Below are 144,179 nucleotides of genomic sequence, written 5' to 3' on the forward strand. Positions count from 1 at the left end.
ATGAAAAATAAGGAGAAGCATACAAATTGTCTTCTCAGAAGGAAGCCATTTCCCATGTCAGCAGAATATTTATACATTACTGTGGTTTGAGTAGGTATCACTCAAACCTCAGATCTACTGAGGGCAGTCAGTGCTGGGAGATAATGCGTACTCTGCATGGGGGCCCCTAACTTGGACCTGATGGCTGACTCCTGTAATCCTAGCTACTTGGGAGGCAGACATTAAAAAGATCACAATTTTAGGACAACTTGGGCAAGGACTCAACCAATTAAAAAGTTGCACACAGTGAAAGACATCTGTCATCCCAGCTATCAGGGAAGTATGAACTAGAGAATCATGGTCCAGGCACACCACAAATCAACTTGAGAATCTCTCAAAAATAAGCAAAACAATAAGGGTTGGAAATGTATCTCAAGTGAGAGCATGCCAACATAGCCAATGCTAGGCCCTGAGGTCAAACCCTAGTACTGCTTCCTCAAAAGAGGTGAGGCCTAATCCAAGGCTCTTAGGGTATTGGAGGCTCTGACTTCAAAGGGATTAGGAGCATTTTCTCAGGCAATCCCTTGGTAGTTCTCGTGGGTTGTTCCTTCTGTTCTGTGCTCCCTGGTTTTGGGTGTTATCACCATCTGGTGGAGGTTTCCACCCATCACTCACCACTGGGCATTTACTTGTACAGGGCCCTCCAGACGCCAGGCTATGTAGCTTGAATTTCTACCCTCAAAAGCTAAGGACTAAATAGACCTCTTCATGACTGGTCTGTGTCAGGTATTTATAGAAACGAAAAGCTAATCAACATGCTTATTTCCCCACAAAATGAACGGAAATTCTATCAGATATGTGTAAAACCTTTTTTATATCTATGTGTTATATTTGTTTCTGTGTATATACAATGTGCCTTCTTCCTTTCCACTGATTGCTTTAACATTTTTATATTTTTATAGGCTATTGGTTTAATTTTGATGTGTTTCAGTGTTTGTTTTTATCCTCATTGTGATTTGTTAAGACTCTTGGATTGCTTTCATATTGCCAGTATTTGTCATGAAATTTAAAAAAATAGGCCATTATTTCTTCCAATTTTTTTTCTACTCTCTCCATCCTTTTGGGATTTCAATTATACACTGTGTGTGTCTCTGATTACTAAGCATCTTTCATTACTTTTCCAGCCATTTTTTTCTCCATGTTTTATATTAGGGTTTATATTTGCTGTGTCTTTTATACACTGATCTTTCTTTTTACAGAGTTCAATGGGGTTGTTAATTCCATCTGGTAGAGCTTTATTTCAGAATTTGTCTTTTTTTCATCATGTTCCTTAGATATAGTTTTATTTCTTTGCAGTTGGTTATTTGCCTTGACATGTCTTCCCTCCCTCCCTCCCTCTCTCCCTTCCTTCCTTCTTCCCTCCCTCCCTCCCTCCTTTCCTTCCTTCTTTTCTTTCTTTCTTTCTTTTCGGGTGCAGAGCCTATCTCTTAGCTCTTCATGTGCACATAGTGGTGAAGTACTCTCAAAATGTGGCTTCTCTGTAGTCTCATTTTTACAACAGTGGCTCTTCCAATTGAGCCACAGTTCTACTTCTAGCTTGTTTGTTTGTTTTTGTTAGTTAATTGGAGATAACAGTCTCTTGGACTTTCTTGCTTGGTTTGGCTTGAAAATGTGATCCTTCAGAGTAGTGAGGATTATAGGCACGAACCACAAGCCTCCCATCCCCCCCCCTTGGATATTAGTCACAATGTCGTGCTCTGTGGCATATTTACTAGCCTTGTAGTGAATGCTAGATGTGAGGAATATTATGTGATTGGGTGTGTGGGGATGAAGGAAACATCCTTGCATCAAAGAACAACAGGCAGACGAATGGGAGAAATATCATACATGGTTACTATGTACACAGGGTGATCACAGGAAAAATGAATGCCCAATAACTCAGTATTTGGAAGTTGGAGAGGAGATGAAAGTGGAAGCCCAGGTAACTTTTAGGAGAAAAACAAATGATTCTTTCTGGATAGATGACAGATATGTAAAACAAACAGTAGCTAGAGTCAGCATTGTCTCCATTCTGGATGTATGCCAACTCTAGCTTCCTTCTTGGAGAATCTCATCTTCCCACAGGTGAGATTGTAGGGCGGGTCTTAAGGCAGTTACATTCTTTTCAATCAGGGAAGGGAGCTTCAGAGACAAAATTTTTCCCTTCTTGTCTGACCTTTGCCACTTTTCAGGTACTCTGAAGTCCAAAGTAATATATTTTGGGGATATCATTTCCTGAGCCCTAACTACTGTCTGTATCTGTCTTAAAACTTCCTTTAAAGAGTGCTAGCTTTCATGACTGATAGGCCAGGTATTTATGGCTTAGCTCTGATGCTTTGGAAGAGAGGCGAATAGTTGCCTTTAATCTATACTCCTTTAGTTAGTGCTATTAAACTGGCAACCCTTTTGCTATCTCTACTTCAAGTTCCAGGTTTTTACTATGGTCTTGTCATTCCACCTAGTTTAAAAAAAAAAAAAAGATAAAAGAAACTGAGCAAGTATCTGCCAGTCCTGAATGAGTTCTAGAAGTTTTTCAGCTTACAGCTCCTTTTCAGAGCTCCATGGAGTTAATGTGCTGCTATCCATGTGACACAATGTTGCTAAAAACACAACAGACTTGCCATAGTTTGAGTACTGCCACTCTCGTGTGGAAAATCTCCAAATCATATGCTAATGACCTTTGGAGGCAGGGACTCTGGGAGTTTGCTTGGGATTTGAGGGGGTCATCAAGAAAGATGGAATTGTCACTAGGGCAGCAGTGGTTTTGGAAGAAGGGTGGACCTCTGACCTCTGAGCTGACCCTCTTGCTCTGTCTCTCTCTCTGTCTGTGTCTGTCTGTCTGTCTGTCTGTCTGTATGTCTCTCTCTCTCTCTCTGGGATGCCAATGCTTTCTTCCCGCCATGTTATAATGCAGCACAAGCCATCATCAGATGCTGAGCAGATGTTGATGCCAAGTTCTTGAGCCTCCAGTCCTAGAGGAATGTGAACTGCATAAACTTCTAGTGTTTATAAATGACCTTGTCTCAGGTATCTTGTAATAGAAACAGAAAACAGATTGAGATATGACCCTTGTGCAGTATGTGGCTTCCTGAAACACAATCCCTACACAGTTCTCTCCTTAGTATTCTGACCTGCAAATACCACTTACAAAGCCATTCCCACTCTCCAATTCTCTCTGTTCAGAGAGTCCCATGGTGCCTTTGGGTCCCTTTCCTACTCTTGAACCCAGAGAATGTCCCAGGTGGAAACAATATTGGTCATCCCTCTCTTCATACTGATTTCATTTCCCTCTATGATCATCATCTTGACTACTTTTCCAGTGTCTAAAAGCTGTAATTGCCAATATTCTGTCCATTTTCCTAGTTCAGCACCAGGGATTTTTGTCATGGCTGAAAGAAGAAAAAAATCTGCCCTTTCTCTTGGTTTGCCTTGTGACTCAATCACATGAGAAATGACCTACTTCTGGAACTGGATGTATAAGCCAATAAATTTCTTTCGTATTTTAAGGTGGCATGAGTTGTGTTTTTCTGCCACTAAGATATGCATCCTAAGTGACAGACATACAAAGACTTGAAATGACAAGTTCAAATGGAAAGCCTTATTTCAGATTTTAATATTTCTCCATCCCCCCAAATTGATATTTAGCAATATCAGTTAGCAATGTTAGCAATACAAATACATTTCTAATTGAGTTGCTGCTTTCTGCACATGTTTTTTGAGTGCCTAAATATAATTCCGATACTGTAAGAGAACAAACTTCCATGTCTTCCCAAACTAGTGCTTACTGAAAGAAATCTACCTATAAATGAAGATACAAACTACAAGTTAGGATGGGTTAAATCAGGTCCTCAAAGAGATCTGTGGAAGTCCTACCTTCTGGTAGTGTGGTGATGGTTTTATTTGAAGGGTGGTTGAAGCAAACAAGTTAAAATGAAGACATGCCAAATTAGCTCAGGTCCTCATCCACTGACTGGAAAGGAATTGTGGGTACAGAGAGGGCATCATATAAGAACAGGAACATAATGTCCCCAGTACCTGGTGAATGTAACTATAACCCCTCTTTACATCACCTTGACAATGAAATACAATTGAAAAAAAAGGATAGGAACACAGAGACACAGAGGAAATGAATCATAAAGATGTCAACAGAGATGACAGTGAGGTATGCACGAGCCAAGAATAGCAGGGATGGCCGAAACCACCAGAAGCTATGACGATAGAAATTTCCTCTCGAACCTTCAAGAAAGTATGAGTGCCTACAGTTTGACTTGGAACTTCTAGCCCTCAGAGCTGGAAAAGTAGATCTTGTTTCTAGTCATTCAGTTCATGGGAGTTTGTCACGCTAGCCTTAGGATCTATCATACGACTTTATATACCCCACAGTGGATGTGAAAGGGAAGAAGCCACTTTAGGGAAAGAATGGAGCTTTGGAACTCCTGGGTCCTGGGAGTATCTTCTATTGGTGAGGCAAAGGCTTTATGGCTAGGTGCTGTGCTGGGTACTTCGTGTCAATCAAGAGAAGCCAGAGAAGGAAGGGGGTAAGCAATATTTTTGAAGAAATATGGCTGACATTGTTTCAGAGTTGACAAAACTCACAAAGCCAAATATCTGATGCTTGGGTCTCAGTGGCTAAAAACAGTGAAGATGGGACTCGTATACGGTCAAGTTCACCATGGATCTGGGAGACTCTCAGGACAGCTGATGTCAGGGGCCAGCCAGCTGCCTCAGCCTTCTAACTCAAATCCCACAGCCTTCTGACCTGAATCACACCATTCTCAGATGATTCCAGAACAGGACCCTTCTAAATACAATTTTCTCCTCAGTTCGTTGTCTGGATGGTGAAGACATCCTATCTATATGATGATCTTAGGACTCTCCTGCTCAACCCTGATTTTATTTCCTTTTTCTCTTGTAACTTTTATTCCACAATAAAAAATTTATATCTCTAATTCTTCCACTACAACTTCTTTCTAGAAAAAAAACAACAACTTACTACTACATATACACAACAGCCTGTTGTTTCCCCTGTAGTTCCCATTACAGACAGAATTTAAAAGAGTGAAACGAATTAAGGAAGGTATCCCTTAAATTGAGATCGAATTTCAATGAAAACTGGTCCAGGTAAGAGGCCAAAGTGATGTTAGTTGATAAGCTAGGTGGCCTGAGTCATCATAATAGGAAGAAATCTTATCTTATGGTCTTTAGAAGAATATGAATCTTAGTGGAGTCTGGGGAAGCTGGCTGCAATCTATGGAGAGAGAGAGAATCACAATGGCCTTAGTCATCTTTTGTCACTGTGATGAATACATGAAAGAAATGACATAGGTCAGCTGGATCCATTGATTTGGGCCTGAGTGGAGGCAGAAATAACATGATGACAGGAACTTGTAGCAGAAGCCATTCACCTTGTGGCAGCTGGGATGCACAAAGAAAGACATGGAGGGTCTAAGGACAAAGTGTCATTTTCCAAGGCAGTCCCTAGTGTCCTACTTTCTCCAGCTAAGTGCTCTCTGCTGCTTTCCACCACATCCCCAAACAGCGCCACCTGCTGGAGATGGAGCCTTCACACACTAGCCTGTGAGAGGCACTTCACGTTCAAACTCAAGAAACTAGAGCCTTTTCTCATCATTCCAGAGCTAGGCCACAAGTTGGCAGAGGAAAACTGAAATCTGAGTTGGCGGATTATACAGCATATAGGAAGGGCCTGGAGCTAAAGCTCTGTACCGTGTGAGATAACCAGTATCACCTCAATTTGATCCTATAAAGAGATTTTAGTTCCCAAATCCCAAATAAAAGATTTCTGGTAGTGTGTTGCTTTGGAAGGCTTACCAGAGTAGGTGAGTACTGACATATTTGTTTATAGTTTTTATTTTATTTGCCCAGTCCTGGGGCTTGAACTCTAGGTCAGGACTCTGTCCCTGAGGGCCTTTTGCTCAAAGCTAGCATTCTGCCACTTCAGCCATAGTGCCATTTTTGGATTTTTCTGGGATTCATTGGGAACAGGAGTCTCATGGACTTTCCTGCTCAGGCTGGCTTTAAATTGTGATCCTCAGATCTCAGCTTCTTGAGAAGCTAGGATTACAGGTGTGAGCCACTGGCACCTAGCCCATTTTTAACGTTTTCCCCTCTGCTCCGGTTCAATGTGGTTTAATCTGGAAGGTAAGGGAACCCAGGGTAATATCAGTAGATAGGATAATGGAAATTTCAAAGGAAGTTGAGGGACAGTTTCAGATCAGAGGATACTGAAGACATTTGATAATTAAGCCCACATGAAATCCCAGATTAAAAACAATACATTAGTTATACAACTACTAAAATTTGAATAATTCTGTATGGTCAATAGTGTTGTATCGATGCTAATTGCCTGTTGTAATCATCTGAGTATGATTATATAAAGGTGTAATATACACAGAGCTGGACCAAGGGTCTATAGGAGCTCTGAACTATTTTTGACAGTTTAGGGTATTATAAAGTTACTTCAAACATAGGAGTTCAAAAAGACAAAGGTTATCAGATTGGGTGAAAAACAACAACAAAGAAAATATAACCATGTGTTATTTGAAGGAGTTTCTGCAAACATAAAGTCATTAAAAGGTTGGAAGCAAAAACAATTCATTTTAAAGGTTAAAAATAAAGTCTATCATGAAATCACCAATTAAAGTAAACTAAATTAGAGAGTAGTTAAAGAGGAGAGGAGGATGGAGATACCTTAATGGTGAAAGGAAAAATTCAACAGGAATGCATTAAAATCCTGAATATGCCACCACTGTGTGAAAACAGACATACAAGGTATAACAAGGACACATCCTACATAATGCATTGTTTGTCTGAGTTGGGGTCTTGACAACAATGAACGCTCCCAGCACCTCTCTGCATAGGATGTTTTCTAGAGATACTCAAGGATTACATTGAAAAGGGGTTTTGTGCAGAAGTAATGAGTTTAATATCTATTTTGTATCTACCAAAACAATTTATAGTTTTCCTAGACATGATAGGCTCAAATTATTAAATAGGTAAATCTAATCCTTGCAAACAGGAGCTGTAAGTGCACTGTCTTTGCAAACAATATTAAAAATGGAAACACAGACATCAGCATTCATAATATAAAGAGTAGAACTGGGTGGTAGAACTCTCTAAATGACACATTCAGACTCTTAAAAAAAAAGACCACTGCTTCTATAATATATATGGACAAAGATGTTTGTGAATAAAAAGAAAAAAAGGTTCTGGGATGGCTCTGTTTTGCTTTTACTCCCTGTGGTCTTAAATGATTTTCCTTATTTATTTTTCAGATCAGTAGTATCAGGCCTTAGGAATAGATAAAGGGACAAATAATCAATTTCTCTTGACTTATATCCAAAAAGCTGAAGACATTAAGGACGTATGAAATTCTTACTCAGAAAATGTTTAACTTGTGTATTTTCAGCAATATGTTTTGACCATTGGAAATTTGTATTGTGATCTTGTAGTAAATCATTTTGCTTATCCAAAAGTTCATTGCGTGCCATAGTGGTGGTCTTTACAACATACTGCACCTTTCTATATTAATTTCCAATGCTGCAGTTAGTAATGTAAAAAATGAACAATTCTGAATCTAATAATTTGTTAAAACTAAATTTAATAGAACTTAGCTGCTAAATTTAATATAAGTTGCTTCTACTGTGGAGGGCCTTCAGTGTACCCTTCACACATCACACCAGTCAACATGCTACCAGATAGCCTTGAGCTCATACTTCCTTTCCAGTGGTACTGAAGTGTCAATCATAATCCAGCCACAGTCTCTGGGCCAATTTGGTTAAAGAAGCCCAATTGGGAACCAACGTCAGGATCCTAGCCTAGGTCATTCCATCTGGATTATCTCCCCATGTAGTATCACCAGCCAAGAGAAGAACTCCAGAACCATTCTATCTATTGCGAGGCAATAGACACAAGTATATTACTATCTACCGCGAGGCAATAGACACAAGTATATTACACTCAGCACTCTTTCTTTCTGGTGATTCTAATCTGGCTTGTATTTAGATCAGTGCAGTTCATTCTTAGTTCAAAGAATCTTTCCTTAAACAGAACAATAATTGAGCTTTCTCTTTTCTTTCTCTTCTCTTTTTTTCTTATTTTTCTTTCCTCTTCTTTTCTTTCCTTTTCTCTTCTTTTGCAGTATTAGGGATTGAACCCAAGGCCTCCTACTCACAAACACAAGCACTCTGATAACTCAAGCTGTACCTCCAATTTTTGTGCTTTTAATCTGTTTTTGTCACATAGGGTCTCATGCTTTTGCCCAGAGCTGATCTCTGACCAGGCTCTTCCTTCTTCTGCCTCTCAAGTAGTTGGGATTATAGGAGTGAACTACATGCCTGGCTTCCCCTTCTTTTTAATATCATACTAAATAACCAAAGTTGAACTCAGGGGAACACTCCACTTCTTCTGTGACAGAAATTGCTACTGATTGTCCACTAGCATGGATTGCCCATTCCACTCAGAGAGGTGCCAGAGAAGTCACTCTGGGGTCTCCTTCACAGGAGGAGATGCTATCTGAAAGTGATGTAGTGCTTCAGACATCTGTGATCACTCTTTCCTGTGAGGCGGAGATGCAGCTTTCTTTCAAACTGTCTAACCTCTAGTTGAAAAAAAAAAAAGCAGACATCTCCATCACACAAATCATAGAAACCACATTCAAAGCCAACAGATTGTACAAGCTAGACTAAATGACTATTCCACATGGACCAGGACTGTTAAGCTGATTTGAAAGGCTTGGCGTCAAGTACTCAATGAGCATTATTTACTCTGGACCTCTATCATTCAGGCTTTACATGATCTTTTTTACGGAGGGGACTGACTCTCCTGTGTGCGAGGGATCTTATTTCACCCTGTGCATGCTCAGTAGATTACCCTTTTGAATAGCCAACAGGATTTCCCACTGTTTCATGACCGTTTACAGCACAGTGTCAGGCTTGGGAGCCTTTCATTTTTTTTTTTCTTCCTCTCTTGGTACAAGAAGACAAACTGCACTGAAATTGTGCCAAGATTTCACTTCAACCATAGCATGAGATAAAGAGGATTTACAAACGACGAACTCCCTTGAATGGCTGCCAAAAAAGCAGCTAACTTTTAAATAACACAATGTGGTAGAAGAAACTGCCTTGTGGCAATGTACTGTTGAGAGAAATAGCAACTACTCACAGTACATGTTGGCAAGCTGCTCACAGTTAAGCTCTGGAAAGGGCGAAAGGTGGGCCTGTCCGCTTTCCTCACACCAAAGTGAACACTACAGGAAATAGAAGTCTTGTGTGTTTATTATTGTTCTAATTTCAACTGATTTACAACACTCAACTGTAGGACTATCTTCGGATGAGAACGAACTCAGAGGATACATTAAAAAGAAGCAGGTTATGATAAATTACCTAGTGTCGTTAAAGTATGTCCTCTTGGTTGAAACAAATTTAGGCTCATAAAATAGATATACAATGGCTAATTGTTTTCTTGACTGAAAAATTTGTCTTCGTTTGGGTTGCTACAACTTAAATGGTATAAACCATGCACCTTTTTTGTTTTTTGAAATTTGGAGGATAGATGTTCAAGATCAAAGTTCTGGCAGGCTACCTTCTGACTGAGTAATTGTGTGTGTGCGTGTGTGCGTGCGTGTGTGTGTGGGGGGGGGAAAGAGAGAGAGAGAGAGAGAGAGAGAGAGAGAGAGAGAGAGAGAGAGAGAGAGAGAGAGACACGTGTGAGGGGTATATGAAGGTAGGGGATGGAATAAGAGAGAGAAGAGATGGGCAAACAGAGACAAGGGAGAAAAAATAGGACAGAAAGAGGGGAAAGAAACAAAGGAGGGGGAGAAAAGATCATTTCTTTATTTTATGTTTACTGTGCCCATATTGGGGCTTGAACTCAGGGCCTGGGTACTGTCCCTTAGCATTTCTACTCAAGGCTGGCACTCAGCCACTGAGTGACAGCTCCACTTCCGGCATTTTGGTGGTAAATTGGAAATAAAAAATGCACAGACTTTCCTGCCAGGACTGGCTTCAAACCTAGATCCACAGATCTCTGTCTCCTGTGTAGCTAGAATTACAAGTGTAAGCAACAATATCTGGCTCACCCCCCTTCTCTCTCTCTCTCTCTCTCTCTCTCTCTCTCTCTCTCTCTCTCTCTCTCTCTCTCTCTCTCTCTCCCTTTGTAATTTTATTTTTATTATCTTTAAGTAGTTGTGCAAAGGAGTTACCATTCAATAGATCGATGGGAACATTTTCTTTTGATAAGAGCATTAATCACATAATGAGGACCTCATTTTCATGACCTGATAGAATCTTAATTACACCTTGAAAGCCTCACTTCCAGATAATACTATGGGGATTAAGGTTTCTGCATAGGAATTGGATTGGGGGGAATGCATGCATTCAATCTATTGCATGAATCCCTTTCAGAGGTGATTCACCCTCTGATTTCTCTGAACAATGAGTGAATTTGCTTAATGATCTCCAAGTACAATTAGATTTTAAAAATTCTTTTCAGAAAATGCTTTTTGGGAGCATGTCTACTGAATCAAATGATGTTTGCAGATTTCAGCACATTGATTCAGGAGAGTTGATACAATTATATGATTTAATTAGTTTCCAATACTAACAGCACACAATGTTCATGCGTGGTGTATTGAAGGTGGTGATAACTAAGGGCATGGATTTCAAAGTCTACAGAATAACTGGGCATGGGCTCCATGTCTATAAATCCTAGGTACTTGAGACACTGGAATCAGGAGGATCACAACTCCGAATTACAAAGGTGTCGTCATACAAGGGTAATAAGTTTGGGAGATCTACCACACAGTAGGGTTGCCAATATTATTGGTTATTAACTAATAATGAATGGCAAAATTCAATATAATTACAAGTGTAGACTCAAGAGGAGAGCACAAAGTCCTGGTACTAACACATGGGGTGGGGGGCGGAAGCGAGTGAGAGAGGTAAAGAGAGAGAGAAGGGGGGGCCGGGAGTTTGGCCTAGTGGTTAAAGTGCTTGCCTAGCATGCATGAAGACCCGGGTTCGATTCCTCGGTACCACATACATAGAAAAAAGCCGGAAGTGGTGCTGAGGCTCAAGTAGTAGAGCTCTGGCCAGAGCTCAGGCCCTGAGCTCAAGCCCAGGACTGGCAAAAAAAAAAAAAAAAAAAAAAAAAAAAAAAAAAAAAAAGGAGAGAGAGAGAAGGTACTGCTAAACACAACAATGTGGACAAATGCCAAAAGTATGATAAATGAAAGGAATCAGATACAAAAGACATTCAAGAAAAAGACAACATTATGGGGAGAAGAAACCAACCAGTTGTCCCCAACAAAGTAGGTTGGAGAGATTAGGTAGATGTCAAAGAGACATGATGGAAATTTAGGAAGATGGCAAGGTTCTGTGTCTGTTATGTGGCATTTATACACTGTAAGCTCTGGTCAATAGCTCACTGAACTGTGTATGTTAAATTAAGCATGACCCAAAAGGAGAAAAGGACCTATCCATGAAAACTGCCAAAATATCAGTTTAAATTATTCCATTAAAAAACTGTACAACAGCAGGGTGCTGTTGTCCTCATACCTGTAATTCTAGTTACTCAGGGGGCTGAGATCTGAGGATCGTAGTTCAAGCCAACCTGGGCAGAGAAGTCTCCAGGAGACTCGTATCTCCAAATAATCCCTCAAAAAAAAAAAAAATAAATAAATAAACAGGAGTGAATCTGTGGCAAAGTGGTAGAATGCTAGCCTTGAGCACAACTGCTCAGGGACAGCACTCAGGCCCTGAGTTCAAGCCCCAAAGTGACAAATAACAAAACAGAACTGTACAACTTGTCTTAATACTGCATTTTCAGAATGCAATGCTATGATGTATGTGTCAGTTCAGAACATGGCAATAAAATTCAGGCCTCACTCAATTAAAGCTCTGCCTCTATTTATGAACAGTGACCTTATGCAATTACGTGAATCATACCTCATAAAATTAAAGAGATTTCTTTTAGCCACTTTCTAGCTTCCTGATTCATAATAAACATCCACCAAACATTAGTCACTTGAAGAACATCCCAAAATGGCCAGCATGAGAAAACATACATATAAATGAATAAGTTATAATACAATGAAAATAATAGAAGTAGAACAAATGTAAGGTATAATAATAGTGTGACATGGGACATGATTTGTGATATACAGTGAAAATATTCTGGATTAAATCAAGACTAAGATACAAAAAATAAGCAGTTTTCAAGATGATTAGGAGAGTGAAGGACATAAAATGTCATGGTATACTTGAATAATAACCATGGATTCCCCCTCCCCCTTCTTTTTTTTTTTCTTAAGAAGAGAGATGGTATTACAGAAGAGAATCAAAACAAGAAGGGACTTGAATAACAATTTCAGAGTCTTGTTGAATCTTATCTTGTGGCAGACGGATTAGAGCCAGCAAAAAAGAGACAAATTAGACTTGCATCTTATAAAAATGAATTTGATCATCATGGAGAAGATGCATTGAAACTAGAACAAGGCCAGAAAATAAAACAAAAAAACCTACCCAGAAGAAATAGCAAGATTCTGAGCTTGGGTTATGAGAATGGAAAGGTAAATATAAATCCAAGAGACTTTTAGAATCCAATAATTGTTTATGGAGGAGAATGGGTGGCAGACTTAATGTTTGGGGAATTCTGTGGTGGTGGTGGTTCACTATAAACAGAAAACACGTTAACACTGGGAAAAGGGTACATTTAGTATTTTTGTTTAAGACACCTATGGACTCTCTGTTGTGAAAGAATACACAAGTCTAGCTCAATGTCCAAGTCTCATATACATGGCAGTCAAAGTCACAGATACAAATAATACTTTATGGGATGAACCACTAGAATAAGAATTCCCTTGACCATCTATCCCCAATGTGTTTACAGTGTATCTGAGGAAGCTATTGATTGCTGAGTAGGAAAGCACAAGGGCAGAATGATGATTTCTGGAAGACTGATCCATTCGTGACACGTAGAAAGAACTGGAGAGAGAAAACCAAGGCATCTGTTACAAGGCCAAACCTCATGGTCTGGTTTGGGCTGACAATCACAAGACAAAGGGGAACAGCGCAAGCTAACTGCTGCTTCATTTGATGTTTGTGTTTGGGGGACAAGGGAGGGGAAAAGTGGAGTGTCTTTTTTTTTTTAATTTAGGGAGACTGGGAAGATTGGGAAAGGAGGAAGGGAGGAAGGAGACGTTTGGAAGGGTCAGGGTGGTGGACCCTGGATGCGTCCGGACCTGGACAATGGGAGGCACAGCAGCCCCACGCGCGCGCTCTCCTCCACTCTGCATCCTGGGCACGCAGGCAGAGGCGTTGCCTAGCAACTGGGGACAACAGTGGACCGGGAGGGGGTGGGCCCACAACGGCTGGTGCATTTTGCTAGGCGTGAGGAGCGGCTGCTTCTCTGGAGCTCCTTGCAGGTAAATGCAAGCCCAGGACTGCCTGCACACCCATTCCTACAGACTGGAAAGGACTCAAAGCAAGGGGGTGGGGCGGGCTGAGCAAGCTTGGGGTTGGTGCGCAGGTGGGGACTGCGGACAATTGAGGGATCAGCATCTTGTATTTGATAGGTGGCAGAGCTGAAGTCCCGGGGAGGGGGGGAGTTGTTTGGGTGTAAGATTCCATTCCTTCACTGTGAAGGACTCAGGAAGAAGGACTTAACTTGCTTTCACTTTCTCTTAAAACAAAACCCAAAACAAATCCTTGGAAAAATATTTCCACCATAGGAAGATATTTAAAATGTAGCTAGAAGCATTGGGAGATGAAATTTCGATGACCAGTAAAACTCACAAAAAAGCAATCTATAGCTCTAGATCAAAAGATGCAAATTCACATGAAACAACTGATTTTATATCAATACCCTGAACTTGGGAACTTTTCACCCAGCTGTTGAACTGCTGCTGGAGACGGATTCTAAAGAAACAGTTGGGGAATTAAATATCGAATGCTTACTATGTATGGGGTACTATTGCAGGTGTATCAGAAAGAAATGAGAAAGAAGAGACATATACAAATCCCCAAAGTAGCTGGGGTTGAATTTCTCAACTCCAGTGTAAGTAAATGATAAGGTCGCAAACTATTTTGAGTTATATAAGTACAAGTGATGTCGCAAATATATTTTAAACTGGAAATCAAGACTAATTAATGCTCTGTGATCAAGTTTTCCTTTAAAATTGTAGGGTATGAAGCAGATGTTAAAATTCTTGTGTACCTGCAATTATTTCTCCATGTATTATATTTTCTTTTATTGGGTAAAAAATGTAAATGAGAAAACAGATCTCATCCCAAGAATTTACAACACAGATATATACAGAGTTATTAGGCAGACATGACACTGTATTCATTTTTCTTGCATGTTTTTTTTCAGGATGGGTAAAAAGATAAAGAAGGAAGTAGAACCACCCCCTAAGGATGTGGTAAGTTTCTGATTTGAATACTAGTAGCACTTCAACCATAAGTTTGAAAAATTAATTGTTCAAAGGGTTTGGCATGTACCAGTATATACAAGAACAGGGGGTGGCAGAAGTCCAAAATGTGACTAATGATAAGATTAGTCAGAGAAATCTAACAGGATATAAACAAACATGAACAACACTGTCATTATGTAATTAGCACAATTAGAAAGTAATGATTAGCTTTTCCAGTACGTAGATGGTGCATGTATAGCCAAGTTAATGAGTTAATGGGTTTATTCTTTTTAAATATTTCACATCGACATTTGCCAGTCTCTCATAAGGGGATTCAGCAAAGTGAATTTCCAAAAGTAACAAGAAGCAAGGTTCTGACACATGTGTGAAGAGTATCTGATGGAGACCCTTGATGTAAGAAGTCCTATATTTTCCCATTTTATGAACAGAAGCCTGGGTCCATAGGACCTTTATATTTCCTGTTCTAGAAATCTCCCTCTCTGTGTGTATTAAGACTTGAACTCAGGGTCTCACATTTATGAGGCAGGCACTGTACTATTTAAGCCAGGCTTCCAGCTTTTTTTTAAACTTCAAGTTATTTCTCAAATAGAGTCTTGCTTTTTGCCTTGGCAGACCTGAGATCTCAATCTTCCTTCCTATGCCTTTTGTCTAGCTAGGATTACAAACAAGCATCTGTTATCTTTAATCAATTACTGAAAAAATAATACGTTAAAGGTGAAAAATGACTTTGAACAATTTTCAGTTTAGAAACAGTTCACAGCATATTTGATGTGACTTTATTCCGCTAAAATGCAAACAGCAAAGAAACATTTGCAGGAATTGGCCTGTACTGCAGAAACTTCCCCTGCAGAATAGAGCATGGTGGTTAAGACCTAAAGCCTTGTCCCCCAAATCATGAGCTAGGTTACTTTGGCCATGTTGCCAAATTTAGCCAAATTATTTAAGTTTTTCTTTATCTCTTTCATGGGAGCTGTACTCCACAGCACATTTGGATTGTATGAACAAATCTCAAATTACATGATGTGGTTAGGGCCTGGCCTGGCACTCAGTATTTACTTTGATAAGTAAGATCTAATAGTGTGGGAATCCTCTCTCTCTCTCTCTCTCTCTCTCTCTCTCTCTCTCTCTCTCTCTCTCTCTCTCTCTCTCTCTCTCTCTGTCTCTCTGTCTCTCTCTCTCTGTCTCTCTCTCTGTCTCTCTCTCTCTCTCCTCTCTCTCTCTCTCTGTCTCTCTGTCTCTCTCTCTCTGTCTCTCTCTCTCTGTCTCTCTGTCTCTGTCTCTGTCTCTGTCTCTGTCTCTCTCTCTCTCTCTCTCTCTCTCTCTCTCTCTCTCTCTCTCTCTCTCTCTCTCTCTCTCTCTCTCTCTCTCTCTCACGCATGCGCACACGCAATTGTAGTTGAGAGAGCTCTTTATCATTCTATAGGTCTGAAGGGGTTTGGGTAAACTGCCCAAGGATGCCAGAATATCAGTTATAGGAGACTATCTAGCCACCAAAAACCTCAGAGGCCACCATGTTTTGTGATCAGGCTGTGAGTTTGCAAGCATGAGAACCGTCTTGTTAAAATGTTTTTCTGACCATTGTGCTTTGATGGCTAAATTCTCTGCATCTCTGACCTAGACCCCAAATCCTAATGAGTAAGTATTAAGTGATGCAACGTTTATGTGAAGAGCTCAACACTTTATCTCCCTGTGGAATTGAGCCTGGGAAAGTAAGCATGGTGATAATTGAGTCAGAGCAACAGGAAATGGTGGCAGGTGCTCATTCTTCAGGCTCCATGTGGGCTGTTTTCTGGAGTTTGTTTTCCCCACATCTTCTTGATCATTTGTGACAGATAGCAGTTCCATTTTAAAGCAAAAACAAAATAAAAAACACACACACCAATGATCAAAGGGATTTATTTTCCCATCTTTCCCCCTCATCACAGATAAACAAAATCACCATGAATTAGAAACACAAAGAAGTATATCAATTCACAAATAATATACATAGATAAAGCTATATGGGTATTACCAGGCTGTGGCTGCTCTATTTTGCCCCAAAAGTTTGCAGTTTGCTACTGTGATTCAAGCTATAAACGAAAGGCCAGATTCACTTTATTCATTTTAGCCTTTAAGCAAATTAGCTTATGTCTATAAGCACTCTCTACCTAAGTTTCATATTAGAGAAATACAGTCTGCTTCCTCCTCTTTTTTTCTCTTAGCTGCATAATTGGATCCTCATGATCTGAGAGCACTGATGTGGTAAACACATTCCAACAGAAATCAAAAGAGCCTTTTATTGTGCTTAGTACCACTATAAAAGTCACTCTCCTGATTTATCTGTTTTCACTGAGCTCAACTGAATACTTTTTAGATCTGGCTTTTGAATACAGTAGCTATCAGCCATGTATGGCTATTTAAGTTTAATTTATAATAGTTAAAATTCACAGCTAAAAGGAGATTAAAAACTCAATACCATGGGCCACTGGTGGCTCAGACCCACAATCCTAGCTAATCAGGAGGCGAAGGGCTGAGGATCCTGGTTTGAACCCAGACTGGGCAAGAAAGTCCATAAGACTTCTTAACTACAACTAACCACCCAAATGCTAGAAGTGGATAATGTGGCTCAAGTGGTAGAGTGCCAGCCTTGAGTGAAAAACTAAGGAACAGAGCCTAGGCCCTGAGTTCAAGCCTCAGCATCAGCACACACACACACACACACACACACACACACACACACACACACACACACACACACCCTTCTCTTCCTCCACACTAGGGATATTTTAAGTTCTCAACAGCCATATGTGGCCTGTGAGTGCCAGATTGGACAGCACACAATCACAACATGTCTGTCATTGAAGTGTTACTGGACAGAGCAGCATTCTTGACAGCCTCAGTTCCTGAACAGAGATATGAGTCAGAGATATGAAAATATCTCTGCAGGTTTTTCCAACTGTCCAGGCATAAAATTCGGAGCTGTGCCAAAATGTTTTTCCTTTCCGTCAGATTATTTCTTTGTAAATAATTTTGGTTCATCATTTATTTTTGTGCAGAGTGTGAAATTGTCATTTCACAATAAGCTTGATGGCGACTGTGACTTCCTCACAGAGACGCAGAAGGACTACGTAATTATAGCACAGCATTATTTAGTCAGGCGGCATTCTGCTATAGCTATCATTTCATTCTCAGTGCCTTTTTAAATAAAAAAAAATACTATAATGCTGTAGGCACGGTAGGAGAAACAAATGCCATGCCAAGTGTCTCCACGCCTTGCCAAACACTGATATTTTTACAGGAAAAGAACTCTTTAGGTTCTATTTTTGCTTCTCATAACCTGTATTTTGCTGCTTTCATGGTGCCTGAAAAATGTGGCAAAAGACCAGAGTATTTTCTAAACCACTACGATATTAAATGATACATACTATCATTTTTAAATGTATTTTATATTCTCTACTCCTCGAAGAATTGTGGAAATCATAATGTCTCTAAACTATATCTACATGTATTTATATAATCTACTTATATATAATAAATAATTATATTAATAATTTATTTAAATATGTAAAATACATTTTAATATGTAATATGTAGGATTATATATTATACATATATGGCAATACATTCTGGATGTGTGGTAGGTGGAGAAGTTATCCAGCTAGAATGTTAGGAAACTTCCTGAAGCTGTTAAGATGCTTCCTAACCATCTCAGGGGATTTTTATGCCTTCTATAGCCAGAAATACAGGTGTAAGCCACCAGCACCCACCATTATTAGGGTTCCCCCCCTTATACAAAATTATTTCAGGAATCCTTTCTTAATATTATGAGGCAAGAATGTGGCTTATGCCTATAATCCCAGCTACTCAAGAGATTTGAGACTTGAGAATCACAACTCGAAAGCAGCCAGATAGGAAAGCTTATGAGACTCTTACCTTCAATTAACCACCAACAAGCCAAAAGTAGAGGCATGGTTCAACTGGTAGAGCAAACAACCTTGAGAAATCAAGCTAATGCATTGTCAGTGCCCAGACCCCGAGTTCAAGTCCCATTACTGGTACAAGAGAAAAAGAAGAATGATGATGTGACTTATATCACCACTAAATTTTACATTATTACTACACTTACTGGTCAACCACTGTTCATCAAAATTAGGTCCTCCCTAATTATTGGAATAGTTGCCTGAATGTATGGTTGATAAACTTTTTAAAGTGTGTGTGTGGGGGGTGAATATATCTTTGTAATTTAGTCAGATATGAATTTATAGAGCAATAATTCTTTTCTTCTGAACTTTCTGATTAGCTTCAATGAAGAGTTAGAAGTTGGGATGGATCCAATTTTGGTTGAGAATCTCTTCTTACTTTATTCATTATTCTGTTTCCTATAGTATTTTTTTTTGTTTAGTCAAACCAATGCTTTATTCAATGTGATGACAATGTTTATTCCCATTTTAAACCTCATTTGTGTTTTTACTCAATTTAATATCCTTCTTTCTTTCTACAAACACCATTTTATCCACTCTTCAATCATATCTCGACATCCCACCACCTTTATAGGCTTTTCTCCCTTTAACTCAGGTCAAATTAACTGCCCCTGGTTTATCACAGAATTTATTGTCTCTGCCATATGGTTTTTGCACTTCATAAGCTCTTTCCTCACTGGAAGAGATCACATAATTAAATTTCTTCATGTTTCAGATGAAAAGCTGTGCTCAGCGAGCTGCCTGTGTAACTGTGATTATGCCAGGTTCTCAGCCATTCCGGGGCTCCATTAATACCTAAGTAAGATGGTTCTCAAGCCTCAAGCCCCAAGTACTTTCAGGAGTCCTTCAGTTTAAATTCTGTGGATCCCCATGCCCAGGCTCTGCTGCTTGTATAGCAGTCAACATCCACCATTGCAACAGATTTCTCCTTGACCCATGTCACCAGACATCTAGGCTGTCACCAGCCTAGGGTATATGACAGGCTTGGTGCAGATGTGTCTCTCCAAGAGAGTTTTAAGAGGCTTACAAGCAAGCATGACTTTCCAACTCTTACAAGTTCTTACAAGACAAAGGCAGACATGGAAGCCGCGGTCCTAAAATCCAGCATCCATTTCTTCTCTGTGGGGAGCTTTTATTCTGGTTGTGTTATTACTTACTGTAATCACCTTTTGTTTGCATTTTTTCCAATCTCAGACTGTTGTTTTCTTAGTCATCTTTCTGTCCATCCCCAAATAAAATAAGATGTATATAGGAAGTGCTAGCACAAAGAGTCAGCTATACCTTTAGAATCCAGTTATTTTTGCATTTAACATAAGCAGAATTTGCTCCTCCATGAGTCTCTGGAAATATAGGGAAATGGTGTATTTTCTCCTTGAACACACAGAAAATACCTAGGAGTTATGAGTTTGCTACTGTTCATTTCAGCTACACATGAATTACCCCAGACTCATGGTTTAGTTCCAGTTCCTCTATTCCAGATTTTACCCAGTTTCACATTTTGTTACATGCTTATTTTGCCATTTTTTATTGTTTCATATATGTAACCCCATGAGTTGACTGTTTATTGAGACTGTCAGGACATCACGTATGAACAGGTGCTCAAGAATTCCTGTGAGGTGACTAAGAATTCCTTAGCCAGCATCTGTGATGATCAGGTGTTCCGTGAGTTATAAGATACTCTCTGATTCACCCTCGATGTCCTCATAACACAGAAAAGGACCTTGGCGCCCTACGAATGTGAGTAACTACATGGCTACATTGAGAAACTAGATCCATCTGATTCAAGCTCATGTTTCTCTCCCCATCAAACTCCACAAATTCTAAGCCTACGTAATTATAGCACAGCATTATTTAGTCAGGCGGCATTCTGCTATAGCTATCATTTCATTCTCAGTGCCTTTTTAAATAAAAAAAAATACTATAATGCTGTAGGCACGGTAGGAGAAACAAATGCCATGCCAAGTGTCTCCACGCCTTGCCAAACACTGATATTTTTACAGGAAAAGAACTCTTTAGGTTCTATTTTTGCTTCTCATAACCTGTATTTTGCTGCTTTCATGGTGCCTGAAAAATGTGGCAAAAGACCAGAGTATTTTCTAAACCACTACGATATTAAATGATACATACTATCATTTTTAAATGTATTTTATATTCTCTACTCCTCGAAGAATTGTGGAAATCATAATGTCTCTAAACTATATCTACATGTATTTATATAATCTACTTATATATAATAAATAATTATATTAATAATTTATTTAAATATGTAAAATACATTTTAATATGTAATATGTAGGATTATATATTATACATATATGGCAATACATTCTGGATGTGTGGTAGGTGGAGAAGTTATCCAGCTAGAATGTTAGGAAACTTCCTGAAGCTGTTAAGATGCTTCCTAACCATCTCAGGGGATTTTTATGCCTTCTATAGCCAGAAATACAGGTGTAAGCCACCAGCACCCACCATTATTAGGGTTCCCCCCCTTATACAAAATTATTTCAGGAATCCTTTCTTAATATTATGAGGCAAGAATGTGGCTTATGCCTATAATCCCAGCTACTCAAGAGATTTGAGACTTGAGAATCACAACTCGAAAGCAGCCAGATAGGAAAGCTTATGAGACTCTTACCTTCAATTAACCACCAACAAGCCAAAAGTAGAGGCATGGTTCAACTGGTAGAGCAAACAACCTTGAGAAATCAAGCTAATGCATTGTCAGTGCCCAGACCCCGAGTTCAAGTCCCATTACTGGTACAAGAGAAAAAGAAGAATGATGATGTGACTTATATCACCACTAAATTTTACATTATTACTACACTTACTGGTCAACCACTGTTCATCAAAATTAGGTCCTCCCTAATTATTGGAATAGTTGCCTGAATGTATGGTTGATAAACTTTTTAAAGTGTGTGTGTGGGGGGTGAATATATCTTTGTAATTTAGTCAGATATGAATTTATAGAGCAATAATTCTTTTCTTCTGAACTTTCTGATTAGCTTCAATGAAGAGTTAGAAGTTGGGATGGATCCAATTTTGGTTGAGAATCTCTTCTTACTTTATTCATTATTCTGTTTCCTATAGTATTTTTTTTTGTTTAGTCAAACCAATGCTTTATTCAATGTGATGACAATGTTTATTCCCATTTTAAACCTCATTTGTGTTTTTACTCAATTTAATATCCTTCTTTCTTTCTACAAACACCATTTTATCCACTCTTCAATCATATCTCGACATCCCACCACCTTTATAGGCTTTTCTCCCTTTAACTCAGGTCAAATTAACTGCCCCTGGTTTATCACAGAATTTATTGTCTCTGCCATATGGTTTTTGCACTTCATAAGCTCTTTCCTCACTGGAAGAGATCACATAATTAAATTTCTTCATGTTTCAGATGAAAAGCTGTGCTCAGCGAGCTGCCTGTGTAACTGTGATTATGCCAGGTTCTCAGCCATTCCGGGGCTCCATTAATACCTAAGTAAGATGGTTCTCAAGCCTCAAGCCCCAAGTACTTTCAGGAGTCCTTCAGTTTAAATTCTGTGGATCCCCATGCCCAGGCTCTGCTGCTTGTATAGCAGTCAACATCCACCATTGCAACAGATTTCTCCTTGACCCATGTCACCAGACATCTAGGCTGTCACCAGCCTAGGGTATATGACAGGCTTGGTGCAGATGTGTCTCTCCAAGAGAGTTTTAAGAGGCTTACAAGCAAGCATGACTTTCCAACTCTTACAAGTTCTTACAAGACAAAGGCAGACATGGAAGCCGCGGTCCTAAAATCCAGCATCCATTTCTTCTCTGTGGGGAGCTTTTATTCTGGTTGTGTTATTACTTACTGTAATCACCTTTTGTTTGCATTTTTTCCAATCTCAGACTGTTGTTTTCTTAGTCATCTTTCTGTCCATCCCCAAATAAAATAAGATGTATATAGGAAGTGCTAGCACAAAGAGTCAGCTATACCTTTAGAATCCAGTTATTTTTGCATTTAACATAAGCAGAATTTGCTCCTCCATGAGTCTCTGGAAATATAGGGAAATGGTGTATTTTCTCCTTGAACACACAGAAAATACCTAGGAGTTATGAGTTTGCTACTGTTCATTTCAGCTACACATGAATTACCCCAGACTCATGGTTTAGTTCCAGTTCCTCTATTCCAGATTTTACCCAGTTTCACATTTTGTTACATGCTTATTTTGCCATTTTTTATTGTTTCATATATGTAACCCCATGAGTTGACTGTTTATTGAGACTGTCAGGACATCACGTATGAACAGGTGCTCAAGAATTCCTGTGAGGTGACTAAGAATTCCTTAGCCAGCATCTGTGATGATCAGGTGTTCCGTGAGTTATAAGATACTCTCTGATTCACCCTCGATGTCCTCATAACACAGAAAAGGACCTTGGCGCCCTACGAATGTGAGTAACTACATGGCTACATTGAGAAACTAGATCCATCTGATTCAAGCTCATGTTTCTCTCCCCATCAAACTCCACAAATTCTAAGCCTCTTTACGGATCATTGATTGACTATTGATGATTTTTTAAAAAACAAACAGGAACTTTACAGTCACACTTATTACCAGCTCTCCTTGGCCACATCATCCGTGCAAGATGATACTCTCTGCATTGTAAAATACCATCCACTTTTAACAGGATTCTGGAAGTTTATCTGTGAGCCCAATACTTTTCTTTCTGCATTTCAGTTTGATCCATTAACAATTGAAAGCAAAAAAGCAGCAACTGTGGTGTTAATGCTTAATTCTCCAGAAGAGGACATTTTGGCTAAAGCATGTGAAGCCATTTACAAATTTGCTTTAAAAGGTTTGGCATCCTTCTGTTTATCTTTCTATTTCACTAGGTTTCTTAAAAATATTAACTACATAATGGGTACTTTTCTTACCAATGTTTAATTTACTTCTTGTCAGGTGAATTCTTTCAGACAAACAGAATAACATTTAATTCATCACCCAAATATAACATGTCTCCTTAAGTGCCTAATTACAGAGTCAGTTAATCACATTCATTTGGAAAACATCATTGTATTTTTAAAACTGCTAAGTGTCACAGGAGTAAAAAAAAAAAAAAGAAAGAAAGAAAAGGAAATCCCCCAGTGATCAAGGCTGGAACAATATGAACATCAAAATAATGAAGATAGCAAAGTATAAAATAATATACATGAGCCCATACAGTCTCAGTGTAAATAAATGAGTACATTGAAGCCACATCTTCCATTGAGAAGCACTCCAAGTACTCTGCTTCCAGTAGCTTAGATATAACTTTCTAGGCGTGGGCTACATCTAGTAACTATCTATGAGAAAGCTGCATCTATATGCCAAAGCATGCCAGACACTGCCCCATTCAGGAAATCAAAGGCAACATCAACAGTGATAAGTCAGACTTATGATCTATGTCCTTGGTATGATGCCACAAAAATGGTCCTTCATTGCTGTTATTCCCACTCCAGAAATTTTATAACCCTAATCTCATCATGGTTCCTAAAAGTAATAGACTTATACTCCTCACAACTGCTGTGGCCATCAAAAACTCTGGGAAACTCTCCCATTCAAGAGCGCTAAGGAGACATAACAATTAATTGCTGTGGAAACCCGATAGGAATCTGGAACAGAAAGATGACATTAGGTAAAAACCAAAGAAACCTAAGTAAGGATAGTCTTTAGTTCATAACAATGTACCAATTCTGTTGTTGTTGTTGTTGTTTTGCCAGTCCTGGGCTTGAGCTCAGGGCCTGACCACTGTCTTTGGGCTTTCTCAAGGCTAGAGCTCTACCACTTGAGCCACAGCACCACTTCTGGCTTTTTTTCTATGTATGTGGTACTGAGGAATCAAACCCAGGTCTTTGTGCATGCTAGGCAAGCACTCTACCACTAGGCTAAACTCCTGGCCCAATAATGTACCAATTCTGGTCATTAAAAATGTGCCGTATTAATGGGATATTGGGTCTGAAATGTGTGGAAACTTTCTGTATTATCTTTTAATTTTTCTATAAAACAGTTGTTAAAATAAAGTTTTAAAATTATAAATATAGATCAGATTCTATTGAAATCCTTATAGAAATATTGCAAACATATTAGATGGTTATTTTTTTTTTGTCAGTCATGGGGCTTGATCTCAGGGCCTGGGCACTGTCCCTGGGCTCTTTTGCTCAAGGCTAGTGCTCTGCCACTTTGCACCACAGCTCTACTTCCAGGTTTTGAGTGGTTAATTGGAGATATGAGTCTTTTGGGGACTGTTTTGCCCAGGGTAGCTTCACACTGTGATCCTCAGATCTCGGGCATGAGCTACCGGTGCCAGCTTGAAAGGTCAAATGTAACTCAGAAATTTTTTTAACAAAATATAGCAGACTAAAATGAGTATGATTTGATTTTTAAAGCAATCATACTTAAAACATTGTTCTGTAACTTGGATGAGAAAACAGTAGCCCATACTACTGCTGTAGTTCTCATCTGTCAGTGTGGATTCTCGTCATCCTTGGTAATTCAGATAAACACTTGTGAGGTTCTGGAAGGTGTGGCTCATGAGTGGGGTGTGTGGAATTCTGGGTCAAATGGCAAGGAGGTGTCGGATTACACATCCATGTCAGCATGCATCCAACTCAGCTTAAGCGAAGCATCATCTGTTAGCCAGCTGTCCTGTATCATCTCCTTTTGTGACATGAAATTCTAAAAAGATTTGTAGTATTTTGGAAAAAAATCAAATTACAGAATTTTTCCTTCTGGTCAAGATGGAGTGAAGGATCAGATTTATTTACACTAGGCATGAATCAACCAAGAAAGCAGACAAAATATACAGCAGCTAGCAAGACACTGAATAGCAGACAGTGAAAGATGGTGTTGCTGAGAGACAGGAAATAAAGAAAATAAGTCTTGTCATTGCCCCAGTTGTTGTCTTCAGAATTGCCAGGCCACAGAAGAGAAAAGAGTAACCTAGTCAAGTGCTCAAATTGAGAAGACAAAACTGAGAGACCAAGGAAAGAAAGAGAGTTTTCCTAGGGTAGTACAGGAATGAGTTGAATGCAGAGAAGACTCCGGAAGTCTATACTGCAACTCATTCTACTGAGCAGCAAAAACTCATGAGGAAACAACTCAGGCAGACAGAGTCATCTATAAGGTACTAGAGGTAACAGGACCTGGCGCTCATGCGCAACAAAAAGTAACACCTGTTCCCATCAGCCAGACTAAAAGGTTTCATCATTCATGGAGAATTGTGTCAAATACACAGAACTATCTCTTGTGTTAGTTTTAGCAAATATTAGTTCTAGATTGAAAACCATTCTGAGATTACAAACTGAAAGGCTCAAACTGCTCTCAAGTAACTAAATTGTGCCCCTAAATTTTGAGAATACAGAAATATCTATTATTAAACATTACATTCACAATATCTTGTATCCAATAAATTACTGGGTTTGAAAAGCAGCAGGATTTAAAAATAGCCCATAATAAAAATATACATTAATCAGTAAATCAAAACTGACCCAGATATTAAACTACCAGAAAAAGACATGAGATTAACAGCAGCTGTATTCCATATGTTCAAATGGGTATGTAAAGACATAGATGATCTGAAACAGGACATAATGTAACTTCTAGAGATGACTTCAGTGTCTTAAGTTGCAGAGTACTTGGAAAATGGATTAGCGGCAGAGTACACATTGCAGGTGAAAATAGTAATGGGTTGAATTATAGAAAAACCCTTCAACCTGGAGTAGTGGCAACATGTCTATCACCCCAGCTACACAGAAGCATAAATAGGAAGATTTTGGTTCAGGTCACCCAACAAAAATTCAGACCTTATTTGAAAATCTCAACCTAGAGCTATTCTACAATCTAGCAATGGCACTTGCAAGTGGGGACAGTAAAGACACTTGCACATCCATGCCCATTCCTGCATATTCATCATAGCCCTGCTGTGGAAACTGCCTAGATTCCCTAGATGAGTGGATCAAGAAATTCAGCCATTATGAATCGTGACTGACTCCACTCTCACCATCACCATCCATCTCCCCACCATCTGCTCTCCTCCACGCCAGCGGAGACATCTCTGTATGCAAGGCAAAGCCAATAGAAGATTATCTTTACATTGCCAGACCTTGCTAGTGACATATCCATCAGCACATGAGTGGCAGAAGTCATGGGGTGTGACTCTCCCCATATGACAATGGGGCACACATTGGGCTGTCTTGCCTTTCTAGGCCTCCCTTTCTTTGCCTCTGGGAGGGGGATAAACAATGCTCACTTGCATAGTAGTCATGAGCATTGAAACAAATGACTGGGCAGGGCTTCTCATCAGTGCTTTCATGGAATATCGGTACCCAGAGCTTGTCAAGGAGAGGCTTCAGAGCCCTGGGCATGCGCACTCTGAGGGAGGAAGTAGATTTACTCCCTGCCCCCCATTGTCTGGAGATTCAGACCGTTGGGAATATTTGTCTCCACAATTACTTCAATGCATTTCCTTATGGGATTGTTTTTATTCCTAATATTATTACAGAAAATTCTTCCTAAGATTATTACAGAAAATCATCCTAATATTATTTCAGAAAAGTAAACCAGTAATGCAAAACAATTGCATTTGATTTCTAGTGTGTTGTTTTTAAGGGTTGATGCTAATAACTTTCCATACTTATTCTTTAAAAAGGGGGGGGGGGAGGCCAGGAGTTTGGCCTAGTGGTAGAGTGCTTGCCTAGCATGCATGAAGACCCGGGTTGTTTCCTCAGTACCACATACATAGAAAAAAGCCAGAAGTGGTGCTGAGGCTCAAGTGGTAGAGCTTAGCCTTGAGAAAGTCCAAGGACAGTGCTCAGGCCCTGAGCTCAAGCCCAGGATTGGCAAGGATAAGAAGGAGGAAGAGGAAGAGGAGGAGGAGGAGGAGGAGGAGGAGGAGGAGGAGGAGGAGGAGGAGGAGGAGGAGGAGGAGGAGGAGGAAGAGATGACCAATAGAAATTAGAATGGTACCAAGAATGTTGTTCATGGGATTGATGATATTTGTACGTGGTTTTATTTTATGTGATGTCAGGTGAGGAGAATAAAGCCACCCTCCTTGAACTTGGAGCTGTAGAACCCTTAACCAAACTCCTAACCCATGAGGACAAAATTGTGAGAAGAAATGCTACCATGATATTTGGAATCCTAGCTTCTAACAGTAAGTACCAGCTTTAACAATATTAATAATATCTATAAGAAAATAGAAATAAAGAAATAAAGAAATAATATTATCCTTGAATGTATTATCCTTGAAAATCTAACTTTAAGGGATTTATTCAAATGAACTTGAATGCTAGCACAAAATGTTAAAATGCAACAAATGTATAATTCCTCCCCCCTTTTTTCCAGTCCTGGGCATTGAACTCAAGGTCTGGGCTCTGTCCCTAAGCTCCTTTTGCTCAAGGCTAGGACTCTACCACCTAAGCTACAGCACCATTTTTTTCCCCTGTGATTAACTGGAGATGAATTTCACAGACTTCTCTTCCCCAGGCTGGCTTCGAACTGCAATCCTCAGTCCTCCGCCTTCTGAGTAGCTAGGATTACAGGTGTGAACCACTAGTGCCTGGCTTTATAATTTCCTTATAAAGGAATTTTTTTTTTTACCAGTCCTGGGGCTTGGACTCAGAGCCTGAGCACTGTCCTTGGGCTTTCTCAAGGCCAGAGCTCTACCACTTGAGCCACAACACCACTTCTGGCTTTTTTCTATATACGTGGTATGGAGGAATCGAACCCTGGGTCTTTGTGCATGCTAGGCAAGCACTCTACCACCAAGCCAAACTCCTGGCCTAAAGGAATCTTTAATAGAAAAATATGTGTTAATACACACTCAAAATCCTGTCAAAGTTGTTGAAGTCAAATGTATTTTTTAAAGCTGAAAGCAATCATCTCATAAAATATTTTCAATAGTATAATTACATTATAATTTAGTATGATGTAATTCACCTGGCTACATGTAAAATATTCATCACACATATTTCAGAGTAGATATACATCAGAGTTCTGATCATTTTTTTGGTGGGCAGGACTGGGGTTTGATCTCAGAGTTTCAGGGCTGTGAGGTTGGAATGAGACTGTTGAGCCACATTTCCAGCCTTGGTTTTCACTAGTTATTTTTAAGGTGGTGTGGTGGGCTTGCAGTCATGCTGAGAATCTCAATGCATGTCATCACCTCCATCTTCCAAGTTAGTAGGTCACAGGCATGGAAACTATTGCCTGTAAAAGGTAAAAATTAAATATACATATCTTCTTACTTGCTTGAATGGTGCCCTAATATTAATTATAATATGCTACTATATCTACTGGAATATCTGTTTCGTTAAAGCCTTGCAATCCAATGAAGGTTGTTTCTGACTTGCGAACAGGATGCATTTTGGCACATGTAAATCAGGTCCTGTATCATAAGGGTAGATTTTGAGCCAGCCCAAAGCTTAAATGACAACTCTTGCCTGAATCCAGTCCATGAAACTGTCTGTCAATTCTTTCCCCTGGACCCCTCCATTTCCGTGCTTCTCATTTTCTCTGCATGCCAGGTGATGTACATTTTCTAATGCAAGGTGTTTGATGCAATGTGTTTGTTCATTTAATCTATATTCATCCATCCATCCCTCTGTCCATCCACCCACCCATCCGCCCCATTCTATGCTGCCTGGCTGGGTTTGAGCAGTGCTCTGAGGAGGAGCCACATCTGCATCACCAAAGCTTAACCAATAGGGAGAGAGCTGCTGCCTTTGAATCTTCAATGGCTGCTTGGCTCTCTGGTATGATTAATGATGGTATGACATGGTGAATACACATGTGGGATGATGAATGGTGATGCTATGATGAAAGGCTTTCTTTTGATTCTACGAATTGAATGAAAACATGACACCATCATTTAACCTGACGGCTTTCTATTGGGAGTATTTGCTGATGTGGATCCTAATTGCTTGGGAAGTCCTCTGCTTCTTAATAGAGTCAACACATTAACAGCTCCGACTCCACTTTGCATACATGTCTGTGAAAACTCGGGATGAAAATGAGCAATCGGTCATTGGATAGAAATGAGAAGTTGTGTCTCCCGCCTAATGTGCAAATGAAGGCGCCTCGAAAGCTGCATGATTCATTCATCATTGTTGGGCAGACTCTCCCTCCTCCCCCTCCCCTTCAATAACTTGATGCTTCTTCAGAAATTGAGATCTCCTGTGGTTTTTGTGCAGTCAAGGAAACAACTTCGTTCATGGCCAATTCCAATAGCATGCCAGGTGCAACAAGAATTCCTAGGAGAGGTATCTCTCCCTTTTGCCATTGCAGGCACTCTTCTTTTTTCTTTCCACACTTTTCCCCCCTCAGAATGACCTATATGCCTGTGTCAAGCCAAGATCTTTCATGACAGGCATTTAAGTTGCTTTGTTAAACTTATTTTTTTTTTTTACCAAAATGGAACTATTGGCATCTTCCTCCTGCCAGAGGGTATTTAGTTCAGTGAAGCCACATATATGGGACTCGCCTCAGAACCCCATGAAAAGTAGGAGGTTTTTTTTGCATGTGTGTTGCTATTTGTTTGTTCTAATGTATAGAGGGGTTACAGTTATATTCTCCAGATAGTAGGTACATTACTTCTCACACATTGATACCCTCCATTCCCCTCCCCACAACCCCTCCCAATCATCTTGTTTTCCCCCCTTCCCTTTCCTATTTCAAATAAACAAATAAATGTATAAACAATATGCCAGGTAATAAAGTCAGATACTGTAACAATATGAGACTAACCAAAGGGCAACAAAAGAGAAGAGAAACAACATACTACATTAAGAACAACAATCACACAAGATAAATCTCTTATTTCCATATCCTGGAGATCCTTTCATTTAGCCTTAATGGTTTCCCTCATTTGTAATAATTATTACATACCTAGGACTCTCCTGGCAGAGGATTACAATAGCTCAAAATCTAGATATATAAGGTCATATAGGATGAGGCTAAATGAAAAGTAGTTTTTTAAGCCCACATTACATTCCTCTAGGTACCTGAAGAGCTTTCTGTGTTAGCAAAAATTGGAATGGAAGCATGTATACAAGGTGAAAAATAAATTAGACAGATCAGTATTATGCATCAAAACTTGTGAATAAGAATGCAGTTAAGATAGGATATAGTTCAGGGAGGGAAGTTCTGGCTCTCTGGCTACAATAAGCCAGAGTTTCCATTCAGTTGCCACTGCCAAGAATATAAAAGGAAGGGGACAGAGATCAATACTGTGTTGAATGTGGTGAAAACGGCAGCTTGCTTGTTCTGTTTTGCTGATTTAACCTCAAGAAAAGAAAGCTTCTACGAACAGTCTGGTGTCAAAAAGCAGAAGAACAAACCAATCAATTGGGTCACCAGCTTATAGAGTTGCCGGTGAACTGGAATCATCCATTCAGCTGTGAGGATATGGTTCAGAAGAGAGAACTATTAAAGAGTGTTCACGAATACCACTTGCCATTTGGGCAAAATTGGGAATGAGAAGGATATTTCACAGCCCGAAATCCCCTGATGAAATCCTTAGGCTTGTCTGACTGCCCAAGATGCGATGTCACTTGACCACGGTAGATGTGTAGCCTCTGCTCGTGGCAGCCATCAGTCAGGGAAACAGCAGGAGCCCAGTTCACAGAGCACACGCATTATTCCCCCTCAGTGGAGATCTGAAGGATGCAAGAATGTTTGTACAGCACACAGGGAGTGTGCACATAGATTTTTTACAAGCCTATAAAAAAATAAACCTTGGTATAGCCCTCACAAAACTCACCCTGAGTAATGCAGCCTGCTTTCACATGAGAAAAACTCATTACCGAAGGTTGTATGTTGTTCAAGACTTTGTACTAGGCATGCATTCTACCACTTAAACCAAATTCCCAACCCCTCCATTGTTTCTGATTTCATTCTTATTGTTGTTAAGATAGGGTCTCACACTTTTTTCCAAATAAATACTCGTCTTCCCATTTATTCCACTCATGTAGCCAGAATTATAGATTTGTACCTCCATACTCCAGCTTCTTTATTAAGATAGGGATCTCACCAACTTTCTTCATAATTTGGCCTTTAATCATCCTAATTTCTGCATCCTGAATAACTGGTATTATAGGTATGAGCCATGAAATTCAGAAGGGGATGCATTTTTTTCTAAACCAAATGGACATGAAATAATATTTGCCATCTTGGGATAATATACCTCCATAAGTATAATTATCGTATTTCAAGTTTTATCTGCATATACGTAGTTGTGAGTTTGCTGGACCTAAACTTTTAGCACATTGAACAGAATCAGAGAAAGCAATTTGGACAGGTTGAAGAAAACCTGTAGATCTGAATTGCTAAAGAAAAAGTGTCCAGTAAAACTAAGTATATTCAGCAAGTCATGAGGAAGAAGTCATCCAGAAACCAGCTGCTTCAACTGCTACAGAGTGAACTTAGCAAAAATTCTAGCAATGCTAATTTTGGCTTATAGATGAAGGTGACTAATCAAGAAGAGAAACTACAAAATTACAGCGCCATGAATGCTTTGTTTCTCTGAAAACTGGAGCTACGACGACAAGTAGAAAGGTGAACTTTACAACAGACAATATATTTATATATAATCATTTTTGATAACTAAATGAAATATAAGCAATCAAACTCTATTAATCAAAACAGGACATGCTAATTCTTATCATCATTCTGTAAAAGTTTCATTAAGATGGATTTTTTTGCCAGTCCTGGGGTCTGAACTCAGGGCCTGAACACTGTCCTTGGGTTTTCTCAAGGCTAGAGCTCTACCACTTGAGCCACAGCACTACTTCCAGCTTTTTTCTGTGTATGTGCTACCGAGGAATCAAACCTGGGTCTTTGTGCATGCTAGGCAAGCACTCCACCACTAGGCTAAACTCTTGGCCCAAGATGGAAATTTTAAAATATACTCCCACTAAAACAAAGCAAAAAAAGGTAAGGAACAGGAACTCAGCTGTACTGATAGGTGTTTGGATCACTTTTCTCATGGCTCGGATAAACAATCCAATAGAAACAACCTGTGTGGCTCTTCACAATTTCAAAAGGGTCCTGACCATGGTTGCTTGGCCCGGTATATAAAAACATCATGGCAAAAGGATCATGTGACAGGAGTTCTTCACCTCATAGTAAACAGGAAGTAAAGTCAGAAAGGAAGAGGCCAGAGCAGCATGTACCTTTCAAAGACCTATCCCAGTATCATTCTTCCTCCAGCTAGGTCTTTCCTCCCCAAGTTTCCACCACTTCCCAAAATAGCACCACAAATGGGGACCAAGCGTCCCACCAGTAAACCTGTGATGGGTATTTCATGTTTACATCATTACAGTGTTCTAGGGCCATTTCTATGGTGGTTATTTTAGTGTTTAAAGGATAGTAGAGCTCAGTAACCCAGGAGCAAAGTCTAAATTATGTGAGGTCAGACTGACCTAAGCCTGAAACTTGTTCTACCACTTCCTTGCTGTGTAATTTTAGACCTCAATTTCCTTATCTGAAAAATTAGGTAATAATACCCATCACTTAAGAGACCACTTGATAGACAGTACTATTCTTATTTTGATTAAACATCAGTATTCTGTTTTTTCCTTTGTAGGCGATGTTAAAAAATTGTTAAGGGAGTTAGACGTCATGAACGCTGTCATTGCCCAGCTTGCGCCAGAAGGTAACTTTTACATCTTATCTCTATTCCAAAAATGTCAGCGCTTACTCTTTACATTTTCAAACTGCATATTGAAGACAGTTTATGAACTACTAATTATGAATTATCATTAAAGTCTTGCAAAACACAGCTAAGTGTTGACATATATACATATATATTTGTTTTGTTTTGTTTTGTTTTAAGTGAGCTATCTTGGCATTGGTGGCTCACATCTACAATACTAACTACAAGATCTGAGGAGCACAGTTCAAAGCCAGCCTGGGAAGGAATGTCTGTGAGACTCTCAACTCCAATTAAGTACTAAAAGGCCAGAAGAGGAGCTGTGGCTCAAGGGGTAGAGCACTAGCCTTGGGTATAAAAGCTCAGGGACTGTGCCCTGACTTATAATTATTTCTGGTTGGTCTTTATTTATTGGAGCTTTTATTATTATTGAGATTAGTTCAAGCCCTGAGACTGGCACCAAATACAAAAAAGAAAAGGTGGGCTATCAGCATATAGCCACCTTTTCAAATAAGCATGATTTGAATAAGGTAAATATTCATCTAACATATTGGTATGTATGTTTTATGTACAGAAGAAGTTGTTATCCATGAGTTTGCTAGTCTCTGTCTAGCAAACATGTCCATAGAGTATACAGGTAAAGCACAAATATTTGAAAATGGTGGATTGGAACCGCTCATTAGACTGCTGAGTAGCCCAGACCCTGATGTGAAGAAGAATTCTATTGAATGCATTTACAACTTGGTACAGGTAAGACTGGCTTCTACAAAGTGTTTAACTGCTGGCTTGCTCAGCCTGGGAGGCCCTGGTCTCAAGTCTCAACACTGTAAATTCTAGTCATAGAATTTATTTCTTCTGCCAGGTGCTGGTGGCTCATGCCTATAATCCTAGCTACTTAGGAGGCTGAGATCTGAGGGTCACAGTTTGATTTAATGCCAGTCTGGGCTTCAACAAACTACTCCAACAAATTACTCAGAAAAAGATGGAAATGACACTGTATCTCAAGTGGTAGACCACTAACCTTGAGCACAAGAAGCTCAGGGACAGTACCTGGGCCTAGACCCTGAGCACCCAAGACCAGAGGAAAAAAAAACACTTTTTCTTTTCCATTTAAAAATAAGATCCGGGCACTTGTGCCTTATGCCTGTAATCTACTCAAGAGGCTGATAACTGAGGATGGCGATTCAGAACCAGCCTGGGCAGAAAGACCAAAGTATTCTTATTTTTAGTTAACCACTGTAAGTGGAGTGTGTCTTAAGTGGCAGAGTGCCAGCTTCAAGTACAAAAGCCCAGGGACAGTGCCCAGGTTCTGAGTTCAAGCCCCAGGACTGGCAGGAAAACATCTTTTTAATTCTACAGCTTTGCATCATCAGTTATCAAAACTTTATCACCAAAATATTTATCAGCAAAATAATAATAATAATAGAAGTATAATGTAGATACTTTTCAATCTTCAAATATTAAATATCTCTCATAAGAGAATTCTTTAAGGAATGCATATTTATTTAATATTTTTTCTTGCCAGTCCTGGGGACTAAACTCAGGGCCTACGCACCATCCTTGGGCTTTCTCAAGGTTAGAGCTCTACCATTTGACCCACAGCACCACTTCTGGCTTTTTCTATGTATATGCTACCAAGGAATCGAGCCTGGGTCTTTGTGCATGCTAGACAAGCACTCTACCTCGAGGCTAAACTCCTGGCCCCAATGCATATCTACTTTAAAAGAATAAGATGGCATGCAGATTAAAGTGGGGTTCATCAAGATAAAATGGGCCTCTTCTAGAGATAGAATGTGAGATTGATGTCAAACCTGGGAAGTGACCTGTTACTCTAAGTTCATTGAATGGAATATGTGCCCTAGTCTATACACCAAGGCTTTGGACTGGACTTACTGCTGGTGAAAACCTAGTGACCTGAGTGTGTCAAACAAAATGCATTGGTCCATATAGTGTGATGCTACCCCATTGGGTTGTTTTTCTCTGTCCACCCCCATCTCATCTGTGTACACTCCCATCCTTAACACACCCACCTCCCCTGATACCTACACCCTCGTCCCTTCCCACAGGTCAGTTTCCTGTCATTTTAATTGCCTTTTCTACTGCTTTCCTGATCACACTCCGGAACAATGATCACAGCATTTGATAAGCTTTATATCAGCTGAAAAATCAAAATGTCATTTCCAACAGCTATCAGTAAAGAATGAAAGAGAGATTAGTGCATCAAAAGTAAGGCAAGGAAGAGGGTTGGAAACCAAATGTCTGGACAGAGGCATAGATGGGCTCGCAAGCCTCCTTACTAGTGTTAGACTTTATGTTGCTGTGACAAAATGTCCTGTAGAACAACTTAGGAAAGAAGGAAGGATTTATTTTGAATCCCGATTTCTGAGGTGTGGTCTATTTTGGCAGATCGAATATGGTGGAGGAGAGCAACTCATATAATGGCAGCCAGGAAGCAGAGAGAAAGCTAATACTTGTGCTCAGGGCTTTCTTCTAGTCCCCCTTTTAGTTAGCCTACAGAGTGCTTTTCCTGGGTGCTTTTCAACCCAGTCAAATTGACAATCAGAACTAATCATTACAAAGTAGTATTAGCATACCATTGCATCTTGACTGTGCCTATGGAGCCATTCTGAAGAGGGAGCTCAGTTCCTTTCTACCCCCCTGGATGAATCTTTACCTTGTTGAACAGCTTTAAATGCCCCTATATAGGTGCTTTAAAAAAATTCAAGAATCTTTTTAGCTCTGTTGTCCTATTTATATAGCCTAGCAGAAACGAAAAGTATAACCTCTACACTTCTTACCAACAGAATAACTAGCAACTTGAACATTAGTCCTACTGTAAGGGCTGGGGATGGGCGGGAGGCAGGCAGACCTCTGAGGAGAGAGATTAAAAGTCAAGGTGTTAGTAGGGTTGTACTCTTCCTAGACTGGATAGAACTTCTCATCTTTCCCAGCAGTGATTATCCATCCTTGGAGGTCCTTGGCTTATAGCTGGAACACTCCAGCCTCCCTCTTCGTTGGCATCATTTACAAAGACATCAGGATAAGGATAGCATTAAAGGCTAGTCCAGAATGATCTCGTCTTACTCATTACATTTGTAGTGACTGTTGACTGTTTCCAAATAAGGCCCTATTCTGAAGTATGGGCATATAATTCCACTCATGGAGTCATCTCTAATCATACAACTGAATATTCCAGGTCAGTTGAATATTCACAGTCAGTAGGTGGGGGAGATAATAGTGGGAGCTTTTCCTGTTCTATTTATCAGGTTTTGATGACAAATACAATGATTTAGTAGTCAGAATTGGGGTGTCTTGTCATGGCTTTTCCATGTTTTCCCTTCTGTTCAAGGGAGCCATCACCTCTTCCAAATGCTGTTTCATATGTAAAACAACTTGTCCAGACTGTACTTACCCCTGCATGAAGTCAGATACCTTCAATAAAGGCCACACACCTGGGCTGGCCCTGCTGCAGTTTTCTACACAACATAAGCACTACGTAGGCATATAGAAATCTCGCGCGGTCTTTAGAAGAGAAAATGTAATCCTAACATCCATTTCTTACCGATAACTATCAGAAACAGTACATTAGAGTGTGAAATAATTTTATTATGCATATATTTTATGGTGATGCTGTTTAGAATAACAAAATTTACTGAATAATAAGCAATAGACATCATAAAACTCATCGATCCTGTTTATTTCCATTGTTGACAATGAATGTTTTGGTGTCATCAACTCAGAGTATGCTTCCTTTTGTTTGAGAGACAAGAAAATTCCATATGAGAAAATCAGGGCTTACAATGCTCTGTCTTTAAAAAATATAGTACTTCTCAGTTCTTGAGACTGTATTTTGCTATAGAATTTACTGATGTGATCCTGTATATTTCATGGCAGGATTTTCAGTGTCGAACTCTACTGCAGGAACTAAATGCAATCCCTCCTATGATAGAACTCTTGAAGTCAGAGTATCCAATTATTCAGCAGTTGGCACTCAAAACCTTTGGTGTTATTACAAATGATAAGGAATCCCGGGCAATGCTGAGAGAAAATCAAGTGCTGGATCACCTTCTCAGGATCCTAGAAACAAAGGTACTTGGAGTGTTCGTTCAAACCTCTATAGGAAATACATCTCCTACTAAATGTTGGCAGGGCATGGATAAATTTTGATTACAAAGAATAACCATATCATTCATCATTAACCTGATTAAACCTAAGTATCGTGGTTATTTTAAATTAATAATAATAATTTAAAAAATCTCCTGCCTTAGATTATTTAAGATTTCCTGAAATACTTAGAATTTGTTTTTTAACCTTTTTCTATTGTGCTTTTCCCTGGGATGAGGTAAACAGAGTAATTTGCTTTCTAAGCATTTTGAATAATAGTAGAGCTGAATTTCCATATTTCCTACTAAGTTCTTCAGGAATCAATTTCACACTTCAGGGATCTGTATGCCTTCTCCTCATATTTCCCACTTGGAAAATCACCCTGGCACTTTCTGAGTACCACAAAATCATTCTCAAATGAATCAGACAGCTTTTGAATGTTTACTGCTTTCACTCCAGAGTGACATGCCAATACACATCACATCCTCTGCCTCCATTCTAATAGTTACTGAGATTAAATCTGGCCAGGTACAGTGGGTCTTACCCATAATGCCTGCTCCTCAGGAAGTGGCGATCAGGAAGCTCAAAATTTGAGACTGACTAGCTCAGGCAAAAAGTTCCTGAGCCTTTCTCTCAACAAATAAATTATGTGTGCTGACTAGAGAGCATCGCCAGGGTAACAAGGTCAAGACAAAGAAAAGTATAAAAGTATGATCACGGCAGTAGATGCCTGTAATCCAGCTCTCATAAACTGAGGCAGGAAGACTGGAGAATCCAAGACTAGCCTGGGCGATGTAGTAAAATCTTGTTTCAAAAATAGTAAATTTAAAAAAACAGACAAATAAGGAGTAAATGAAACTGCATTTCTTCAGATCACTCGCCTATGTATATAGAACGGCCCAAGTAAACTAGAACTAATAAAATGATCTAGCGCATAGGATACAATTCCAATACAGAAAAAACAGGTTTTGTTTCTACATACTAGTAATACACCGAAAAACAACATACAATGCCTGTATAAATTACAAGCAGTTAAATCTAATGAAGTTTGTCTTTGGCAGAGGATAAGAGTTTTTTGCAGTTTCACCTGTGAAACATGTGATATCCAATTGCCTTCTGAGTTAGTTTCCCCTGGATTTTCATATAATGATTTATTCATTTGTTTGTATTTAGGTAGACCATTTATTACTGTGTTTCAACTTGTATGGTTTAATTACATTGTACCTTTCCACCTTCTGTCGTGTTCGTTTTAACATTATTTTTCTCTATTGGGTTTCCTTTCTATATCTCTTTGTACTTAGTGGTTGCTTAAATTTACTTAAATGCATCATAATTAAGGCAAGTAATTAGATCTTCTTACAGTAATAGTGAACTACTGCAAGTAAAATACTGGAAACTTGTAATAATATATTTTACTTAATTTTCCCATTCTAAATTCTATTGTTTCACATCTGTATCCATCATACACCCAACAGTACAATGTAATAATGATTTTTGTTTTAACAGTCCTATATCATCTATGTTTTAAAGAAAATAAGAAGCTGGATGAGAGTAGCTCACACTTGTAATCCTAGCTACTGAGGATGTAGATAGTGGAATGAGGCCAGCCCAAGCTGAAAAGTTCTTGAGAAAGTTCCGTACTATGTATCTGTTATACTAGCTAAGATGGAAAGCATTAGTAGGAAGATTATTGTCCAGGCCTGCCTGGGCAAAAAGCAAGATCCTATATCAAAAATAACTACAGCAAAAATGACTGGAGGTGTGGCTCAAGTGATAGACGACCTGCCTAGAAATTGCAAAGCTTTTAGGTCAAACCCCCAGTACTGTCAAAAAAAGCGGGGTGAGGGGCAGGTGCCAGTGACTCATGCCTGTATCTTAGCTATTCAAAGGCTAAAATCTGAGGTTCATGGTTCAAAGCCACCCCAGGTAGGAAAGTCTGTGAGACTCTTTTCTCTAATAAACGACTCAGAAAAAGCTCAAAGATCAAGTGGTAGAATGGTAACTTGAAGCACAAAGAGGCTCAGGGATAGCACTCAGACCGGAGTACAAGCCCCAGGATGAGTTAAAAAAATTAAAGGAAAAAAATGATGCATCTCTGTGTGTAGTGTGTATGTGTCAGTGTCTAGTTTTTTATATCTCTTTAAACATTAGTCTATTCCTTCCTGTGCATCTACACGGTTCACTGAGTCATTTTCCTTCACTTGAAGCATTTCACTTGGCATTTTTTAGAGTACAGATATGTTGGCATAAATTCTCAGGTTTTTAATTTTCTAAAAGAATCTACTTTTGTTTTAAGTTTGGAAACTGTAGTTTTTGCTTAATACAAAACTTCTAGTTAGCCAGACACTGGGTGGTTCACGCCTGTAATCCTAGCTACTCAAGAGATAGCTTCCTCAATGATGATCTGAGGATCAGCCCTCAAAGCCAGCCCCGACACAACAGTTCATGAGACGCTTCTCTCCAATTAACCACCAGAAAACGAGAAGTGGTGCTGTGGTTTAAGTGGTAGAGCCCTAGCCTTGAGCTGAAGAGCTCAGGGACAATGCCCAGGCCCAGAGTTCAATCCCAAGGACCAATGAAAGAAAGATAGAGAGAAAGAAAGAAAAGAAAGAGAAAAAACTACTAGTTGAGGGATGTGTGTATGTGTATGTTTTTCTCTTGAGCACTTTGCTTCTTTTTCTGATGTCATACCTGGTAACATTTCAGCCACTAATTAGGACATCGCCTCCCAGAATGCAATGCTTATTCCCTAGGGCTTCCTTTGAAATCAGCTTGTTATCTTTGTCATTCGGTATTTCTACACTGCATAGAAGCAGCAGAATCTGTGTGTCCTGCCTGGGATCCATTAATCATCAGCTTGGTAAATTCATGTTTTCCATATATGGCCATTTCCATCATCATTCCAATTTTTTTCCCTGCTTGTTTTCTTAGAAGTAGTCACACATTCACACATTACTTTCCTATAAATATTGGCTCTGTGTGTGTGTGTGTGTGTGTGTGTGTGTGTGTGTGTGTGTGTGTGTGTGTACTGGGGCTTGAACACAGAGCCTAGGCACTCCCAGTTTTCTGGTGGTTAATTGGAAATTTATGGAGTCTTATGGACTTTTCCTGCCCAGGCTGGCTTTGAATGATGATCCTCAAATCTCAGCCTCCTAAACTAGGGTTACAGTGCCACTAGCGCCTTGTAACAAATTTCTGTTTGGCTCTCACTTCTGGTGGTGAAGCTCAGGAAGAGTTCCTTTGTTTTGGTATAACTTTTTAAGGTGAGTTTGTTTTGGTATAACATGGTTGTTGTTGGGTTTTTGTGTTTTTTTTTTGCCAGTCCTGGGCTTGGATTTGGGCCTGAGCACTGTCCTTGGACTTTCTCAAGGCTAGAATTCTACCACTTGAGCCTCAGCACCACTTCTGGCTTTTTCTATGTATGTGGTATGGAGGAATCGAACCCGGGTCTTCATGCGTGCTAGGCAAGCACTCTACCACTAGGCCAAACTCCCAGCCCTTGTTTTGCTATCACTTCTTAAAGTGGAGTTTGTCTGGTTGTCAGGAATGGAGTGACCTTCACGTGGAAGCCCTGGCAGTCATCGCCAACTGTCTGGAGGACTTGGACACCATGCTGCTCATGCAGCAGAGCGGGGCCCTGAGGAAGCTCCTGTCATTTGCAGAAAGCTCCACGGTTCCCGACATCCAGAAGAACGCAGCCAAAGCCATCGCCAAAGCAGCCTATGATCGTATGTGTCAACTTCATCGAAACCCTGCCGGGCTCCCCTCAGTTGTCTTCGCCTTTAATACCAATAATACTTCTCAGTCGCCATCTCAGCCTCACGTGAGGCCACAATGGCAAGCCAAAGCGTTAGAGATGGAGGGATGCACTAAATGCCCTCATTGTCTTATGATCATGTCGCCCTTTCAGACCATCCCCTCCTGAACTGGTTTTAAAGACTTCATGCCTCCTGACTTTGGGCTGATAGTGTTGTGATCCTGAAAACACTGTCTCCAGAAAGCCTTGTAGACTGATATGTATACGGTAATTTCAAGTTGCAGCTGGAGTCTGAGTATTGTGTAATACATCTAGGGAAAATAATTTGCTCATGGTGTATACATAATGTGGTTTTTGTTTCGGTGACAAGCTAGGCTGACATAAATCTGTAAAATAGAGGAGATTAATTTCATCATCAGTACTTGGGCTGTAATCATAGTTTTAATTTATATATAGTTGGAGTATTTTGTTTAATAAGAGATGTGATTTTATGTTTCCCTCTCTGCATACTATTCTTAGAAATGATGACATCTTTGACTCTTTTAAGTGATGCATAGTCTAAACATACGTTCTCACATCTGTACATTTGTCTGTGGGTATGTCGTAGGAGACATTTTTTCCAGACATACTAGATTTCTTCAAGGCTCTGCTTTAATGAGGTCAGCAACAAGGCACCTTGTGAGTTAGGTTATCAGTGTCAATCTACAGGCAGGCTGTGAGGTTTTTATTTGTGTGTGTGTGTGTGTGTGTGTGTGTGTGTGTGTGTGTGTGTGTGTTGGAGTTTGAATTCAGAGCCTAGGCACTGTCCCTTGGCTTTTTTTAACCCAAGGTTGGTACCCTCCCATTGAGTCTTAGCTCTGCTTCTGACTCTGCTGTGTAATTGGAGATAAGCATCTCACAGGCTTTCTTTCCCACACAGGCTGGCTTTGAAGCATGGTCCTCAGATCTTAGCCTCTTAAGTAGCTAGGATTGTAGGTGGAACTACTGGGAGGATTTTAATACTGGCAAAGTTTGTTTGGTAATCTGCCAAGTAAACTGGCCTCTCTCTCTCTCTCTCTCTCTCTCTCTCTCTCTCTCTCTCTCTCTCTCTCTCTCTCTCTCTCTGTCTGTCTCTCTGTCTGTCTGTCTGTCTCTGTCTCTCTCTCTCTCTCTCTCTCTCTCTCTCTCTCTCTCTCTCTCTCTCTCTCTCTCTCTCTCTCTCTCTCTCTCTCTCTCTCTCTCTCTCTCTCTCTCTCTCCTCCTAGCTAATTGAGACCTGAGGAGAGGATAACGGATAGATATGGACAGAATCACCTAGATTCTTTGCATCTGCAAAGAATCTCTTATTGCCTATGCTTTTGGCTTTATATCTGAGAACTCATTACCAAATTCAGTGTGACAAGGTCTTTCTCCTATTCAAGGACTTTTACACGTTTTCCCCTCTTGCATGTAGGTCTTTGATCTACTTTGAGTTAACTTTTGCATATGATACAAGGGAACTGTGCACCTTCATCCTTTCACACATCGATCTCGAATTTTCCAATTTCCCTAGCATTATTTGAAACCCACTTTTGATTTGTAACATAATGCAGAGAAACTTGAAGCTCTTTCAGTTACTGTTTTCTGATTCCACTTCCTCATGTTCTAAAATAGCTGTATTCCAGTTTTAAGTCATGCCGACTCAGTCTTTATTTTAGAATCTAACGCCAGAATCTGCATTGACTGCATCTGTGCCATTTGGCAACACAGGATCTTTATTCAGCTTCTCCCTGCTTACCAGATTCTCAGGCTAGCCAGTGATCCTTCTCCTACCTCCTCAAGACCACCTTTTGTCTAAAATAGTCTTGAAATGTGTAAATAAGTATCATAAACTGTATTTTCGAAATAGAGACTGTAGGGGCTCAAACTTAAAATCCTACCTACTCATAATCCCACAAGGATTGTGGTTGGAGCCGAGCCTGGGCAAAAGTTCATGAGCTCCTATCTTTACCAAGAGAAACCTGGGCATCATGGCATATATCTGTAAGGCCAGCTACATGGGAAATGTAAATAGGAATGTCATAGTCCAGGCCATCCCTATTTGAAAAATAACTAAAGTACAAAGGGTTGGGGGAATGGCTCAAGAGGTTAAGGACCTATAGTAAGCACAGGTCCCTGAATTCAATTCCAGTATTACCAAAAGTAAAAGGAAGAGACAAGAAGAGCAGATGAGAGGAAAAGAGGGGAGGAGAGGAGAGAGGAAAATGGAGGAGAGGGGAAAAGGAGAGGAGAGGAAGAGACAGGAGAAGGAAGAGGGGAAAGGAAGGGAGAAGAAGCAAGAAGAAGAGAGGAGAGGAGGAATCATTTTATATAATAGAAAGAAAAATACTTATTTTCACTTTTGTTTCAGTTAAATGACCCCCTTTCTCTCTCTCCTCATTATCAAACCAACCCTGTGCACTTACCAGCTTCCTCTTCTTTGCTTATCATTTTCATAGGGCACTTATCTTTCTGTCATTCATCCTATTCTGTTTAAAATCTTCCTATAAAATCTCACTTATGACTAATTCTTCTCTCGCTTCCATATCTGCTCGCAAATATCTAATCTGTTTCTAATTCTAACATGCTTTCTGAATTCTTGCCTATTAGCTCTGACATTTTCCAAGCACCCCCAACTATACTAGCTGAGCTCTCCTTTGGAGGAGTTTTGAATTTGTGAACCTAGTCTTGCCCAAATTTACAGAGGCACAATCTTTTGTGTGTCATCTCAGGCAGGGCTTGTGGATATCTTGAAGCCCATTTTTCTCCTGGACCTGTAGTCTTCAAATACCTCATACTCTAGAACTCGGGATCAAATTCAGATTGCCTCGTTTGGCATTCGAGGTTCTTTCATTTCATACAATCCTGCAGCCATTAGTTCATTATTTATTCCTGCTTAATTTTCCTCATGCTCTGGAGCTTATACTTCATGCTACACTGCAATCTTGTATTTATCTTTCTGCATTAATCAAATTCTAGATTATCCTGTTAATATCTATTTTCTTTAAATAGCTAGACTTGGCAGTGGGAAACAAATCAAAAGTTTTAATTCCATCATGTTTCAAGATAGTAATAAGTTTCTGGCCCATAGCAATTTAAATATACTTTTACATGGTTTAACATAGCACAGCCACTTTGGCTTTAAATATGCAACTAGTGTCCAGACCTTCATCAATTCCTATTATAATCCAAACAACAACAACAACAGCTTGTCACTATGGGACACCCAGAAAGCCCAACACGGAGTGAACTCCCAGGCTTTAATCAAAACTCCATCACCAGGGAGATTACTCAACCAGCCACCTGTCTGTATAACTCCTTTGCCATTGTCTTTCAGGTTTTAACTCTCACTTGAAATCTTTTCTTTTTGAGAGAGAGAGAGAGAGAGAGAGAGAGAGAGAGAGAGAGAGAGAGAGAGAGAGAGAGAGAGAGTGAGTGAATCCAGGCCTTGCTTGGTACCTGCCAGATGAGTGCTCTACCACTGAGTTTTCTCCCCAGCCAGAATCTTACATTTTTATAACTCAACATGTCCAGTTTGTAACCTACCTCCATCCTTTCTGGCTTAGTCCCCTTGCTTCCTAAATAGAGCCTACCTCCCCCAGCTGTAAGAACTCTGAAGCCTACGTCAGGTGGATCCTCAAATCCACTGGGTGCCTATGTGGTATCTGGTCTGCAAACTTGATTTTTATGAGCATAAAGTAATTACACAAAGGGATGCATTGTGGTGTTTACAACATGCACTTAATGTACAATGTGCCTTTAATTCACCCCATTTATATCACTCTTTTTTAACCATCTCTCTACTAGCCCTCTTTTTGTAAAATCTTTGGTGGGTTCCATAATGCTGTGTTCACACATGCTGCATATAGATTTTATGTATTTATGCATAAAATATTTATAGGGTACTGCTATAATATTCACAAACACACACATAAGTTATCATCTTCTTTCTCCCTCCTCCAACAGTCCCTGACGAGATTCTGCATATAAGCAAAAACACTGCAAGCTTGATTCTAGAAGCCTCTAGAAAGATAAATGATTTTTATAAATATTCAAGCTTTCTCTCTGTCCACACACTCCCATAAATCCTTAACAAATGAACCCACTTGCAATGGGAAGTTGTGCAAAGTGCTCTCCATTTCAAGTTTCTCATCTTGGCCTTCACTTTTGTGGGCAAAACTGCTCACAAAGCAGGATAACACTGCAGTATCAGGACAGAGCCAATACCAAGGACATCTCTTTCCCTTCTCCCCTGGAGAGGACATCTCTTTCTCTTCTCCCCTGGAGAGGACATGTCTTTCTCTTTTCCCCTTCTTCTTTTTCAGTGTTTACTGGTTTACTCTGTTTTGCCAATCAAATCTACAAGTCACCTCTTCCTCCCTGCCTTCTTTACAGATGCTGCCTGTATTTCTTGTCTGTTTCACACTGGTCCTTGGCCCATCTTGACTTCTACTTGCCAGCTAACTAGATGTATCTTATTTTATGAGTTGGGAAGAACATTCTGAAAATTTAACAAGGATTAACAAAGTTAATACTTTTTTTTCTGTATTGAAAGTAAACAGTGGGCCGGAAGTAAACTCTGTGAGTGTGTGTGTGTGTGTGTGTGTGTGTGTGTGTGTGTTTCAGCTGTGTTTTATACATACAGTGACAATCTCAGCCCTTTTGTTCAAACAATTCTTCTATAGAAAGTAAAAAATTTTGTAACTATTTGTCCTGACCTCCTTATGGAGTTTTCTAGTGTTGTAGAAATATTTTTCCTACATTCTTCATACTAGCCTAATTTTTATTTTTTGCCAGTCCTGGGGCTTGAACTCAGGGCCTCAACACTGTCCTTGGACATTTTTGCTCCAGGCTAGCACTCTGCCACTTGAGCCACAGCACCACTTCCAGCTTTTTTCTATATATGTGCTACCAAGGAATGGGACCCTGGTCTTTGTGCTTGCTAGGTGAGCACTCTACCACTAGGCCAAACTCCTGGCCCTTTCTGGTTTTTTTTAGGTTTGCTTTTAGGGAAAAACATTTGAACAGCCTCCCATCCCATCCCTGTCTGGAGACCCTGGATCAGGCCGCCTTTTCTTCCAGGGAACCAGTAGGAGAAAGGTGTTAATTACTACGTTGCAGGGCAGTTTATGAACTTGCATTAACATCTCAGCAGGAGCAAAGGTGGCACAATGGCCACCTCTGAAAATGGGCAAAGAAAAGCTTGATTATGCATGGATTTACTCTTAGCAGCAGCAAAACCTCATGGTTGTTTCTTCTCCCTCCCTTTTCATAAGACTGAGTGAGTGCTATTGTTAAAGGCCATTCCTCTATCAGCAGCATCTTTATTATCTACATAATTAAAGCACAAATACTTTACTTCTCAGTGTAGCAATTCAGTGAAAAGTACTTGGTTAGGATGTTAATTCATCTCTTAAATCTGTTATAGCCACGCTGCAGTCAGCACTCTTGAGGGCTGGTGAACACAGCTGGATTTTGAGAACACTCCCAGCGGGACTGAGAAGCTAATTGCCCACAGTATTTATTTAAATTATTTTTAAAAAATCTTCCCAATAATTGCATATATACTGTTATCGCAACAATTACATACTCTAAAGTCAATCTTTTCAAATTAATTTACTATTGCTTCTTGGCCCCTATTTCCCTCCTCCCACCCCGACAAAATCCATGCTAAGCATGTGCTATGGAGAAATTCCATGCAAGCATCAGGGCTCTTGAATATTTTTTAGGCTCTAGAAAATTTTCTAATTTTTTGGTAAACCCTAATAAGGATTATATCTTCTTTAAGGAGCTATCTGCTTGAGATGTGGGCATTAGCTGCAGTTTTTGCTATCGTCATAATCATCACCATCATAACGAAATGCATTTTTAACCTGCTTGAGTTACAACTTGAAAGTCATCACCAAGCCAGGGACTGGAAAGATGGACTCATAGGACACAGGGCAATGAACAGCAAAGTTAGTAGCTTAGCCAGCATTGGTTACAGCCCGTGCAGGACATGTCTGTAACTAATGAACAAAGGCCAGCGAGTATTTGTTAATCCGGTGTCATCTGACTGCCCCACTTGCTCTGTAAAAAGGAAGAGACTGCCAGGTGCTGATAGTTCATGTCTATAATCCTAGCTATTCAGAAGGCTGAGATCTCAGGATCACAGTTTGAAACCAGCCCAGGCAGGAAAGCCCCTGAGTTTCCAATCAGCCACTCCCTGCACCTCCCCCCTCCTCCCTGCACCTCCCCCCTCCTCCCTGCACCTCCCCCCTAACCCCCCAATTTAAAAAAAAAAAGAAAAAAAAGGGAAGGAGGGAGGGAGGGAGGGAAGGAAAGTGGAGCTGTGGTTCAAAGTTGCAGACACTTTTGGAGAATTATTAAAGAGAATCTTTTTTTTCAGGCTGGTTCTATGGCTTAAACTCAGGTCTATGAACTCTTGCCTAACTTTTCCCCATAGGCTGGGCCTCTACTACTTGAGCCATACCTCCATATCTGACTTTTTGATGGTCAACTGGATATAGTTTCCCAAACCTCAAGCCTCAGATATCAGAGTAGATAGGATTATAGACAAAAACCACCATGTTAGGCCAAAAGAATTCTTATCACATTTAAAATAGCAACTCAGTCGCTATTTTGCTACAAAAATATTTGTGGAAGAAATTCACTTCATTAAAACATGAATAAGCAATTAATTGGCTGCACAGCTGAAGCTGTAATCTAAATTACGACCACAAACCTCAGTACCTCATTACCTCTCTACCCCGCTGCAACACAGTGTTAGCCGGGAAGACTGACTTTATCAAAGTTAAATTTACAGGGGTAGTTAGTGGAGAACCAGGTCTATGACAGCACTTTGAAGGATCTGAAAATAACTGATGTATAAAAGCTGTTTGTTCTCACACCTGTGTGTGGTACCTCTTTATGCTGTTAAAAAGTGATTTGGTACAAAAAATGTAATACACATTTAAAAATATAAAATAAATACTTAGAATTAACTAGAACATTTTTAAATTTAGAATTCATATCAAAAATAGGTTTGGATGTTCTAATTTAAATATTTACTTTAGCATAACAATGAGATTGTCATTTGAAAGAACTAAATCAGGAGGGGGAAAAGTGCTTAGGAGATACAACATTCAAAATGTTTGCTTTTGAGCTGAGAGCATGGCCTAGTGACAGAGTGCTTGCCTAGCATGCATGAAGCCCTGCGTTTGACTCCTTGGTACCACATACACAGAAAAAGTCATGCTGTGGCTCAAGTGGCAGAGCACTCACTAGAGAAAGCTCAAGGATAGTGCCCAGGCCCTGAGTTCAAGTCCTAGGACTGGCAAAAAAATGAGCTGAGCTCCAGTGGTTCTCACCTGTAATCCTAGCTACTCAGAAGGCTGAGATCTGAGGATCTAGGTTCAAAGCTAGCCTGGGCACCAAAGTTCATGAGACTTGTATCACCAGTTAACCACCAGTAAACCAGAAGTGGTGCTGTGGCTCAGTATGGTAAGTGGTAGCCTTGAGTGGAAAAGCTCAAGGACAGTGCCCAGGCCTAGAGTTCAAGCCTCACGACCAACCAATTAAAAAAAAAGTTTGCTTTCAAGCGAGAGGTGTAGCTCAGTAATAGAAGAGGGTTTGCCTAGTACTGGGTTTGATCCCCAGCACCAGAGAAACCTAACAAATCAACAACAAAAAAAAAATACCAAAAAACAAAGAAACACTTCAGTTTCAAATGCAGTGTCTTACAAAGTATCTTCAGTGATATTTATCTACAACAAAAGAATTTCATGAATATTATGATATGAACGTAGAATCATAGCTTAGATTTTTATAGATCAATTACAGCAATTTCTCAAATGATTGTTTTCATTTTTGCTGATTGTGAGGTGTGTGTGTGTGTGTGTGTGTGTGTGTGTGTGTGTGTCCACAATCCATTCCTACCTTTTCTCCCAGGTCCTCTCCTTTAAGTTCTGAAGCTGGGCTGCAGTAGACTCAAAGCCTAGTTTTGTATTATCCTCACCATTAAGTTAGCAGGCTTTAGTTCTGTATAGACACAGTACATTGGGTCTGCCTATGTCTGGTGTTAAATGGTGCTTCTTACAAAAAGAAATATGAAATTTTGCCTCTTCCTTAGTATAGAATTTTCTTTGATATAGTATCAAAATAACTTCCCACAAGGGGAGAAAAGAATTACAACATCCATGACTCATTCTGTATTATCTCTGTCTTCTAAAGGTTAAATACTATGCGTTGTTGAGTTCCTACTTTAGCCCTAACCCAGTAGCCTGTATTCCTTTTGTACTTTGGATGGGTAAGGAATAATTTTTAATGCAGTTTTTACAGCTAGATTCTGAAGATATTTTTTTTTAATTCTTGGTTTATAAAAGCTGAAAATAGAAAACTTTTTCATGAACAAGAAGTTGAGAAGAGCCTGGTAACCCTTTTGGGCTCAGAAAATGATGGAACTAAAATTGCTGCCTCCCAAGCGATTTCAGCCATGAGTGAGAATTCGAGCAGCAAGGATTTTTTCAGTACTCAGGGTAAGCAAACTGCAAAGGAGGTTTCCCTGATTCTAAAGGGGTGGGGGAAGAATGTGAGAGGCTGGTCATTTTCTATAGTACCTGGGCATTTTCAAATCCATATTTTTCCTTATGTCTATAGGGATTCCACAATTAGTTCAGTTGCTCAAGAGTGACAATGACGAAGTGAGGGAGGCCGCAGCGCTGGCCCTAGCGAACCTGACCACAAATCATGTTGCCAACTCTAAGTAAGTGCAAGAAACCCCTTGGGCCCAACTTTTCCTGGGATATACACAGGCCAGTGGGCCTCAACTGACTATTATTTTGACTTTTAGGATAGACAGGGAGGGGGAGGAATAGGAAATACTCTTGGTTTATTCCCAGGATTCTTATGAGGTTAGAATCATTAGGTTTTCTAACCATATCAACGAATCTTTCACTGTTTCTCAATTTGTTGAGGAAATATTTAGGCCATATGAGTCAGGCTAACCTTTTTTTTTCTGGTCCTACGGCTTGAACTCTGGGCCTGGGCACTGTTCCTGAGCTCTTTTTGCTCAAGGCTTGCATTCTACCACTTGGGCCATAACACCACTCCTGGCTTTTTGTGCAATTAACTGGAGATAAGAGTCTTACCAACTCTGTTGCCTGAGCTGGCTTCAAATCTCACCCCTCAGATCTCAGTCTCCTGAGTAGCTAGGATTACAGGTGTGAGCCACCAGTGTGCCTGGCTCAGGCTAATTTTTATAGAAGTATTTAGTACAAAGAAAAATGAATCATGCTGGAAATATTAGAGACATCACAGAAACATTTCACGAATCTAGGAGAAATTTAAATGATCCATTTTGGAAAACGTAAACATTGGGAAAACAGAAAGTTTGTTTGAAACTCAACTAAAAGAAATGGGCAAAGGGCTGGGAGTTTGGCCTAGTGGTTAAAGTGCTTGCCTAGCATGCACGAAGACTTGGGTTCGATTCCTTGGTACCACATACATACAAAAAAGCCAGAAGTGATGCTGAGGCTCAAGTGTTAGAGCTCTAGCCTTGAGAAAGTCCAAGGACAGTGTTCAGGCCCTGAGCTCAAGCCCAGGACTGGCAAAAAAAAAAAAAAAAAAGAAAAAGAAATGGGCAAAGATCATGGAACAAAAAGCTGCGCACACACCTGACTTTCATGGTTACTTCCTTCCTCACTTAAAAAAAAAATCACTGGGTGATATTGAGATGTATTGAACTCCTAATCTGACTTGAATTGAAACCCCTTTGTGCAGCTACTTAAAATAAATCATCAAAACAGTCTTTCAACAAATGAAGCCAAGACTTTGTAAGCACACCTAGCTTTTTTGAGTTCATTCATTTATTAACTAGCTAAGCTGGACCCTGCAATGAATGACACACGCCAGTCATCCTTCAGAAGGCAGAGGTAGGAGGATTACAGCTCCATGTCTGTCAGACTGCAACTGTGTTTTGTCCTACACAGAAAATAGGCTGTTTGACAAAACAAGAAATTCCTGGAGGCAAGCTTATGACTATAACCATTCCATGCCTTCCCCACATGTCACTTGGTATATGCGTTGACTTACTTCTTACTGTTTTGAGATTTTGTGGTTAAAATTACCCTTTCCTAACTTGATTCCTCCTCTCCTCCCCATCACATACTTAATCTATTCTCAACCTTTCTTTCTCTTTCCCTACTCCCACACAAATATTTTATAAGACCTCAGTGGAATGACTAAAACTCTAACATGCCTAATGAAAACATAGCAGAGACGCCACAGTATCAAAACAAAACCGTGTTTCTGCAGCAGCTACAATCTCTACACATTAATTTTCTAAATTAGAGGTCATCACTATCTCCAGGAAAGCACACAATTTCTAGACTATGGAGACATAGGAAGCAGCTATTTTCAAATAGCATATTCAGTGACTATTTTTCTCCTCACCAAAGTCATACCACAGCAAACACATACATACACACCCCAAAAAATTCTTAATAAAAGAACGTCTGTTTCTAATACATTTAAATTAGTATACTATCTAAAACACTTCCTAGGCCTTCCGAGTCTATAGTTGTCTTCACACTTGTCACCTGCCTTCTGTCACATTACAGTTCTATATAAAAATCATAGACCATTAGAAAATGGTAAATCATTTTTAAAGAGGCTGCCTTCCTATCCTTCTTTTCAATTTAATTAGCAAGTTTACAGTAATCTGTGTTTGATCAACATAGAATTAATATCTCTACTGCATTCCATTTTATTGTTATCATTTAATTTTATTGTAAAATCTTAATGGAAGGTTTTTTGTTGTTGTTGTTGTTGTTTTTTGCCAGTCCTGGGCTTGAGCTCAGGGCCTGAGCACTGTCCTTGGACTTTCTCAAGGCTAGAGCTCTACCACTTGAGCCTCAGCACCACTTCTGGCTTTTTTCTATATGTGGTACCAGGGAATCGAACCTGGGTCTTCATGCATGCTAGGCATGCTTGAACCACTAGGCCAAACTCCCGGCCCTTAATGGAAGGTTTTTAAAGCTATTATTGACTTATACAGCTAGTTTGTATTTGGTAGGAGGTTCTTGAGATCTATATAGTTTTTATTTTCAACTTTCAAAACTAAAAATATTTAAAAATAAATGTGAAATAAAGTATAATTGGTTTCTGTTGAAGGAGGGGAGGGTTGGACAGGGGCCTTGAGCTTACTAGTTAATCACTCTACTACTTGATATACGACTCCAGCTCTTCTGTTTTTATTTTGGTTTTGAGACTGAACATAAATTGGAGGAGTTCTATGTGGTATGTCTATGCCAAAAGCTGCAAAGCAAGGTTGAAAAGGTTCTCTAACATGAACCTAGGAGAGGCACATTGTCTACGCTCCAAAAATCTTAGGAAGCCATTCATTCCAAAAGCAAGACAGAACAGAAAAAAATCACAGTGGAGCTGATAACCTGCTTATCTAACAGAAAAGGGTTTCTCCTCAGCTTGTCTATAACAATCTGTGAGCGTTCACTCAGCACCCATGTGTTTCCAGCCTCCCTTCTGAGATGTGACTCCTTCATCCACAGTAACCATTTGTACTGCATTTGAAGGAAGAGATTTCAAAATCCTTTCCCCCAGTTCATTGAATACATGTTGTGGGGAGCAATCCCTTGGGGCTTGCAATCATTTTCGTTGGCCCCATGGGCAGACTGCCAGTTGTTTATTTTAACCATGACTGTGGGTGTGGTTGTCTGAGCTTCTAACTCTCTCCCTTTGAAAGTTCTTGTTCTATCCCTTCCTTTCACTTCTCCCAGGTACCCGCCCCCCCACTCAGTTCTCATGGCGTGCTCTAGGTTGGCACTAATTCACCATTTCTGAGTTATGTGTATATGAGATTGTAGTTCAACAATGACTAACACACAGCAACTCTTTTTTGCCTGCAAAATAAGGTAATATTGTAGAGAAAAGTGATGAAAACCAAAATAGGCCACAGAGAATGTTCTACAAGTACATTCAATTGCCAGTAGTATTTTGTATTTGAGGTGTGACATCTTTTGTATTCACTGCCCTCAAAGAGCCCAACCAGTGATTAAAATTGCATATCACACACACACACACACACACACACACACATACAATTTTTCTGACTGTCCTTGTTTTCTAATACACTGCATAACTTGCCTGCTACATTGGTTATTTTTATTGCCCTTCTCCACCTATCTCCAGCATCCCTAAAGGAGCCAGCCTTTTCTGTTGCCATGGAAAACAGGGCCACTGATCTCACAGCAGGCATCTGAAGGAAAGTGAGCTTATAGGAAGTCTACTTTAAACAAATTCTAAACCCTTGGTCAATGTCCCTAATTTAAAGTAATCACCAGTGTTGTTTTGTTTATTTTTGCATAAATTAGATAGCAGAAGCCCAGAGTGAACAGTAGCTCACCTGTAAGGGCCTTTTATTCATTCTTTCCATTCTTTGACCACAGAATGAGCGCCAGTGGTCACAAACATGAACAGCAGTAGACAAAAATAAAATACCTTTTTGAAGGCATCAGAGAAAAGAACAAGAGCAGCTTAGATTCACTTGTAGTGAAAGGAAAGAATATTTTTACTTAAATAAATGAGAAGGTAAAAACAGCCTCAAATACAGAAAGAGATGAAAGTGAAAAATAAGAAGCAATAATAAATATTAAACATGAAATCCAGTGAATTAATTGGGCCAGGTACTCTTTCTTGGCATATCACTAATCCGTTTGAAAATTCATAGTCTCTAAATCCTTTTTTTTTTGAATGAGAAGCTGTTCATTTCTGAAATAGAATATTTTGAGCCAAATCTTATTTTTATGAATTATATCAAAATTTCGCATTTTTATGCAAATGCTAAGAAGTATTGGTGGCTGACATCTGCTGATCCTACACAGAATGAGCCCATTGGAAATGATTAATTTGTAACTTTACTGCCATCTGTTGGTTCTGACCAGAATTAAAGTTACCTCCAGAATGAAAAGAATTAAATTTTTCTTTACCAATGTTAATCCAATTTGCCCATTGGTAAACTACTGACAAGATTAGGAAATAAAGGATATTTTAGCAAATAATGCAATGAAATCAAAATATAAAGAGTAGTAACTCCAATCATTTTAGTACCTATAGATAGGCAACTAGAAAATGCAGTGATTTTGCTATAACAAATAGATGATCAAAATCTACTCGCTATACAACGCATGGATTATTCATCCTAATCCTGATTTTTCATGCATAGTTCATGAAGTATGGGGCCATTTCCCAATATTTAAGATCCTTTTAACTCCATTTCTTTGGTTTTCATTTTTTAATTAAGGAATTGTTTCATTTCTTCTTGACTGCCTACAACAGTAGTGACCTAAGACCATTCTCCCCTGTAACACACATAGTGCTTACTTCAAAATAAAATTAATTGATTGATTGCTGGGCCACTGCCAAGCCTCCACAATAGCAGAAACAAAGAACTCTTCTCCAGGGACAATCCTGCTATTGTGTGACCTATTGTGGGGCCACACAAAGGAAATCATGAGCAAGGAGTATACTGCAAAGGGTTCCCTAAGTTCTAGGTGCATTTGAGTGCCTTGGACACCTCCAAATGTCTTTTAATTGTATGAGTGTCCTCCTCATATATGGATGATCTGTCATATTGAAGTTCTCTTTACTATCACAAAAAAGAAACGCCGACTAAATGCCTCTTGATGTCTACTAGGATTATTCTCAAAAGAACATGCCTGTGAAAGCCATATTGTTAATACAGAAATAATTTACATATTCCTATACACCATCTTAGGTAGTATTTCAAAAGTCAGTACCTTATATGGTGTTTCCAAGAGCAGCCAATGCCACATGGAGTGGCAGTAGCCCTGCTCAAGTAGGGGAGTCTTGCTTTATGTTACTATGTGCATTTTCACTCCAGTAAATAAAGCAAAGGAGAAAGCAGGTGATAGTCTCTATATTTAATTGCTTCACAGTTTTCTTTTAACTGGTATGTCTCCAGTCCATTAGAATATTCTTCGAGTTGTCCCATTTCATCGTGAGATGCCATAATGATACTCAGTTTCAAGGCAAGGAAAGCCCACAAAAATCCCTCAACGTTATGAAAACATCCCTTTGCTATTTGAAACTGGAGATGAGACATGTGTGCTGCTCTACCCTTTGAAAAGCAAATCCTAACCCTCTGTCCTACCTGCATTTTACTTGTTGGTGAGTGCACACAGGCTGACTTCAAATAAGTATTCTAAAGCACATGATCGCTTATTTAAGGAAATCTTGTCCATAGACATAATCAATGAAAGATGCAAACTCACTTAAGTCAATGTATAGTTCAGACCCGGTGTCAAAGCTGTATTGTTACTGTCTTTGTCATGGCCTGGGGAGAGGGAGTTGCTTTCTTTTGTTTGATTATTTTTTTTTTTTTAAGGGAAAAGAAATCGTTTTCAGAGTTGCTATTCCCCTTGTCCCATAGTAAAGGAACCACGTCTTTATACTGACCCCTAGTGGCCATTCAGGAAAGGGGCATTGGGGGAGGGGCACAAAAGCGATGCATTTTAATGCAAAGCACACGTTTAACTTAACACACACTCCGGTGAGCTTAAAACCATATTTTTGAAACATTAGCAAACAATGGTCATCTGGAAAGCCTTTCATTTGTGAGGCTTTAAAGAGATTATTATTCTACCCCTAACTAGGTGTGTAACAGAAGTGGTATATGTGTTGTCCCCTTTGATAGTGCTGCCCTGTACCAAATGCACTTGGGTTGGGGACAGTGGCCAAATTGTCACCGTGATGAGTTGTCACATAGGATAAATACAAGATCCAAGATCAACTTACACTGCTAACAAATCTCACCGCTATCAGTTTTTTTTTTTTTCTGGATGTAAATGTTGTTCTTCATTCTTCTGTATACCAGAAGGGGATTGTTTGGTGCATAACTTTGTTATAGATGCAAACCACGAGTGTCTCTTGCAATATTAGCTGAACTCATTTGAGAAAGATTCCAACCAATTTATTTCTTATTAAAGATACATCGAAAAATTTAGTGGTATTACATACTTTAAGTGCACTGATGGCTCACACCTGTAATTCTAGCCACTCAGGAAGCAGAGATCTGAAGATAGTTGTTCAAGGTCAACCAAGGCAGGAAAGTCCAAGAGACTCTTATCTCCAAAAAAACACTCAAAGAAAAGGTGGAAGCAGTGCTGTGACTCAAGTAGTAGAACATTAGCATTGAGCAAAAGAAGTTCAGGAACAGTGCCCAGGCCCTGAGTTCAAGCCCTGGCAAAAAAAAAGAAAAGAAAAAGAAACAAATTCTAGCAATGTAGCAAAGACTGGAGAGGTTTTCATGGCAAACTTCTGAATGACTCCTGCATTCTGACTTCTCAAGTTCATTCAGTGGATACTTTTTAATCCCTGCTCCTCAGGCCATATTCTCGCCCTGAATTGTTATTGCATTGACTAGATCAAACTGGATAAAAATCATACCGGATTTGAAAAGCACGTTAGAATGAAAATCTGAATTTTGCAATAAAACCACTCAATTCCACATCCCCATTTGGCGTCTGCTGATGCCTAGCCGACCTTGACAAACTGTCTGAATTTGATTAGCTACCAGTTTTGTGAGGCTTAGTAAATCTCATAAAACGTTCAATTAGAAAATTATCCATGCTGCTTTTATTACCTACAGAACAGGGGCCGATATTTGCATAACACGATTTTAAAGTTGCTGGGACTCTCAGGTTTAATTTCCAGCACAACTGATTGTCAAAGGAAATTATCAAACCAGTTGGATATCTTTATATTAGCCTGATACACACACACACACACACACACACACACACACACACACACACACACATCCCCTCCCCCTATACCTGTTCTTTTTGGTGCTGGACTAAGGCTTGAATTCAGGCCTAGGTAGTATGCCTTAGCTCTTTCAAGTAAGACTGGGACACTACCAATTAAGCCACTAGTGGTTAATTGGAATAAAAAGTCTCATAGACTTTTTTTTGCCTGGGCTAGCTTTGAACCCCAATCCTCAGATCTCAGTCTTCTAAGCAGACAGGATTACAGGTGTAAGCCACTAGCACCTGCCTTTGACTCACACCTTTTTGATATCATACCTTTCCTCTGTTTTGGAGGGAGTTGTAGGATTTTTTTTTAATTCACTCAGGAATGATCCTTACTGTTCACTAATTACCTAGTAAATGGAAAGATGTGGATAGCATCCCGGAGGAAATGTTCTGGCTCCGCCCTGTTGGTGTCTAGCTGAAAGGTCATCTAAGAATGAAAACTTATACTTATGTTAATTGTGAAATATATTTTCCCCATGACCAGAAAAAAATCTTACCTGATGGTTCATGAATATTCAAGAATGATGGGGCAAGCATTGATATAACCTTAAATTCTACAGCAGCTGTGCACCGATGGCTCATGCCTAGAATCTTAGCTACTCAGGAGGTTGAGTTCTGAGGATTATGGTTCAAAGCCAGCCTGGGCAGAAAGGTCCCCCATGAAACAGTTAACTCTAGTTAACTACTCCAAAACCAGAAGAGGAACTGTGGCTCAAGTGGTAAAGTGCTAGCCTTGACCATTAAGAGGTTCAGAGACAGCATCCAGGCCTTGAGTTCAAGCCTCATGGCTGACAAAATAATAATATTACAGTAATCATTCTGGGAGTGGCCACAACTGATGGTTTGTCGTGTCCATTTTGCACAGGGGGAAACTGAGAGACACAGTCTGTATCAGACTTAAGATCCCAGAAGTAGGATGGACGCACACTGGGGCAGTCTGTTCTGCATATCTCCAGAGAGCTGGCTGGAGTGGATATTCCTCCTCCTCAGTCAGGTCTTATGTGTGTCCTGCTTGGTACTTTCCAAACTTAGAACTGCCCTACCCTTCCCTGCTAGACTCTTCCCTGCCAGAACCTTCCCTCTGCTTTCAGGACCTCTCAGGATGCTGCACATTGGCACATCAAGAGCTTTCTTCAGCTTCCCCTCCTGCTGCATTTTTTATTCCCTTAACCTCTCTCCACTTTTTCTTTCTATGTCAATGCTGGGATGTGAACTCAGGGCCTGGGCTTGTCCCAGAGCCTTTTCTGCTTAAGGCTAGTGCTCTAGCATTTGAACCAGGGCTCTACTTCTGTCTTTTTGCCTGGTAAGTTGAAAACAAGAGTCTCACAGACTTTCCTGCTTAGACTGGCTTTGAACCATAATCCTCAGATCTCAGCCTCCTCAAATTGCTAGGATTATAGGTGTCAGCCACCAGAGCCTTGCTCCCTTTGATCTTTCATTCCTTTCCTTGTGCTCTGTGACTTGGGGAGGGGAGATTTGCTAAAAAATGTTAAACTTTTCCATGGCTCAGTTGGTAGCATGCACAAGCCAATGAGCAAAAACAATAGAAATCAAGTTCAAATCACAGTTCCATACCTAAAAGAAAAAGAAAAGAAAAGAAAGAAATGTGAAAAAGGAAGGGATTCCAAGTCAGAACATTATGGTTTTAATCCTCTGTTGGTTGAGATGCTTCACAAGCAAGGATTTTTCTTCGTTTTCTCAGCTATGACACAGTGAAAGAAGTCTAGAATGTCCACTATATTTTATATATTGCAGCTATTACTCCTACACAATGTTCAAGGGTTACTCAGGGTGTAGGTTCTTTGCAATGACTTTTCTCATTTTTTTTCCAGTGGTGGGTTTCATCTCAGGGCCTGGGCACTGCCCCTGAGCTCTTTTTGCTTGAAGCTAGTGTCCTCTGGCTTTAAGCCACAGTTCCACTTCTGGTTTCCTGGTGGTTCATTGGAGATAAGAGTCTCACAGACTTTCCTGCCTGGGCTGGCTTTGACTCATGAATCTCAGAATTCAGCCTTCTGAGTAGCTAGGATTATAGACATGAGTCACTAGCGCCCGGCAGACTCTTCTCATTTTATAAAAAAATTCCACCTACGAGCTTGAGGTTCTTCTGTAACCATTTCACCACATTTAGGGGCTGCTTTCTGTGTGAGGCTCTGCTCTAGATGTAGGACACAGCAGGATTGGGGACAAGGTTCCAGGAAGCCACTGTCTTTCTCCCTGCTTATACTGGAGTAAGGGAAACAGCATTGTACCGATTGTTTCAAAAGGTATTTCCAAGCTAGGCACTGATGGCTCATACCTGTAATCTTTGCTACACTTTGGATATCGAGTTCTAAAGATCATGGTTCAAAGCCAGTCTGGGCATGAAATTCTTACCTCCAATTTTCCACCAGAAAACCAGAAATAGGGTTATGGCTCAAAGTAGTATAGCACTAGCCTTGAGCAAAAAAGCTCAGCGACAGCACCCAGACCCCGAGTTCAAGCCCCACAACCAACCAAAACAACAACAACAAAAATTCATTGATAGAAATGGCCTAACACCTTGAACCAGGACCATACATATCTTTTATAAGGGGGAAGGTGGCGTGCTAAATGAAGAGAGTAGTTCTTTCTGGATGACAGGTAGTTAATTACTGCCCGGTGTTCTAGATTATAATCCAAAGTACAGGTTGCAGGGAAATGGAGTCCTGTGAATTGATAGGCCAGTATGGGCTGTCACAAATTGGAAGAAAATTGCATTTAATGTTCCCTAGACATTGACTGATGACCTCCAAATCAGTAACAAAAGCACACAGACTATTATTGGTAGCCCAGGGTCAGCACACATCAGACTCTACAATTACATAGTTTCTTGTGAGACACCACGATGTCAGACCAGCTGTGACACCAGAGAACATTCTAGAAGTTTCAGAAACCATACCTACTGAGACTCACCAAGTATGATAAGAAACAATTTGACTTCACATATTTCTTAGTATTTGTTCTTTTTCATTTTGCTTATCTTGCTCTTGGATGCAAAATGCAAGTGTATCTTTAATGCTTACTTTAAACCTCTTCATTGTAAGCATTTGCCTGCAATCTATTGAGATTTTCTCCCTGTGCTGTAAAAGGCTCTTTTCACAGTATTTAAGGAGAGAAAATTCTCTTGGCTATTTTGTTTTGCTTTGTTTTTTTTAATCAATCCTAGAGTGTAGTCAATGTTTAGGGATGAATATTCTAGTATTTTCTAGCTGTGGGGCTGCAGGTGGGAAGGGGAAGAATTTGCCCACTGCATGGGAATCTGAACTTCATCAATTAAATGCACATACTTGTTTCTCGGATCATTACCTTGGTTGAAATGCAGGCTGGAACAAGTCAGGACTTCTGTTCTCCACCATGCTCAGCCTGGCTGTGATAATCGGGAGATAACTTGATAACTGGCTTATCAGAATGGCCAGCATCCACCATCGCCTGTGCAGACCACCTGTCAGTCTGCCATGCATAGGCCTGCCACCCTCAGTTCTCAGCCCAGGCTGCACATGTGCCGTTTCTGACCTACTCACGGCGTGTCTGCCATCAATATGTCTTCCTTGGTGTGACAGGACTCGGGGAGACATATGAAAAGTCATGCTGGTGCGAATGGTTGTAATCACTTGTTAACAAACAAGGCTCTTATTGCCAAAATCACCATCTGTTCCATCGGGTTCCACATATTACCCTGTATGTGGGCTCTGTTAAACAGATTTCCAAACTCCCAAGGTCACCCTGGATTCCCATAACCACAGAGGAGTTCAATATGAACCTCAAACCACCAAAAAGATTCAGTCCTAAGAGGAACCAAACTCTGTCATCTGGCCACATCCCCAGAAACAAACCAGAAATTGTCCCTCCCTGCTCAAAAATGACTGGGCTCCTATCATAGATTTTTTGTCTTTTTCTTTTGTTTGGCCATGGGGCTTGAACCCTGGGCTTGGGCACTGTCCCTGAGCTCTTCAGCTCAAGGCTACCTCCCTATGCCTTGAGCCACAGGGCCATTTCCTGTTTTCTTGTGGTTAATTGGAGATAAGAGTCTCACAAACGTTAGTGCCTGGGCAGATGTTGAACCATGATCCTCAGATCTCAGTCTCCTGAGTGGCTAGGATGACAGCGCCTGGCTCCTGTCATAGATGTTGTCTAATGCACCAAATTATATTACTTGAATATAATTCTTGGTACAAAGGAATGGGTGGCTGAGTCGAGCCCAGGGTGGACAAGATGGGAGGACAGATGGGAGGGCGAGGCAAAGGAAACATCTGTACAGACACTGGTGTGTGACAGCAAGCCACCAATAGACCCTCCATAGCACCTGCCTTGAGAATAGTCTTTCAATGTGTGGTTTGGAGAGTTCCATGACGGATCTAAGAGTCTTGTATTAAACCTACTGAGCTCATCAGATGCCCCTGTGTAAGATCTTTTTTAATAAAATTACCTTTTCTCTGATGGTGGGCATTTATGCCTACACAGCATATTACTAGCGTGGTTGAAGATACAAATTCAACTTTTAAAGTGGGGATTTTTATTAAATGTGTATTGCTTTCACACCCTTGCAATGCTAGACAAAAAAACATCCAAACCCAAATTGAAAGGCAGGGATCACCTATATTTATGTCAACCCGCAGGAGAGGGATGTAGGCTTGCACTCAAGAGGAGGCTAGGGTCAGGTGAGAGATTTTAGAAACAAAGGAGGAGGAAAGGAATTGAGAACCTGGCAGTTGCTTGGATGAATGTGACATGTCATATGTCACCTTTGTTTACACACATCTCATGACAGAAATGGATGTTTGCAAACATCCCCATATTGTGTGTGTGTGTGTGTGTGTGTGTGTGTGTGTGTATGTGTGTGTGTGTGTGTGTGTGTGTGTGTGTGTATGTGTGTGTGTGTGTGTGTGTGTTACTTTGGGCTTTTTAAAAAATATAAGCTTTTCCTCAAACTCCAAATGGATAGAGGCTAATGATAGTAAATATCAGAAAATATTTTTTATTATTGTGATGACAATATGGCCCCATAATTTTGGATTCTGTAAGAAAGCCGTTTTGTCTTCTGTCTCATTCATTTGGATAAGGCTGTATTAGTTAGGAAACCATCATTTAAAAAAAATGTGACAGCCTTCAGCACGTGTTCTTAACATCAGTGGAAAAGAAAACAATGTCTTGGGTTTGAAAGAAAATGAACACGTTTTTTCTAAGGTACAAATTCTGCACTCCATTTCTATAAATGAAATTCGTTTCTTTTCAGATAAGAATAGATTTCCCACCAGAATTAATTTCATTATTCCTTTTGGACTTAAGCAGAGAGCTGCACATAGCAAATGAGATGCGTTCAAACAACGCCGGCTTTTTCACCCAGCTGTGCCTGATGCTTTGTTTTCCTGCGCTGGTTTTTATGCTCAGTATAGTAAAAGCCATCTTCCACTGTGGGACTAGAATCCTTAGCTTTTTAAACAGCTAGAATTTTATGTACTTCCCTTTGAGTCTCTTTATAAAAAGCAGAGAGGAAAGATACATGGACCGGTGCAAAATATGACTTTGTGAAAGAAAGCTTGTCAGAGCAGAGACTGAGAGCTCAGACACACCTCTTGAAGGCTCCTGCGTCTCTATCTAGTTACTTAGTTACTTCACTTTCAAAAGAGAGCCTTTAAGAATTTGTTGGTAGACATTTAAGTATTTCTGGCTTTTATCATATATGCAATTGAAATCTCTCCTTTGTATGCTCTTTATTAACTCTCCAAGACGTTAAAAAAAGAAAACACTACTTCTCAAAGGAATCGTGCACGTTAGCCAATAGATGATGATATTAAACTTATATACACATACATATATTTAATTTGATTTGATGGACTGATTGGACTAAATACCTGAAAAGTAACTTAAGGGAATTATTTTCAAAAGAATATTAAGTATATATCAATTAGAAAATACACAGAGCTAAAAATTCCAGGGGCTATGGTTTAGAAGTAAAAAAAAATGTAAGCAAATATATGAGACATTTCTAACAGACAGAACAGGATCCCTATTTTTCTTACAAAACCAAATAAGCACATTGATCAGGAAAGAGAATTAGTTATAAAATTATCTCATGAATGTTTATCCCTATGAAGGGATATTAATTGCTAGTTCATGGCTTTTGTAATGGGATGCAGGGTCTTCTGCCATTTTTTTAAATTCAAGTTAGGGCTCTCTTCTCAAAGGAAGAAAAATGAGATGCCAGGAGAATGGTTAATGGAACACCAAGGACTAGGGAAAGCGTTAAGAATGGAACTTGGACATTGCTTTTGCCTTGGAAGTCAGTAAAGTACATTTGATACTTGAGTGATTTGCTTAACCCAGGGCCAGCCCCACCCTGGCTTAACACCCACCCTTCCCATCACCCACAGCTGTCACCACTCATGGCCTCCTGGACCAGTCCCAGTTGTTCTGTTTTCCCTCTGGGCCCATTTGCTCAAGATCCCAACCTCCTTTCAACCAGGCTACCAATGTCCCTACCCAGATGGACAATTGTCCTAACTTCTGTACTTGTGGTCCCCGGGCCGCCTTCACAATCATAAACTTAAGTGGTTGTACTTAAGTGCTTCAGGAGACATGGCCTAGCCAGCCGGCTGCACTTGACCCTTTCCGTTTAGGCTATTATCTATGATCCTGAATAAAATGTGTCCAATACAAACTTAAAAAGAGAGATTTGGGTTATTTCATTGTCCCGATAACTTGTATTAACATGATTTAAATGGATTTGGGGTACATAATTTGGTATCTTCCTCTAAACCAAGTAAATCTTGTTTAAGCTTTTCTTACTGTTTGGACATCTATTTAAAGTAACAGTAGATATTGAAGGACCTAATTAAATTATCACTGTGCATTCAAATAATTTCTTTAAAAAGTATTTTGTAAGCTTTACAAAGGATCAAAAAACAAGGACCACAGGACACATAGTGTGTTTTGAAAATGAGACGTAGGCATTCTAACTGTGAAAACCATGTTAAGATAATGGATAATTGTAGTTTTTGTAATGAGAAATAGAAAAATGGACTGAATGGGTGCATTACTAAAATTATCTGTATATCAGTCTTATCTTCCACGCTTAGTATGTAAAAGCAAGCTTTACGTACCCAATATTTTCCTTCCTTGCACAGTCATTGACGAATTCCTCCTGGTTCCCTCCTTCCTACTTAAGGTTTGATTTTTTTTCCCCAATAAAAATAATTTAATAGAGTTTCTTTGATTAGAAGTTCCCTATCACAAAAGGTACGTTTGCGTTCATTTATGGGCTGGGCTCAGTTGAGTGCAGCAAGGACAAGTGAAAGGCCATCTTCCCAGAGAAAGAACAAGTGAGATGCCAAGGAAAGCGTGAATGGAGCACCAAGCGCTAGAGAAAGGCTTCTTTCTTAAGTTGCTCTCTCATTCGGACATAAATTGGTGTCATTCTTTTCCTCCCCCAGGGCTACTGCAGAAGCCGAAGCCATCAATCCGTTAATCAACCTCTTGACGAGTAACCGAGAAGGCGCCATTGCCAACGCAGCCACAGTGTTAACCAACCTGGCGATCCAGGAGCCTCTGCGTGCCAACATCCAGGGCCAGGCCATCATGCAAGCCATCGTCGGTCCTCTGCAGTCCACCAACACGATTGTACAGAGCAAAGCCGCACTCATGGTGGCTGCCATCACCTGCGACGTCGAGGCTCGGATGATGGTGAGAGATGGACTAGGAGGGATGGAGTGGAGGCAGAGTTTGCTTGGGGCCCTGCGGTGCCTGTCTGGGTGCAGAGGCATCTTGTAATACTTGGGGCCCTGGACTGGAGACAACAACCTCATCTTTTCTTTTTATGTTCCTTCTGTCTCTTGTGACTTTTATCTCCTGTGCTTCCTTTCCTTGTTCCATTGATGTAGCTCACTTATAGACATCCATTCAAATAACTAAGACAGCCACTGGGATGATTCACCAACTGCTGTGTGTGGGGCACTGTACTAGACATTGGAAACCAGTACTTTTTTTTAAGTGCCATTTGGTGGGGGCCAGTGGTCCATATCTGTAATTCTAGCTATTGAGGAGACCTGAGACAAGGCCTGAAGATGATGAAATCCTGGCAAGAATCAAGGCCTAAAGATGATGAAATCCTGGCAAGTGCTTCTGAAGGTTCTTCTCCAAAGTCGTCTTCACTTCCACGGACACACCAGGCTCCTGTCTGAAATCCATGTTTTCCCTCTGAACTCCAATCCAAATAGAAATCTAAACAGTCAACCTAAAACATTTTTACATAGTTAAAAACCTTTTATTAAAAAGTGAGACTTAAAAAAAAACACATTCATTTTGATATCCCCACCCTGGAGCTAGAGATCTCACCCAGGGCCCTGCACATGCCAGGCAGGCACCCTCACACTAAACTACACCCTCAGTCCCTGGGCTTTAAGGAATGCCATCATATGTAGCTCAGAACAGCCTCAAACTCAAAACCCTTTTGCCTCAATTTTCCAAGTTACTGGTATTATAGGCGTGCACCACTGTCCTTAGCCGTACTGGATGCTGTTAACACATGGCATTTGGGCTTTTTGCTTTTAGTTAAAAAACAGCGGTGGATTGGAGCCCTTGGTACAGCTCCTGTACTCCAAGAAAGATGAAGTCCGGAAGAATGCCAGCTGGGCAGTGATGGTCTGTGCCAGTGATGAGCCAATGTCTGTTGAGCTATGCAAGCTCGGGTGAGTTGAGTGGATGCTGCTCACTTTCTGGCTCAAAGAGCAGATGGAGAGACACGGTCTTCAGGCCCTGGGAGGATTCCACTAACCAAGCTCTCGGTGGGTTAGAGCAAGACCTTCGCTATGAGCCACCAGGAGGTGGGGTGTCTTTTTTCTGTCCACTTGAGGGCGCCATCCCTGACCTTTACACAACCACCAATTACTGCCTTTTCTGCTTCCCTTGATAGAATGTTTCCCTTTTGCTTTCCTCTGCCTTCACCAAGCACCATCTGTTTCATCTTTCAGATGTAAGGCCTAAATAAAATGGGTGAGCCGAGACTATTGCCTCTATTTTTCTCCCCCACACAAACCTTTTCATTAGACTTCAGTATTTAACCTCCATCCAATCCTTCTTTGCTTACAACAGATGCGTGTAGCTGCCTTTAGCATAGCAGAAAACAGGGTTTTAAGGTTCCATAGGCAGTCTCACTCTATAAATTTCCAAGCCATCTTTTATGCTTTGGAAACAATACCCTGTTAGCTAAAATGCTGGATCCAATACTGTTCCTGCTTTAAATGAACAAGGACTTTTTCTTCTCTAGAGGTGTCTGTATTGGCCGGCTCTCTACTGCTGTAACAAATAGCTGAGATAAATTCACTCACATAGAGGAAAGCTTATTTCGGCTCCCAGTTTTAGCCTTTCAGATGGTAGTTAGTTGGCTAAGAGCAAAAGAAAGCATCGCACCAGTTAGAGGCTGACAGGTAAAGAATTTGGGAGCTGGGATCTCCATGTCACATCACGGGTATGCCCCCCGAATGATGCCACTTCCTCCCATTTTGCCATGCCTCTTGGTGGCTCTGTCACCTCCCAGCAGTGCCACAAACCAAGCTTCTAGCACATAGCCCTTGGATGAGCATTCAGCCAGACCATAGCAGTATTCTCCACGGCTGTTTGAATATGAATTACTGCCTGGCATAACGTTTTCAAGAAGGACGGATTTGTCTTCATAATTCTGTCAGGATTGCTTTTATCTAAAAGGGTGGGAGGGATGGGAGAGCTTTCTGTCTCAAGTCTTCATTCAGAGCCTAAGTATATAAATGGGAATTTGATGTTGGATTGCTTATAAAGAAAGGAAATAATGCTTTTTGCTTTTATTGACAGGGCCTTAGATATCCTTGAAGAAATTAATCTATCAATAAGTCGAAAAAATAAATTCAGTGAGGCAGCTTATAACAAACTGCTTAACAACAACCTTTCTCTGAAATACAGCCGGACAGGCTATTTGTCATCAAGTAACATAATTAGCGATGGGTTCTATGATTATGGTCGGGTAAGTGGCAGCACTTGTGTGCATCTTAGTGCGTTGGATACATTTTTTTTCCTTTAATCATGATGCTATTACATTGCCATTTATAAGCACCAAGTGTAATTTATATTTTTTACAGACGTGAAAAATGCCTTCTCTATAACACTGGTTGTTAGGTTTTTTTTTTTTTAGTTTTAATTAGAATTATGTTTGCTTGTACGTAAAAATCAGCTTGCAAACACCAATTACAAGTTTCAGATAATGAGAGCACACCGTGTGTGGTTCAGTTGTAGGTGTCTGCCTATCACCTTCAAGGTCCTGGGTTTGATTTCTAGTATCACACACAACATACAAAGATCTAAAAGGAGCCTTTTAAATTTGGAATTTTATTACTTCTAGGGTTTAGCAATAAGTATCACCTAATTAAAAATAAGTTATAATACTGGATTTTAAGATGTAGACAAATATACTAGATTTTCAAGTGCAGAAGAATATTAGCTCATTGATCTGATTATATTGCAAGGCAATATAGTGCAATTTACTATTATTGTTGAGAGAAACGGGAAGTGAAAAATGAGAAACCGGAAATAAAAATTTTAAATCTTTAGGAGTTTTTAATATAGCTTCTTAAGCTGGAATTTTCTATTAAAAAACAAGAGCAATTCTTTTTTCTAAAGGTGGGGTGGGGAGTTTATAAACTCCACAAATCCAATTCTGGGTAAACCCAGAACACAGATGGCTTGCAGTTTTCAAGATCTGAGATAGAGATAGGATTGTAGTTTGAGGCCAGTCCTGGCCCACACCTAAGAAAGTAAGGAAGCCCTATTTCGGGAAAAAGAAAAACTGCAGCACACCTGTAATAATAAAGCAGTGGTGCACAGCTATAATCCTTGCTACCCAAGAGATGGAGATACAAGGATCTTTATTCAAAGCTGGCCTAAGTAGAAAAATCTGAGTGACTTTGTCCACAATTAGCAAAAAGCTACAGGTGTGGCTCAAGTGATAGGGTATCTGGTGAGCAAGAAAGCTGATCAAGTAGAAAGCCCTTATTATTTTCTAGCCCCAACCCTGGAGTACCAGACCCTATCTGAAAAATCAAGAAGATTGGTGGTAGCAGCTCTTCTAAGGCCCTGAGTTCAAATCCTAGTAACATCAAAAATAATTTATTTTGAAGGGGGGAAATCAAGATGGAGTGAGGGGGGGAGGGAAATGGGGACCATGACATGAGAAAGGCTATCAAGGTTTGTGAAGTTATGCACCTTCTATCTGGTGAATATAATGTAACCCTTCTATTAATTATAACAAAAATATATGGAAAAAATAATTTATTTTTAGAGCCAGGCACAGATGCCTCACACATGTAATCCTAGCTATTCCAGAAGCTGAGATCTGAGGACTGGAGTTCAAAGCCAGCCCAGGCAGGAAAAGACCATGAGAATCTTATCTCCAATTAATTACCAGAAAACCGAAGTGGCACTGTAGCTCAAAGTGGTAGAGTGCTAGCCTTGAGCAGAACAGCATATATATATATATATATATATATAGTTTATATATATATATATATATATTCCCAGAGGAGAACAAAAAAGCCAATGATAGCAACTCTAAGAGAACCCCATCAGATACTTGCTGAGGCAGATCTAGAAGGGGAACACAAGGGTGGGCTGGGGGCAAAGCCATAAGCAAAATACTTTTTGATTGATTTGAGTCAAAGTAGAGGAGACAGGCCCAGACGCAGATTCCTGTAGCTGGGCAGAAGAATAACAGAATCTGCCTCCCTTTCAAAGGATACCTTTGCCTTGTTCTCAAAGGTAGCAAGACATGTGTCTTGGCTTAGAAAGGAATCTCACAGTCCTTTGATGGGAAAGATATCTTCGAAATTGATCTAGCAGCCCTCTTCTTCCTGGCTAGCTTTGTCTAGTCTATCTTTAGGCATCCTCATAACACTTAGTGGTTTCATGACTGTTACCTGGTGACAGTCAAGCGAGGTATACATATGGGTTTGCAAATTGAAATCCTTCAATTTGCTAATATGCAGCTGAGGCAGTAAATAAAGACGAGGAGCTGGAGGTTGTATTCTACAGAAAGATGAAAATGTCCTTTGTATTACATAGATATTATGCACAAAATGAGTTAAGGCTTATACACGTAACCCTAGCTGATCAGGAGGCTGACATCTGAGGAACTCAGATCACAGGTTTTTTGGTTTTTTTTTTTTTCTTTTACTCGATCATGGGGTATGAACTCTGGGTCTGGGTGCTGTCCCTGAGTGCTTCAGCTCAAGACTAGTGCCCTACCACTTGAGCCACAGTGTCACTTCTAGTTTTCTGGTGATTAATTAGAGATAAGAGTCTCACAGACTTTAGTCCTTGGGCTGGCTTTGAACCATGATCCTAGGATCTCAGCCTCCTACGTAGGATTACAGATGTGAGCCACTGGCACCCAGCTTCAAATCACAATTCTAAGCCAGCCTGGGTAGCAAAAGTCTATGACACTTTTATCATCTACCAAAAAAGCAAAAAAGCTAAGGGATAGCACTCAGGCCCTGGGTTCAAGCCCCAGAACTGGTACACACAAGAATTAAGACTCTTCAAATCTTCTATTGAAAATGTATTTTATCACAAATTCATATTCAACACATGACACATGCAGAGAAATTATTTTTGGGTTCTCAAAACTATCTTACAGAGCAATCCTAACACCAAACTTCTGCCACTGAAGGAGTTGTGCTTGCAAGAACCAAATGACCAACGTGCCGTCTTGTTAATCAACAGCAAATCTGATGTGTGAGTCTTTTGAGAGAATAAGAGGATGAAGAGGAAAGGACTTTTTTTTGTACATGTGTACATGTGTAAAGATAACTTGGTATTCTGTTTTTAAAATATTTTTTATTATATTTAATAAAAGGGTTACATGATATTTCCCAGATAGAAGGTGCATTAATTCACATACATTGATACCCTTCCACATGTCTTGGTTTGGTATTCTTTTTTTAATATTCACTACCACCATAAAGATAAATGCTGGTCCATAAACTCAAAGCCTACCAAGAAACAGTGCCGGATAATCTGATACCGTACCACAATGCCAGTCATTTTCCAGCAGGCTTCAAAAGTCCGGGCTCCTATCTTCAGATTAGGCAGGAGCAAATTAAGAGAAATTATGTTTACAAATCTCCAGGACTGTATGGCTAGAATATAATCACCTACCCAACATTTCTGTGAAATAAGTGAATACAGAGCATCCGTGGCTCATACCTGTGATCTTAGCTGCTCAGAGATTTTACCATCTCAGTTTGAAGCCAGTCCAGGCAGACAAATCTGAGAGACTCTTATCTCCAGTTAATTAGGAAAAATCAGGAACGGGAGGTGTGGCCCAAGTCGTAGAGGGCTGGTATTGAGTGAAAACGCCAACCAAGAGCACAAAACCCTGAGTTCAAACCCCAGGAGTGGCACAAAAAGAGAGAAAAATGAAAGCTTTGTCATTCTTTAAAATGGCTGTGTATTATGTATACAGATACACAGGACTGGTACAATATTGTTTTTCTCCTTTCTGGTTTTAAAATAGCATGTCACTTAAAAAGTCTCATCTAAGCAGAAAGTAATGTTTTGTAGGATAAAGCTAGTATGGCTGCATTTTAATCTATACAAAATTTCACATATGTGAACTTTTAGCTCTCCCCCTCCATCGATGGAAGATAAATCATCAGATGTTGGATATGGACGAAGCATTTCTTCCTCATCTTCTTTACGAAGAGCAAGTAAAGAAAAGACCAGGTAAGAGTATTTTTAAGAAAATGTTTTAAATCAAATGGATTTTCCCTGAAGCTGAGAGTGTAGCAAAAAACATTTTTTTTAGATTTTAGATCTTGTCATCATTTGCTTTTTTCAGGTACTGTTGCAAATATTTCTGGAAGAGAAGGCAGGAAATCTGGGTACTGTAGCATTACAGTGATGTCAAACCAGCAGCCTTAGTGCTCTGGTAAATTTAGTTTCTATGCCTGGCTCCCTCTGCTTCCTAAGACTGAAAAGAATTAAATCCTAATGGAAATTAAAAGGTGTTATGAATGATAAGATGTAACAAGTTCTGGTTTCCTGTGTGTTTGGAAGTGGTTATGGTTTCTTTTAAATGACTCTATCTATCCATGCATAGTTCTCGTTTTAGTACTGGAATTGGCTCCCCCTCAGAAGAGAAGTCAGAACCTGCTTCAGGACGAAATACTGTTGTCACCAAAAGTGGGGGCAAGGAAAAAGGAGCAAGGTATGGCACGCTGAATCCTTCTAGCCAAATCTAACTATCAAACCGGGCTGGTAACATGGCTTTTGTTTGGTGTGGTGGTGCTGGGCTGAACCACCCAAGTTTAGTCAGGTGTTCTACCACAGAGCATGGCAAATTCCCCAACTGCAAAACTGCCTGTCCCTCAGGCGGAAGGTTGAGGTGTAGCTCCATGGAGGAGAAAACGAGTTTTATCTGTGAACTTGCTGTGCTGAGTGAGGTATTACCCAGGGAGTCTTTGAAAGTACCTTTATTTTTGTCCCTGTGTTTCAAGTGTTCTGAGTGTTTCTTTTCACTCTGGATGGGTCACTGATCTCTCTAGTGGGTTTTTAAAAGGCTAATCAAGCTCATTTTTCATGAAGAAACATGGGTGAGTTGCCTAACTGAATTCCTGTTGACCCACTGGTCAGCTCGTTATTTCCTTAGGCATTCCCAATATGTCTTCTTCCTTCTAAAGTGTTTCCTCATAAAGACTTTTCCCAGCCCTGGAGCTATAACTAGCTACTCAGAAGGATGAGACCTGGAGAAAAATCCAGGCAGAAAAATCCAGGAAACTCCATCTCCAAAATAATCAACAAAAAAGCAAGTTTGGAAACCTAGTTGAAGTCGTAGAGTGTCAGCCAAGCAAGCAGGCTCAGCAAATGTGAAGCCCTAAGTTTAAACTCCAACACACACACACACACACACACACACACACACACACACACGCACATGCACACGCACGCCCACATTTTTTCTTATAAGAAATATCTTAGCTTGTTATCTGATATATTGTATATATGTTTATTTGGTTATTTGAAATAGGATAGGGAAGGGGGAAAATAAGATGAGGGGAAGGGAAATGGGGACCAAGACATGAAAAAGGATATGTATGTGAAGTCATGCATCTTCTATCTGGTGAATATAATGTAACCCTTCTATTAATTATAATACAAAAAGAAGTGTCGAAAAAAAGAAATGTCCTAGGGGTTGGACATATGGCTCAATTGGTAGAGTGAAAGTGTCAGGCCCTTAATTGAAAGGACCTCCAGGATATTGAGACAAAAGCCATATAACGAATGATTGTTGTCCTTAATGTACTATGTTGTCTCTCATCTCCTTTGCTGTCCCTTGGGTATCTCATATTGTTACAGTATCTCACTTTGTTATCTGATATATTGAATTTATTTGTATCTGGTTATCTGAAACTTGATAGGGAAGGGGGGAAAACCAATACGGGGAGTGGGTGGTGGGTGGGGGGAGGGAAATGGGTACCAAGACATGTGAAAGGGTATCAATGTATGTGAATTAATGCACCTTCTATCTGGCAAATATCATGTAACCCTTTTATTAATTACAATAAAAATATATTAAAAAAAAGAAAGTGTCAGGCCCTGAGTTTCAATCTCAGACAAAAAAAAGAAAGAAAGAAAGAAAGAAAAGAAAGAAAGAAGAAATACATTCTAGATCTATCCATGCACTATACCTTCTCCTTGGCATTTAGACTAGTGTTTATACACTTGAGTTGATCACACACATTTAAATACATCACATTTTGTTTCCTTTTTTATGTCTTCTTCCAGTATCCTCATCCTTGCAGTCCTTCAGATACTTATAACATACATTTTAATGTTTCTGCCCTTCAGATAATTTTGATCCATGTTTATTTTCAAAATGATTCCCCCCAAAGTCTCTTCTTACTCATATCTCGGCTCTTTTCATTTCTTCTCCCAAATCTTGAATAACTCCAAGTTTCTGTCACAAACAGGTGGGTGTCATCTCACAATCATATTTAAGTATCTCCTCCTCATCATTCCTGCATTGGTCTGACCCTACGATCAGAACCAAAAGTGGGTGATCCATGTCTGCTCCCAGAAACTCAAATGCCACGATGATACCCTGTATCAGGATAAAAGTGCTAAATATTTGGGCAAAGCAACAATCTCTTCTCATCATGAACTGGAGTGTTTATTTACTTGTCGCTAAGTACAAAGTGACAAAACTCTGCTGGCAGAATTGAAATATAGAGGTGAGACCTCGCTACACAAGCTGGCTGAACTAGAAGCTGTGGTGCCTATGTTCAGTGCCTAGAAACCCTGCTGTCACTTCGTAACTCCACCCATTTAAAGTCCCATCCTAGCCTGTACTGGAAACTTCTCCCATTAGGCCCAAGAACTAGAAGGTGTGTGACTATGTGTGGTTATGCTAGAGTCCGTTAAATCTCCCGGACTTCTGGGACCTCCGCCTCCACTTTAAGCAGTTGATTGGCCTAGTGGGTTCCAGCTTTAGAAACAAAACAAAACAAAAACGCATTGCAGCACTGTTTGGATCAGGCCCTGATGCACACAAACCACTGAACAGTTTGAGACCTGAGTGTTCACCTGTTCTCAGAGTCTCCATGTGGGCTACTTTGGGGGTGGAGCTCAGACAATGTGTGCACAGATCAGGCTTATGCCTAGGAAATCAAGAATACTTTTTCTGTCTTGCCTTTCAGAGTTTTGAAGCTTTCCTTTGAGTCCTCTAGCCAGAAACCTTCATTTAATCTGCTCTGCTACACTCTGTCATGGCTGGACCCATGTCTACAGCCAAGTGAGTGGAGGAGTGATTGACTGTAAAGCAGGCTTAGCTCTTAGGGGCTCCTGGTGTTTCCACTTCCTCTGTTGTTGCACACTTTCCTTTTCACTGCGGTGCACAAGTCTGGAGAAGAGGAAGACAAAATAGAATGGGGGCTTTGCCCCAGTCTCTTTCCTCATTCTCACAAGACCTCTCTTTGAGTGCCCTGTCTGTGCCAGGAATAGCTTTTAGTTACTGCAGTCAGTTAGAGCAGTCTAGCACAGGGAACAGTAGAAGGAATGAAAAGGATAAACTATCATTTCAGTAGTAACTCATAGTTTTATCTTTGCTGATCTTCCTATTTACTTTCCAGGGTTCCCAAATAGCTTTTATGTATTTCCTGTCCCATGTCCTGTTCGGGTACTCTCCAGTGCAATAATCATGCCAACAGGAGGCCTGGGTACTGTGCTTACCTCACATTTCTTGGAATAAAAAACTCATATTACTGGGTTTTTTTCTTGTTGTTGTTCAACTCATTAACTGATAAGGGAACCAATAAGGTGTTATTGTTGGTTCCAAGGATATTTGAGGCTCAAGATATTTATATATTCTATTGAGCAACATTGCGAAACAATTGCTGAATTATGTAGGAAACTGCATAACATTCTACAGAACAAAAAAAAACTACAAGCTTTGGCAGTATTTTTTCCATTGGACAAAAATTATTTTCATATTTACTAAACTTGTGGCTACCTGGTGGCTAGTAATTCTCTAAATCTAGAACTTTCCATCCATAACAAATAATATCTTTACTGCTGACTGTCTACTTTTGCTACATATATTTCAGCAAATACTTGGGTGAGTCTTTGCTATTCTATGGAAATATGACATTCTGGTTTTGTTTGATACTACATTAATTCATTTAAGAATAAATCCAGGTCACAGTTGGAAGCAGGTCTACTGCTTAGATTCTCTGAGGAGGCAAATGCTTTCTTTTTTATTTTTTTCCATCTCTGTAGATATTTACTGTATGTGTCAGCCATGTTGGTAGGCAATGTGTAGAAGTCTAATGCATGTATTTTGTAATAGCTATCAATTGCACCACAGTCTCTTCCAAATTACCTTCTCAGTATGATGGTAACTCAGTAAATGGACATTTCAAACCTGTGTGTCATTTCTCTAATGCTCAGAGCATAAATTAGCATTTGTGGATTTGATTCGCAGGAGATGTGATTCTAACTGTTGTAGTTGACTCTCAAAGGAAAGGCAGAGGGAAAAAGGAAGAGGAGAAAGTGAAAGAGGAGGAAGATGCCAATGCAGTCCCCAAACTGACTGGAGAAGGCAGTCCTGAAAAAGAATGGTACCCTCCCCACGACCCTGACTTCTGCGTGTATGTCTACGAGGTGACCAAGTCAATCCTGCCCATAACCAGTATCAAAGAACAGATCGAAGTGCTTGCCAAGTAAGTAGTCTCGGTAGACAAATAGCTTAAATGTCTTATGGTTTCATTTCAGTGGATTTGCTTTTTCTTGTAGCCTATGTTAAATAAACCCACCAACACAAAACCCAAGTTCACAGCATACTAGCCCTGACTAGCTGTGACTCAGAAATGAATTTAAATAGTTCTCGATTTCTGTTAGGACAAGATTCTATGAAGAACCCAAGGTAGAGCCTCGAGGACACTGTCACTTTCTTTAGCAAAACCATCCTAAGCATCTTTTGGTATGATGTTGGGTAGGAATCAGTGTTTGAAAATTAGATTATATCTTAGGTATCTGAAGACAAACGAATGCACCTGTTATCTTGAATGCCATTAACCACCATCTGCTTTTCTGTTACATTTGTGTCTGGTAGTTTGTTCTGCCTGTTGACTTGAAGTGAGGGGTAGGATTCTGAGGGTGAGGTGCTTTGGCAGAAGAGGACTATATGTAAGTCCAGCTTCCTTAGTGTGAATGTTGAGTCCCCTAAGGAAAAGCTGCTCCAGTGGCTGGGCAGCTGTGAGGAGTCAGAGACCCCGGGAGGTCAGCAGAGCCGCTGACTTGAACAACAGCTGTGGTCTCCAGGGGAGTTTGTATCCACTCCAAGGAGAAGTGAGTAGCGGTTGTCAAACGTGGTTGTGACAACCATGAGTATCACTGCCAGATCACTGACTCCTTGACAGCCAAGATGGAAAGAGAACAGATTTCTGGCACCCCACGTTGCCCTGATGTCCTTGAGAAGTGATGACGCAGAGAACTCTGACTCAGCTCCTCCAGACATTTCCCTCATCATTGGTTCCTTTTAACCTGAGACCACAAGTTCAAGTGCAGGCATCTGGCCCCAGCCCTGGGGTCTTGGCATTCACTGATGTCCTGTTGGCTCATGCTCCTACAGGGTACTGCTGAATTTCCTCCTCCTCCCATTTTCTTTGTTTCTTTACCATTGCTCTCCCTCCTATGGCAGATATACAATGATAAATTAAAGGAGATGCTTTCCTTTAGCTCACAATTTTTTCCTTTATTCAAAACATCCTGGCCTTAGATGACTGGATTTGTGGAGGTGTGTTTTTAGTTGACAGAATTTTTGAAAGTGTGTTCACTGACCTCTTGAGAGAATGCAGGCTATGACGAGGAAATCACAGTGTCTAATTTCATCATCACTACCCATCTGCTACTAATTTTCCCTCTTTGGTCTCCTCTTCTTTTCTCCCCTGATTTCAGTATTTCCTAAGGTCATGTCTTTTTCTAAATTAAAAACTTTCACCAAAGAAAAAATAAAATTACAAAACTAGAAAATATCAATGAATCTAATGGGGAATTTTCTATCTGTCTTTTTGAGTTTAAGTTACTTGAAAGAATGCCTTAGATCTCAATTAAAGCAAAGCTACTGCGTGATGGCTTTTGTCTGTAACCCTGGCTACTCAGGAGGCAGGAGGCTGAGATCTGAGGATTACAGTTCAAACCCAGCCCAGGCACTAAATTTCTTTAGACTCTTATCTCCAGTTAACCTGCGGAAAACTGGAAGTGGCACTGTGGCTCAAGGGGTAGGCCCAGCGTTCAAGCCCTATGACTGACAAAAAAAAAAAAAGAAAGCCAAGATGAAAGTGAAAGTGAGACTCAAGTAGTGCAGTGTAGCTTAGCAAATGCCAGTCTCTGAGTCCAAACCCCAATGCTACCAAAAAAAAAAAAAAAAAAAGAAAATCAAACAAAATTTTAAAATTCAAGAGTAAGATTAAAATGTAAAACTCAATGCACATGTGGTGTGGTATGTAATTGATGTAATTGTATCAAATTTTGGGAGATTATATTCATTTTCTTCTTTTCACTGCATGAAATTGCTAGAATTTCAGTTTATATATAGGTGATGGTTTACATACTGCATAGCCTAATATAATGTGCTTATTGTAAATATGTTCTTAGAGGAAAGGAACATTTTATGTGTATTTTTGTATATATAATGATGTTGAAACTCCATATTGATTTTTTTTGTATCGATACAATTGACACATAGGTATGTATCTGACAAAATGGGCGGTAGGATTCCAAGAGAAAGACTGAATGATTTCAGCTGGGAACTTCACATAAGTGAGCTGAAATTTCAACTTAAATCCAATGTGTTGCCAATTGGATATATCAAAAAAGGCACCTTCTATCATCGGGCTTTGCTTTTCAAGGTATTTAAGGGATTGGGTTTGGTTTTGGTTTTGTCTCATTGACATTAGGTTAAAATGTTTTATAGAACTATAGCAGAGTGAGCCACATGCAAACATTTAACTGGATAATATCAATCCTGACATCTAGACTTTCTTATATTTGACCTGTATGTGATCATATATGGCTAACACAGAACACAGTATCTGCCCAGAAAGCATCACTTCCTCCTGGATTCTCCCCAAGGACTGGTCCCCAAGGATAGAATCTTGGGGACCAGGGACTGGTCTTGTTCCCATCATAGTATTCCACATTTTCAGCTTCCTATCTAAGCATGTCATTGCATGAAATTTGTATTGCATGTTCATTCAAGGTGAGAATCCAGCCCAGGTCTTCCTTTATCTGCTCCCTTCTGACTCTCAGTTGTGGATCTCTTGTTTGTCCCACAGGCACTGGCTGATAAAATTGGTGTTGGCTGCTCTCTGGTTCGAGGGGAGTATGGCCGAGCATGGAATGAAGTGAAGCTGGTTAATGAGTCCCGGAAGGGGGTGACGGGGCTCCTCCCATACCCCGACCTTTATATTGTGGATCTCATGTTCCATCCAGGGGGTCTGATGAAGCAACAGAGCAGAGAAGCTGATATTTACCAATTTATATGAACTAGCTAAGCCCACACAAGAGTCACTTAAACAAAAATTGTGCTGTAGACATTTTTTTCCTATTAAGTTCACTGGTTGTTTGTAGTCTTTCAATAAAAGTATTGGGAAGGTTCTGTGTAGAAACTCAGATTGGACTGTGGTGTGTATTTGATTTCAGGATTGTGACAAGAGTTCAAGGTCAAAGCATCTTATACTCATATCCTTCACACAGGCTCTTATGGCCCTAACCCAGCCTCCTGGTTCCCAAGGACACATCTGTCACTTAGGAGTCATCCCTGATACCAGGAGGAGTTGACTGTGTACTTGTCACCATTTCTCTTCATGCATCAGGGACACTTGGTTAAATAAACATGGAAGTGTGTGTGTGTGTGTGTGTGTGTGTGTGTGTGTCCTGTTACTTTACTGCTTGAGCCATGTCTCTATTTCCAGCCTTTTGCTAGTTAATTGAAGATAGAGCCTCTAAGACTCTGAAGATGAAAGGCATGCATAAGTGTAGGAAAGAAAGTTCAAGGTCAGAAATGAATTTAGAATTCAGGAGGTATCCATTAGTATGGTGAAGAATGGGAACTAGAGGCATGGCTTGAGCAGTGAGCAGAAAAGGCTGGGAGAAAGCATCAGGCCTGCACACTAAGACTCAGTACTAGAGGATAAAACAGTGACTGAACAGGGGTCGGGAGTTTGGCCTAGTGGTTGAGTGCTTGCCTAGCATGCATGAGGACCCGGGTTCGATTCCTCGATACCACATACATAGAAAAAAGCAGAAGTGGTGCTGAGGCTCAAGTGGTAGAGCTCTAGCCTTGAGAAAGTCCAAGGACAGTGCTCAGGCCCTGAGCTCAAGCCCAGGACTGGCAAAATAATAATAATAATAATAAAAAAAAATAGTGACTGAACATTGGAATGATGTATCCTAGGGTCCACTAGATAAAAGCCCAAAACGGTTTCTCAGAAGGATCAAAGACCAGGAACTTCCCTTTGGAATCTTCGTAATTAGTGAAATGTAATAAAGAAAGTAATAATAAACCAATCTCTTAGTAAGGTTTGAAAATAATTTTCATCGGACAATTGTCTAGCATTCAGGAAGCATTAGGTAGAGCTGTCCTTCAGAGCCACTCAGATAGGTACTAATGTTTTAATCCTCTGCAGGCTGTGGAAACTTTTTGCTTATTTGTTTTTGCATTTTGGAGATAATTCTGTCTAGTCTCTCTAGCCCTCCCCACCCCCCCCCGTGGGGCTCCAGATAATTGCTAAAAGGAATAGTTTAAATTGCACTGTCAGATGGGTCTTTGAAAAAGAGCAGGGCCATTCAAAAAAAGTAGAGCCATGAAATTAGTAATTAATTATAAAAAGAAATTGCAGCTGGTTGCTGGTAGCTCCTGCCTGTAATCCTAGCTACCCAGGAGACAGAGGTTTGAGAATCATGGTTCAAAGCCAGCCAAGGTAAAAAAGTCTGTGAGACTCTTATCTCCAGTTAACAACCAGAAAAACTGGAAGTGGAGCTGTGGGCTCAAGTGACAGAGTGCTAGCCTTGAGCACAAATGCTCAGTGACAGAGAAAGAAAGCTCAGTGACAAGAAAGAAGGAAGGAAGGAGGGAGGGAAGGAAGGAAGGAAGGAAGGAGAGAGGGAGGGAAGGAAGGAAGGAAGGAAGGAAGGAAGGAAGGAAGGAAGGAAGGAAGGAAGGAAGGAAGGAAGGAAAGGAAAGGAAAGGAGGGACAACTGTGAAACAACTTTAAATAAATTTAACACAAGGTATTCATGAACAACAGAACGTCAGTGAAGGTAGAACTAACCCGAGGGACACAGCGGTTCTGATGGCAAGTTCAGCACTGCAGAGCTCTTAGTGTGTTCATGTTAATATGCACAAGTTGCATAATTTCCACTAGAATGCCAGCATATATTTCTTGGGCCTACAAATAGTAAATACAAATGGAATAATGTCAGGAATTCTCTCTACTACATATTAGAGCATGCATTAAAAATCAATATAAATAGTATGAAGCAGGCCTAAAAACAGAGAAAGTAAGACTAGATGCGGAACCCATCTATCATCTATCTATATATCTTATCTACCTGGGACTTAGTATTTCAATTAAATTAATTTAAACTAATGAATGTTTAGTCTAATGGAATGTGATAGCTTGCCTACTTAATACATAGTACGGAGGAAATTATAATCTTAGCAATAGCAGCACATTCTGTGAATGACAGGAAAGAACATATAGGATGTCTGGTTTAAGTGACAGAGAGCCTGCCTAGAGAGCACAAGATCCTGAGTTCAAACCATATAAACCTTAAGTTCTTTATAGCAAAATACACTGGAAATAAAATTACAGGCAGGAAGGGAAAAAAGACTAAGAATATAACTGCCTAAATATTAACCTTCTCATGTAAAGCACTAAGAAAAAGACAATCCACTTGGAAAATAGACACCAACACTTACAACAGGCCCTTGATATTCACAGACATATGGCATCCAGGAGACAGCAGCTGAGGAAAAACTGCAAATATGCAGGATGCAGAAAGTTCAGTGTTGTGGATTCTTAATCCCGTTTTCCTGTGACATCACCCAACTGCTCTAAAGACCGGCCACCTTTTAACACATCGAACGTACTCCCTTCCACACTCCTGTTGAGCAAGCACATTGTGTGCCTTTGAGGCTTGAGAAGATCACTATAAACTTTTATATAGCTTTTTTGGGAACCATTTGCTTTGAGAAAAAACAATTTTTTTTTCACAAAATTAAGGAGAGTGAAATAGCAGATCACCCAACGATTTAAACACAGCTGTTGACCAATGCAGCACTGCATTTCTCTGCATTAACTGTGAATTGCAATGCCGTGCATACATGGGAATTTAAATTTTTTGTTATTGATGGTTCATTTGATTTTAAAAAAAAATTGTTTTGGACCACACCATCAAAATCACAGGTCATCAATCTGAGAATACCAGATACATTTCTTCAATGGTAACATAATCACAGCCAGTTCCAAGATTATTTTTCTCATATTACACGTCAAACGCAAATCAAGAGAAAGAGCTCTGCTCCACGCAGCCATTCAAGGTTCCAGGCTGACAGAATCCTGCTATGGCTTCGTGGTGTGGCGCCCAAGTTTTGTACGCAGACCCCTAGGGACAAACACAAAGGCCCCGAGACCTCTGTGTCTCTGATCATATAATATGATGCTTATTAAAATGAACTCCAGGAAATGAAAACAAATGTGTTTTCTTTTTCTGTTTCTTTTTTGTCTTGTTTGTTCATCTTCCCTTTTTTGGTGGGGAGAGAAAGGGTGGCACAAAAATGGATGGACATAGGACAAACAAACGCAGCAGTGGTACTCAGTGGAGATTGCACTGAAAATGAACTGGACAACTTGGGGGCAGGCATAGAAGGGAAATATGGGGGAAAAGACAAAGAGATGACATTGTACAAAAAGAAATGTTCTTTTTGCCTGACGTATTAAAGCATGTCTGGTCTGTTCCTCTCTTGCTTCCTCTCTCACCATGTGGCTGTTTCTGTCTGTCTGTCTGTCTGTCTGTCTGTCTGTCTGTCTGTCTGTCTCTCTCTCTCTCTCTCTCTCTCTCTCTCTCTCTCTCTCTCTCTCTCACACACACACACACACACACACACACACACACACACACACCTGTCACTACCTGTAACATAAGCTTTCTCCACATGTAGGTAAGATTCCCTTTAGAGTTTCCAGCTACCAGATCATAAGCTACAAACAAAGTACCTCTACCAAGCCACAAGTATTTAGGTACAGCAACATAGAACAGACTAAGACAAAACCTCTCCATGTTCTAGCTGTGTTTCCTGGATATGAGGCTTGCTCAATCACTTCAATATGAGAGAAAAGTCCTGGGGATTCCATTCAGGCAGGAATCATGGACTGCCATCAGAAACACATTACTTGGTTAAGGCTACATTTAAACACTGGGAGTTCTGTGCAGAAGCCCAGATTTGAGTCACAATCCTGATTTGGGCTTAAAAATCTCAAAACCCTTGCAGTAACTGTTGCTGAAAGCTTTTGAAACATATATATATATATATATATATATATATATATATATATATATATATATATATAGGCCAGGAGCATGGCCTAGCGGTAGAATGATTGCATAGCATGCACAAAGCCCTGGGTTTGATTCCTTGGTACCACATACACAGAAAAAGCCAGAAATGGCACTATGGCTCAAGTGGTAGAGAGCTAACCTTGAGAAAGGACAAGAGACCAAGTCCTGAGTTCAAGCCCCAGGATGGGGAAAAAAAACAAAAACAAAAGCATATATATATATATATATACATACATGTATATATGTGTAATTACTATATATGTAACAAGTATAATTATATAACTATAACTATACAAAGTGATATAATTATTTATACTATAATGACATAACTATATATAGTTGTGGATCTATCAGATAAAAACAATTTCACTTCTGGGGACAAAACATTTTATCAAAATTCACACATAACTTTAGAAATAGCTGTACATTAAGTGGTGAGATGGATACTTAAATAGAACACTTTGTCCAGGCTTTCAGCCTCTGAGCAGGTTTTGGTATAAGGGAGTTTAGTAAGAACATATTCGATTTGAAATGTATTCCCTTACTAGAGAAACTATCATAATACATTGTTATCCATGAAAAATGCTTTTCTAGAGCTCAAAGCAGGATGTAAAACCAAATGGATACTGACCTTTTCTTTCTATTGAGGCAGAGTTCTTGTCACTTGTGTCTGAGCGAGACATCACCCTATGCTTTCTGCTAGAGACATGGATGGAAATGAACAGCGGTAGGGGAGTGGGTACATTTTAGAACCAGAAAACTCTGCAATCCACATACTATCTGTTTTGAAACTCAAATGAAAGCTAACTAATGCCTGGATGGAAATTACGAGTATTCTTGGGTATTCGGGGCATACCAATACTAAACTTTCCCAGGGGTTAGTATTTAAAACCATAATTCTTTGTTTAAAATTGCTTGAATCTTGTATAGATCATTGGCAAATGCTTGGCTTGGGCCTTTTAAAGTTTAATGCCAGGGATATTACTTTAATAATACACGTGGACTTAACTTCCATGGACCATCATCAAAATATCCAATGTGTCTACATTAATTAAGCAAATTCAAATAGCACGCCTAGTAGGATTAGACAATAAATAAACCATGTACCACAATTTTAAAGATAAAAGCCTTGTTTTAAACTCAGCACCCAAGCTCTGCTCTGAGTTCAAATCCCAATATTGACTTACACACACACACACACACACACACACACACACACACACACACACACAATATTGTTGGAGAAGGTAAAATCTTGTTATACTGATTCTGTTTTTAAATTAGTAAGCCTTTATTCTTGAGCAGTTACATAATAATAGTAAAAAGCCCAGTCATTGAAGTCAGAGCCTCAACATTGCTTCTCCTTTTTTCTAGCTATGCGACTTGGAAAATAATGGCTTAATCTCTCTGCTCCCTCAGTTCACGCTTCTAATGAATAATAGCAAACATTTATATATTTCCCAGAGATTATTCTGCATGGTTCTAACTCTTCCAGAGCCTCTGATGTAACCCACAGTTGAGGAGAGAAGATGGAGGCACAGAGAGTTTCCATCATTTGCTTCCTTTCATTTATCAGTCAGCTAGCAAGAGGCAGGACTTTCAGACACAATCTAAGGGAGCTTCTGAGGTTGCTTTACAGTTTATAGGTCTCACAACACCTCAGTGAGGATGAAGGAAGATCAGTGTGTAAATGACACACAGGGATGTGCAATTCCACACCTCTGCTATGCCAGTGCAAATGAAACCACAGCTAACACCCAGGCAACCCAACCATATTATAAAAGCAGACACAGCTTAGCTTCTGCTCATGGCTCATAATTTATTGGCCTTCCCTTTAGAGCACTTTGAGGTTATGGGATCTGCAAAGGGCTTTACTTTGCTTAACTGGGTCTCTGGATACTCCAACAAGGGAAGTCCTCTCCCGACCCCAAGCTTCTCAGTGTGTGAGTTGGGCCTACTTGATATTACTCTGATAGGTTCCAAATTTAGACTCCCTGTTGCTCAGTAAGAAAAGAAGATGAACTTGACACAATACGTATCTTCTGGGTTCTTGGGTTGTGATGTTATGCTACTGTCAAGCTAACTGCCACTGTTTTATGGCTGTTGACAAGAGAAGGGAGGTCCCTGAATCAGAGGCAAAGGACTTTGCGACCCTCAGGAAAGCCAGGAGCCCCAACCAGAGTACTGCTTCCCTGATGATTCGCGGTAGACACTGCAAATGCATAAGGTTGTGTTATAGAAGAAGCCTGAGCTTAGTTATTATTCTTTTATTTTGTGGTGCTGGGGATTGGGCCAATAGCCACATTCTAGGCAAGGAGCTATTCCTTCAGTCCTTCTGTTTTGATTTTGTTTTGGAACAGGGTCTTGATACTACATTTGCCTATATTGACCATGAACTTTCAATTATCCTGTCTCAGCCTCCTCAGTAGGTAAGATTACAAGCATGTGCTACCACATCTGACTTCACAAAGGGAAATGGTATTTGGGAGAAGGCCTGGAGGGTACCCTTAATAACAACCTACTGTATCATTCTGCTAAATCTTTTGGCTACAAGTTTGCATCCAAGTTCAAATTAAGCCTTACCTGCTTCCTTTAACTCTCACGTGCCACCTGCTCTACCGGTGAGCTTTTACAATCATGTCTTTGGCACACATTTGGCATATTTCACGATTACTGCCTGACACCAATTTTCTTTTCTTTTTTCTTTTTGAACTGGGGACCTCCCACTGTCAGTCAACTTCATTGTTCAAGGCTGGCATTTTACCACTTAAGCTACACCTGCAGACCAACGTTTTCTCCGTGTGTGTGTGTGTGTGTGTGTGTGTGTGTGTGTGTGTGTGTGGTTAATTCGAGTCCCTGGTACTGAAACTGCCCTGGCTATTTTCAAACAGTGATCCTCAGATCTCAACCTCCTGACTAGCCAGGATTATAGGTGTGAGCTACAGCCTCCTGGCCTGATACTTTCTTCATGTACATTTATGTTTATGTATGAGTTAAGAACATGAAGTCTCTTCAGTCAGATAGACTTGGAATTGAATCTTGCTTCTGTCATTCTTGGTTGCAGAAAATGTGTCTATGTTCTGTCTCTAAAATGGGTAGATAATAAGAGTAGTTATTTTCCAACTTTGCTCTGGGGTCTAAATTAGTACACACACAGTGCTAAGCCAAGTATCCAAGAGGAAATCAAATTAGAGTTTCAAGAGTTTATCATGCATAAGAAAAGACCAGTTGACAAGCTATCGGCTAAGCATGGGCTTAGCACACTCAAGGCTCCTGGTTCAAACACCAGGACCACAAAAACCCATAAAAACAAAACAAAACAGTTTGCAAACCGGGAGGTTTCAGGTCCCAATTTTATGGCAGCCATACACACACAGTTTATGCAGGAGGAACTATTTTTATCGTTTCCATGATTGATTGGCCTATATTCTTTTTACAGGATAACAGCTGCCTTGGGCTGTCTTCCTGCAGAGGATTGGTTTATTTTCATTCAATGCCAGTGACAAAGATGCTTTGCTTGGCCAAATTTTAGTCAGGCTTCTGGATCTTCTGCTTCTGCCATCTGTGTACGTCCTTTTTCAAGTCCAGTTTTAACAAAGAATACCACTCAGTTATTTCGGGATGAATCTACACCCTCAGTGTCTGTGATCTTCATCCTCTACCATCCCAGGAGAAATGTCCCTAAGAAGGAAGATCTAAAGTAGGTACACTGGAGTGTACAAGTGTCTGGATCTGACCTCAAAGGAATGAGCTGAGAGAGAGTCACAATTTCTTTTCCAGTCTTCCATCACTATGGCCAAATACCTAATGTAATGAACTTTTAGGAGGAAATGTTTATTTTTATTGTTTCTGAGGTTCAGTCTGTGGCAGGCACGTCCTGTCATATTGGGCCTGTGGAGTGGCAGGAAGGACATCATGGTGCTGTGAAGGAAAACTGTTCCCTTGAAAATGTCTGAAAGTAGGGTGTCAATGGCTCACACCTGCAACTCTACCTACTCCTGAGGCTGAGATTTGAGGATCAAAGTGCAAAGCCAGCCAGGGAAGAAAAGTCCATGAAATTCTTACCTCCAATTAACTACAAAACAAAACAAAAACAAAAAAACTCAGGAGTGGAGCTGTGGCTCAAGCGGTAGAGTGCTAGCATTGAAGACAAAAGCTCAGGGATAGCATCCAGCCCCCAAGTTCAAGCACTAAGACCAACAGGGGGAAAAAAGTATGAAAACAAAGAGGCAATGAAGGAGGGTCTCAATATAATTTTCCGGTCACATCACTATGACCTAGCTTCCTGTCACTAAGCTCTGTCTCCTTCCGGTTCCATTACTTCACCAAAGCATTCAAGGACGGCAAGCAAACCATGAAGACATGAAACTGCAAGGGATTCTCTACCTCACACTATTAACAGCTCATAGGTAGCTGCTCTCCTAATCCCTGCAGACAGACTGATGAGCCTGAGAAAGTCCTGGTTGATTTTGCACAGGAACAGCTGGCATACAAATGGAATCAAGCACTCTTAAAGAGTCATTAATCATACTGATGAGAACAGCTGAAACAAACAGCACTCTCCCTAAGTACTTACATATCTGACACACAAATCAAGTGGTCGTCCAATTAGTTTATTTATAGCTTCCTTTCTTTGAAAGAGCCTAGCTTTCCTTTTGTTTTCATAGTCTTTTACTTTTAGTAAAACCCCAAAGAACACAGACAAAATGCATTCATATTTGTATTATCAAGTCATTTATCTCCTGACTCATTTGATCATCAGTCATTATCTGTACACACAATTTTCTAGCTCTGTGATTTCCTTTATTTGCCTTTCCAGAAAAGGAGATTTTTTAGTCTCATTTTATCAATATAAATAAGAAAGGAACAAAGATAACTAGCTGGTCCCCTTCTAGGAGAGAAAGCCTAGTTTGTATTCCTTTTATCTAATTACTAACTCCCTTATGAATTAGGATGAGAGGAAAAAACTAACCATCGAATGAGATCAGGAAACTCTCCTTATTTTATTAGTAATTTCTTTAAGTAAGACAATAATAAAAGCTAAAAGGGCTGGGGTGTCACTCAGATGGGTACAACATGCATTTCACATATGCAAGGCTCTGTGTTTGAGCCCTAGATCTTCAAAGAAAAAAATGTTGGGGGGTATAAAAATTGATTTTAGAGTCCCACTCAGAAGTGATGAGCTGAAGCCCCTGCTAGCTGTTTTCCTAATATTTCCCCAGCTTAGCATCTACCAAGCCCTCCCCATGCCCATCAGCCATGAATATAAGCTATGCCAACACCGATGAATTAAAAACATTGAACGCATAGGATAACTAGCCATTCCCTTTTCACCCAAATTCCCTATAAAATGAACACCCTGAGCTTGAGCCTAGCTCATTCAGATGTCAGCCTGTGGCATTCAAAGAACACACTAACAAATGCAAAATCCCACAGAAAGGAAGCCAAGGAATGAGGAAGGCTGTTGATAGTGACTTTTGAGGGCTAGCTTTGAACTCACCAGAAAACTATTGGCAAAGTTGTAAAATAATCAATAAAAGGGCTATTTCCATTCTCTTCCCAGTCCTTAAAAAATAGGGGCTGGACTAGTGAGTGGGCAGAAGCAATGCAGTCACTAAGAAGCTCCACCCTAAGCCTTCTTTGTTTTTGTGTGTTTGAGGGAAGCTTCATTTCAGAGCCCCAGCTCAAGGCTAGTCCTCTACCACTTGAGCTACAGCTCCACACTACTGGCTTTTTGATGGTTAAATATAGGAGAATCCTGCACTTTCCTGCCTACGCTGGCTTTGAACCACAAATCTCAGATCTCAGTCTCCTTAGTAGCTAGGATTACAGGTGCCAGACACCTGTGCTCAGCGTTTTGGTAATCTTATGAGTCAGTCATCCCAGGTTGCTTGGAGGTAGATAAGAGATTTCAGGAAACAGGTACTCAAAGTTATGTCTATGCTACAATAGAATATTCTGGATTGTGTCAGTCTCAAATTAATTCTTCTGGTTAGGTCCACTTGCAAAATCTCTACTTAAATTAATGTTGTAATATCTATATTAGGTGTGGGGCTGCCCTTTGATAATTTTTCCTTTGTTTGAAGACTACTACATTTTTAATTTATTGCATTTTTTCAATTGTATTTTATTATCGGTGTTAGAGTTACATTTGTCAGGTAATGAGCACATTACTTCTTGCACACTGATACTCTTCCCATGCTTTTCTCCCATTTTCCCTCATCCCATTCCCTCCCAATCATCTTTGTGGTTGTTGTTTTTAATGTACTATGTGAAGTTATTTCTTTTCTCCTTTTTCCCACTTATAATTTGTCCCCTGACTGGGGTACCTAGTATATTGCATATAGGTTTATTTGGGGATTTTGTTTTGTTTTTGTTTTTATTTTTGCCAGCACTGGGCTTGAGCTCAGGGCGTGAACCCTGTCCTTGGACTTTCTCAAGGCTATAGCTCTACCACTTGAGCCTCAGCACCACTTCCGGCTTTTTTCTATGTATGTGATACTGAGGAATTGAACCCGGGTCTTCGTGCATGCTAGGCAAGCACTCTGCCACTAGGCCAAACTCCCGGCCCTTTATTTGTTTATTTGAAATAGGAAAGAGAAGGAGAAAGCTCTTTGAAAATTTAAAAAAAAATGAAATCAAGCTTTTTTTTAAGTGAATGCTTATTTCTATTTTTAAGACAAAATGCAAAAAGAAAGGTTGAGAGCTATGTATTCAATGACCTGCCTGCAAGAGGCCATTAGCTTTTAACAGTTCATCATTCCCGTGTCATGGTTTGCTGAAGAGGGGACAGATGAGTTGGTAAGACAACTCCTCTTCTTTATGTGCTTATGATATTGGAATATTTAAATCTCTAAAGTCTTCAAGCCTTAACTACATTAAGTATCCCTTTAGGCACTAGTACTTATTGGTATGTTATCTTATTCTGGGAACATAGATGTATAGTTATCACAAGAAATAAGATCTTCCTCTTGCAAATGACAATGTCATTCATTCATTCTTCTCGTAACTACAGATATAAATTGTTAGTCCATGGTAATTAACACATGCATGTAAACGTATTTAATTTTCAGTAGGAGATTTCTACACTCAGAGGAAAAAAACTCCACAAACATCATGCTATCAGAAATAAGACAGGATAGATGTAAGTCTGGAATATAGGAATTCATTTCCTGGCTCTGCTGTCACTGATGGGTGGCCTTAGACAAGCTACTCTCTGGCTTTCATTTTCTTTGCTTGAAAGATGTCATGGACAATAGCTGCCTTCTCCCAGACTTGTAGTAAGGATTAAAGGGATGAATGAACTAACTCTACTCCTAGCTAGACAAACAGTACCCCGTGAAGGGAAAATTCCGAAGGGATTCTCCTCAGCTCATTCAGCTTCATCTGGGCCCTAAATTTCCAAGCGAGATTAGATGCATCCAAATATGGAGCTTAGAATACTTGACCCCCAAATACAGCATATTGGCATAGTGAAAATTTCAAACTTAAGCAATGTGACCAAGTGCAGAGGTAGAAAGTTCTCTCACCCCTCCCTAGAATTGTCATCATAAGATCTTCATTGCCTTCTAGGTTGATCAGCTTTCTGTCACTGTAACAAAATATCTGAGAAAAAAATCTCCTTAAAGGCAGAAAAGTTTCATTTAGCTCATGGTTTTAGCTCATGATCATTTGGCTCCATTACTTTGGGCTCACAGTGTGGAAGACTCATCATGCCAGGTGTCAAGTGGTAGAGCAGGAATTCTGCTTTTTGGAAAATTCAGGGAAGGAGAGGAAGACAGGAGATGTTGGTGTCGTACAGTCCCATCATACCCTCCAAGGGCACTCCCCTTCTGGTGACCTCACTTCCCTCTACCAGGTCCTTTAAACCCTGTAAAGGTTTCCAGAGCTCCCAATAGCAACAAGCTTTTAACACCTGGGCCTTTGGCAAACACAAGATCCAGACCATAATAAATAGCTCCATATCTCCAGGAACAAAAGAAGCAGCTGTACCCATGAAGACCAAAGGAGCTAAGAGGAAGTCAAATGGCTAGGTCAAATTCACTACCTTGATGTGTCTATCATTCTCCAATCACATTTTCCCATGACTTTTACTCAATCAAACCTATATAAAAAGACCAGAGTTCCATGCTTCATTGGGTCATCATTTCCTTATAAAGGCTCTGTGTCCTGTAAAACATATTTAGTAAATGGGTGTTTTCTTCTTGTTAACCTGTCCTTTAGCTCTTTCATTGGCAAAACCTCAGCCAATGATCCTAAAAGAGGTTGGTAAAAGAAAAATATTTTGTTTCTTTTCTCTACACTTCCCACATTTGCATTTCAAAACAAGAGCTGGAAAATCTGACCAAATAGTTTTGGTAGTGTGATTTGAAAGAAAAAAAAAAGTGGTTTTTTTTTTTTTCCTCTTGAAAGAAAACTCACTTTAAATAACTCAGTGTCAGGAACAGGGACTCTGTCTCCAGTTTCTTTTTCTCCTCTCAAAATCAAGGCCAAATGGGGTGGAACTCAACTCAGGATCTGAACCCTGGAAGTCAAGTTCTGATCTCCAGCAGCTGGACAAGTTTGTAGTAGCAATGAGAAACATTCTATATGAGCAAGTGCTGGGATAGGCTGATTCTTCAAGTCAACTTCCAGCCCCTGCTCCCCAACACCTCCTCCTGCATCTCAGAGCCTGTTCTACATGGCCCAGCAATACCAAGGCCACCTTTCTAGAAGGATGAATTTCCTGGCCTGCCAATAAAGGACATTGCCTAAGAGAATCTGCTTTCTGAAATATAAAAATCTTGAAGCCAAATGATTTCCTTTCTAATTACAGAGCCAGTATTACTAAGTGTATGTAAAATGAATTATTTGTTTACAAGGGCTGCATGTTTATTATTACCTTGGCATGGAGGCAAACAGCACTCAGGAGGCTGAAGCAGAAGGATCTCAAGTTCAAGGCCAGCCTCAGCTGGGTAGCCAGATATGGTTAAATATAAGACAAAGCAAGAATAACAATGAAAGCATAAAAACAGAAATATATACTCATTATAGACAGTACAAAAATATAGCAAAGAAGGAAAGATTTTTTTAATCAACTGCAGATTTCTATTGCTTCTTGGCTTCGTTTTGCTATAGAGCTGGGGATGGAACACAGGCCTTCCCCTGTGCTAGGTAGCTGTTCAACCACTGGGCTACAATCTTGGGCCCAAATATGTATGTTTGGTGCATTTCTTTCCACTCTATTCAAGTAGACATTTCTAAAAAAAAAATTAATGGCCTATTGAATATGCAGATTTTTATTCTGACTGGAGGACAGAACAGGCAATCACTTAGCAAGGGTATTTGGGCAAGGACTGGGGATCCCTGTGTGTCCTCTTGTGTCCTGAAGTCACACTATGGTCTGTTGTTGGTTGATTCTCTCAGAGGAAAGCTGCAGAGGAAAGAGCACAGGGCTGAGAGAAGAGCTTAGCCTTCCTACATCCATTTGATTGACATCCAAAACTCAGTGTTTACTCATTCATCTCCCAATGCAGCTCTCCTCTGCCCAAAACACAGACAGCTCACAAAAAGGCACAGAGCTCAAGCAACTCCTTTTTTTTGCCCCAAGTGATCCCACATTCAGATTCACCAAGATGCCTCCTAACATGGGGCTTACTCGAATATTGCAAAAAATGTTATCCCAATCCCTCAGAAAAGGATTGGAGATGCATACCCATAATATCAGCACTTGGAAGGCAAAAGCAGGGGGGTTGTATGTTTGAGATCAGTTTAGGATGTATAGTAAGACCCTGTTTCAACAAAAATAAGGAAATGCAAATAAAACAATCAGCAGAGTGCAGGTGGCTCATGCCTAAAGTCCTAACTACTCAGAAGGCTGAGATTTGAGGACTGCAGTTTGAAGCCCACGAGGGCAGAAAAGCCCTAATGAGATTCTATCTCCAACCAATCACCAGGAAATCAGAAGTAGAGCTGTGGCTCAAAGTGATCGGGTGCCAGCACCCAGACCCTGAGTTCAAGCCCCCCCCCCAAAATCCCCAAAGTAACCAACATAGAAAACTCTTAAGTTAGGGAAACTGAATCCTAAAGGTAATTCACTTTAGGGACTCCAAGAAAAACTATTCGGCACTGACTAGAAAGCCATCTTTCCCAAAATCACCTAAGCAAACCCCTCTTCAGTAGAAGAGAAAGAACAAAGGCTTAGTACTTAAGTTGTAAGTGAGCCACATTGTTGAAGTAATAAAAAAGTTAGTTTTATGCAACTCCCTGTACTTCTCTTACTCAACTATGCTTAGGGTAACCACAGAAACTTTAAAAAGTTTCTTTACAAACACATTTAATAAAAAACCAAGTGGTTCTACGTTAATACTCTTTGACACATATTATCTTCCAACCAGCTTTCACAGGCCAATGAGGGCTCAGAGATTTCTACTCAAACCTCATTTCACATGTGGTTACTTATCAGTTGCTACCAAGATAGAATTTATTCTATGTGTTCATAGTCACACAAGCATGTCTAAATGAAAAAACACACCTCCTCAGGCCTTCTAACAAAATCAATTCCTCAGCAGGAGAGTTGAAAGCTTGTCTATGATCTTGCATTGAAATTCACATTTGCATGCTAATTACCCAGAAACCTCCTCCAGTTCACTGAGGTGTAAGGTCAGAATTCCAAAAGCTTTGCTCCCAGAGCAAGAGAAACAGGAAATGCAGATGGCGTCAATAGGCAGTCTATTTTTAAAGTTATTTTTCAAATCACTTGAGCTGAATTAGTTGTATCAGATTAAACAGAAAACTCACTCTTGACGTTGTACTGACTGAGACTTTCGACATCAAAAACAAAGTGCTTTCTTTCTTTCCTGTGTCACTTACAATTTAGGAAGATCTTTTCACTCATAGCCCGATGTGTGTGTGCCCAGACAGAAAAAACTAAGAAATGCAAGTTTCTTTGTCTCATTGCTGGACCCATGTTTGAGACCCCTGAACAAAAGATAGACTAACAGGAAAAAAGGAATATTGATTCATCAAATATAAAAGTTTTAGCTTGGGGCCTGGAGCAAGGCCTAGCGGTAGAGTGCTTGCCTAGCATACACAGAGCCCTGGGTTTGATTCCTTGGTATCACATATACAGAAAAGGCCAAAATTGGTGCTGTGGCTCAAGTGATAGAACACTAGCCTTAAGAAAGCCCAAGGATAATGCCAAGGTCCTGAGTTCAAGCCCAGTACTGGCCCCCCCAAAATAAAAAGTTTTGCCTCTAATGCCCAATCCCTGAAGGCTTATTTTGGGCTCACCCATATGAATTTTCCATTTATTTACTAACTTTCTCAGAAAGAACTTTTAGTATTACTTTTAGTGTGTGTATAGACCATCATTAAGGATACAAATCACTTGAGCTAAGGAATATTTCAAATCTAAAGTTAGTAAAATGAAGTTTTTCAACTCAATGACCTTATAGCAATTGACTTTCTATTTATTATTTTTATTTGTGGTGTAATTATTTCAATTCATTTTTTATTTTAAAAGATTTTATTATCATTGACTTTTTTACATCATATTTCAAATGTCATGTTTAACAAACAAGTATTCAAGAAGGAAATCTCTATATGCTATCACTGACACATAAATTTTAGAACATAATTAAAATTAAGCCGAGAGTTTGTATGTCATGGATACAGATTGATCTATATAACATTCTGTCTATAGAGTATATATCCTATCATAGATTTTTATATGTAGTAGTTATACTTTCATCTCCAAGACCGTGTCAATGACCGTGGGTTCCTGAATATTGAGTCATTGCTCTTGTACTGTTTGGATCTCATATCTACATATCAAGGAGATCATTCACCTTTTGTTCCTTTGGTCTTGACTTACCTCGTTCAACATGATTTGATTTGCTGTACTTTCATCCACTTCCCAGTGAATGCCATTATTTTATCTTTTCTGTTGCCTATGTCGAATTCCTTTGTGTGTGTGTGTGTGTGTGTGTGTGTGTGTGTGTGTGTGTATCTGACATTTTTTGTATGCATTCATCTGTACATCTGTAGTTTGGCATCTAAGTTGGTTCCATTTCTTCGCTATTGTATTTCACTTTTTTGTAGGGAAAAATCTTCATCCAGGATCACGCACATGGCTAGTGGTAGCCCTCAGAACCTCACTGGCTACAGATACATCATTTAGTTCATTGCTATGTAAACCTATTCAAAGAAGAGCTCATGAGAGTTGGCTTCTCAGAATGAGAGGGAAACAAACGAGTGGCTGAAGTTTTCAATTACATTCCTAGCAATGTGGATTCAGAACAAAACAAGCCTGACAGTATTGAGGAAGGAGATATCAACTCCTCAAAAAAGAAAAGTCTTCCATCTTTCTCTCTCTCTCTCTCTCTCTCTCTCTCTCTCTCTCTCTCTCTCTCTCTCTCTCTCTCTCTCTCTCTCTCTCTCTCTCTCTCTCTCTCTCTTTCACCTTTCCTTGGAACCAATGCTGTACTGGATACCAAGAGAGTATGTATGGTCTACTTCGTATAAAGTTGACTCTAGCCAGATGAGAAGCCAGGACCCTGTCTCAACACTGCTAGACACCTCCCAGTGGCCTCTCTGGGCTCTGCCTCCTCACCTGGAGAACAAAGGTTGAATCTGAGAGTAGATCATTCTACAAGTGCTTTCTGCTTGATTAACCATTGCTAGGGAGGGATGACAGTTTTGGTGTCGAGAAAGGCACAGCAGACAGCTTTCAGTCGCACCCACACCTAGGAGAGGTGAAACTCAGGAAGGCGTTGACTTACTCTGCACTGATATAAACCCAGAGTGGCTAAAAATCAGTGGGACCCTGGAGACGGCTAGACCCCAAAGCTGTCTTAGTTTTATCTCATATTGTTGGTCCAGGTGATCTTTAAGGTCTTTTATGGCTAGGGGTAGAAAGCAGATGAGGAGAAAAAGGAGAGGAAGGAAGCAAGTTCACAAATCTGGCCTGTGGGTATATGAACATTGGCTGTCTATGGAAATTCATATCAAACCCTTCCCCATTCTAGGTTCAAGGCTGGGAACTCTGTAACAACAGATTAACAAGAGGAAAAAACCCCTACATAAATTTTATCTGACTTGAGTGCTGTCATAAGGAAAAGAACCTGAAGAAATGATCAACCTGCATGTTTGCATGCTATATCTGATGAGGAAGTGAACAGTTGAAGTTTGGATGGATGAAAGTCTCTGATTCAGAGGTGGTGGAGAAAGGGGGTAAGCGAAGTGTCTGGTTTCTGCTCTGTCTTCTAGTCTTCAGAGAAGGATGCTCCTTTTCTCTAAATATAGTGAGAACACAGCTAATGTGAAAGTCTTAGGATCAGGTTCAGAGGAAGCTCAGAGTCTTTCCTAGGTCTTATGGGATAATATTGGTAGGATCAAGGAGAACGCTTTGATCTTGCTAATTTATTTTCAGCTTGAATTATTGAATGTCCCATATTTCAGGGTAGCTCATCCTGAACCTCCTCCCCACCATCATTTCATCACTGGCACAGTTGAAAATAAAATAATTTAGAGGTGAGGGAGGAATGGGGAGATGTTATTGATGAATGAATGCCAAGTTATAGAAAGGGAGGAACAAGAAGCTTGGCATGATACTGAAACAGCAGCTGGCTACAGACAACAGTAACAGACTGTACATGCAGAAAGTTAGAAGAAAGGGTTTTGGAAGTTGTTTCCTCTTCCTTCTTTTCTTTCTCTTCTTTCCTGTCTTCCTTCCTTCCTTCCTTCCTTCCTTCCTTCCTTCCTTCCTTCCTTCCTTCCTTTTTGTTTGTGCCTGTACTAGAGCTTGAATTCAGGGCCTGGATGCTGTTTCTGACTTTTTTTTTTTTTTTTTTTTTGCTCCAAACTAACCCTGTACCACTTGAGCCATACCTTCACTTCCTGATTTTTGCTGGTTAATTGGAGATATGAATCTCATAGACTTTCTGCCTGGGCTTTCTTCAAACTGAGATCCTGAGATCACAGCTTCCTGAGTAATTAGGATTACAGGTGTGAGCCACCAGTGCCTGGCTTTGTAAGTTTTCTTAACCATGGAGAAATGATACATGATTCAAGAGAAAGAAACATTGAATTGGATTTTAAGCATTCCACACAATGTGTACATATATTGAAACCCCCATGACACCCCATAAATATGTATATATTGTATTTATCAATTAAAAAACAAATTTAATTTTACAATGATTTCAAAAAGATAATTTTTATTGTTTTCATCATTAGCATGGCTCTGTGTCCAGATTCTATTTTCTTTATTTCTCCCCCAAGGAATTAAAATAATCTAGAGGTCATGGAAGGCCCTGGCCTTGACCTCTAAGCACAGTAGCTGATCTCTTTAGACCTGAAGCATGTGGGGATCCCCTCTCTGGGATAGTTCCTCCTAGAATCCTCTCTCAGTAGGTCCAGATCACAGACTTAGATAGGAGGGAATAAGAGGGAACTTACTCAGCCGAGAGTGAGTGAGAAATTTCCCTCTGACTGGAGTAAATAACACATGACCAGCATAGCAAGAAGCAGCTCTTAAATCATTTCTATTTCCCATTTTTATGGCACCATTGCAAATTAGCCATTTTTTTTTGCATTTGTAATTAGAGGGTAGGCCAGATGGAGAGGCCGTGGTTTGGAGAGATAAATCTGTAGCAGTGGGGGAGGCAGTGGGCAGGCAGCGGCTGCTTAACATTCTCCCGCTGGGATTCGTGCAACCTCCACCAACAGCAAAGGTGCTGAGATCTAGTCCTGGCTCCTCCCTATCCTGTCCAACTTCTTTCACATCTGCTGAGATGCCTGGTTGCTGATGAGAACCCATCCCCCTTTACAGAGGGAGGACGTCCCAAGTACAAGCTACATTTCCCACAAACCTCCGCTTTCACGGATTCAGCACAAATCAAACTCTATCCATTATAAATAAACTCAAGGCACTGGTTTGACCTTCACAAAAGGAAGCTTTTCTATACAAGCACTGAGCCTAAGGGGATAGCTCTTCAGAGAGAGGTGAGGCTGGGACTAAGCACCAACAGCCCTGTATGCCATATAATGAACTCCAAAGAAGTAACTGGACCTCTGTGGAAAGTATGGGGTCTGCCACACAGTAGAGACCTGTTGGGAAAGATGAAGTATACAAAAACTTTGGATGAGGGGTGGAGGTTTAGCTCAGTAGTGAGTATTTGCCCAGTATGCACCGGATCCTGATTTCCAATCCTAGCACATGTGTGCATGTACACACACACACACACACACACACACAGGATAATGCTGTTCCAGGGATTCTGCAGTCTTGCATGTAACTAACAGTCCTATGGCCTCTGCTCCAAGCCCTGGGGCCAGGAAAAAAGAAGGTTTCTCTGGCTCTCCCTGTCTCCAGCAAGCTGTATGATAAGGAAGCTCCTTTTCTTTTCACAGCATGCTGCCTGCTTCTTGAGCCTGGCCAGCTGTGACCAAGAAATTGGAAGGCTTCTGTAAAGGAAACATCAACTTTCCAAGAGGCCTGACTCCCGTTTCAGCCCTGCAGGAAAAGGGTTACTTTGGGGGATATTGGATAGCAGTTTTGGCACAGTGAGCACACCTCTCCCACCACAAATCACCCCTCTGCATTCTTAGGTGACATTGGCCAAATAAACTCTAGCAGAGCCTGGCACTGGATTTTCCTGCAATGTAAAGCAAGGGTGAGGGTGGGGTGACAAGACCCAGGCATAAGAATCCTTCTGGAGCCTGAGGATTACCTTGGAGCCCAGCTTCTATTCTCCTTAACATTTTGATTCCATGTTCTTCCCTAACTACTACTCCTGACTTTCTGGAACTGAAGTTAGCCTAGGGATAACAGCGCAATCTTATTGGAGAGTCCATATCAATAATAAGGTTTACAACCTCAATGTTGGATCACAGCTGAAGGGAGATGCTGGCCCAGCTGTGAAGAACAGGTGTGGGTAGGCAGAGGTCTTAACTGAGTTGAAACACTTCATTCTTTGTAAACTAAAACCTTATACTAGTTACCAGAGAAAACAATCCTAGAAGAGATTCATTTCTAAGAAACTATCAAGTGCTCACCAGGTACAGTGGCTCACGCCTGGAATCCTACCTACTCAGAAGGCTGAGATCTAAGGATCAAGATTCAAAGCCAGCCTGGGCACAAAAGGACCTGAGATTCCTATCTTCAATTAATCTCTAGAAAATGGGAAGTGGGGCTTGGCTCAAGGGGGTAGTCTTGAGCTGAAGAGCTCAGGGACAGCGCCCAGGCTGCATTCAAGCCCCATGACCCACAAGAAAAAGGATCTATCATGTGCTCTGTGGGATAGGCTTGAGTTGGTTTTTGTTTTTTAAAGTATATTGAAGTATCTCCAGAGTGTCTTAGAGTAACAGAGAAAAAATGTATTTGGTTTTATGGTGCTGGGGGTCAAACCTAGGACCTTTTTCCAAGCAAAACACGTAGTCCATCATTGAGCTACACTCCCCATCCAACAGGAACCAAATATGATAGATTTGCCACTTATGAGTTTGTATTTCTCTTTGGAAGAGTGAGTCTCTTTCAGGTACATGCTTAATACTCTAGACTGTGGCCGTTACCTAAAGACACACCACCAGCAGAGGAGGCAGAATAATGATGCATCCAGCAGGTGAATAAATTGATCTCTGTCAACAGGGAATAATCACTGTAATATGAGTGTCTTCCGGTTATTTTTGAGTCTTCAGTGATATTTGACTCTTTAAAATTAATTACTTAATTATATTATCCGTACATAATTGTACAGAGAGATTTCAAATCTGCATGTCCATCTGTGATGCATCTTGATGGATGGCATACTCTTATATCCTTCTCCCCCATCTCTTTGCACCTCCTCTTACTTTACCTGGTTTCATTTTCACGCGTGTACATAGATATGAGACTTTTTAGATGGTTACTGTTATACCCAAAACACAGTGAGAGCTCAGGAAATATTAACAACCATTATTAGTCTAATGTACTTTCAAAATGGGGAAATCTTCCTTCCTTTCCCATCATCTTGGGGCTCCAATTCTAAAGGGAGCCAGAGAACCCACATTCTATATCTTCATCGATGTTTACACTGGGGACGTTCTGACATCAGAGTGGATCTTTGTTTCCCAGAAGGAGGAGACTGAGGCAAGGTATGACTCTAAAATACAAAGACACTGGGTGGGTAGAGGGGTCTTGGGAGACCCTGGGGACTTGGACTATATCCAGCGTCCCCTAGCGAAGTCCTGGCTCCTTTTCTGCCCCTGCCACACCACACAGTCCACAGAAATGCCAACTCCCAATATCTGTGGGGCTCCCCAATCCTGTATTCGCTCCCCCACACTGTCCCTCTTTTCTTTCCATTTTTCTATTCCCCTCTTCCTTTTGTCCTTGCTCTTTCCTCTCACTCCCTTCCTATCTTCCCAACACCCTTCCTTCACCTTCTCTCTGGACACCAGCAGGACTCTTCCCTGTCCAACCATTAATGGAGTGATTCCCTAAGACCTTCCAGAACATGCTGGTGGAGTTAAAAGCCTCCAACAGAGGGGCAGGCAAGCTCAGCTCCCTTTATCCTTTAAGAGATGTGGATTATTCTGAGGCCTTGGGCGTCCCCTAGTGGTCCTTTATTATGCTGCTACCTGCAGACACAAGAGTACCCTTTGTTGGCTAAAAAGAAATTAGAAATTAAGAATCCTGTTCTAATAATGCAACCCAATCATGAAAAGTTCTCTTACCTCTCACTCTTCAAAACATTTTTATAATAGATAGAGTGAAAAAGAAATTATTAAACCCACAGCCACTTCACCTTCTAACCACATTTAATATATCTAGAGCTGTTAGATTCCCCAACAAAAAACCAGGTGTGGACCAAAGCAGGCTACAACAGACTAGGTAGTAATTAGTGATGTGTAGATGTGACCAGGAAAAGCAAAGGGAGGAAGAGCTTTTGATCCGGACCGCGTTGAGACTTGACGCAGCTCTGGCCTTTTGCAATTGCTATCTCATCTTTGATTTGTGAAAGCAAAGGCATGATTTTCTCAGTTTGGAACACAGAATTTTAGCTTCCTCAGTTGGTCTCTGAATGAGTCCTCACTGCAGATTCTGCAGATTCTGGCATCCTGAGTAAGGTAGGACAACCTCAATCTCTTCAAATGGCAGTTTGTTCCCTCTGAAAACCTCTTTTACACAGTCAGCCCAGGGTACAAAGAGATTGCTTTAACTTGGAACTTCAAAAGTCAGGTTGTTGTGATCTAGAGCTGGGAGAAACAACATCACAAAAGCATAAAAGCTTGTGCTTACTTGAAGCAATATATCCTTGAATCAATAATGCATACAATCCAATTCAAGGCATGCAAGCACAATTCAAAGATATATTAGTATGTGCATGCACTGGTAAAACATTTCCATTCATTATGTTTGTTCTAAAAGGCTAGGCAGACTTAGGAGATAGATAGATAGATAGATAGATAGATAGATAGATAGATAGATAGATAGATAGATAGATGATAAATGGATAGACAATACTGTTTCCAGTCAGATGTTTTTCTTTTCCGTGTGTGGTGTGTGTGTGTGTGTGTGTGTGTGTGTGTGTGTGTGTGTGTCTGTTTGTCTGTCTGTCTGTCTGTCTGTCTGTCTCTCTGTCTCTGTCTGTTGGTCTCTCTGTGTGCCTAGGGCTTGAATTCAGGGCCTGGGCACTGTCCCTGAGCTTATTTTGCCAAAGGCTAACATTCTACCACTTGATTCACACTCCATTTCTGGCTTTTTTTTTTTTTTGGTTGTTTTCATGGAGAAACCAGTCTCACGTACTTTCTTGCCCTGGCTGGCTTTGAATTGAGATCCTCAGATCTCAGCTTCTTGAGTCTCTAGGATTACAGGGGTGAATGACCAGCACCTGGCATTCCTTTAGACATTTTTTTAAGGTAACAGCAGTAGAGGCATAAAAGTTTTTGATGAATGGCACAACATTCATATGTTCCAGTTGATTTCAGGCCCTTGGCTTTCATAGTGACTACCTGGCAATGCTGCATCTCATGAACAGAAAAGTGTGCAGCCAGACACTGGTGGCTCACAGTCCCAGCTACCTTCAAAGGCTCAAAGCCAACCTGGGCAGGAAAGTTCATATAACTCTTATGTCTAACTCACCAAGAGATCAAACGTGGACCTGTGGCTCAAGTGGTAAAATGCCAGCTTTGAGTGAAAAAGTTAAGGTCCAGTGCCCAGGCCCTGAGTTTAAGTGTCAGTATCAGCACACACACACACACACACACACACACACACACACACACACACACACACACACACATGCGCTCGCGTGCGCGTGCACGGTGGTTTGCAGTATTTGGCTATTAATCTCCCATGTGCCCTTTTGCCACATTTGGGTAATAGCTGTGGGTTGTCTGTGTTCAGGCATCAGTCTGGAAGAATGGCTGCCAACTATACAATTTATTAGCATCATTATCTGCATTGTAAGCAGTTAAGTGGTCACACCATTAATTAAGACCAAGAAATTGTGTCCCCCCCCCCAAACCACAAGCCACTTTAAAGGAGGAATGGTCCTCAGTGTTTTGTCCAGTAACCTTGCATTAGCTAAACTTGGGTAGATTCTAAAACAAAGAGCGAAAGTGTGTTCATCACTCCTCCATCTAGCATAATTTGGTTTAATAATTCAAGACTTGATCTCCCACTACATGTTGAAGAATTTTCAAAATGTGGAGTTCTCAAACTTCATCGGATATCTGAATCTTCTGGATGTTAGCAGTTCCTGGCTCCAGTAAGCTTGGAGTAAGCCTTAAGAATATGTGTTTGTAATAAATCCCTTTGGGAATCTCACTTTGCTGGTCTCTGGCTACTCTTTAAGGGCCATTGACCTAGAATTTGAGAATACTTCCCATTTAGACTCATCTGCCTTTTTTTGTACTGTACTAGGGCTTGAATTCAGAGCTTCATGCTCTTGCTTAGATTTTCATTCAAGGATGGCTTTACTAGCTGTCTCTATGATTATAATTGTATTAGCTCTACCACTTGAGCCACACCTCTGCTTCTTTGTTGTTTGAGTCAACGTAACAGTGTCCTGGACTTTTCTGCCTGGGCTGGTTTTGAATCAGGTTTGTGTCAGCCTCAAGGAGTAGTTCTAGGATTACATGTATGAGCTACCAGTGCTGCCAGCCTGCCACTTTCTTTCTCAATTATTTATGTGCCAAGAGACCCTGTCAGTGCTACTCAGTTCTGAAAAGTTCTGTCACTGGACTTGTAACTAAAAAATGTGTGCCAATTTGAGAATTTCTGAATGCAAATCTCATAATGAGCCATCCAAGTTCCCACTTTACAGATTGTACTCAGGGACTGACTTGTAAGGCAGGCACTTTTTTGTTTGACCCACACCTCCGTACCCTTTTGCACTGGTTATTTTTGAGGTAGAGTTTTGCTTTGTGCCCAGGTGGGCCTTGGCTATGACTCTCCTTGTGCTTCCCAGAGTCCCAGTGTCACTGAGTGTGACAGGCACACACTACCATGCCCAGTCATTGGTTGAAATGAAGTCTCACAAACTTATCATCATCATCATCATCATCATCATCATCATCATCATCATCATCATTATTTGCTCATGCTGGCCTCAAATTGTGATCCCCCCAATCTTAGCCTCCTAAGTAGTTAAAATTACAGAGTTGGAGTGTCCCCAGGCTCTGCCATTTTAGCCTTCTTAATGACTTGGAGAGACTATCACTAGAAGTAAGGAAAATGTAGAATTGTAAAATGGACCATTTCCAAAGATAACAATGAGCACACCAGACATTTCAGCCAATAACATACACTCAGCTACTTTTTCTCTTACTCTGGGCACTGAATATATCCTAAGTCAGTGAAATTTCTTTGAAATCTGGCACAAAGGATAAAAAGCAAAGAGTTAAGATCTAAATGCAACAATTCAAAAGTGAGAAAAGAGACTTGGAAGCACATGATAGCTTTATTATTCTAAATTGCCCATTTTAGCACAGGATTGTGAAATTGGAAATGAGATAGCAAATTCTACCTCTATCTGTATCAAAATGACTCTGTCTGCCCTGCAGATCTGTAAATTGATGGGACAGAACAGCAAATGGGTGATTCTGCCTGTGCTTTGCTGTGTCCTGTTACCCAGGAAATAACCCTCAGCCCTGAGATCTTAGGTCAGGTCTTGTGGGTTGAGGTCCTCAGTGGAATGCTGAGTACCAGGCCATGTTCATTCAGTGATTATTTTCTGTTGTTATAGTGAACCATGGTGATAATAAGCCAAGAACCATCTCCATAATGCCTAGCAGTGACTCGCACACACACTCGTGGTGCACATGCATGCACCAGCCCTGGAGTTGAACTCGGGTTGAACTCAGTGCGTGGGCACTGTCTCTGAACTTTTGTGCTCAAGAGTAGTGAGTCACACAGCTCCACTTCTGGCTTTTTGCTGGTTAATTGGAGATAAGAGTCTCATGGACATTCCTCTGGGGCCTAGCTTTGAACCATGATCCTAGGATCTCAGCCTCCTGAGTAGCTAAGATTATAAACATGAGCCATTGATGCCAGGCTTATTTTTATTATTTTTAATGACAGGATGAGCATATCCAAATTTAGCTGTGGATTAATTTCTGGTACCTGTCAAAAATTCTGCCACATTATTTCACCATTATAGTTTTTGTTGTATAAACGTATATCATATATATTGAATATACATTATGATGAGATTGATTTCAGAGAGAGTAATGGCCCCATTTTCATTCAGTGGAAAAGCTGGAGATATTGTCATTCAAATGTGTATCTACAGTCTGTAACTCCCACTACTCCGGAAGCTGAGATTGGAGCATCACGTGAACGTACAAGATGGAGATCAGCTTGTATAACATAATGGGAGCCTGTCTCATAAAAAGGGAGAGGGATAGGGGGAAGTTTCTTCTTTGGTGGCTTCAGTATGTTTGCTTAAATTGATGTTTGCATAATTTTTAATGTCCTCCTTCAGTGCATCTGAGCAAGTGTTCTCTTTTCTTCTTTTTCTTTTGCCAGTCCTGGGGCTTGAACACTGTCCCTGGGCTTTTTCAAGCCTAGAGTTCTGCCACTTGAGTCACAGCACCATTTCCAGCTTTTTCTATGTATGTGGTACTGAGGAATTGAACCCAGGTCTTTGTGCATGCTAGGCAAGCACTCTACCACTAGGCCAAACTCCCTGCCCTGAGCAAGTGTTTTAACTGGGAGGAAAACTACTGAGGACTCTTCTCTAGAGGAAAAACAAAATCAGTGGTTAGATAATAAAGGAGAAATAAAAGTTCCTGTTAGGAATTTGAAGTTTTCCTTTTAAAGACAAGCTTGATGGAACCAATATTTTACTGTAAATCTTGAAAATAATGGAATTCAGTGCTCTTTAGTTACTTGATAGTGCTTTATGAATCTCCACAAACTTACTCATGGCTAGTTCCAATTTTCAAGGGATAATCACTTGTTATGAGCATTAATCCAAAACTACCTTACCCTTTTCACTGGATATCTATTCATTTGTTCAAAAGAAAAGAAATGAAAAAAGAAAAGAAATGAAAATTGAATGACTTTGTATTGGTCACACGCCTTTGTAAAGAAAAGTAAATTTTTTTTGAAATAAGCTTTTGGGGGAGCTGAAAAATAGTAAAAATGAAATATGTTTCCAGGTACACAGAACATGCTTACAGGCTCACCTCTATAATCCTAGCTACTCAGGAGGGTGAGATCTGAGAAGGGAGGTTCAAAGCCAATCAGGGCAGGAAAGTCTGAGAGAGTCTCATCTCCAGTCATTCAAATGTGTTTGTACAGAAAGCTAGATGTGGAGCTATGGCTCAAGTGGTTGAGTAGCAACCTTGAGCAAAAAAAGCTAAAAGACTGCATTCAGGCCCTAGTATCGACATACACACAAAAAATTCTTTGCAATGTTATAAGAAAGTAAAAGTCTGGATAAAAAGTTTAAAAGTTAAGATGATAGATACTATAGGTAAAAATGGGAAATAAATGATAAGAAAATTAGATGCAATTTCCTAACTTGGAGCCTATACCAGCAATCAGGCCCTGGGCTTTTTGGGAGACAAAGGAAAATGAGGGAAATGCAAAATCCATATTGTCTGTGAAAACACAAAACCCTGTTTTGTTAGAAGAAAAGCTTCCCCTAACTCTCAGTGGATGTTGGATGTAAGTTTCATGCACATATATTCCTAGGCAAGACGCTCTGATTGGGCCAGGTTGACCTCATCCTGTTGAATCCATTAGGGAGTTTGAATGCTGGCTTCAGTTAGACACAGTCACTCAAGGCATATGGTCCAGTAGCAAGACACATCCTACAGCTGGCACAAGAATTACGATGGGATAAACAAAGTAGGGGAAATGCTATCCAAAGGAAGCCATTTATTTCATACTTTAAACAAATTTTTGTTTCTTTCTGATTGCTTTGGCCTGGCCTTGACATAAGGCTCCCACCCTCCCAACGTAACGCTGCCTCTCAGTGGTCCATTTAGCCCATTCTAAATATATAGACTCAAACTTGAGCTACACCCTACAGAGCTGATGTACTTGACGATCCTGACTCTCAGCCAGTCAGTAACCATGAACAAGCACTAATTTATCACAGACTTTCTCAAGTTTGAGATCTTTACAGCATGTCAAATTAATCTGAAAAAATGCATCCATGTCTTCATTTGTTGCAGTTGCTACTTTTGCCTAGCCCACTCCACCCACCCCTCCTCATCCTCCTTATGGAGCCTAAAAGGAGCCTATCCAAAGGCTTCACACGCACAGCAAGGTTTAAGGCAATGACCAAATATAAAATATAAACTTTCCCATTGTAGCACCCATAGGACAAGCTTGTAATCACAGCTATTTAGGATGTGGAAGCAAGAGGACTTCAAATTTGAGGCAGCCTGTGCTATATAATGAGAACTTGACAATAAATAAATAAATCACAAATATATACCAAATATCACCTTCCTTCTCAACACAGTGTAGAGCTCAATAAATGTAGAGAGATATGTTTGATTAGTGTCTTATGAGCATGCATGGAAAAATCACAAGGAAGGATTTTTGCACAATTAATGTATGCTAATGAAAATGAGAAAAAGTCAGTATTAGAAACTATAATAATTACAGTTACAACGAAATTTTTATTCATGACTGAATGGTAACCTCAGAATTACAAGGGTTAGAGGCTAGGACATGCAGGTGGGCAGAATTTAGAGAATTCCATTCTGAGTAGAATGAAGGCTCATGAATTTAGAGTTGGCCAGAAAAATATATAGATATTTGCCTCCTGTCATAACTGATCCTCCGCCTGGAAGCAATTTTAGAGTTCAGTGATTAAGAACACAGGAAATGGAGCTGATTTGATCATCCAGTTCTAAACCCTCAGCCACTGAGTGTAGAACCCTCAGCCACTCGTCCCATTGGACCTCAACCTCTCCATCTGTGAAACGAGAACAAATACTTGAGCCGATCAACTTACAAAGCAAACATGTTTTTTTGACTCATGATTTCAGAGGTTGAATTAGATCTATAGTTTTTGGCCTTGATGTGAGATAGCACATCAGAACAGAAGTACCTGACACAGTAAAATAATTCACCCCACAGTCAGGTTACAAAGGAGCCAGAGAAGAAAATAGTAGAGCCTCAGAATCTATTTTAAAGACATGCACCCCCAAAACCAGAAGACCTCCCACCAGGCCCCATTTCTGAAAGGTTGAGCCAAAGCTCTAAGATGAGAGCGCTAGCTGCATGGGCCTTTAGAACAGTAGTCCAACACCCAGGCTACAGAAGACAGTCATAACATGTATTTTCTACTGAAGCTTGACTCACATAGGTTCTTAAATAAAGTCAAAGATGTGTAGGGATGAGTAGAATACCTGGAATTTCAGGAATGTTCAATTCTGTCTGTCAGTTATCACCTAGCATCACTCCTGCAAGTGGCCCTTGGGCTCTCTTTCCTGTGTCTGTTTGCTCAGCCACTCTTGCTTTACTGTTTTCCATCCAGCTTCACACCTTGTCTAGTGTTTCCATGCCTCTGAGTTGCTGCTTCTCTGAAACTTGCCCCCAGTGATACCAACTTATTTGCAACTCTTGTGTACACCATGGAAATCTACGTCTTGAGGGCAGAATAAAACTGGATGTCTGTTGTATGACTTTCCATTACAATCTCTTAATAAATATGTAGTCTTAAGTCCTTAAGTAGTTACAGTGTTGAGAATTTACATAGGAGGCCCTTTCTTTCTCCATTTGAAAGCATAAAGTCCTATAAAAGCTATAAATAATGACTGGATAGAGAGTTTTACCTCATGGTAGAGTGCTTGCCTAGCATGCATCAAGCCCTAGGTTTGATTCCTCCATACCACATACACAGAAAAAGCCAGAAGTGGTACTGTGGCTCAAATGGTAGAGCGCTAGCCTTAAGAAAGTCCAAGGATAATGCTCAGGCTCTGAATTCAAGTCCCAGGACTGGCAACAAAAAATAGAAAGAAAAAAAAGAAAAGAAAAAAGAAGTAAATGACTTTTATTCAAGGGAAGATTATTTATTTATGAAGGCCAGTAAACAGATGATAATCTGCTTAGAAAACAGCCACATCTTTGTGAGCTTGACTTGGAGAAAGATGGTGTCTGATGTCTCACTTCTCAGTATACAAGTCAATCATTGAAACCCCAGGTAGATCTAGGTAAGTAACAAGAGGCAAGCTGAAAAGTAATCAAAACAAGCTGCCATGGCCTGCTTCATCAGCCATGAAGGCATGCAGAGAAATTGATAGTTTTAAATAAAATATAGGCATCCATTATAACAGAAAATGAATATTTTTAATTAAAACACAGGCCTTTAGAGCAATAAACCAAGCATAGCATTAGGATAGAAAGCAGTAGTGTAATTAAGACAAAATAGATATGTCATCTCTGGCTCTCTGTGGCCCTCCTACAGAGTGCTATGGTTCATAGAACTTGTCGAATGAATAGATCTTCCTCTAATAAAATAACCAAATTGAAGAAGTGAATCTTTGTTTTGCACATACAGCCTAAAGAATATGTACTAGGGACAGTTGCTGGCAGCTCATACCTTTCACCCTAGCTACTGCAGAGGGTGAGATCTGATCGTTGAGGTTGAAGCTAGCCTGGGCAGATAAATCACAAACTGTTACCTCCAGTTAATCAGCTAAAAGCCAGCACTGGAGAGGCAAGTCAAGTACTAGAGCACCAGCCATGAGGGAAAACGCCAAGTGATAATGTAAGGTCCTCAACACACACACCAGTACCAATACAGAGGGAGAGAAAGGGAGACAGGAAAAACAAAGCTTAGCTGATCTTTGTGATTCTCATGAGATAGTAACTATGAGAATTACCCTCCCAACAGACAGACTACAGCCGCAGACCAACAAAATACATACAGCAATTTCTTTAAAGGCAATAGACAACAGACAGAAAAGGGCTGTGATCTGGGAAAGACAGGAAACAGGAAACTAACCCCCGCATTGGACTGGGAGCACTTTTTAAACTGTAACACATGACAATGAAGCACATGTGTCCACTGTTTCACTAAGCGGAGGAAACAGAAATTGGATTCCAAGTTCCAAAGCAGTTAGATTTGAGAAGTTTCAAATATTATAAATAAGAGCGCTTTTCAAAAAAAAAAAAAAAAGGAGCTGCTGAAATCGTGTGCTGTCGAAGAGGTCCTTAAGTTCTGTGATGAATTCTGAGTTCTCTGATCTTACTAAGATCATTTGTGGCAAATGCTCTGGGTAGCATCTTTTATGAACACTGTCTAGCCAAGGGCTTCTGAGAATCTGATGCCCTGGTAAACTGAGGGGAATAAGAGAGACAAATAACCTGTAGTTGGTGATGAACGTTTCCCTGCACGAACTCTGATGCTGCCTAAGGAGAAAGACACCAAGGAAGGTCCGTGTTCTCGGGGAGGGAGGGAGATGGCTGGGCTGAGCAACTGGTCATGGATATTGCAGGCAGAAGTAACCACAGCCTCAAAGCAAGAGTTTGTGGTCGAATTGCAGCTCCAGAAGGCACTCTGGAAAAGGTTACATGGAAGGGAAGCTGTGGGAAAAAGAGATTGCAGTGTCCTACACATTACAGGACAGGATAGGTGAATGAACCAGGCTTGATTCTCTATTTCCTTCTGCTTTCATCCATCTTTCAGAATTGTGTCTTCCTGGGCTGGGCTAGTAGAACCATCATGGAATTGCTTTCATTATTGACAACTGATAGAGACACATGCCATTTGTTTTTCTAAAGAAAAAGGTAATGACACCCCATTGCTGAATGACAACTCCCCTGAACTTGGGAAATGCCATTTCTACAACTCCTCTGCAAAGAATACCTGAAGGGCTCTGAGTTTCTTGGGAGAAAACAGATTCTTCCTTTAGAATTAATGTCTCCATTGAATACAAGCAACTCACCCTCCACGTGACGGGGTTCTTTTCTCTCTATAAACTGTGGAATAGGATATTTACAATATACCCTGCGGATGAGGAGTCTCATAAAACAGAGTAATTACACAGACTTTTATGTTATGTGTGTGTGATAAAATAAAATTGACTCCATTTCTGCAGCCCTTAAAACAATGTGTAATGAAGTCAACGCACCATTTTACAATGACTAATGAAATCTCATTTAAATACCAACTTTAGCAATTTATAAAATGGGAAAAGAAAAATGCCAAGGACTTAACTAATATTTCCTTCTTTTAGTCACAATAAGTGAGTACTATTTTCTTTTCCTCTAATGACCTCTTGATAGTCATAAAAGCCAATATATTACCTTCATCAAAAATATGCAAGTCTATTTATAGTTTCTAGAGGTGAGTTTTCACTCCATTATCAGGGTAGCATTCTTTTTTTTCCAGTCCTGGGGCTTGAACTCAGGGCCTGAGCACTGTCCTTGGGCTTTTTTTTTCAAGGCTAGAGCTCTACCACTTGAACCATGGCACCACTTCCAGCTTTTCTATGTATGTGGTACCAAGGAATGGTACCCAAGTCTTCATGCATGCTAGGCAAGCACTCTACCATTAGGTCAAACTCCTGGTCCTCAGGGTAGCATTTCTTTCTTTTTTTTTTTTTTTTTTTTTTTTTTTGCCAGTCCTGGGCTTGAGCTCAGGGCCTGAGCACTGTCCTTGGACTTTCTCAAGGCTAGAGCTCTACCACTTGAGCCTCAGCACCACTTCCAGCTTTTTTCTATGTATGTGGTACCGAGGAATAGAACCCGGGTCTTCGTGCATGCTAGGCAAGTACTCTACCATTAGGCCAAACTCCGGGCCTCAGGGTAGCATTTCTAAAGAGACACCAAAAACAAGTGTTAGCCCCTTCATCAGCCATGCAAAACTGATTTCCTTGGATTTTCAGTGGGATTTAGAAGCCTATTTTTTTTTTTGCCAGTTCTGGGCTTGAGCTCAGGGCCTGAACACTGTCCTTGGACTTTCTCAAGACTAGAGCTCTACCACTTGAGCCTCGGCACCAATTTCAGCTTTTTCCTATGTATGTGGTACTGAAGAATCGAACCCGGGTCTTTGTGCATGCTAGGCAAGCACTCTACCACTAGGCCAAACTCCCAGCCCCACTTTTTAAACATTGCCACCGCCATCTGATTAATGAAAAACATTTGTCTAAATTTTCATTTTTAGCATAATTTGCTAAAGATGTATTGAAGGATATTTCCACTATATAATTGGTCCTTTATAAACATCTTGCTTTACCACTGCCTCAGAACAATCAAGTAGGCTATGATAATAGCAGTTCTATGATTAGTCCCTAAACCTAATGTTTATTTTTTCCTCTTGATACTTTAAATTATCATTAAGTAGTTGCACAAAAGTGTTTCAACTCGGCAAGTCAGTTTGTGAGTACAGGGCATCTTGATTAATGTCACCCTTTCATCATTCTCTTCCCCCACGCCTGTGTCTCCCAATCCCACCCACCACCCCTCAATTTACCTCATTTTCCATTTTCACATTTGTACGCTAAGCATTATGACCACCTTCTCCCATTCTTCCTCTTCCATTCACCATCCCCCTCCCCTCGACTCCATCCCACCACCAACAGTACATGTTCTATTTTCCTGGTAATGGTTGTGTTAAAGTTAGTTGTTCAAGGGAAATTACGCAATTGGAATCTCCATACCACATGCCATTCTTAGTTAATATGTTTGGCATATATGCATATGATCCTGTATATGTTTACATATGCTTATCATTTTCATCTAACTTCCACATATGAGAACAAAAACAAGAACCTTTTATTTCTCTGAGCCTGATTTACTTCAGTTAACATCACCTTTACCAGGTAATCTACTTCCCTGTAAATGACATAATATCATAAAATTCCACTATGTATATGAGTAAAATTCCATTGCGTGTGTGTGTGTGTGTGTGTGTACAGAGAAAGAGAAAGAGCACCTTTTCTTGACTGAGGGCACATCTGAGCTGTTTCCACAACTTGGTTATAATGACTATGAATACTGCTCAATGTTTTGCTGTTTCATATTATTTTTCCACATGACCACCTCCACATATCTTAGCATAGGGGCAGCAAAAACATAAGTACATCACTGATTCAGAAACAACACAACTCAATCTGACTCAGCTTTCCATGTGACAAAAGTCTTTTTTAAAAAACAAACAGAAAAGACTCTGTACTAAACTTTGGGGGTCAAGAAACCCAAGGCGATGCTATCATTTGCTCTTACTCCTTCCCATCTCCATCACAGAGATTTCTAAGTATCAGGGATTCCCATTGCCTGTAGCTCATTAATCATGGCAGCTTTTAATTATGGAAAATGCAATCCAAAAGATAGGACTCTGAGGACCTGGCAAGGAGATGGTCTGCCCATCTTTCCAACATGCCAGAACACTGTGAACTCTGCCAACTATGATTACACTTGGCATTCGTTGAAGATGCTGAGAGATATGAACCTTCCTGAGTTCAGCCACCTGGAGCAGATTAAAATCTGGGTCTTGCTGGTAAGGAGTTTTGAGGGACTGGGAATACAAGGCTGTTTTTAATCTTTTCCAAGTCAGGCTGTTTAGAAATATCCATACATCAACTGTTCATGGATCTCATACAATTTGCTTCTCAGGGGAGAATTCAATTACCAGTAACATGCAGTGGGATTAACTGGTAGTAGTGAACCATCTGGACAGAGAAGATCCACCATCCCCTGAAAATATGTTCAGAGATTTGCCACTATGCTTTTAGAAGAAGTTGCTGAAGGTACTTGAGGCCACAAATGATGTTTCCTCCTCTAAAAACCTTAATCAGGGCTAATGATATAGCTCAGTGGTAAAATACTTGCCTAGCATGCAAGAGGTCCTGGGTTTGCTCTTTAACATTGCAAATAAATACATGAAATTGAAACAAGTAAAACTTAAAAATCTTATCATAATCCTAGGAAACAAACTAAAAGAAACAGCTGGGATTTCAAAGTCATATAGAATTATGAAAGCCTTGAATTGAAAGCACAACTTGAGGAGAGTCCAGACCTTTCATTCTAGTGAAGTATTCCTGTACTGCACGGGGGTGCTATCTGGATTGCAAAGACCAGTTTGAATTCTAAATACACCACAAAAAGCTTATGGGAGGGTTGTGAAACTGCCTTGCATAAGTTGGTGAAGAGGCCAGCAGCAGAGAGGGTGGGGGAGGAAAGGAATACTAATAGGAAAATTTCTAGAGTTGCTATTCAGCTTTTTAGATCTGTTCTAGAGTGCCAGCTCTTTTGACGAAAAAAGAACCCATTTTAGTTCTGCCTCAGGAAGCAGAAGAGCTAAATAGTAGAGGTAGCAAAAGCCTTTATATTTTAATGGAAGGAAATCAATTGACAGAGTCTGGAGACAGTCATGTGATGTCCTAGATGAGAAAACCAGAAGGCTGGCAGCCACAGCCAGAGATCCTTGGACCGACTGAACCCAGGTCACCTGCAAAACCAACCAGTCTTCACAGTAATCAAGATGTCTGTCCTTTGGACAGAGGACCTACCTCTACTAAGCAGCAAGTGCCAGCCAGATAACAATTATGTGCTACGGGAGCAGAACCAGACAAATCAGAAAAATTACAGATGACTTTAAGTTGTTTGCATTAAATATGTACCATCTTTACAATTAGAATAGACAATTATATACAAGGTATCCTCTTTAACTTGTAAATAAATGATGTCATTAAAATTGGCGCTATGCATATTAATGTGGCTTTCAGTCATATCTTGGAAAATATTAAAATATTAAACCCCGACAGTTGTCCTCTATGAAAGAAAAATTACAAATTAAACCCAGTTTTGATCATAAATTCAGACACCCTAAGTAAGATTGGCAAACTCAGCTTAAAAATGTGGGAAAATTACCAAGTACAGTTGGTCTCAAGATTTAATTGTGGTTTGTCAATAACAGAAAATCAATTAATAGACTACAATGTAATTTAAAAATGGCAGTGGCTTTAGCTGCAAGAAAAGGCAACAGATAAAATTCAACATTCCTTCAGGATGAGGACTCTTAATAAACCAGAAACGATCAGAAGCAGCTAATTCTAGTAAAACATAACTATAGAAATGCATAACAAATTTTTTAAGTACTGGGAAAATCATTAAAGTCATGACTTTTGGAGTCAGAAAGAAAAACAAAGGACCCCACAATACTTTAGCCAACACTTATTGGATGATTAAGCCAGTGTAATGAAAAAGTAAAGACTTAAGACAGGAAAGGAACACTAATATGACTTCATAGAAAACTCAAGAAAGTTTTAAGCTGTTGAATTTGGTAAGTTATTCGATAAAACTTTGACATATTAAAATTACATTGAAACACACAAAAAAACAAACAAGTTAGAATATACAATTAAATACCAATATGACAGCAACAAAACTTAAGGATCTTACCAGCATATCTAGCAAAAGATGGATAATAGCACGAAGCTATAAACAAGCATAAAAGAAAAACTATATAAACTGAGAGCTACAGCATTCCTTTATTAATGTATTATTTTCATTTAAAAAATTAAAAAAAAAACAGCAAAAGAGCCAGGCAGCGGTGTCTCGTATCTGTAATCCTAGCTACTCAGAAGGCTGCAGCCTAGGTGATCACCGTTCATGAGCCATCTCCAATGAGTTCAAAGCCATCCAAGGCAGAAAAGTTCATGAGACTCCATCTCCAATTAGCCAGCAAAAGCTGGACTGGGAGCTCGCATCACCATCTCTACCACAAAACAACTGAAAGACAGTATGAGGTCCAGAGTTCAAGTCCTGGTTTTATATACTATGCTAGTGTTTAATATATAAATTCAAGTAACATCCAATTCTATACTTAATCTGGTGAATGAAGTACCAAGAGTCATCAATAAAATTTGGAAGCAAGGACAATCACATTTGTCAAATACTTAGGCTTACTATAAAATTGCAGTATGGAAATTAGAGTAAAAATAAAAAAGAAGAGTAATAGAACAGAATATACTTGTTAATAAATGGTTTAATAAAGTCACTTAATAAATAAATGACTCTGAAAACTAGTTCTATAGACAGAACAAGACAAAATTAAATTTCTACTTTAGCTTACACAAAAAAATCAATTTTGATGGAGTTAAATATGACAAGTCAAACTATAAAACATTAAAATATAACGTAAGAGAAAAACGTATGTTAAGACCTATTAAAATAAATAAAATATTTTTAATCCACAGATATAAAACTTTTTAGGGACTCGAAATGTGGATTAGTGGTAGAGTGCTTGCCTAGCAGACATGAAGCCTGGGACTCCATTCTTCTTAATCCCAAATGCCAGGGTGAAGAAATCCAGCTACAGCAAAGCACGGGTGGCTCAGGCCTCTAATCCTAGCTTCTCAGGAGACTGAGGTCTGTCTAGTTATCACATTTCAAAGACAGGCCAGGCAGAGAAGTCTGTGAGACCCTTATCCCCAGTAAACCAGAGAAAAGCTAAAAGTGGTGGTGTGGCTCAAGTGGTAAAGCCACCAGCCTTGAGAGAAAAAAAGCAAAGCAAGTGTGGAAGGCCCTAAATTCAAGTCCCAGTACTGGCACATGCACACACACACACACACACACACACACACACACACACACACACACACACACACACACACACACTCAAAAGATACAAAGATACTCAGGTCCATATGCCTCCTATTTCAATCATATCAGTATGTATGCAGGCAGGAGAAGTAGCTTTGTCTCAAGAAAACTGTTAGAATAGTTCAAGGAGTAGAGGAAGGAATTGAAACATTATTTATGTGAGAGAAAAATGTAAAAATAAATAAACATGTGCCCACATATCTGTAATGATTTCTGAGATGGCATTAAGGATTTTTTGCATACTCTTTCTTTTAATCTAAAATAACTATGAAGATGGAAAAATCATTTAAAATGAAAAGTACAAAACATATTTCTTCTCACTAAACGAGTCTTCCCAATTTTAATGCCTTAAAACGAATCATTTCCCAGTGTGTGCTTTCACAGGTTTTAGACAAACTTTTCTGCCTCTGCCTCTTTCCTTTCTACATCCTTTCATGAGACAATTTCATAAATCTAGCTAAGTCTTCATACTTGACATTTTAGTGGCTATAAAATGTTTCATTACATGACTGTGTCAAGATTTACTTAGCCATTAACTGGCTGTTAATGATTTTGGAGTCATCTGGCATTATGGAAAATGTAGTTGTAAAATATCTTTGCAAAAATAACATTTCCCTGGATATTAAGTCCTTTCTTCAGAATCGGCTTCCCAAAACAGATTTGCCAAACTGAGGAATGGAATGAGTTCTGTACTCTAGGTATGTGTTGAAAGAGGAAAAAAATGCTATTTTTTTTACAAGCAATGTATAAGATATACTCCACGTCCCCAAAGCTTTGTTAGCTTTGGCTTCTTAAGTATCTATTATTAATAAGCTAATATATATGAAATAATATATGGCACTATCTTAATTTGAAACCCTTTAATTATTATAAAAGCAAAACATTTTCCTAGTACTTATATTTCCCTGTACAAACCATCTGTTCAGATCTCTTAAGCCATCTGTCCAGACAGATCCAAAGCATGCCCACATAGTTAATAACTCTCTTTTTCTATAGAACATTAAATGTTTATCTGTGTTTATTACAGTTATTATCCCTGTTCTTATTCTTTTCATAACTTGGAACTAGTCATTTCTTTTCGTGGCCTGTGGTAGTTAACTTTACATGTACCTTAATTTGACAGCCATATCATTTATTATATTACTTATTGCTTTCATTGTTAAAAAATTCTTTTTACTTCAAACTACATATGTGTAGCATTGTTTTATTTCATGTGTACATTTTCAAACACACACACACGCTACATTTAATTCAGATATTCTTTTGTCCAAAGGGAATTATCAATCTAAGTCTTAGATTCTAAGATGAACTTCTCTATATCACTAATCACATTCTCCAAATTCTGGTTACCATCCCATTTCTCAGAAAGGAACTCAGGTTTTCTGAATTGAGTCTTGTGTTAGACCAGGCTTGTCTTTTATTCAAAAGGTCACTGTCTTAAATTTATTAATTCTACTTGGGATTTTACTGGAGAATGAAGCTGGATGGGTTAAGCTTCTGCTATTTCTAAATATTTTCTTAATTCTAAACTTTAAGAAAACTTTCTAACTCTTCAACTAACAAACGATTTGGATCTGTTTATTACTCAGATATGAAATCTGACAAATATAACAAGTAAAAAAACATTAGAAATCAACACTCTTCATGAACACAGATGCAAAGTTCTTATCTTTCATGGGATCTGATAATATGGAAAAATAATAATAAATAAATTGAATCTTGGTACAGGAACCTTAAACAAATAAATTGATTAACATTTAAATCAAGTTGGTGTAATATTTAAAAGGAAATCACACTTTAAAATGAAAAGGCAACAAAGCTAAAGGTGTGGCTCTATCACACTATCACTGAGTATGGTGGTATACTCCTGTAATACCAACTCAGGAGGCTAAGGCAATAGAACCTCAAATTCAAGACCAACCTAGGCAACACTGGGAGATTCTATTTCTCAAAATAAACAAACATGGGTTATAGTGACTCATGTGTTAGAGTGCTCTCCCAGCATGTTTGAGGCCCTGAGTTCAACTTCTGATACCACAAAATAAACACAATAAAACACACCTTTAATATCCTTTCCAATTAGAACTCTTAGCAAACTAGGCCCACACCCAGTTTGGTATGAACCTGTAATCCCAGCTACAGGATACACTAATGGAGTCAGTATAATTCCAGGCATCCCAGGCAAAGCTAGTACCAGATTGCCTCTCAAAATCAAACCAGGACTGGGAAAGTAGCTTAGTGGTAGAGTGCTTGCCTAGCACGCATGAAGCCCTGGGTTTGATTCCTCAGTACCACATACACAGAAAAGGCCAGAAGTGGCGCTGAGACTCAAGTAGTAGAATGATAGCCTTCAGCAAAAGAAGTTGAGGATGATGCCTAGGCCCTGAGTTCAATTCCCAGGACTGGCACAAATAAGTAAATAAAAACAAAATATAAAGAACTGGTTGTGGCTCAAGGGGAAGAGTGCTTCTTTAGCCTTCTCTAGGCCTTGGCTGAGTTCAGCCCTCTATACTAGGGGCAAAGAAAAACTCAGCAAACTACAAATTTCCTTAGCTTGAGTACCTTTGGAAAACTTTCAGCTATTACCACTTCTAATAATGACAAACGTCAGGCTTTCCCTTTAAAGTCAAGTACAGACAAGGACTTCTCTCTCCTTATTTTTATTCAACAACAATTCAGTGTAATGAGGCAGGAAAAAGAAATGGAAGGTAACTGAATTGAAAAGGAAAACATAGTCTGAGCAGATGGCTCTCACCTGTAATCCTAGCTACTCTGGAGGTTGAAATCTGAGGATTGTGGTTCAAAGTCAGCCTGCGGAAAAAGGTCAAAAAGTCTCCTTTTTTTTGGACTGTTGTGGGGCTTGAACTCTAGGCCTGGGCTCTGTCCCTGAGCTCTTCAGCTCAAGGATAGCACTTACCACCTGAGCCACAACACCACTTCAGTTTTCTGGTGGTTAATTGGAGATAAGAATCTCCCTGACTTTTGTGGCTGGGCTGGCTTTGAACCACTATCCTCAGATCTCAGCTTCCTGAGCAGCTAGGATTATAGCAAATCTAATTTTTTTTTTTTGCCAGTCCTGGGCTTGAGCTCAGGGCCTGAGCACTGTCCTTGGACTTTCTCAAGACTAGAGCTCTACCACTTGAGCCTCAGCACCACTTCCAGCTTTTTTTCTATGTATGTGGTACCGAGGAATCGAACCCGGGTCTTCGTGCATGCTAGGCAAGCACTTTAACCACTAGGCCAAACTCCCGGCCCCAGCAAATCTAATTTTTGATAAAGATTTAAGAAGAGTTTGGTAGAAAAAGAGTAATTTTTATAACATATGGCCTGAAAAGTTCAATGTTACATATTGTCATTTATATATTATAAATATATTATAACATAATATGCAGTAATAACATCTTATATGTGTTTTCTTATTTATGTCTTTTGTTAAAAACTGAAAATATTTCCATGTAGCTAAGTTAACTCAAAATGGGCGGTAGGCCTAAATGTAAACATAAAACTATAAAACCTTCAGAATAAGACTCAGAAAATCTTTGTGTTCATGGGTTAAGCAAAGAAGTCTTAAATATGGCACTAAAAATCTCCATCCTTAAAAAATGATAAATTGGATTTCATGCAAATTAAAAACCCCTGTTTTTCCTAAGACATTGTTAGGAGATAGAAAATGAGCCCTTGACTGGAGGGAAAACAAGTATTTGTAAAGCAAATATTTTAAAAAGAATTTGTACTCAAAATATATGAAGAGCACCCAAAACGCTAATAAATCACCTCTTGATAAATGAATGCTTTTCTTTTCTTTTGCTAGTCCTGGGGCTTGAACTCAAGGTTTCGGCACCGTCCTTGGACTCTCTCAAGCTACTGCTCTACCACTTGAGCCACAGCACCATTTCTGGTTTTGTGCATGCTAGGCAAGCACTCTACCAGTAGGCCACCGCTCCTGGCCCAGACGATAAAAAATTTGAATAGACATCCCACATAAAAAAAAAATTGCATCCTCTGAATATAAACACATGAAAAAATTCTCCACACCTGTAGCCGTAGAGACTGCAAAACAAAAGCAGAAAGACACCATTTTGCACTGAGAATTAAAATGTCTGGGTATTTGGATGAGAAGCATTTGCCATCTCACCCAGACACCCCATTCCCAGGTACTTAGACAAGCATAAAGAGCACCCACGTCTAACAGAGATTTGCGCAGCCATGTTCCTAGCAGCTTTAGCTTTAATATGAAAACACTGGAAAACAGCCTAATAAATGGCTGTGGATAAATAGTTTGGTATATCCATAAATGGAATACTACTCAGCACTAAGGAGGAGCGAACCATTGTTTCGTGAAAAACCACTCCAGGATGACAAAATAGTCAGGCTAGGTGAAAGAAGTCAAAGCCAAGAACACATCGTACGATTCCATCTGTAAACAGCCTGGAAAATGCAAACAAACCAACGCAGATCCGGCGGGTTGGGGGGGGTTGGGGGGTGGGGAGGGAGAGTTAGGGGGAGGGGTTGGTATGGAGGAAGGAGGAAAAGAGCCAGGAAGATCAAGGTCTAGCAAGCTGGGCTGGGGAGAGACAGGCACCGAGTCCAGCAAGTCTGAGGTGCAGGGGGAGGGTAGAAAGAGGAGGGTGGGCAGAGCTGACGTTGACAGGAAGAGGAGGAAAGGCCAGGAGGAGGGGAGGTCGAGGCTAGGGCTGAGCAGGGCGAGTGGAGGGCGGGGCAAGGAGCGTCAGAGGGAGTGGAGGTGGGGGCGTGGTGATGGGATACGGGGCGGGGCAAAGGCTGGGACTGGTGGGTGGGCGTGGCTACGAGAGAAGGGCGTGGTGGTGCGAGGGGGCGTGGCAGTCTAGGGGGCGGGGCTAGGCCTGAGGCCTTTTCCGGGGACGGGGATAGTGGAGTGGGGCCCTGGACAGACATGGCGTTCCTCCTGCGAGCTCTCCGCTTCCTTCCTTTCCGAGAGGCCCCCGAGCGTGGGGTTCGGGGCTTGTCGGGCACGCGCCGCGAGGACGCAGGTAGGACAGGGCCTCGTCCGTCCCCCCTCGCGGTTTCTGGTTTCACTGCCCTGGTTGGGGGACCGCGGCCGGTGCCCTGACCGCCGCTACCCCGTCCTTGCCGTGAAGGTGATTGGGGGTGTGTGTGTGGGGGGGGGGTCGAACCCTGAGGCCGGCGAGAAAGCCAGGAGAGCCGGACGTGCACACAGTTCTGTTTAAAAAAAAAAAAGTGATTTATTTATTGTATAAAATGTGAGGCTCTGAAGGGAAGGGACCGCGCTGGGCCGCCACCTCTGCCCCCACCCTGGGCCTCCCCCTGGGCCGCCCGGTGCGCATTTTGCGGTGGCCTGGGGGAGCAGGCGGTGTACCCCCCCCCCCCCCCAAGTCCTGCAGGATTACTTCCCGGCCAGTTTCTCAACTGACTCACTTCTCAATCCAGTTTTCTGTATGTCCATTGAAGACACTTGGATATATCTGAAAATGTACCATCTGAAAGTGTACTGCCTCACTAGTGACCCCTTTTGTTCTTTTTAAGTATTTGGAGGGTTTTTGTGGTGGTGGTGGTGGTGGTTTTATTACTTATTTGGTTTTGTCTTGTTTTTGTCAAACGGGGTTTTGAACTCAGGAACTGGTGGTGGGTTACTGGAAAGACAAGCCACCACCCGTGAGCCTTCCTTTGTTTCAGTTAATTTTCAGATAGACTCTCCAGACTTATGTCTGTGGCTGGCCCCGGACAGATCCACTGTCCACCTCTGTAGGATTTACAGGCATGAGACACCAGCCTGGCCTTGCCCTGAAGGCTACGAAATGTAATGTTAAATAAATAAAATAAAAGCTTTGGCAATGTGGAGCTAGGGTTGTTGCAACATGATCCCAAGCGATGACTTTCCCGGTCGCTCAGGGTCTCTGCCAGCCAGTCTGTTATCTCTGTCCCAAGCCTCCGGTGTGCCAGCCACCAAGAATGACAAGCAAGTATTGGTTATGCAGTGCAAGGTTTGGTGGTTGATAGTTTGAGTCTTCGCTTGCTGTCCCTTTCTGGGTTGGTATCTGACCTTGGGCTTCCATGTGAAAATAAAACAAAGTGAGAGGCTTAAACAATAAATACTCTTCATAGTTCTGGAGTCTGAAAATTTCAAAACCAAGGTGGTGACATATTTAGTTTCTGGCTGTGGTTTTGCTGAGTGTTGATATAGCCTCCCAATTCTGCATGGAGAGAACAAGCTTTCAAATCTTCCCTCCCCCCTCACATCTTTTCTCTCTCTCCTTTCCTGCTTTCTCTTGGTGATAGGCTCAAATTCCAGGCCTTCTCTTGTACATACTAGGCAGTAAACCACATTCTTGGCCCATCAGATCTTTATTATAAAGGCACTAATAGTCCCATACGAACCCCATTTGTGCTGTTGGCCTGTGGCTTGTACCTGTAGTTTGAGCTACTGAGGAAGCTGAGATTCAGAGGGTTAAAGAGTTACAGGCATGGATCAAGAGATAGAGGTGTCAGCCAAGCAAGCAAGCTGAATGAGCCTGAGACCTGGAGTTCAAACTCTGGTACTAAAAAACAAAAACAAAACCCACTGGTATGGTAAGGAAACCAAAGTCCAATGTTCAGGAAGTCACTGCCCTGCCTGCAACAACAGTTTGTCTTTCCTTGTTTTTCAAGATCTCGACTATTTTGAGGAGTACTGGTCACATACCATGTCTCGAAGCCTGTCATCATTTGATGTTTGCCTCCATAACTAAACTGAGATAATGGGTTACTGGAGGAAAATTCTACAGAAATTAAGTTCCCTCCTAATTTTGTGGCCTTTTCCCCATGCTTTGTCATCATTGACGTTCACACCAGTGAGACACACATGTATGTTTACACACACTTATTGTGTGTCTTGCTGAACCAATTTAGTGATAGTTGTAGCTGTCGGCAGTACTTCATCCCTAAATATTCCAGTATATCTCTTCTATGATTTTTTTTCTGTGACCTAGAGAACAATGATTGTACTTGAGATTGAACTTCATTATAACACTATTTTCTAGTGTATCTGCCGTATTTGATATTACTACATTCCATTTAGTGTCACACACTGCATTTTGTTCTTTCCTTTATATTGGTGTATTTCTTTGTTAACAGAGTAAATATTTTTGTGGAGCCCGGTGCTTGTGGCTTACTCAGAAGGCTAAGATCTGAAGATTTCAGTTTGAAGCTAGCCTAGACAGAAAAGTCCATAACAGTCACATTGAACATTTCATCTTTAGTTCAAGGCTTGGTTGCTAACCTCTTTTCTGGGACTCTTCTCATTTGTAAATTGAAAAGATGGAAAGATCCTTTCACATTCTTAATATTGAATACTTAGAACGTTTATTGAGAGACTGAGAATTGAGCTTTCCTTTGGCTTTGGCCAAAGAGCGGATTGTTCCATTTATGTGCTTACAGTCACCCACATAAAAGTAAACGAGGCAGGGCCTGGCAGCCCACACTAGTAACCCTAGCTACGCCAGAGGTAGAGGAGTCAGTCAGCTTGTGCAAAAAAAAATAAAAGATGGCTGAGACCATATCTCAAAAACAAACTAAGTGTGGTGGCAAATGCCTTCAGTCCCAGCTTCTTGGGAGGTAGAGGTAGGAGGATTCCTTTGCTAGTTTTAGGGAAAAGGGTGAGACCTTATCTAAAGTATCAAACCAAAGAAAAATAGGCTGTAGGTGCAGCTCAATGCAGAGCACTTGTGGTCTACTTAAGTTCAAAACCAAGTACCAACACACACACACACACACACACACACACACACACACACACACACACACACACACACACACAGGGTTCAAGAAGTAATAAGCGGGCAGACCATGAAGCATGGTCTGGTGCTCCCAGCTGGTCGGAAAACAGGATGGAAGGATGGATCCATTTCCACCTTGAAGAGAGCCTGCTCTACGTGAACTTCCTCTTAGTTCAACTACCTCAAGCTTGTGTGCCCCCAGGAAGACTAGACTACCAACTGACTTCCGGTTATTCAAAGCATTTTGTAACCCAGCCTTTCAGTCCCTGTGAGAGTGGAGAAAGGGAGGGAGAGGAGGGGGCAGGGCTATCACTAGGAGACTGGACACTCTGGTAAAAAGGGAAGTTCATTCATTGTGCATTTCAATAAAACCAATTCTTTATTTCACACTGCAGGGTCTCTTACGGAGGGTGAGACCCCCTCTCTCACCAAAGCTGAGTGGCAGAAGAAACTGACACCTGAGCAGTTCCACGTCACCCAAGAAAAAGGAACTGAGCCTGTGAGTGGTACAGTAGTACAGGCTGATGTACAGTGTCTGGTTAGACGTGATGAGAGTTTGGAGCGAGGCCAGAAGACCATCTACAGACTCCAGCTAGGCCTAGTCCACTGTGCAAATCTGCTCCTCTTCTCTGGGCATTGGCATCTATCCAGTTGGAGAATCCTGAATCTCACCCTAGACTCGTCCACGGGCACCACCCCTACTGCCTGTTGTGCCAGTTCTAAATAAGCTTCTAATCCCTTCCCCATCCCCCTGCTCTACCATGTTGGCCTAGGCTGTGCCTCTCTCACCCTGACTGTGTAGCTGCCAGAACCAAAGAAGGATTTTTTTTTTGGGGGGGGCAAGGGGCAATATGAGTTTTAAACACAGGGCCTTATGCTTGCTATGGCTGGTACTCTTCCACTTGAGCCATACCTCCAGTCTAGCTTTTTACTGCTTGTTTTCTAGATTGAGGGCTCATAGTCATTTCTGCTCAGCCTAACCTTAAACTGTAATTCTCTGGACCTCAGGCTTCCGAGTAACTAGGATTATAGGAGTGAACCACTGGTATTAGACTCCAAGACACTTTTTGAAAACACTACCCAGCATTGATCCCTCAGTGGCTTTTACCAATTTTAAAGAAGGAGAAAAATAGTAAAAGAGTTAGTTAGCTCCCGAAGGCAACACTCAGGGTCAAGTCCAGTTGTATTTCCCTTGGAACTCTGTGCTATAGATGGAGCTAAGAGCGCACAAGTAAAAGGCACTTTCCTGGCTCCTCTGATTAATTCAGACCCGCCATTTAATTCTGAGTCCAAAGCTCACCTCAGGGAGCCCTTCTCTCATTCCCAAGCCAGGTTTACTCCTACAGTACTTGCCCTTCATAGCATTTACACTGTGTTTTGTCCCCTTGTGTTTACCATAATGTCTGGCTGTGATACTGGATAACCATTTATGGATATTGAATGACTGAGGGCCTAGAGGTAGAAATGTTTCTTAAACTGAAGTCAGTAATCTCAGCTTCCCTTCAGCCCTTACTGGCTCCTCTTTATAAAACGATTCATTTCAGCACCGTGATTCTTAACAAGTGGTCCAATTTAGAAGCATTGCAATTGAACTATTGAACTTCCATTCCTTATTTTCATTGAGAAGCAGGTCCCACAGATAGACCACAGTACAGCATCATTGCAAAAATATTTGTTTTTCCTTTGGCAGTACCTAGAAAACTCCATAGCTGGTAACTCATATAGGCCCTTGTGATCATGATCCAACCTCTAGTTCCCTGATGTTAAAGCATTCAGATTTTTTGCTAGTATTTTTCACAGCTTTCTGTGGGTAGGATTTTAATAAAATCTTCACTGGGAAAGAAACTTCATTTGAATTTTAGTTGATAGCATAAGGGAGCTAAATGTGATGTTCTGTATGCGTGTACATACACACACACGCATGCACACACACTAGAATATTCTAAGCCTGCCTTAATTCTCAAGTGAAGAGCCAGGCAGGGCTTGGTGTGAACACACAGCCTGGAGATTCTCTGCCAGATGTTTCAGAGAATAAATCTGTAGGCTTCTGAAACAGATGGTACATTCTAGTTTGCATTTGGCCCTTTTACAAAATGAGCAGCATCCCTTATAACAAATGTTATAAATCCCTTTCAGTGGCTCTGTCTCCACATTTTACCTTTCGTTGGAATAAGCAGAACTATAAGCCTCTGTCAACTTCATTAGGCCAAAGGACTCCAGATTGTGTACCCTAGGTACACGTGGTTTGTGGTTTTTTGTTTGTTTGTTTTTTAACTGGGCACCAAGACTAGGTTAGGTTTCTGCTGTCATCTAGTGAAAGAAAGCTGCAGCCCAATGGAACAGTACTAAAGTCAGTATTTAGAAGAGAGGGTAGAGATCCTTTTGTGGGCGCCCTTCTCTGTATGCCCTCATCTGCTCTCTGGAGGCTTCTCCCTGCTCCAGTTTTCTTCTGCTACTGACTCAGTTCAGGAAGAAAGAGATGTCAGAGCTTAGTAGGCGGGATAGAGGCATTAGTAGCAATCTAGGGTTCCCTTAGACTCATCAGTGTGATTGTGGCTGTGTTCCTCCACTGCAGGTGGCCTTCTACCACACGTCATGCTTCATCCCTTGTCCCAGGCCCATAGGGAGCTCTCATGGGTGTTTGCTGGCCCTGAGAAGTCCCATGGGACCTGTTGGAAGTCATCACTTTTGACAAGATTGACTGTTTCCAACAAGGTCCACTGTTTTTACTAGTGGTTTTTTGCGTGTGTGTGTGTGTGTGTGTGTGTGTGTGTGTGTGTGTGTATATGCTGATACTGGAGCTTGAACTCGGGGTGTTAAGCTTTTGCTGAGCTATTTTGCCCAAGGCAGGGGCCCTACTACTTGAACCACACCTCCCCTTCCATATTTTTGCTACTATTTTGATCCTCAGATCTCAGCCTCCTGAGGACCTAGGATTATAGGTGTGAGCCACCAGTGACTGGTCCAAAGTGTATTGTTTTGACAGTATCAAAGAGCACTGTCTGGGTCCAGGCAGACTTGAGTCCCAAGGGGTGCCTTGAGCTTTCTTATCTCTCTGGCCCTGGACCCTCACCCTGAGAGCTAGCTGGCCATTGCAGTCTCTCCCCTGCTTCTCAATTCCCAGCCAGAGCAGGAGCACACCAAGACTGTGTTAGTGACTTGTTTAGCTAATAGTTCTTTACTTCTGGTGTATTTTCATTTCCTCTCCTCCAGTCCACTTGTGTTTTGTTCTTTTTGTTTGTCGATTGTAGTGTCAAGCATATCCAGAACCTCGTGCATACCCAGTGGTCCAGGACTGGCTCCACCCCACCCCTCCAGTCCATTCTCGACTTGAATACCAAGGGATCATTTTAAAAGCCCGCTCTAGCCATGTTCTTGGCCAGTACACAGTTCCCAGTGGCTCTCCTCGCTCAGCAGAACAGGTGGCCACTTCTTAGCCAGCTCTGCAGCTCTGTGGTGACCAGGCCTTGCCTGTCCTCCCTTTCTACCTCTTATCTATACTGTTGTGCTTGTTTGAAGCCCCTCTGCCTTTTTTTTTTGTGTGTGTGTGTGTGTGTGTGTGTTTTTTTTTGCCAGTCCTGGGGCTTGAACTCAGGGCCTGGGAACTGTCCTTAGACACTATTTGCTCACAGCTAGCACTCTACCACTTGAGCCACAGCGTCACTTCTGGCTTTTTCTGTGTTTGTGGTACCAAAGAATCAAATTCAGGGCTTCATACATGCTAGGCAAGCACTAGACTACGCTCCCGGCCTCGACCTTCTGCCTTTTTATCTGCTCAGTTCTCACTGATCCTTCAAAACTTGCCCTTGTGTTTTGAAATTTTTGCATAATAAACACCAATCGGCTGTGCAGGGTAAAAACAAAAAATCAGACTCTACAGGATGTCAGACAACATTGCTGAGAACACCTTCTTGAAGGGTCCTGTGTTACCCAGCTCCCTGCACTCCACTGTCCTGGCCATCAGGATCTGTCTAAGTCTTCCCACCTAAGCCACCAGCACATTCTTTGAGGACAAGGAGTGAATGTGCAAGGTCAGCTTAGCACTCAGGAGACTGAGAGCTGTTAGATCAATGGTTGGAAGCCAACCTGGGTAGAAAAATCTGTGAGACTTCATCTCTGATTTAAACAGCAAAGAGCCAGGCTAGAGAAGTGGCTCAAGTGGTAAAATGTAAGCCACGAGTAATCATGCAGAGCAAGTACAAGGCCCTGAGTTCAAATCCCAGAGAGAGAGAACGAACCATGGGTTTGAATCCTAGTGTGTACTCACACTTCAATCTATTGTGTGCTCAGCGCAGCACTGAGTAGACATAAGATTTTTAATGAATACTAAAATGAACAGATAAATGAGAAGCAGAATTTGGTCCTAAATAAAACGTAGGATCTGTCAAATGAGGGAGTGAGGAGGAAGACCCTAGAAGTCAGAAAAGGAAATAGCGGGTCACTGTCCTTCTCTAAAGTATGGCGGCTGAACAACTCCTCTTAATGTGAATTATCTACTCTTACTTTACTTAACTGTGATCACAGTGCTCTGTCACTCCTCTGCCATGATGAAATTGCATTTGTGACCCTCACAAGGTGTGTAGTTTTTATGAACAGAGTTCTGTAGCTCAGCCTTGAGGCTGGCAGCCCTCTGGCACATGTGTATCATGGACCAGCTGGGAGAGACATGGAGCCCTCACCCGCAGATGCCATGATGCCAGGACTGGGAGCCGGCCTCCCCCACGGGGCCCTGAAGGACCAGCTCACTACTTCCACTATTCTGCAGCTAATAGAGGATTTTTAAAGAGGGAAAATGTCCAAGTACTCCCATCTGGTCGGCTTGTGAGGTTGATCTGGAACTGTCTATCACGCAGCTCTTTGAAAATATGTGCTTAATACCACAGGGAATTGGAGGTTTCACTTGCACGTGGTGTGTGTGTGTGTGTGTGTGTGTGTGTGTGTGTGTGTGTGTGTGTGTTGTTTTCACAGTACTAGAGATTGAACTCAGGACTTCACACTTGCTGAGCAGACACCCTACTTCTGAGTCACCCTCCCAGCTCCCTACCCCTCCCCACACTGCTTATTGTAAGAATTTCATTTTTTTGGCAGGTGACTGGACCGCTAACCTATTATTTTGTGGCTGGTGTTCCCCACATACCCACCTTCTTTCATTGACATGATGACTTCAGAGCCTTTGGTAGGGTGCAGAGGCATCTGGGCTGGCCTAGGACACCAGTCCTCCCAGTCTCCACCTCCCAGTCAGAGTGTTGCAATGCTTTCAGTGCTCTGTAGGCATTTGAATTCTCCCTGTCCTCCTCTCCCTCCTCCATGTTTCTCTCTAATTCTAGGTATCAGTCTCTGGACCTGTGCATCCTGGATAAATACTGTACTGCTGACCACACCCTGCTGTCTTTTGATATGCTTTAATTGGGGATTCAAACATATTTGAGACAAGCATTCCAGTTCCTCATTTAGCTCTTCTGAAAACAGTGACCACAGAGGATGAGATTCGTTTTTCATCTTTCTTCGTGGACTTTGATTTTCTAGGATGAAAACTTCTGTATAAATATAGAGCATTACTTATGTCCCAACTTAAATATTGGGTACAATCAGGACCAGGTTTTAAATAATCCTGCAGGATGCTTCTTTGGGTGGTATTTGTGTTTTGTCAAGATAATACAATTCCTTGATCTGGGAACTTCTCTTGGTGGTGGTGTTTACTTTTGATTTAGTTTACTAGTGGTACTAAGGATGAAACCCCGGGTTTCACGTGTGTTAGGCAAGTGCTTTACCACTCAGCTACACCTTCACCTCTTTCTTTGGGCTTAACTCTGCTAAATCGCCTCCTACTGGTGATGTGCAAAACATACACCCATGTCTCATTTACTTTCAGCCTTTTAGTGGGATCTACCTGAACAACAAGGACCCAGGAATGTACCATTGTGTGTGCTGTGATGCTCCACTCTTCAGGTGAGATGAGAAAGCCAGAGCTGAGGAAGAGCCAGCCATCACCTCTGTTGAGGCAGTTTGGTCTTATTTGAGGTTTGGGATAAATATCCTTTCTTGGTTAGGTTTCGGTGCTGAGGTGTTTTGCTTTTTTGCTTTGTTTTGTTTTTGCTAATCATGGGACTTGAACTCAGGGCCTAAGCACTGTCGTTGGACTTTTTTTCTCAAGGCTGGTGCTCTACCACTTGAACCACAGCACCACTTCTTGCTTTTTTCTATGTATGTGGTGCCAAGGAATCGAACCCGGGCTTCATGCATGCTAGGCAAGCACTCAACTACTAGGCCAAACTCCCAGCCACTTAGTGCTGAGATTTTATGCATCATGAGCACTTTCTCTGCCAATGAGCAAACTCCCTAAGCCTTAGGTAGCCTTTAGTTTCCTTCTCATTTGTTTAAGAGGAGCTATTCACAGAAGCTATCAGTCTTGATTTTCTCCCCCTAGCTTTTGAGCAATTAAGACTTAGCTTACATTCTTTGCTTATATTCCTTCTTGATGTAACCCTAGGAAATAGCAAACAAAATCATGGCAGATTCTTTACCATAATGCTATTAGAATGTTTTAAAAGGAAAGCATTTAAAGACAGTTAAACCCTAATAGTATTTGCTTTGTCATGTGATTTTTTTAAAAAAAATAACTATACCTCTCTCAGGGAAAATGGGTTTATAATTTAATTTAGGATTTTATGAGGGTAGATTCCCTACTGTGCTCGATGGTGAATACCAGACCCTCATCCACTAACTGGAAGTAAATTTAATTGTCCCCTGATTTCAAAGCCTCCTCTAAGTCAATCTGGATCTAAAATCTTTCAACAAAAGCTTTTTTTTTAGATATACAGGAAACAGTCTTTAAAAAAAACAGATTTGATGAAGAGGAAAGGAAATATCTTTGAAGTCTTGTTTTTTTTTAAGAACTTCAAAGATGTTTTCCTTTCTTTGGCATCATCCCTAAATTGGTTTAGAATAAAATATAAATCAAGCCAGCCTTGCGAATCTTCCTTTAGGCAGAATTTCCTTCTATCCTGTGTGCTTCGAGCAGACAGACTTTTCCTGGTGATCCAGCTGCATTAGGGAAGCCAGACCCGACCTGCGAGGATGAATAGAATCCATTTTCTCTGGTGCCCACACAGGGCCAGGTTCATCCATACCATCTGCCAGTGGGGAGATAATAGGGGGTAGGGGGAGAGCAGGCAGCTCAGAGGCTCTGGAGAAACTAGGAGAATGTCAGTGTCTGCACCCTGGAATGGTTGCAAAAACAAGCCGTTTTCTCCCAACCTTCACAACATAACAGAGACTTTGTGACCTGGGTAGAGTGAGATTCCATGACCAGACACCAGCTGGGCATCAGATGCCAGGGGTCCAGGGCTCCTTCTCCATCCCGTCCCCTGCCACAGATGCTGATCACGAGCCCCGGCTGTGGCCAGTGCTTCTGACCAGCTGGCTATAGCTTGAGGTTCCCACACCCCCTCTTTGGGTTCAATTACTTTACCTGAGAGGCTCACAGAACTCTGGAGAACACAGATTGACTAGGTCATGATGGAGGGTAGTATAATGAAGAGGTGAGCAGGACGGCACAGAGAGGCGTGCCAGACTTCCTTGCCCTCTCAGGGCTCATTCTCTGGAAATCTCCACGCGTTCAGTTATCTGGACTCTGATGTCCGGGCATATGGCAGCTCCACTGGTTGAATCAGTCACTGGCTCTTGGTGATCAATTCAACCTTCAGCTTGTCCTCCTTCCTAAAAGAAGAAAGAAACAGTCAACTGTCTAGTCATGAGTTGGCGACCAGTGCCCTTCCAGAAGCTATGAGGGGCCTGCCAGCTCACTGGTACAACATCACAACAGTAGAAGAGACACAGGCCGGACACTGCCGGCTTGTGCTTTGTAATCCTAACTACTCAGGAGGTCGAGATCTGAGGATTGTGGTTAGAAGCCAGCCTCAGCATGAAAGTCCTTGAGACTCTTATCTCCAATGACTACTGAGAAAAAGCTGAAAGTGGCACTGTGGCTCAAGTGGTAGAACACTAGCCTTGAGCAAAAGAAGCTTAGGAACAGCACTTAGGCCCTGAATTCAAGAATTCAAGTTCCAAGACCAGCACATACACAAAAAAATGGAGACACGGGTTCAGAGACTTCATTTACACCTTGATCATGGATTCTGTGGAAGAGAAGTGGGCCTTCAGGGAACAACTTCTGAGGAAGGGCATGACTAGAGGGACAGCAGAGCCTAGGGTGTGTTGGGCAGGGGTTGGTTACTAAGGTGTCTTTAGGAGACAGCTGCATGTCACAGAATGGCAGGGGCAGCATTGAATCCCCGAGGCAGCCACGCACTGTTTAGAGACCTGAAAAATTTCCACTGCAAAACCTTACCACTTCACCTGATGTGCCAGGGTCATGCTGCCAGCTGGGCACACCCCTTTCCCCCCTCCCTCTTATGCACTTGGAACACATGGATTCTTGTCTTGTGTTTTGCCAGTATCGGGATCTGAACTCAGGTCCTCATGCTTGCTCAGTTGGTGCTCTACCATTTGAGCCTCACCTCCAGCTTTTTGCTAGTTAATTGAGTCTTGAAAGGCTTTTCTATCCAGGCTGCCTTTGAACAGTGTGATCCTTAGTAGCCTCCTGAGTAGCTAGGATTACAGACACGAGTCTCCAGGATAGAACACATGAATTGGATCTACAGTTCCTTACAGGAAAGTTGCTAGAGTTGTCAAGTTTTTTAGATCCGACTTAGAGAAGGAAGCCATTTGCCTCAGAGGAGCAACACAGCCTCTCAGGAAAGGCAGAAGGAACATTTCTGTGGATCCGCTGGCTCTTTCAGCTGAGTTTGGGATTGTCCCGGAGAAGCTGGAAGCAGTGAGTTAGGTGCAAAGCACATGTACTAGCAGCTGTGCTGAATCACGGTGGGGCGAACTGTCTTCCACAGCTCTGAGAAGAAGTTCTGCTCTGGGACCGGCTGGCCTTCATTTTCAGAGGCCCATGGTACGTCCGGCTCCGACGAAAGCCACACAGGGATACTGAGACGTCTGGACACCTCCCGGGGGAAGGTGCGCACGGAGGTTGTCTGCAAGCAGGTGCGGTGCTTTGCTTTGTTCTCTCTGCTCCCTCCATGCGTGCCACCCAGAGTTTCCCGTCCTTGCACCCCAGCTGTTCATCCACAAGGCACTTGGTCATCAAAACCATTATGGGCCCTTCCTTCCATCGCGTAACCCTGGGCTCTGCAAGGAGAGTGAGAGGCTTTCCCCTAGCTCTGGCTGAGACAGGAGCAGACAGTGGCAAGGAAGGAAGAAGCTGACCTTTGGCGTCCACACCTCCTAATGCTGCATTGACTCAGTAACAGGCAGAGCAGAGCAAGGAGTGGCTTCAGTCCAGAGAGCACTCATCTTCATATCCTTGATCACTTATATTCTCGGTAGCATGGGTTTTGATGTTTATTTGTTTGTGGACTTGAACTCAAGGCCTCACACCAGATTGTTTTTTTCACTCAAGAATGGTGCTTCACCACTTAGCTATTTCTGGCTGTTTGCTGGCTGTTTGGAGTAAGCGTGTCTCAGACTTGTCTACTTGGACTGGCTCTCATGATGATGGAGATCTCCTAGCCTTTTGAGTAGCTAGGATTACAGGCATGAACCCTTGGTTCTGGATGGATCCATGGGTTTTATAAGACAGTAGAGGCAAGCAGATGAAAGTAGCATAGTGAGTTTTACTTTCGGTAGAGAAATAAATGCACACTATTAACTACACTTACTCAGACCTCACCTAGGAATTGTGTTCATATTGACCAGATACATGTCGTTTACATTCATAAACAGATAAAAAGTATTGCCCCTGTTTTATAGATGAGTAAGTCAATGTCTACATTGAATAATTCACCCCCATTCACACTGATAATGCCGGGATATTCACCAGTACTGTGCTGTTTTCTTTCTTTCTCTCTTTTTTTCCTTCCTTCCTTCCTTCCTTCTTTCTGTTAGTTGTAGGGCTTGAACTCTGAGCCTGGGCCTGGGTGTTGTCCCTGAGCTCTTCAGCTCAAGGCTACCGTCCTACCCACAGCGCCAGTTTTGGTTTTCTAGTGGTTAATTGGAGATAAGAATCTCACGGACTTTAGTGCCCAGGATGGCTTTGAACAGCGATCCTCAGATCTCAGCCTCCTGAGTAGCTAGGATTACACCCAAGGCTGGTCCTCTACCACTTTACCCATACCTCCACTTCGGGCTTTTTACTGGTTAATTGCAGATAAGAATCGCACAGATTTTCCTTCTGAGACTAGCTTCTAACCATGATCCCACATCTCCACCTCCTGAGTAGCTAGGATTATAGGTGTGAGCCACCAGCACCTGGCTATCACCCAATTCTGATGAAAAAGACGTTGTTCCTGGGCAGATGCTCCTCTGGCATCTGGTTTTACAGAAGTGGCTTTGAGAGTGACCGAACCTTCCTTCTCTCCACTGCAGTGTGACGCTCACCTTGGCCATGTGTTCCCAGATGGACCTGCACCCAGTGGCCAGAGGTTTTGCATCAACAGTGCAGCGCTGAAATTCAAGGCCAGCAAAGGCTGATAGTGTCCCAGAGGCCCTCCTCCTCCCTTTCTGGTGGCCGGCGCAGTGATTTTCAGAATCCAGGTGTATGGCTCTTCTTAATTGTTTTTAAAGATCAATTGAGACTCGCATTGCTTACTGAGCCACTCTCCGCGGGGCTGTAGAATTCCCCAGTTCTGAAGGTAGAGAGAAATCACAGCCAAGCTCTTCAGCTGCCCTGAGAGGTACACCCGGTACAACTCTTTGGGGGACACTGGGAAGCCCCGGGGCTGGAGTTGAAGCGTTTCTGCAAAGTAACTCTGACATCGCCATTGTCGTGGAGCCTGTGGCAAGCACAAATAGCATCAGGGAAATGTGGGATTTCTTTCCAGAATTGTAAATCTTTCAGAGGTCTTTGGATAGTACCATGCAAGTTGGCTCTTCCTGTGTGCCTTTGTTAGACTTCACCCTCTGGCTATGGGCTGAAACCACAAAATGTTCAAATAAAAATGTATCACAATTGATGGTCATGCTTGGTCTGTGTATAAATGTGACTAAATCAAAAAGACACAGAAGCAGCAATATTTATGTGTATAGTTGACACTTACCTACACACTTGCCCATTGTGTGGCTCTTTATTTCACCTGGAAATCCCATTTTTTCCCTTCTGTGAATATTCTTCTATCTGAAGAAAACTTCATTTTTCTGTTTAGTACCTGTATCCTAGTGATGGATTTCTTCACTGTTGTGGGCGAGAAAGGTATTTATTACCTTTTTTGTCTTCCTTCCTTTCTTCCTTTAGGAACTGAGGATTTGAACTCAAGACCTCACACTTAGTAGGCAGGTGAACACCATTTGAGCCACAACCCAGTACTATTGCTTTTAGTTTGTTTTTCAGATCCAGTTTCCCAACTAGGCCCAGACAGGCCTCTGACCAATCCTTCTACCTCTGTCTCCTGAGTAGCTGAGATTATAGGTGTGTATCACAGTACCCACCCTATTCGCCTTTTTTTTTTTAATTAATTAATTAATTTATTTATTTTTGCTGGTCCTGAGCTTGAGCTCAGGGCCTGAGCACTGTCCTTGGACTTTCTCAAGGCTAGAGCTCTGCCACTTGAGCCACAGCACAATTTCCGGCTTTTTCTATGTATATGTGGTACCAAGGAATTGAACCCAGGTCTTCGTGCATGCCAGGCAAGCACTCTACCACTAGGCCAAACTCCTGGCCCTATTTTTGAAGTATATTTTAATTATAAGATTTTAATTTGTGGGAGAAAATGAGAAAGAAGTGATAACATTGTTCAAAAATATGTACTCATGACCTTACTTATATAATTGTAACTCCTCTGTATATCACCTTTACAATAAAATAATAAATAAAAATTTTTAAAAAAGACTTTATACAATGGGGATTTTTCCTTCAGATAGCCAGTTTCCCCAATACCGTTAGTGAAAATTTTTTTTTAAATTTCCATATAAATAAAGGTCTGGTTTTAGATTCTAAAGTTGAATCTTTTGAAAAATTCCTTGGCATTTTCATATAGAATTAACTTTAACTACAAAAAAACTTTCTAGAATTTTGTATGAAAATATTTACTAAGTCAATTTGGAGAGGATTGACAGTCCTGGGGCTTGAACTTGGAGCTAGGCACTGACCCTGAGGCTCTCTGTGCGCAAGGCTCGCTGTCTACCACTTGAGCCACAGTGCCACTTCCAGCTTTTTCTGTGTATGTGTTACTGAGGAATCAAACCAGGAACTTTGCACTTTTCACTTTGCAGATGTGACCTGTGACTCCCACTTGCACACTTAAGACAGTGTAGGACTTTCCAGGCTATTGCTCACACCTGTCAAGGCAGAGTCCAGAAGAATCTTGACATTTGCAAGGGCAAAGGCCTCATTTCAACTAACCAAAATCTGGGCCTCATGTTTTGCACCTGTTACATTGGAGTTGGAAGCATAAAGAGGATCAAGGCTAGAGATCTACCACTTGAACCATAGCACCACTTCCAGCTTTTTGATGGTTAATTGGAGATAAGATTCCCATAGACTTCCCTGTCTGGGCTGGCTTTGAACTCCAATCCTCTGCTCTTAGCCTCCCAAGCAGCTAAGATTACAAGCATGAGCCACTGGAGTCTGGCTGGTAAAAAAGAGGGTGAGGTACAAGGAAGGAGTTCATCTAGCTTAGGAGATGCCTAAAGTGTGGGGGCTTCTGCATTTCAGACTCTGTCCTCCACAAGGTGGCATCCATGCAAAAGAGGGCAGGTCTGTCCACAGAAGAGCAAGCCACCCTCAGCCAGCCTATACCCCAGAGACCAGCTGTAGTTCAGGAATGTCTGTGTGCTGCAGGCATGCAAAGAATCCATCAACTTAATCCAGTGTGCAGTAATAAATGTATCTTCTCCACCAATTACAAATGTCCAGTGAAAGGAGGTGGTCCTCGAATTCCAAAAGTGTAGAAGGGAATTCTGCTAGGGGCTTCAGAACAACCCAAGCCTGAGGGACTTATCCAAGCCGGTAGAGGGCTTCCTTCTCCTCTACAAGTTTCTTGCACACTTTTGGGGGCAAGGTAGGTGTAAGACCCTGAATGTACAGCTTTTTGTGGTATACTAGTGTATGAGTGTTTGCGGGGGGAGTGCAGGGGCTTATCACTACCAAAATTAACATAGAGATATTGCTAAAACGCCACATCCTTTTTGCAAAGAGCAGACTCCATTGCATTCCTTAAATTAGGTCTACCTCTATTTACATAAAAATCTTCAGTGAAGTCCCTCCTTCCCTGACAAGGAGCCTGGGGTTTGGGTTGACAGTCTGTGATTGGGTCAGTTTCCCAGACAGGCCAAAGGCAAGCAGGACCTAGGAGGAAATGTAATTCCCACAAGGGACCACCAGAGGCCGCCAAATGCCTGCTCTAGAATCCTTCACCAGCTGGTTCGCCTGGGAGCTGCCCTCCTCCCTCTTCAAAACGAATCCCTATGCTCAGAATGTACATTCCGAGTTTTCTTATGTAGACCACAGACATTTCAAACACAATCCTGCTGTGATCACTGCGATTGTGTAGTAGACACTAATAGGACAGAGACACATGCATACATAATAAGGAATAAATCCAGGCCCTATTGCTCAGCCAGGGGTGGGGGAGCATGCTATGAACACTCACCCCACCCACCCATGGAGCTGAGAGCTTTGTCCATACTCTCAACTAGAGGAGGTCTGCCAGGAACTGCCCAAATGTGTCCTTCCCACAAGGCCGTCTGCCTTGTGTCCCCTGCCCTTGTCTGTGACAAGGCATTCTGGAATCCAGAAACTTCTGGGAAAATGATGCCTAAGTCAAGCCAAATTCATAAAGCATGGTCTCCATCTTTCTCCATATCCTCTCTGGCCTTTCTCCTCCCACCCGGGGCAACAGTCCCTTCCCGGAGGCCCTCCAACTCTGTCACCTACTACAGCTCCACTCCCACACTTTCCACAGGTAGAACAGAAGAGAGGGTAATGTGCATATATAAAAACATCATAATAAATCCTAATTAAAATTGTAAAATGAATAAATAAGTAAATAAATAAGCCAGGGGCTGGTGGAGGCTCACATTTGTAATGCTAACTATTCAGGAGGTGCAGAAGTCTAAGGAGTTCAAAGCCAGCCCAGGCAAGAAAGTCCATGAGACTCTTATCTCTAATTAACCACAAATGGAACTGTGACTCAAGTGGTAGAGTTCTAGACTAGAACAAAACATTCAAGGACAGTGCCTAGGCCTTGAGTTTAAGCCCCACAATTGGCACCAAGAATAAATAAATAAATAAATAAATAAATAAATAAATAAATAAATAAATAAATAAATAAATAAGAAAGAAAGAAAATATAAGGATCTCTGATCATATAAGGTCTATGATCATTCAAAATAAAGCTGTTATTGGGGGATGGGTTGTCTTAATTTCATCTGTTAGCCCCAGAAACCACCAAGGTACTTTGCACATAAAAAGAGTCAATCGATGTTGATGAAAGAAGTACCTTTATGAACAAGGTATAAATAAGAACTATGAGCTAGTAAATACGTGCCTTTTGGGCATTGGAAATGCACTCTGAGCTGGGGGTAGGTACTTCTGCTAGTTCCCATTCAAAGTTGGGCAAGTGGAGAAGCCAAGGAGCCGTGGCAGGCTGATGGAGGAGGCTGGTCCTGACTTTCCTCAGGCTGGCTGCTCCAGGGGCCAGGACGGAGGATTCATCAGAGGATAGTTCTGCTGCCCCCCAGGTGTTGGTGTGACTGCTCTTGCTGGCAAGGCAGAGGATGTATTAGTGGATCAGGAAGCTGCATCCACTCTCAGTAGAAGGAGCACCACAACACCACATAGAGCAGAAATGAAATTCTGTGTTGAGCTTCACCAGCAAAATGGGAGCTGAAGCTGTTTAATATTTCTTCAGCGTCTGCTAGTGTCTGCAAATTTGTTTTTTAAACTCCACTCTTCTAGGTAGCATTGCAAATGTGAACGTAGGATCCAGGACATGTAAGGGGGCTTCCCATCTTTTTGAAAGTGAACCTGTCCCTAGACCTCCATTCAGATTTGCGTGGAGGAAAAAGTCAGAACCTGGTGATAAACTGCTATTTGATTTTCTTAATAATTCACAGAAGGAGCCTACCGGAAGGGGGGAAATCAAGAGTCAAGGCAGGTGGCGAGTGAGGACAATGGAGGGACTGTCAGAGACTGGGCTTAAACCCGGAAGCTGATGCCTGCACATTCCCAACAGAGGAGACCTCGAGTAGAGCTCCTGGCTACTTACCTACCCTCTTAGGCAAAATCCACAAGACTCTTATGTCCAATTGACCAGCAAAATGCCAGACTGAGAGTGTGGCTCAAGAGGTAAAACTCCAGAAAAAAAGTGGAGAGCCTGATTAAAGAGGAACAGAGGGAGGGAGAAAAAAGAGGAGGGGAAGGAGAGAAAGAAGGAGGGAGAGAGGGAGAGAGGGAGGAAGGATGGAAGGAAGGAAGAAAGGCAACAAAAGAATAGATAACTGGCTATAATTCAAATGAATGAAGAGGAGGGGGAAGAATGCAGACAAGATATCAATGTATATCCTACAAAATTAAGAAGAGTGAAGGTAGGTATGGATAAGAGAAGGATGGGTGAGAATGTTGAAACTGCTTTGCTAAAGGTCAACTCCTTTGTACAACTGCTTAAAGATTATAATTTAAAGTTTTTTTAATTTAAATATTTATATTTCAGAAAAAAGCACCATTAGGAAAGTGAATATCTGCAGCACGAAAAAAGCCGATATGTAAAATATATCAAGAAGTAGTGTGGCTCAATTATAAAAAGACAAATAACCCAGTTTTCAAATGGGCAGGTTGTCTGAATAGATGTTTCTCAGAGGTCACACACACACACACACACACACTACAATCAATTCAGATGCTGTGGCTTACACCAGTGGTTCGAGATACTTAGAAGATAAAGATCGGGAGATCAAAGTTCAAGGCCACCCCAGGTATAAAGCCTCATGAGACTTCACCTCAGTGCTTAGGTGCAGCTGTCTGTCTGCTACCTCAAGCCACCTGGAAGCTCAATGTCTAGGTGCAGTAGTGGAGTGCTGTCAGCCCTGCTACATGCAGAAGACTAACTTCTAGGTGCGCTGGACATAAAGTGAGACTCGATCTTGGAAATAATCAACACCAAAAGGGACTGGTGGAGTAGGTTAAGTGGTAGAGGCCCTGCTTAGCAAATGTGAGGCCCTGAGTTCAATCCCCTGTACTGTCAAAAACTAAATCATAGTCAGCTAGAACAATAGGCTCAAAAGAACAAGATGAAATGACAAGTATAGGCACACTGACACCCCAAACTCCCATAGCTGCGAGCAGAATGGCAGCCACAAGGTTTAATAGACACCTCCCCCCAAGTGTCCAGATGCTGAATTGAAGGCCCTTTCCCAGTTTTTCTTCCATGGCTGGTAGAAGTGTTATAGTAGCAAATTCTGGGAAACAACCTACAAAATGGAAGTCCAATCTTAGGACAATACAGGAAAAACAGCATCTTAACGGTCCTTCCTACCAAGACCTCCACAGCAGGGGAGGAGAGCTTTGCCATCCTTCTCCCTGGTATGAGGGCTGGTGGAGCTGCTGCGCCTTGTGAATCCCACCAAAGCCATAGACCCAACCGGAAGGCTTATCTTGAGCTCTGACTGGAAAAGGGAGGTGTCTGCCTTAGCACTAGTTTCTGGTATGAAGTGTGTGTGTGTGTGTGTGTGTGTGTGTGTGTGTGTGTGTGTGTGTGTGTGTGTGTGTTCAGGACTTGAACTCAGGGTCTAGTTGCTATCCTTGAGCTTTTGGGCTCCAGGCTGACACTCGATCACTCGAGCCACAGTTCCACTTCCAGCTATCAGGTAGGTGGTTAATTGGGAAGAGGAGTTTCAGGTTTGTCTACCTGGGCTGGCTTTGAACCATGATCCTCAGATCTCAGCCTCCTGAGTAGTTAGGATGACACAGGTATAAGTCACCAGCATCCAGTTTTCTGATGTGAATTTTGTCTTAGAAGGATATAAACTAGGAATGGAAATGATTTTTCAATGAAGTGAATGAGGCCTTTGATTACTTATTTAGTTAGTTCTTTGGAGTTATTTTTTTCTAAATTTTATTATTAAGGTGTCACTTACTATATATTCGTGTGAACTCAGAAATTGCTTACTTTATATTTCTACCAGAAGTGTGTATACCTTAGAAATCAGGATAAGCTACTTAATTTCTGCTGTAATTCAACTTAACAATAGTAACAAAACATTGTGTCCTTTGTCAGCTTAGGCTGTGATTGAAGAATGAGAACGACTGCCACTTGCCTTCCAGAAACTTGAGGAGGGGGCTAATGGTACATGAAAACCATTTGAGACATGGAATGATAATTCCATCCTCATGTCAGCAGCAGTTGAGTTCCATCTTTGGGTGGAATGGGAATTTCAGAAGGAGAGATCCATGAGAATCCCAGTTTGAAATCAAGAAAAGATAAGATGAAGGCCTGGAGATCCCCATGTCAAGAATTCTGCAGTCTGCTCTGAATAGAGGGCATCAGACTCACCCCTGCCCAAGCAAGGCTGATCTCATGCCAATGAGGCCAGGGGCACAAATGGCCAAGGCTCTGGCCTCATTACAAGACAGCCATCCCCCCACAACAGATGCAGCCCCACCCAAACAAGGGAGGTTGGGGACAAAGGAGAGCTAAATCCCTTGGTCACCGCCAATCCCCACTCTTCTCAGCATCCCGGGGGCCTTCAAGGGGCCAGGTGGCATGGAAGGCACTGCTGCCATCGGCCCTGGGAACTGGCATGTTTAATTTGCTCAATTAGGGTGGTAACGACTTGTTGCTTCCATTTTCCAGGCTGCCAGGGAGAAGTTGCTGACAATCACATGGGCTCAGGGTTAAGGAGTACAAGTAAAAAGAATGATGCCCTTCAGAAATGGCAAGTAGGGCTAAGAAAAAGCCCTGAGGTGCCCTGGTTTTCCTCTTGCTCTTCCTCATTGGGCTGGGCTCACAGGACTGTGATGCTCAAGTTCAGAGTCAAGTGTCTCTTTTCCATATCTGTAACTCATCATGCTCACAGGTACTGTCTTCTTCTACAAAGATTAAGACAATCCACTTCCACCATTCCCTCCTCTTATCTTCCACTTCTACTTTCTTCACCCTTTTGAGGCAATACTTTGAGACCATATCTCATGTGTCTGTCTGTCTGTCTGTCTATCCAACATTCTTCTGTTTCCTGTTGGTTCTCTGTATACCTAGAGAGCACGCGTACTAAGGTTATCTGGTAAAACTCTCAAGAAGAGCAAATCATTAAGTGAGTCCAGGCATCTAAAAATGCCTCACTCAACAAAGCTTTTGAGCCTTCACTGCAAAATGGTCCTTTAATGCCTATTTTAAGACTGGAGATGGGCACTCATGGGATAGTATGGGGAAACACTTCAGTATACTCAGTTGTATTACCCACATGCAATGCATATTCAGCTTAAGGGCATGATGCTTCCTTCCTCTTGGCACTTGTGTTTCTCCCCAGTGCTGACAAGGTAAAAGAAAATAGATGAGAAAGGATGAACTCAAGACATGCAGTAATATCATAGAAATCATGACTTCCCGGTGTAACTTATGAGAAGGCCGCATTTATGGGATACAATCAGAGATGCATTTATCCCAAGTCTTGCCTTCTCCCGAATGCCACCATACCTCCAAGTGCTAGTCTTTGAGTCATGCTTAGAACTCACCAGAAGGCTGGGGACTTTCTTCTTGCTTTTCTAGGTAGTAATTACTGGTATTTTCATATTAGGTAAAGCCAGACGCTTTAGCAAATTATTCCAAATATCAGTAATAATAAACATAACAGCATAAATAGTTGTTGACTATGCATTTCCATGTACATTTGTAAGATGCAATGGGCAGGACCCTCGATTCAGTCACTCAGGGGGCAGATTCCTCCATATATATCTCTGCCATCATGTTATGTAGGTCTTGAGTCCCTCTGAGATGACAAGAAAAAAAAACACTGTGAAGAAATCAAGGCTTTAGGAACCAATGCTAGAAGTGATGTACCTATGTCTTCACTTATTTGGCCAGGCTCAATCCCCAATGCACCTGTGAGAGAAGGTGGAAACTTTATCACTATCCAAAATGTTATTGATCTTATCACATATATGTGGTGTTTATATGATTTATTAAAAGCCATAAATATATGTACAGATACATATTTATACGATAGACAGACAGATAGATAGATAGATAGACAGACAGACAGACAGGCTCACCATTTCTGTAGATTAGAACGATGATTACAACACACAATTTTCATGGGTTCTAAACCTGGAACACTGGCCCAGAGACAGATACGGTTCCAGTACCAACAATAACTAACACTTCTTTTACAAGGACTGTTGCTCTTATCCTTAAGTATCAGCCTGGATCCCTACAGCACTTTTGCAAATCATCCCGAAGCTGCAACTTTGTGAGGAATCCTGGATTGCCAGGTTGCCTTAGCACTCAGACACCAGCATCCCACTAAAAATGGGGATAGGCATGGTGATCATTCTTCAGGTCCCTTTCTCACCAGCTTCATTCTTACTAGGGTAAAGGGATAAACTGGGAGGTTAAACCAAGTCACACAAATAGGTACAACTCAAATCACTCTGCTGTGGGGGAAAGTATTGCTGCTGCTACCCTGCAAGATCATTTTCTGAAGTCACATGGAAGAATTTCTCTCAAATGTCAGCACCACACAGTTGTTCTGTGAAAACTCAGTTTCCTTTCTTTCTCAGACACAGGGAATTATGACAGTCATTGTGTTTCCTCTCTGCACTGATGACTGGAACGTTTGGAGACAAAATTTCAACCATATCTAGCCAATTGTGCAAAACTGAATTCCAGCTACAACTTATTTTCCCTACAATTAACTCATTTACATTCATTTATCATTAAAGTATGCTTGCAATGGCTACTTGTGACCTATTTTGAAGGAGTCATGTATAAATAGATATTAAATGATTAAATATATATCATGGCAAAAAACAAATAGATACAGTGTGACTTGATCCTTTGACTATATTTTATCTCAAGAAAAATGGTTTCTACAAATGGTAGGCATGAAGATTTAATCATTGGGTTTAATCCAGCACACTCAGCTTCTTCAAACACCATAGAATAGGCTGGATAGAAAACTACATGTACAAGTCCAGCATCCCCCTGTCCCTACCATCTATCTCTATCCTCGAGATGAAATCATCTCATCCAGAGAAAACCCAAAGTGACACCAGAGAGTAGAGTCAGGTGAACGGTTCTTTGTCCAAACTTTTCTATAACAATGCTTAAGTCAAATACTGAAAAAGGCCAGAGATCATTCGGGCATCCTTAAGACGGTGGAAAACTATTATTTACCACACTGAATGTAATTCAGTTACTAAAGAGATTGAAAGAGAAGAAAGTCTAGACATACATTCCCTTCCCCCCTCCCCTTAGCCCTCCCCCTCTTGCAGAAAATAAGTCCACACCTCAGGCAGGTATAAGATGTGATTCCTCTCTTCCACTGGGCTGCTAGTGGTTTAAGGAAGGTTTCTCCCGTCACCGCTCCGCCTTTACCTTCATTCAGCACCAAGGCCAGCGCACCTGGCTCTCCTGACCTCCCCTTTCTGGAACGCTCCAGGAAAAAGTCAATGACGCAAAGTTCATTCTCCATGAAGGCGCTTTTTTGCACTACGAACTTTGTCTTATTGCTCTTCTTGTAGCGGCGTCATTGATATCCGCTGGGGGGGGGGAGTGTTTGGGGAAAGACAAAAATGCCCAACGTATCAGGACCTGCCCCCTTGCCTGTGGTCTAATTGCACACACACACACACACACAGCCATATGGGCTGTGTGGTTTTTGCCCCCCTTTTTGCACTTGGGAGCAGTCAGCATTCTTTGTTCCATCAAGGACAAGAATAAAGGAACCCATGCGCCCAGGTTTGTTCTTCCAAAGAGCCCGCCCCACCCCCGCCGCTAGAGTTTGTGCATAGCTCTTAAATTAAATCTGTAACAATCTACCACGAAGATTTCCATTCCCAACGAAAGTATTTAAAGCCCCGTGAGGCCGTCAGACCTCGAGGTTATTTCCCAGAGCCCAAGGGGTTCGTACTTGCCCAACTTAACAGTGAATCACTGACAAAAGTGAACCTTCCTGCGCAAGACACATTTGTCTCCAGAGTCCCCAATTCTGCATCCATCCCTCCAGCCCAGGTATCGCAAAACCATCCATCGGAGAAAGGCCAGCAGCTGGAGGTCGTCCCGAAATTGAGGCCCCGGCTTGCTGCTGCGTCCTGGCTGCTTTCGCAGAGGCCCAAACCGACTACGCCCGGGCTGGGTGTCAGCCCCTCCCGCTGGCAGGCAGCGCGGGGAGGCGGCTGGCCTCCACCAGGTCTTAGCGCTGTCCCAGCGTCTCCAGCTCCCCGTTCTGAGGGTCGC

General features: G+C 41.0%; 2 protein-coding genes across 2 annotated transcripts; both read left to right on the forward strand.

Annotated features, from left to right (window-relative positions):
- Positions 1-14,392: 14,392 nt before the first annotated feature.
- Positions 14,393-77,976, forward strand: Armc3 (armadillo repeat containing 3). Its single transcript, XM_090319020.1, has 18 exons — positions 14,393-14,455; positions 23,133-23,250; positions 27,460-27,585; positions 33,016-33,084; positions 33,656-33,831; positions 36,976-37,170; positions 40,730-40,913; positions 49,303-49,455; positions 49,577-49,682; positions 64,218-64,467; positions 65,335-65,471; positions 66,610-66,778; positions 69,443-69,540; positions 70,429-70,530; positions 70,907-71,014; positions 74,823-75,023; positions 77,051-77,213; positions 77,640-77,976. The coding sequence occupies exons 1-18, from the start codon at positions 14,393-14,395 to the stop codon at positions 77,847-77,849; spliced, it is 2,628 nt and encodes an 875-aa protein (XP_090175146.1). The 3' UTR covers positions 77,850-77,976.
- A 41,871-nt stretch (positions 77,977-119,847) lies between these two features.
- Msrb2 (methionine sulfoxide reductase B2) lies at positions 119,848-133,745 on the forward strand. Its single transcript, XM_090319021.1, has 5 exons — positions 119,848-119,982; positions 123,120-123,223; positions 128,597-128,673; positions 131,631-131,778; positions 133,159-133,745. The coding sequence occupies exons 1-5, from the start codon at positions 119,886-119,888 to the stop codon at positions 133,261-133,263; spliced, it is 531 nt and encodes a 176-aa protein (XP_090175147.1). The 5' UTR covers positions 119,848-119,885; the 3' UTR covers positions 133,264-133,745.
- Positions 133,746-144,179: the final 10,434 nt, after the last annotated feature.

Source organism: Megascapheus bottae, chromosome 26 (genome assembly GCF_031878675.1).
Source record: "Megascapheus bottae isolate mThoBot1 chromosome 26, mThoBot2.hap1, whole genome shotgun sequence".
NCBI classification, from domain to species: domain Eukaryota; kingdom Metazoa; phylum Chordata; class Mammalia; order Rodentia; family Geomyidae; genus Megascapheus; species Megascapheus bottae.

What these genes read in the sequence shown, in the direction of transcription:
- Armc3 (XM_090319020.1), top strand. Translation starts at nt 14,393, where the DNA reads ATGTTTTTTTTCAGGATGGGTAAAAAGATAAAGAAGGAAGTAGAACCA. An exon ending in GGTTCTATGATTATGGTCGG is followed by an intron (nt 66,779 to 69,442) that starts GTAAGTGGCAGC and finishes ACTATCTTACAG; the next exon opens with AGCAATCCTAACACCAAACT. An exon ending in GCAAGTAAAGAAAAGACCAG is followed by an intron (nt 70,531 to 70,906) that starts GTAAGAGTATTT and finishes ATCCATGCATAG; the next exon opens with TTCTCGTTTTAGTACTGGAA.
- Msrb2 (XM_090319021.1), top strand. Translation starts at nt 119,886, where the DNA reads ATGGCGTTCCTCCTGCGAGCTCTCCGCTTCCTTCCTTTCCGAGAGGCC. An exon ending in TGTGATGCTCCACTCTTCAG is followed by an intron (nt 128,674 to 131,630) that starts GTGAGATGAGAA and finishes TGTCTTCCACAG; the next exon opens with CTCTGAGAAGAAGTTCTGCT. An exon ending in CGGAGGTTGTCTGCAAGCAG is followed by an intron (nt 131,779 to 133,158) that starts GTGCGGTGCTTT and finishes TCTCCACTGCAG; the next exon opens with TGTGACGCTCACCTTGGCCA.